The sequence below is a fragment of the Emydura macquarii genome, unplaced genomic scaffold (assembly GCF_026122565.2).
Source record: "Emydura macquarii macquarii isolate MOO-44397 ecotype Brisbane River unplaced genomic scaffold, CSIRO-AGI_Emac_v2 contig_1045, whole genome shotgun sequence".
Classification (NCBI taxonomy): Eukaryota; Metazoa; Chordata; order Testudines; family Chelidae; genus Emydura; species Emydura macquarii.
Genome location: NW_027131182.1, coordinates 10,363,758 through 10,507,936, shown reverse-complemented (window position 1 = coordinate 10,507,936; position 144,179 = coordinate 10,363,758). Strand labels below are relative to the sequence as shown.

Genomic DNA, 144,179 nt, shown 5'->3' with positions numbered 1-144,179 from the left:
AGCCTCTCTCACAAAATGTGGCCTGCCTGAATCACGAGACTTTAATCAATTTGTTAAAAGAGAAGCTGTCTGGTTTTACAGAAGCCACCAAGATTAACATCTCTCAAGATACTGCTTAGGTCGTTTGGGCATGCAAAACTGGAATATTCCTGACTTGTAAACAAGCCACAAATATAGACAAATAGTGGTGCTTTAAAAAAAAAATAGGCTCAAGAAGGATGTTTAAAAAAGTAAAAACCTCGGAGAGTGATGAATGAGTCCCTTGGCATTTATCTAAACACAGCTATAAGAAATCACTGTTTAATGCTCATGTTGGGTGTTTTACCAAGCTGTAATCTACTGTTACTATCGCAGGGAAAATAATGGAACATCTGAATATATCGAACAAGGCAACATTCCAAACACAAAGGTATTTTAATAAACTTGCTGCAGACTATGTTCTGGATGGTTACATACACAGAGGGGGTGGGAGACATTCACAATAAGCACGTGCTTATACCTGCTGAAGTTAAGCTGAATTATTTCATCAGACATTTGCAAACACCAAATGCACTCTGGACTATTTACATTTAAGATGTAATTCCGGGCTTCCAGTTTTCCATATAGATAACATTAGAGCGGATATTTGCACATGCCATTATGGTGACACTTCCTCTGAGCCAAGGAAATAATCCAGGCCTCCCCCCGAAAGACACAATCAGCTTTCAGGGACCAAGATTTGACTGCTGCTCACCACCAATACTGGGGCTGGCAGAGAACTCAACAAAATAAATAAATAAATAAATGCTGTTTTGTTCTTCCCGCTCCCAGGCATGACATCACCCCAGCTCCTGAGCATATATCTACCTTCACTTCCTCTGGGGTGCTGAATGGGAGCACTGTCTTCCTTATCCCTCTAATTAATAACATGGGAATTCTACTTTGCCTTCCTTTGGGCTGCTGGGAAAGTTAAGGCTTTCTGCCTGCCCTGAGACACAGCCAGAAAGGAAGAGTGGAGAGACCATGTGATAAATTAATTTTGTCATACGGTTCCATAATTTGACATGCACTTTTGACCACCTCTCCTGCCCTCTGCCATCTCTCCCGGGACTTATTCAAGTATTCCCTTACCTGAACAGCTTCAAACAGCCACCATTTATAAAAAAATGAAATCAACCCAACAGGAAAATGCTTCATTCTTTCCACAGATGTGGAATTTCCCCCTCCCGCAATTAACTTTGGTCCAAGGCCCTTAGTGGACAAGGTCATTCCTGGGCGAGTGAGACATTTTTTATACTTTGAGAGTAATTTCTCATGCCCTTAAGGGCTAGAATGGGAGCTTTATCTCACCGTTGAGGGAAGATTCCCTTTTTTTATGATGGAAGTTAGCACTCACTTCCAGGCCTGGGATACCAGACTTTAAAGTTGTGGGGCCAGACCCTCAGTTGGTGTAAATTGGCATAGCTCCATTAAGTCAATGGAACTGCACCGCTTCAAAGGAGCTGTGCTGACTTACATTAGCTGAGGATCCAGCCCATGCCTTTCTAGAAAAGATAGATTAGTTCATTTGTAAAGATTTTGATGGCTCCCTCAAAATCCCACCCAGCTGGATTCGCGATAACTCTCGCACCTGGCTTCATAGGCTGAAACCTACAAAAATAGTCCAAATTAAAAAGAACAAAAAAGAATTCTCTAAAACTGTTGTAAAATACGTTTTTTCTGTAGCTAATATGGCATGTACAGAAGACATGATGCCATGAAATGGCGTAAAGTTTGACTGACATTCATTTGGGGTGCTGTGGACTTCACCGGCTGTCAATAGCATGCCTTTCCCAGACACATGCTGATAAAACCTTTACAAAACACTTACACAATATGAAATCTTCAGTGATACAAAGGCCACGCACCTTTAATGTTACTGATTGCAAGTATTACAGTAGCAACTGGAATTCCCAGCCAAGCCAGGGCTCCGACGGTGCTAGGCACTGTCCTGACACACAAAACAGGACCTGCCCCAATGAGCTCACAATCTTTAGTTTAAGACAAGATGCAAAAGACAAGTGAAGCAAACAAACAGCTGGAGGTAACAGTAATTTGAATATGATTTTGCATAGAGTGTCTGCACACAAACAGACACTCTACGCAAAAGCATAGGAATAGGAACAGGGGTTGGTGTGTTTGCTGATGGAGAAAGATAAACCTCAGTAGTCTCAGCCGGCTACTGGCCGAGCCATGACCACCTAATAATGTTTCATAGGCAATCTTAAGGGAGGATCTGAAGTAGGTTAGGGCAATGGCCTTACAGATCTTTTCAGAATGCCATTTCACCTTTGTTTTCCCTTTTACAACCAGACCACCCTGTGAAATTTACATGCAAGAGACTGCTTTAGTCCTTCAAATGGCTTCTCAACCAGCACAGTCAATGCCAACCCGGTGATGAATGTCATCAGACAGTGTCCGAAAAACAGATAGAACTATAGGGAAAAAGCACAGGATTGATTAGAAGCGTTTTGTATAAGTTCAAAACTGTAATTTTCCCTTTGTTTTTTTATGCAGATTATCAGTTCATTGTATCCATAGGATGCATTAAGTCAGTAATAAAATAAGCAGCATGAACCTTAGTCACTTAAAAATGGAAAGACAAAATAGCTATAGCAATGCAGGAAAACACATTGAGCCTGATTCTTCTCTCACACCTTTGTAAGTCACATGTAACACCTTTGAAGTGAGTGCTATTTCACCAGGTTAATATGATATAAGAAGAAAACAAGCCTTATCTATTAACCAAATGATGATAGCTCTGAGCCTACAGAATATGCTGTCATGATGAGCACTAATATTTTTGTAACCCTTATTAGAAACAAATTCTGCTATAAGAAAATAATGTAATTTTCAGCAGAAACATGAAGATTTAATAAAAATATTTAATAAAAATTATAATAAATATTAATCAATCATGTTTCATTTTAATAATGAAAAGAAAAGATAGTAATATCTCCAAAAGATCAGATAACCCCACTCACCATGTTTATGTCTGAGTAGTGCATAAGAGTTTCTTGAAGTCCATTATAAAGTATGATTAACATAGGATGCACCAAATAGCAGGCATAGCTAATTTTAGCTAGCAGAGTCCAAATGTCCCAGGAAAGCACCCAGTTAGCTAAACCTATTGGGAATAAAACAGAATATCTATTTAACTTAACACCGTTCTGGCCACTCTTTGAAGCCCGCAACAGCTTTTTTTTCCTTATCCTTAAAACAAAAAAAATCTGTAAGAACTAAACCAAAACTGTACATTTTATAACAAAGACAAAGCAAACTCTAATTCTCAACATAGCAATGTGATGGAGTGAACAAAACAGCTTCCAGAACTATGTGACATTTATGCATAGTTTAATTTCAGCTTTATGCTATTTCCTGGATTGTTTAATAGGAAAATGAGAACTGTTTAACCCTGTAGCATTTATTTTCTATTTATTTTAATACATAAGTTTTTAAAGGCTGTCTTAGACTTTTTGTGGGCCATATTCTACAGATTTACAGACGCAGTTCCAGCGGGATTTCCCAGATACACTTCAGCACCAAATTCAGACTTTTATTTAAATACGTCACAACCCATTTCTGTATGTTATTTGTTTGTCCATACTTCTGTGAAAACATATGCAATAATGCCCTGATTCAGCAAAACACTTAAGCACACACTTAAGCATGCTCTTAAGACCAACTGACTTGAATGGGACTGGAGCACATGCTCATGTGCTTTGCTGAACAGGGATGGATTTAAGCAAGGGCTGAAGTTGGGGTAGATTTAGTTGGGGTTGGTCCTGCTTTGAGCAGGGGGTTGGATTAGATGGCCTCCTGAGGTCCCTTCCAACCCTCGTCTTTTGTGATTCTAAGTATTTTGCTGAATTGGAGCCTATGAATTGAATTCATCCCTTCTTGCACAAGACCAATGCACCACCTTAGCACCACTTAAGAATGCCAGCTATGCTCTTTTAGACACAAACACAGCTGAAGCAGTTAAGCCTTGAACTGTGCTACAGACCTGCTTCCCACTGAGGACTGGGGCCTTGCCACTGGCTCCCATCAAGGACTGGTGTTTGAGGTTGGGAGGTTAAAAATAAACTCATATGCAGTGGGCCTGTGCTACAATATTTTCCAGCGTTTTATAAAGCTCCATCCTCTTTGTGACATCACTTTCTCCCTGTCTGGCCTGAGCAGAGTCCTAGGCAGGTACAGGGCCTGATGCAGGAACGTCCTCTTTGCATGAGAGGGATGAAACATACACAGAAAAATCCTCCAGATGTATTCATCAGAGAAAGGAGAAATCATAGGTGTGAAAAATACCATGTGGAACCCACAATTTTAGGGTGCCTCAGTTTTCCTGTTCTGCCACATTCTGCAGATTCTACCTCATTTTCATTTAAGAAAAAATAGGTATTTCACTTTCCCCATTGTTGTGAACAGTGAGCAGTTGGGTAAATGGATTTGATTCAATGCAGTTTCTCTGCACTACAGCAAACCACAGTTGGGAACCTCTGTGCTAGAAGGACTGGTTTTCTCTAGCTCCACTGCTATGTCAAAATTTCTAACCCTGTTTACTCTGACACTAACAATTCCTGCCCTTTGGTTACACAACTAAAAAGTATTCCACTGAGGCTGGAAGACAAATCCCATAACATATGGGGGCAGATCTTCAGCCGGGGTAAATCAGTAGATCTCTATTGAACCCAATGGACCCAGGCTGATTTCCATTAGCAGAGGATCAGGCAAATACAGTGTACAGTCTTCTACTGTCTCTTGTATCTACATTCCCATCATTTCTCTCTTTCCTCTCCATCATGCCATCCCTGTGTCCACTCTTTTTCCACACCTGTCTCTCCCTTACCCTGTTGTCTCTTTCTCTGCATACTTTTTAGCTGCCATCTTTCCTCTCACCTGTCTCTGACTGCTACTTCCACAAGAGCAGCTGAGCTGGGTGCTTTACACCACCTGTTCTGCAAGGATGTGCTTCTGCTCCTTGATTGACAAGAGTTGCTGAATCAGGTGAGTTGCCACTACTTAATAGGACAGTGTACCAGAAGAAAGGACAGTGAAATCTGAAGAATGGGAGCCCCACCCCAAACCCCACATCTCCATGGCTGTGTGGGGCATCTGCCCCACACTGGCAAGGAAGGGGTTAAAAGCAGCCTAGGGAGGCTGTGCAGGGGGCAACCAATCGAGAGAACCAATCAGGGCCCAGCAAGCTCACATAAAAAGGAGCTGCAGGGCAGACGGCAGGGTCTATTGTTGCAGGGAGCCCAAGGAGAGAGGACTGGGTTCCTAGTGGGCTGCACCTTGGACAGAGCAGCTACTAGAAGGGACCAGGGGAACTAGAGAGAGCTTCTGGCTGGCTGCTGGGACTTGCAGTCTGGAGGCCCTGAGAAGAGGTTGAAGAAGGTGCTGGGGCCATGGGGCAGTGGCCCAGGGAATTGAAGTAGCAGTGGCTGAGAAGTTGAGGAGAGGCAGCAGGAGGCTGCTATCTACAGGTCCCTGGGCCAGGACCCAGAGTAGTGGGGGGGGGAGACAGGTCCCACCCATCACCACTGGGGAAGTGGCTGGACTGGGAGATACTCTTTCCTCCCCACCACTCCCAGAAGGAGAAAAACATGGATGGTGGCATGGCTGGAGGGCCAAGTCACGAAGAGGACATTGTGGGACTTGGACTGCAGTGGGTCTTCAGATGGAGACTACTATGGGAGATGCACCAGTAGGAGTGGGTGCTTTGTCTGACAGAGCTAATTCCCAAGCAGGAGGTGCTAATCCAAGCAGGAGGTGCTGCTCTGGTGAGTGAACTCCGTTACACTGACTCACATCAGTGAAGCAAAGATGATGCATGAAGAAATAGCACCACTCTGAACTAAATTCAACACTTGGGAATGTCCAGAGCTGATCCTTTCTGATACCTTCCTACTATTAGGGTGATAGAAAGCATGCAAGAGTACATGCAATTTTATCATTAGTAGGATGATGGGACCAAATCTGAGTCCAGATTAAGGGACCTTTGGGCCACTTCAGAAGCACAAAGGCTCTGCAGAGTTGACTCCAACAAGCAGCTGAGGATTCATCCAGTGCAGGGGAATCCTCAGATGACACAAATGTAGTCAAGCTAGGTTTATGCCTTCCCTCCCTCTGCACAGGAGGCAGAAGAGGGTGTGTGGGCAGGGCTGGTGTAAACACTGCTCCACCCACTGCTTGACCAGCAGGTTGATTGTTATTGGACTGCTCCAGACAGAGTAATTTAGAAAATCTTAGGCTGCTTTAAATTATGCCAGAAGATAAAACAGCACCTGGTAGCCCCAGGATCAGGGAAATGGATAGACGGTATAAAGTCAACTTCCTCCCTTCTGCTTCAGCTGTACCAATGTGAGCTTGTCCCATATTCTCCCCAGCACAAATTCCTCTTCCTGAGTTTCGCTATGTGCTCCTCTGTAACAGAGGATCTGGCCGTGTAATTCCCTGACATAACACACCAGCAGTAAGAGCACATGCATGTCAGCTGGACCATTGTTTAAGTCAGTCAGTTCTAAAGAATGGGATTTACAGTCAAATCTGTTTACTAACTGTGCGGTACCTCCATAGCCTTCGTGACATGCAAAAACGATCCAACCAATTGCTGCGGCCCAGACAGTCCGGTGAAGTGCTTGATAAATTACAGCAGCAGGGGAATAGGAGTTCAGAGAGTCTTCTACAGCATATGCCAGAGAGACAACTGCTAACATGGCAAGCATTGCGCAAAGCCACCCCAAAGACGCCTGCACCTGTAGAGATGGAGAACAACATACTTTGAAACAAATATTCTTAGTGGACTCTCTCAATAGCTCTGAATTTGCTCTTCTTTTCCATCTAACTGCCTCACCCCAGCTGCAGTTCAGTGCTTTATCCTGGTGCACTGTTATCTTCCTACCCTTTATTTCCCAGCCGACCAGTTTCAACCATGTTATGATGCCTGGTGTGACTGCTGTACCTTTTGGGACCTTGCCCTCTCTTTCTACCTCTCCCCTGCTGACTTCCTGTTTAGTGGCCTGACTCCTTCATTCTCTGCCGTAAGCTTCCTTTCAGCATGCACTAGAGTGCATCAGCCTCTCGTCAGACCAAGGCCGTTGCTCCTCTTGGTGTGGAAGTGGGAGCTTCACACAAGCACAGTCAATGACATTGCACATTTTGTTTTAAAAACAAACACACCTCATTGAATATTGACAGTCTAGGAGGTTGTCTCAAGTCTCATGTGTACTCACCTCTCCCTGGCACAAAATGCTGCCTCAGGAAGAGACCGTCATTGGTTCATCCCAATAGAATTGTTTATTAATGCAATTTCCTGATCAGCCTTGCTTATTACATAGTCTTCCTCCTCCTCCTCTTTAGAGAGTGTTGTCTGACTCATTCTCTGCTTGTTTCATTATCCTGGCCTTCTCCTCACACACAACATCTAATCCAATCTGTGCCATTTGATGGAAATGCAATTCACTGGCTTGTATGCGTGCCTGATGTTTCATTGTTTCCCAACAATCTCAGAGCAAAACCTTCTGTCTTCACTAGGACTTTTTGCCTGATTGGGTCTTGAGTGAGGACTGCAGGATTTGGCAGATCAGTCAAATAAAGCGAGCTGGTAAGTTCAGCCTTTTTTATGACAATGATACTAGTTTACCTCCCAGAGCTAATATATTCATAGCATGGCACCCGTATATTTATAATCCCTTTTCTCCAAAACAGATAGCAAACTTCCCCCATTGCTCAATCTGGTCTATTGTTTTTAAAACACCTGGAGCCAAAACATACTATAGGAGGTAGGTTTGGGAGCTTTACAGTAGTTCCGAACAGCTGGAATAAGTAACTGGAATAAGCCTCCTTTGAAATAGACACCAATGTTGTCTGGTTTGGTTTAAGGTCCTTTTGAAGAATCATCTCAAGATGCCTTCCAAGTGCAAAAAGAACCGAAACTGCTCAGTGGTGTCTGTTCTGCACTGGGTCATTTGTATTGCACCGCAATATGACACAATCTTATTGTAACTGGGGCCCTCCACAAAATCGAGATGTGCATCTCATGAGGCTATTCCCACTGAGCAAAAATGTAAGTATGTAAAACCAGTATTCACAAAATTCTTCACCGGATCTTAAGAATGCCTGATGATAGGATATCCGAACAACCACTTCTTCCCAGGGCAAGAGACAGAGGACAACCTAGAGATATAATAATGGCTGAAGTGGCATTATTATATCTGAATATAAAAGATCTGTACAAATGAGCCCAGGGCAAGGAGGATTGGCCCTTTTTGACTTCTGCCTTACGCACCCGATGGTGTGGGAAGGATGATTGATGATGAGTCACAAAGTCGCTTTCTATTAGCTGTTATAGATACATGTGGTTAGATTCAGAAAGCCTCGAATTTTTGGAGGGGAAGGAATCCAGACAATTCGTGGAGAACAGTCACTCACATTTAAGCCTAAAATTCAGCATGGTACTTAAGCACACACCTAACTTTAGTCACGAGTAGTTTCACTGAAGTAAAACATTGGATACGTGTTTAAGTACCTCACTAAATTTGGGCCTTGTCGAGCAGTGCACTTCCCATGCAGCTCATTATACCTGTGCCCCAGAGGCAGTTAATGGATAAACCAGAAGAAAACACACATCCCCATCAGGCTTTACATGCTTTTCTAAAGACCGCACCCATGTACCTTGTTTCTGAGGATCTGTGCTTGTTGGTGATACATGAAGAGCCCCAGAAGGACACCAACTAGAAACGGCCCATATCGACAGTAAGGTTTTGTATAGTATTCTGTGAAATAGATCACCGTGGACATTTCCCTAAAGGTAAATAGGAGGTTATTATGAAGTTCTGAGGGAACAGGAAGATAGGTTACGATTGTTCATAAGCAGGCCAACCTTACTGCTTCTGTCCTTAAACTGTGGTTCTCCCAACATAACTACTGCAAAAATGGCCCCATCTTACTCAACAGCTCTGTTCCTGGTGTGTATTCAGAGCTGTATTAGCCTGCTTTAGGGACAAATATAAATGCTTACGACCTGTTACTCCTTTAAGCAATGCAGGGGCACACAGCTTTAGGAGAGCAAATGGGATCCTTTTTTATTAGCTGGTTTTTTTTAATCTTACCATTTCTTTTTATTTTCCCCCATAAAAATGGAACTAGGCATGGTAATAGCCTCAATACTGAAAGCATGCCAAACAAAGCAGTGAATTGTTGTTGGAGCTGGTCAGTTTTTCAAAGGAAAAACAGCCTTTTTTTCCCCAAAAATTGGAAATTTTCACAATTTTTAAAAATTTTTTCCCAATTAAATTGGAAAATGAAAAATTGCTCAATTAAAAAAAATTTCTCCCCTCACCTCCTTTTTTCCCCTCCCTCTTCTCCTCTTTTCAATGGCATTTTATCATGAGTTTTGTGATAATTGGTTTTTCTTAAAGCCCCAGCTTCTGGAGGTATGTGACAGTAAACAAAAATCTCAGCTTTCATTTATAAAAAAGTAAATTTCTAGCCCTCATGATTGCAGAGTAGAGCTTGAAAATGTGACACAACTAAACACTAAAAAAAATCTCCAACAGAAGGCAAAATAAAACTCCCAAATTTGTTGAACCCACCACACCTCATGATTTTTAAGGTCATCTGGTCAAGTCATGATTTTTGAACGATTGTGGTTGGCAATACTGTTCTCTTTTTCAACTTACAGCATCATAGAAATGTAGGACTAGAGGGGACCTCAAGATGTCATCTAATCCCTGAGGCAGAATTAAGTCTACCTAGACCATCCCTGACAGGTGTTTGTCAGAGCTGTTCATAAGAACATCCAATCACAGGCATTCTACAGCCTCCCTAGGAAACCTGCTCCAGTGCTTAACCTTCCTGAAAGTTAGAAAGTTTTTCCTAATATCTCACCTAAATCTCTCTTTCTGCAAACTAAGCCACAGTACTCCCCCTGAGGCCTTACTAGATCCAACACTTACATACAACACTTTGTTAATACAACTGTCCCAAGCCCAGGCTGTGCCTCAGTTTCCCCTTTTGGCTATATAAATCAGTCCCAAGTCAGGTTTTCCCTGCAATAACCCCTTGTTCAGGGGAGACTTTATTCATTAATAACCCATAAACTAACAAAAAGAAATAGTCCCAGTCATCAGTTTCTTTCTTAGCACAGTTGTCATCTTCTTCTCACCTTCTCTTGTCAGTAAATCACCAGCAGCCTCTCTTGCCTCTTGTCTGCTCTCCCCTTTCCACACTGGAGTGCAGTCTCTTGTTCTGTTAGTCCTGCCTGGAGAGCTAACCTCTTAGATACTTGCTCCACCTTTGAGGTCTCTCTCTTTGATAGCACTCTTGATCTTCCTACTCCCTTCCCAGGATCCAGGCTCAAACTGTAGGCCTCTCTGATCTAGGGACATATACCAGCTCTCTTGCTGAAGCTTCTTGATAGAAGTTCCCCACTGTCCCAATTCCCCAGGGACTCTGACAGTTCTCTTGGGGCTTTTACTGTCAACTCTAAGCCCTCATTCATGGCTTGTCCTCAGAGGCCTAGTCCACCTCCCGTAGATTCCTCCAGCCTGCAGGCGCCATGGGGCTTCTCTAGCAAGATCTTCCTCCCTCCCTGGACATCCTCTGCTTTATTCTGTTCTCTCAGTCCCCTTCTAACTCAGCTGCTCCATTTTTAATTAGCTCACCACCTGATAGCTCCCAGGTATTCTCTACAGGGGCATCATGGGCCAATTAGACCCTGATCCTTCCTGAAGAGCCACTGGCCCCATGACAACAGCCCAGAATGACATCTACCTTTTCCCCAATTGCAGCACATCGGTGACTTGTTCAATTTGTGGTTGCTATAACCCCTAGCTCTGTTTCTGCAGTACTGCTGCCTAGCTGATTGTTCCCCATTTTGTATTTATGCATTTGATTTTTTCCTTCCTAAATCCAGTATTTTGCACTTGTCCGTCTTATAATTTGATATATAATCAACTCTTCCAAAATGAATGCATACCTGAAAAGAATGATTTTTTTCCTTTTACAAAATGTTACGTTTTTTTTTCTAAAATCTAAAGAGGACAAATAAACTCTAGGAAGGTTAAATACCTTAGTCTGAATGCTCTTTGGCTCAAACTGCTTTGGGTAATTATTACATTATTCCAATAAAAATTTGTTTATTCGGATTTAAATATGAACTAAAAATATGCCTATCCAAGCTTTTAAATACCCGGATACCCCGTTAACAATAGAGTTAATAAATTGACCTAGAGAGTTAAGATGTGTTAGGAAGAAGAGGGGGAGAAGCAGCTGTTGAGATGGTCATACCTGACTTCAACTAGGTATTTGAAAAAAAAGTATTAAGCCAAAATTGACTTTACAGAAATCATCCTTTGAATAGCTATTCATCCTGAGTACCAACATTTTGGCTGAATAGCTATTCAAAAACTAATTTCCATATAAATCTAGTAGTAAAAGATGAAGAGTATTTGTAGACCCTTACCTCATATCCGAAGGAGATGCAACAGGAAGTCTGAAAAATGATGACAGCAGGGCTGTAATAGTGAAAGATGCCAGGAACAGAGTGGTTCCTAATATAATCAACCCACATTTGCTTCTACAAGTGAAACATAGAGAAAAACATTTTTTTAACATCCAATTTTCTGATCTCTTTGAAAATATTTATTTTATTCTGTAATTTTATTCCATTTATTCCTTTTCTGAAGTGTCAAAGTCATTTCCTTTAATTGTGGCACACAATTGTTTCAGAGATCCATTATAAAATCTTGGTGTATCTCACTGTAAATTTCATGAGATCTGATTATTAATGCCACAAATGTGCAATTATAAGATGCTGATCCATTAAAATACTTGACCATGTGCTTTAAAGTGACATATTCTGATCGTCATTGGTTCAGAGCCATATGGCTTGTCACTGTTCTAATTTATTACTCTATTTCAAATATCTTCAGAACATGATACAAATGACAAATTTGGCAAGGATGAAATACTGACCCCTTCAACCCAATGGCAAACTTCCTTTGACTTCAGTGGGGCCAAGATTTTACCCTAAGGGTATGTCTACACTAGAAACTTAAGTTGACCTATAGTATGTTGACTTACAGCCACTGCATTAATTACCGCAGTGGTACATGTCCACACTACCCTCCTTGGGTCGGTCATGCGCATCTTTACCAGAGGTGCTTCCACTGACCTAAGAAGGGCAGTGTGGGGAGCTGAGAGACCAGGCTCTCAGCTCTGCTGGCAGCTTCCTGCTGGGAGTCCAGAGCCCCTACAGGCTCCTAGGCTCCCAGGGGGCTGCTCCTGCCCCCTCGTCTCCCCGTTCCCCACTGGGAGAAGGGAAAAGCCGCTCGGGGCTTCTCACTCCCAGGGAGCAGGGTCCAGGTGCCCTGGCTTCCCAGTGTCCTGCCCTGCTCCCATCGGGAGCTGGGAAACCTTGTCAATTTCACAGAGCAATTTCATGGGTCCCCAGTGGGGAGCAAGTGCGGTGGAGGGGCTGCCCAGGCTCCTCTCCCCAGCTCCCCACTGGGAGCAGGGACCAGCCATCCAACTGTCCATGGGAGCAGGGGGCAGCTAGGCTCTAGCTGCCCGGCTTTCATCAGGAGCCATGAAATTCACAAGACAGTCAATAGACGATGTAAAGGACATAGCGTCTAGACCAACATAAGCCTTATGCCTCCCATGGAGGTGAAGTTATTAAGCTGTATTATAATGCTGTAGTGTAGACACTGATATAATTAGGTCAACGTCAACCTAACTGTGTAGTGTAGATTACCCCTAAATTTCCAGAGCAGTACATATACTTATGGGGAACAGGGAGATATTTATTCTAGCCACTCCTGAACTGCAGACAATAGGCCAGATTAATCTAAATGCAGCCTGGATAGAGGTTGGGGAGGCAATCTCTTGGGTGTTCCTGATATTAAGATTAAAAAAGCAAAATGAGACAAAAATGCTTACAATACCTTTCTGGCCTTTTTATACATCATCATGAATCGAAAAAGGACATCATTAAAAATATTCCATTAGAAATCACCCTTCAGGACCTAGGCTGTGGTACATAGCCATGAGAGAGAAGGTGGGTGGGGTAATATCTTTTATTGGACCAACTTCTGTTGGTGAGAGAGACCAGCTTTCAAGCCACACGGAGCTCTTCTTCTTGCCCTGAAGAATTAAAGATACTACTTCACCCATCTTGTCTCCCTAATATTCTGGGACTGACAGGACAACAACTACACATGACAGCCATTGACATAGAACAGCTGCAAAAAATACTTGGCCAGTAACAGTCAACCCTTCAGTTCCTAGCAGTTGTAGTTGTATATCCTGGAATAACAGATTGCTGTGCTATAAGAAGCCCATTTGACTTCAAAACCTATCTCAATGTTATGTAAGTGCAAAGCACTATTATTTTTGCTATTAATAAAAATGGTCACAGACTATGTCTGGATAAAATCCTTTTCCATATTCTTTTCAGTATCCATTCTCTGTGTATACAGCTTGCATACCTCATGGATCCACCTGACTGCAAAAAATATCCTTGCAAAATATTCAAAGCCTAAATTTATTCAGTGTGTTAAAAGAAGGGAGTATATAACTTTCCCCTGTACACAGCACTTGTAAAGTGCTTTTTAATGAACTGAGGCTCTCCACTGGAAAAGTATGCCAAGTCTAATATGCCATTTTTACAGTAAACAAGCTCACTGCCAAAGAATACTCACTTAGCATATAAAAAGATCACCAAAGGTGTTGTGAGATAGAACTGGAAATCATTAGCAAGGTACCATGTCCATCCATTGCACTGAAAATAGAAATGTTCAAGCTTTTATCACACTCTGGGTTTTTACAAAAATGTTTTCCCACCAAACAGCTTTCTGACCTAGTTTTGTCATTTGTTTCCTCTGAAGTAGACATGAGTCCATGTTTCATGCAGAGCATGATTCTTGGGTTTGCTTATTTCTCCGAGAGATTCAACCCCCACCCCCTCTTTACACTCCCTACATAAAGGGGTGAGATAGATCATTCCAGAGAGAGGCTTACAAAGAAAATGACTTCGCAAGGGAGTAACTTGTGCATGCATGCAGAGTGGGATTAGAGGAGCAATGAGTTTGTAGTTCCCTCCTCTGGAGAGAGGCTAGATACCAAAAGCATCCCAAATTAGTGTCTTGCGCCCTCCTCCAGATCCATAAGCAGTTCAAGACCTGTACAAGGTTCCCGTACTTATATTCAAGGCCTTCTCACTGACACTGAAGAATGAAAAAGAAAGGAAAGAGGAGGAGAAAGGAAAATATAGTAACTAATACGATCATGTAATTGAGAATTTTATCATAATCGTAGTTCTGGCATTTCCTAACTGGTGGGTGGGTGCTTGATTTTGCAAGTGTAACATTCTTTTAACTGAAGTGGGGTTTTTTTTTAAATGCGATTAAGTGAGCATGACACATTACAGACAAATAAGAACATGGGGTCCTTAAATTTACAGTCTATGGTGGACAGATAACAAAATGACAAGAAGCCACGAAGAGAAGGAAGCAGTGGAGAGAGAACAGTAACTAAGGAAAAGGAAATTCAGTTCTTAGCAGGTTGATGTTTTCCAAGGAATGTAGCTTGTATATATTTATTTGGGGGCAGAAATGATCTATCTTTTTGTTCTGTGTTTGTACAGTGACCTAGCATAATTGGGGCTCCTGTAATAAATAAATAAATACATGTATTTCAAGTTTGTTACAGTTTTTTGCATTATTTCTAATATGGAGGGATGTCAGCATGGGAGCAGTTCACATGAGAGTAGAGATTAGGGGTAGAAAAAATGAGTTTGGAGGAGGGCAAGGCCCTTTGGCCCATGAAAACAGGGAATGTCAGAAATCAAGAGAGAGAGACTGACTGTTCTTAAGAGATTTCCAGGCTAGGTTTGTAGATTCAAGAGGATTGGATAAACTTTGGAGAGGCATCCAAACTTTTGGTTGCCTGTCTGAATTGAACACAATCGCCAATCTCTCATTCACCCATGGCTAGCTGACAGTGCTCTTATAGTGCTTAAGTGCTAGGTTATGTTCACTAAGTGCAAATGTAAAGGCAACGCTTGAAGTCCTTACTCAATTTTTACTCTTTACTTAAGGAAAACTCCCTTTGATGTCTTAATCTATAATCCTCCTGTGACTCTGGTAGGCCAGGTATCTGCTCTTGCCCAGATATTGTGGACAGTCACTGATGAGGTAAAAGCCACCATCTGTGACATAAAGCCTTACACAGTTTTGGAAGCAGCAGAAATTGCTGATGAATATATTGAGTTAAGGGCTCCTGCGGGGATGCCAACCCCAGGGGATGGAAAATCCTTCTGTCCTCCAGTTTAAGAGGGATGGGGGTCTAGGAATAAACCTAACCCCAACTTTGTTAAAAAAACCTCAAGAGAGCCCAGATTTTAAAACCTCTTACCCTAAGGAAAGGCAAGTAGTCTGCCATCACTGTGGAGCTCCTGGCCATATAAAATCAAATTGCCCAAAACTTAAGGTCACCCCACAATCTTCACCCACCACCCCCACTGTTAGTGCCAAAGCTGCCACCTTGATCCTAAGGGAAATTGTAGAGGTGGACAATGGCCTCATTAACGATATTAGGACTGAGTCTTGGGAAGGTGGAATTTATTGAGAGAGCTAGAGTGAATGGCATTGAATGTGCTGGGTGGAGAGATACGACATCGCAAATCATTTTGGTTAAGGAAAGTTTCGTAACGGAAGAGGACAGATTGACTGGCAAAAAAGTCTAAATATTTTACCTTTGGCTGCATTTTCTGTCTCTGTGCCCCTGGCTAAAGTCCACCTTGAGAGGGAGGATTTTAAGGGTGATGTTATGAAAGGCATCAGATTTAACTGTTTTGTCGGTAGACAGTAGGGAAGGTGGAATAGGGGAGGCCCTCAGTCGGTTGTCTGTTGACAGTTGCAGTTTGCCTTCTTAGGGGGAATTTGGAAATCCTTTTGTTGTGCCAGAGTCTGCTCTGAATTTAAGGGAGACTTAAAAGGAGATTGTGAAGGGTCAGCTCGCCGCTCCATCTCTGGACCAAGAGAAGGTTGGAGCTCAGAATAATGTCCTGACTGGGGAAAGAAAATGTAGACACATCCATAGACCCATAGACTCTAAGGTCAGAAGGGACCAATATGATCATCTAATCTGACCTCCTGCACAATGCCACTCCAGACAGTGTGACACCTCCCAAAAACAGTAATGGGAATTTTGCCCAAGAAAGGACATCAGGATTTGACCATGTGTGATTTGTTATACTAATTCAGACTATTGGTCCACCAAGTCTGGTATCCTCTAACAATGGTGAATATTTGATTCTTCAGAGATAACTAACAACAATTCCATAATTCTCCTAGCCAGTTGTAAAGTGGGCTTATTTCTTCATCATGTAGCGATCATCCATTAGATCAAAGGAGGAAATTTGACTACCATTATCTTAGCATACATGACTACAAATGCTGTTATTCATCATAAAATTATCCAGCTACAGCACTTGACCTCCTGTGCTAGTGAATTAATTCGGCTAAATAAATGATGTGTGAAAAAATATTTCCTTAATTAGACTTACTGATTCTGTTACAGAAATGAAGTTGTTTAGGAGAAAAAGATTGGACCACCAAACCCTTCTGCAGTTATCCAGATGAAATTTGGAGATCTCCCATACTGATCCCCAGGGAACAACAGAGTAAAGCCCAACTAAAAGACAGATGGAATACATATGGAGTGGCTGAAGTCTGAAAACACAGCAAGGAAAGAGTTGATTAGGTTTTATAAAGATTTCTTTATCCATGGTTTAGGTGGGAATTTCCACAATTTTAAAGTGACTGCATTTTCGAGGCAGACTTTGCCATATAATTATATTATTGTATGTTTGTAACTATAATACACTCAAAGGAGAGATTTATTAAAATGTATACATGGTGGATGAAATTGTTTGGAATAACTCTGTAATCCTCAAGGTTTTTGCATTTATACTGTGACTCCAAGAATTTTCCAGATTTCTATCATATTCCCATGGGTGCTGTTAACTTTATGTACAAATGAAAGCCTGTCATGAGAGGTAACTGACTCAGTGCTTGACACTGACTTCAGAGGGAAATTTTCTATCACAAGGAGTACTGAATTGGGTCCTTGGCTGTGTCTAGCCCTTGGCAGAGGCACCAAAGAGCAGTTATTGGTGGGAAGAGGGATCTGCAGATGTTCGCTCCCAACCTTAACCATGGGTTGACTGGCAACACAGTCCAGCTCCATTGAAAATCAATGGAAAACCCCCACTGACTTCACTGGGAGTTGGATCAAATCCTAAAATGCTGTTTTACTAGACCTGCAAGAAAGAAGGGATTTCAGTTACAAATGTGCAGATATCAACACACTGCGATAAGTCTATGGGGTGATCTGGGGCAAGGAAGCAAGAGGGGGACTTCCACAGCTCCATCCACATTGTACAGACCCACAAGAAAAATTACACTTGAATTTAGATAGCATCTTTAAAAGACTTAGAGACCCAGAATCTCTGCTACCATAGTGGAGACGGGTGACCTCACAGAGCCAGATGTGGCTCTGATTCAAGGCTGTGGGGTCCTGTTCTGATTTACGCTTCTGATGCTGCTGATATAAAATCCCCTACACCATCGGAGATCTGGGCATAGCTTCTTGCCCCAGTCCCACACTCACATGCCCCTTTCCTTTACCTTATGTTAGGGGGTGCGGTGACTGATGTACAAGCTGGCCATGCTGCCTGCACCATATCTACGTCAGCACAGAGGGATCCACACCTGGGAATCTCTGAGTGGGTTAAGGCCATGTTGAACAAAATGGCCCTAGCAAAATGTTCAGCCTACAGAACTACAGAGGTCCTGCAAGGTTGACCCTCAGTACTCATTGATCCTGCAAGGTCACCCTCAATACTCATTGGGCCTGATTTGCATTCACATTTAGGCTCATTTACACCACTCAGGTATTTCAGGCATTTACACTCACTTTCAAGGCAAAGAAGCCTCAGTGTAAATGAGAATCAGGCCTACTGACTTCATGAAGAGTTAAAGGAACACAGCACCTTGCAAAAATCAGACTGTTAACACTTATTCCTATTCTCATTCTATATATAAATCCTTAAATAATTTAAACAAAAGGAAGTGAACATCCTCCATATAAGACTCTAACATGAATTTATTTTTCTTTTGATTTTTACTCTTCTTTTCCTGCTTTTTAATTTCTAAACTGGGAACCTTTCTACCAGACAAGTGTAAGAGAAAATATTGTTAAACATACCTGGCTAGTCGATTACAAAGATATTTCAGTGTGACTTTTAGGGTGATTGCTTTTTCTGAGTGATGAAGCATGTTTAGAAGTGACCTGGAACTCAACCAGCCACTGGAAACAAATCAATATTATGTTTAATATTTTCCTAACTTTGGAGACTGTTCTTATTAATAGGTTTCTAGTGAAAGTGCTAAGTTGATAGCACCAGAATAGGAAGTCCTATGTCCACGGCTAGCAACATGGGCAGCAGGAGTGCAAGTTTTGTTCTACTGCCCTACCAGCGTGGTATAGACATGACCAGACTCTCTATGCCCCCGGCTTCTGTTCCAATATTGCTGTCAAGTCTGCCAATTGAAGTAGTGTCTTTGTGAGTGTCAGATTTGGACACCTGCCCACCAGGAATTAGCCCGAGAACACTAATCCATTGTATACAGGCCATCAAACAGTCATTAAATGTTTTTAAAAACCAAAATGCAAGTATGTTTTCTTTCAGATAAATGTTATTATGGAGGCACTGGGTACAACTCCATAGTTAAGGCTGAGTTACGTTTTGCACTTAGAGCAGGGAATTAGCCTCTTTGGTTTTGTGTGAAAATCAGAATATCCTCCCCAAAATTACAGCACTTGTTCTTAAGAGTACTGAATGAATTTTCTGAGAATTTACCAGTAAATCTGTTTATTACTTTATGAGTTACAGCTAATTAAAAACCTAGATCCAAATCCTCAAAGTAACTTGTCTCCTAACTTCCATTAATTTCAATGAAAGTTAGGAGCCTAAACACGTTTGAGAATCTGGGCCTGAATCCTTTAAGAAATTGACATTGTGTGTGTGTGTGTGTGTGTGTGTGTGTGTGAGTTTTTTTGTTTTTTGTTTTTTTTTAAAGTCCCAAATGATCTTAACACTAGAATAAACCAGGCACTTCAAACTTTTCATACAATTAAAATTAATTGAAATCATATGCATGGGCTATATTTGATTCAATTAAGTTGGCAACTCAGAACTTTATGGTAAAAATGAGGATAGACCTCAGATCTGATAGCTCCAAAGCACATAGCCCTAGCTCCCGAATGAATGCAGACTCTCAGCTTTTAGCAGCATAGCCTGTGACATACATTTGAGCAATTTTGATTCCATCCAGTAAAAGGGATGCATACATACGAGACAGTTCATTAATACAAAAACAAGGGATATGGATTCACCATTGCTTTGTGTAATTATCTGCAGTGTGCAGAGCGGATCTGAATTTCTGCCAAATCAGACTTTGCCCCTCACATCACTGGTACCATTTGCACTCACTTTGCACAGAAGTAAATGACTACTCCAGGTGCAAGGCAGTGAAGAATCAGGCCCACAATTTGTACAGGGCAATAAACAATAGTTGCTAGTACTTTAAATGTCAAAACAACCTTTATCAACCCACTAGAATGCAAACAGTCAGAGCTTAAAGAAACCCAAATAATTTAATTTTATTACCTGATCAGGAAAAATGTATCAACACCTAAATAAAAAGGTCCACTCCGAGAATAAACATATATGGGATTTTTTAGCACTCGTGCTTTCCATTCCAACATGTTATCTGTAGTAAAATTTATAGTGAAAAAGGAAGAAAAGTAAGATGATGTGTTTAATTCATATAATGTCACATAGAGGCAGCAATGTTATCTAGTAGATAGAGAGAGCACTAGGGTGGTTCATGGAGGGTAGGTCCATCAATGGCTATTATCTAGGATAGTCAGGGATTGCCGTTTGCCAGAGGCTGGGAATGGCCAGCAGGATGGATCTTTTATTGATTACCTGTTCTATTCATTCCTTCTGAAGCACCCAGCATTGGCTACCGCTGGGAGACAGGATACTGGGCCAGATGGACCATTGGTCTGACCCAGTATGACCATTCTTGTGTGGGAGTCAGGATTCCTGTGTCTTATCCCCTGCACTATTACTGACATGTGGTGCGATCTTGGACAAGTATCCACCCTGTGCCTCTGTTTCTCCATAGATGAAATGGGGACAATAATAATTATCCTGTTCTGTAAAGTACTTTGAGAGCCATGGATGAAAAGCACTATGTAAGGGCTAAGTCTTATTATCATCATCATCTTAGGTTTGTCTATGCATCATCATAGTGTCTAAATACCAAATTACTTATAACAAATTACTATTTCCTTAGGAATTCTTGGTTTAATACCATCCAGTCCTACATGACCAATTCCAATTACATTTCTCAAGTAGCTCCATGTCTTTTTTTCCCTCCTTTTTCCTTTTGGATACGTTTATCTGTGACAATTTTCCACCTTAAATACTCCTAACTAGAAGACAAGGCTTTCTCCATAATCCTCTGTCATGGAGACAAATGTAGAAAAAAAATCTTCAGCATTTCTATGATCTCTTTGTTCTCTTTGACAGACCTCTTTGCACCCCTGCTGGTCTAAAGTTCCATGGACTCTATTAGATATCATCCTTATCACTTCCTTTAAAGAAACTCTTTTTACTTCTTTACTGTGGAGTGTAGAGCTTCATAGTGATCCTTCTCGCCCACACTACTTCCTCATAATTATTTAGGCCTTCTAAAAACATAGACGTAATCTGCTGACAACAAGACATCCCCTATGGGAAGCAGTAGGGTGTCTCCAGTCTATGGAATATTTACCTGACTTCCAAATATGTTATAAAACTGCAATTTGTCTGTGAGCACACAAAGAAAACACTGGTCTTTCTTTAAACCCAAGAACATATGTCAATTTGTCACACACCCCCCATACCTAAATTCTGCCAGGCTGTCATCTGACTGGTATGTCCAGAAATTATCCATACGAGACTCAAAACTCGGATACCGTTTAGTGCAGAGCAGATACCTTTAGAAGATTTTATTGTCCATATAGTTGGCAGATTCTTTTGCAAGGAAAAGCATTTTAGAGTGCTGTCCAAGGCACCTAGGAAAGCTATAAGAACAAAGGCAAATTCACCCTGGAATTTTTAACCAATGCATTTTATATTGTTAATGTAAAAATAGTGTTTCTTATTTTGCAAGGGCTCCATCTTACTTCCATGGAGTTAAGGAGAGTTTTGCAATTGTCTTTGACCCTGGTTCTCAAACCATTAAAATCAAGAAAGACTCCTCCTGACGCTGAAAGGATTTGGCTCAGGTTCCTTAATGAGTGGAGGATTGGGTCCCAAGACATCAGGGAGGTGATATTTAATGACAACCCAATCTGTGATAGTTTGGTAACATATAAATGACGTAAATAATTTAATCTGGCATTTTAAAATCCAGCAACCAAAAACAACAGATCAATCATTTCTAGAAATCCTTTCAAACGCGGAATCTATTTTTCAACTTGTCACAGAAAAGTGGACAGACTTTTCCTTATGGATAGTTTTAGCCCAAAATAGTACAGATTACAAGAATAACTGAACAGTTTCAATATTGTTAATGAGTGTTTACAGTGAAATCTTGTTTCACTCCATTTATGCAGATTGTAATCAGTATTTTTCCCACACCCCCTTTGGAATGTGGTATTCCAATTCAGATAATTCATAGTCAAGACTGATTCAGGGATTAACATGCCTTTATACAAATAATATAACAATTAAACAAAAAACTCTTAAGCATGAAAAATTATGCAAGTGACCAGTTGATTTATACAAATATTCCACTAGCCATATACCATGTACATACAGTAAACAATATTCCCAGGGGAAAAACCTTGCATATTTCACAAACGGCTTTATCAATATACACAGCACATGGCATTTCAAGTCATATATCCCTGTGTCTAGTATGGTTTTTGAAACATAATCATATATCCACTAGGAACCAAACTTGGGCCACCAAGCTCAGGGCCTGATTCTGCAGCCGTTATTCACCTGAATTAATCATCTTAGTCACCTAAGCAATTCCATTTACTCTATTGGGACAACTCATGTGAATAAGAATTCATCATGTGAGCAAAGTTGGCAGCATTGGGTTCTCATTTATTGTCCTTGATTTTTCTAGCACACTTCATTGTGTGGCAGGATGTCTTTCCATTGATTTCAATGAGCTTCAGATCAGGTCCCTTCTGTTTTTCATTTCTGTTTAATATCTGGGCATTGAACTTCTTTTCAAACTAATATCTATTATATTTATATATGTACCTTTGTTTTTGAAATCACCAACACACTTGATTTGACTATGGCATTAAAATGACTAATAGTTAAAATATAATAGTGTTTATGGAGCCACACTCTAAGGTCCAACAGGATTTTCTTGCTATATATCCAAAACCTTGCACAAAATTATTTTAAGCCACAGCCCTTTCTTGCAATATAATATATGGAAACCAATATTGAAGCATTGGTACATTTATGATACATGTTTGATGAGCTTTTTAAAAAAATATCTCCAGGAGACATCTAAAATCAATTCTGTATTTTGTTACAATGGAATATTTCATCTATTATTTCCTAGATATGTACTATGTAAAGTATGACTTGATATGTATGTGGTCTTCATATAGAGAAAAAAACTTACTTTTCCTTGTGTTGCGGATTTCCTCAGAAACAGGCAGTACTGAATTAATTTGATAATGATTCCACCTGATATCTTCCTTTGATTCACTCTTATCTTTCTTATTTGAAGCTGTGCTCCCATAATTTGCAGAAGGCAAACTAGATGCTGGTGATTCATCAAATTTCACTTCCCACCTCACAGCAGCAGCATAAATGGTTGCAGTGATTGGTAAGACAATAAACAAAGTGCTAACAAACCTGCAGGAAATAAAGTTCATTACTGCAGAGTGACAATTACTTTTATAGGACACGTTTTTAAAACTGATGTCCCAAACCTTCCATACTTACAAACAAATAGCAGCAAATGCATCAATAGAAAAAAGGCCTTTAGCACATCTAGCTACGCTCACAGCTGAGACTGTAGAATTCAAAGTGAAGAGAGATGGGAAAGGTGATACAAAAGAGATGGTCTTGAATTTAAATATATCTGTCAAGAAAGAATGAATTAATATTACATTCCCAGATAAAGCAGGGTTTTTTTTATTATAGATCTTAGCAGCTTGTTCAAGAAAGTAAATGGAAACATTTATTCCTTAAGTCCCAGACAGTATTTCTGTTTAATACAAACAGTTTTATTAAACAACTGCTCATCTCTAAGTCCAAGCTGTAAATAAATTTTCTCTTCCGAGAAAATTAAACTTTCAGCAGTTATTTACTGATACTTATCATAAACAGTAATTGCAGAGATCTGGGGTAGCCAGGCAGGGCTCAAGATGAGTGTCTGGCCCTTTTTGGGAGGTTCTCTGAAGGAGTGAGTGAAACCTGAAAGCGATATTCCATCTTTACTTATTAGTTCCCACTCCTAGAGATGTCCGTTTTCATAGATGCATGATCACGTTTTTTGGCCTGGCTTGTGTTTTAGCCTGTAGAGCCAGTTTGGACCCTTAGCTTGGATTGCTGAGTATGGCAAGATCCTAGGAGTTGAATTTTTTTATAGGCTTCCACTGCATTCCAAGCTCTGTCATTTTCCCCCTTGACCCCACAATGTGTGTGGTTGAATCTGACTATTATTTATATGTTATTACTATGGTTACTCCTGATACTAGATCTAACACATTTGGCTCAGATTGTTGAAGGCACCTAAGGGAGTTCAGCATCCCAATGAAATTCAGCCTGAGCTGGGGCCCTGACTCCCTTAGGCTGCTTAGAAAAATCTCAGCTTTGGACTCTAAGAGTATATCTGCAATAAACACCCGCAGCTGGCCGAGGTCAGCTGACTCAGGATCGTGGGGCTCAAGCCAAGGGGCTATAAAATTGCAATGTAGATGTTTCAGCTCAGACTGGAGCCTGGGTTCTGAGATCCCAGGAGGGGGAAGGGTCTCAGTGTAGACATACTCTAAAAGTCCAATCCTGCTCCCACTGAAGTCAATGGCAAAACTCCCATTGACTCCAATGGGAGCAAAATCAGACCCTTAGTAAATAAGAGACTATATTTATTCAAAAAAATAAAACCAGTGCAAGACACACACCCCTTCCTGCCATGTGATTTGATCGTACTGCACAGTACTTCTCCCAGAGTACCACAGAGGTGTGGGGAATTTATTAGTGAATTATCAGGCATCCAGCGTGATTAGACATGGCCTCCCTGCTGGAGGAACACAGGAAATGTTAGCTGTGGGAAGAAGGGACATTTAAACTGCAAGTTAGCAGGATGGGCCCCACTTCAAGTGATACACCTCAGGAGAGGTTGGTGGAGGCAAAGCTGTCCCCACGGCTGCTTTAATTTATTGGAGCTTTTCACAGCTGCTTTGCTGACTCAGAATAGCCCGGTTGCTCTGTGGCTGAGACACCCCCCTTCGGTTAGCTGCAAACCTCTCTGTCGCTCACAGCTGCTCTCCCAGCACAGGCCGACACCATTACTGCCTGGGGCACACCCCACCAGGGGGTTGTTTCCTGGGCCTGCTTAAGTTAGTTTGGTAGACACACCACAGCAGGCAAACCAGTGAAAAGTACAGCTGGTTGGGGGCAAAAAGACAGGAACAAAAAAAATCCAATTTTTAAAAATAGTTGTATTAGGAGGCTGGCTTTATGTTTTTGTTTTGAAATGTCAATGAATGTTTTTTGAAAACCAAAACATTTTTCAGCACACTATGTGGAAAAGGGGCCACAGTGGAGGCCAGAGCAGGTCTTTATCGCCAAATAAAGTACTATTATTGTGATGTTTTTTAAGGAGAAAGGAATTGGCAGATTGGATCAGGCCAGGGGACCCATCTAGTGCTGTTTCCTATCTTTGACAGTAGTCCGTATCAGTTGCTGCAGAAGAAGAAACCTTGCCATAGACCGTAATGGAGTAATCTGCCTCCCCACCCAGGAAAATTCCCTTCTACCCTCAATAGCTAAAGGGTGGATTATGTCAGGAGGGTTTGTATTCTTTCCAAAACAATTGTGTTGGCTTTGGTTTAATATTCACTGTTATAACTCTGGATATTCTTGTTATCAATATAAATGTTTAGTTCCTCTTTAAATGCACTGCTGTAGTCATGTCAGCCCTGAAGAATAGCTTTGTGTAGCTTGAAAGCTTGTCTTGCTCACCGACAGAATCTGGTCCCATAAAAGATATTACTTCCCCCACCTTTTCTCTCTAATTCATCTTTAAATCTTTAACAGTATATTCCAGTGATAATTCTCCATAATGACACAAAAGTGGCCCACATGTACAGAATAGCAGCGCAGCTTGGTATGTATAAAGTGTTCATTTTCTAGGACTATGGAAATTCAGTAACTAGCAGTAGAAGAGTACAATTAAACAAGAGAAAGGCCTATTAGGTTATCTAGCCCATCCTCTTCTGGCAGAATCTGAATAGGTAGTCTGTTTGGCATGAAATGTGTAGATTATAGGGTGTTGTAGGTCTATTGTATTGTTCTATTGTGTTGCCTGTTGTACTGAGTCCATGAAAGTTTGTATTTTTAACTATATTAAGTAGCAGCTAACGTACATACGTCCAGGTCCTTGGCTGGAGTAAATCGAATAGCTCCATTGTCTTTAGTGGAATTATTCCAATTGATACCAGCTGAGGATCTGGCTCAAGCTCTTTCTGTAGAGAGCATTGTTATAGTATGCTAGTATACTGACAAGAGATGTCTTGAATAGAAAATAGGATTCTATAACATTTATTAATAATTATTAGCACTATGACAGTGCCTGGGGGTTCAATCAATACTGAGCCCCTGCTACGTTAGGCACTGCATACACATAACACAAAAAGGATCAGTATCTCAAGGAGATTACAACCTAACCTTATGACAAGGGCCAATGAAGGGGAAGGTGGGAGGAAGGCACAGGTTTACAATGAGATACTTATGATCAGTGTAATAAGCAGTGGTCAGAGCACAGCAGGTATCTAGCCACTGTCCAGTGTTTTGTAGGCATCCTGGAAGAGATGCGTTAGAATTAAATAGCTTGGGGAGGCGATATTCACTAGTAACTTGTTATTTTACTTACTGCAAATGACAACATTACAAAATGTAGGGGTGAGGTTAAAGCTAGGTGGGCAGCTAACGCTGGGTAGCGTCATAGTGAGTGACGAGAGATTATATGGCAGTAGGGATCTGTCTGGATCCTTTCACTGTTCGTTCCCACAGGCCATTGGAGGAGTTCTGTAAAGTTCCCTATGGGATCTGGACACAAAATCCACATTAAAATTAATGCAAACTGAGTTTCCAAATCTCATAGGTAGTTTTCAAAATCTCTGAATTTAACGCTTGGGATTTTTGTAGTTTTTTGTAAAGAAAGAGTAATATTGTTTCTGGATGTTAGCTGGACTCCACCGAAAGAAACTCTCAACCTCAACTTTTTGCTTTCTAAAGGTTCATAAAAAACACACTTTACTTACCTAATAATGCTAACGTTGTAATGTCTTCATCGTGGCAGGAGTCAGGTACACATATACCAACACTGTAATCAACCCCTTCCTGGAAGACATAACTCTCCTTAGAACTCTTTGCCCAAAATTGTTATAAACACCTAGACTGGGAGGTGATGGCCTAAGCAGAGCATGGACCCTAAGGGAGTTAGATTCTCTAAGCCCATAGAATTGCAGTGGGATTTGAGTGCTACTCTGAAAAGCCCAGTCCTAGTCAATATATACAAGAGTCTCTGAAAAGGTAGTCTCTCATATAAAAACATAGGCCCTGACTGTGTTTGGTCCTTGCATTGGCATGCATATGAAAAGGGCACAAGGAGCCTTCAATCAACACTACAGCACAGGGACCTAGTCCAAATGCACCACCACAGGTGCCAGCACCACCACAGGGTCAAGGAAAAGGCTTAGCCATAGCTCTGTCCCCACTGCATTGCAACTGGCTAGCAGTGCTGGCCAGCAATTGAGGGAAATGTATGTGGTCCCTATGAAAAGGTGGTAAAGTGGTAATGCTTCCCAGAGCACTGTGACGCTCCAGGAGATGTTAGTGTAGCTGCCCTAAGGGGAAAGAGGGAGGTGACTTCCTATCCCTGTGAAGAGTCAAAGGAATTGAGTGGGAGTCTTTGAAGCTGGTGGCTCTCTCCAGAAAAACAAAGGAAATGAGGCAGCAGCCATCTCACCTCCCCAGAAGGGCCTATGTGAGAGGCACCGGGGTTCAGCAGGTAGCAGGAGGGGACTTGTTAGGCAATTGCCCATGCACCATGAACAGACGATATCAAAAGGAAAATTTTGGAGTAGATTGTCCCACAGCCTGGAAGGGAACGGCCACAGCTCAAGTTGGCTGATCTTTCTCCTGTTCTTGCTATGGACCCAGCCTGATGTACAGATTTTAGCAAATCTGAACACATCATTGGTTTTGGGTGAGTTCAATGTTCTAGCCAGACACTCTTCACCAGCCTAAAGTTAACTCCACTCTGCTGGCCAGATTCCAAAGTAGGCAGCTACATTCTGCCAATCTGAATTCTTCCTGCCAGTTCAGTTAGTATTTCCTGTGCTAAACTGTTGTGTAGAGTTGGTGTGCTGGATTCTACCGAAGTGGTGACTGTATCTCAGTGATGGGTCAAGTGATCCTTCACCTGCCTCACATGAGTTTTTGTGAGGCTTAGCTAACTAATGTTAGCTTCTCCGAGGAAAGGTAAATAAATAATAATTTCCTGAAATTCAATTCCAGTCATTATTTTTGCATACTGAAGGGCCTGATTCTATATTCCTTGCATACTCAGTTGACATCAGCAGGGGTTTGATTTCATAGTTGACTGCAGGATCAGCACCGAAGCATTTACGCAACTTTTAGTCAGCTCTAGTACACCAGTATAACATCAATCAAAATAATATAGTACTTGAAAATAGTATACCTGTTGCACTTGTAATTTGCAGTATTGTCCTTGGAATTTACCTGAAGGCACCTTGGCAGACAGACATTCAGTATAGGATCCCAGTCTGTTTGTATTTCCACCAAGGATATTGCTACCAAGTTTTCCCAAAGAATCATACACTGAAATTTCAAAACAAATATACTATGTAAACAAAGATCCTTAGACAAAGTTGGGAAGCTCAAGCCAGTTTAAGAGGTATGTTGCCTGCCATGCACCCCATAGGAAATTAGCCCTTCTTTAAAAGTCAGGCTGTTCAATCAGAGAACTCTTTGATAATACAAAGTATTGTACCAGCTTGACCTAAAATTTAGTCTTGATCCAGTTATATTAGTTATAAAATAAACTCTGTGGCAACCAGACTTATGTTTCTCAAACAGTGTTAATGGGGGGGGGAAAAAACCTTGTTCATATTCCACTCTAAACTACATTTTGTATCCCTCTGTCTATAAAGCCAGGGGTGTTACTTACCAGAAGCCCAACCTAAAATGCTTAAAATAAAATGACATCTTTAAAGCCCAATGTCCCAGACATTTCAGAGCTAAAAGAAATGTCTTTGTGGCTCCACCACTAAAAGGCTAGGATTATTGCATTGCAGTGAGGAGAAACTGCCTCTGCAGGTTTGCAAGATGCTTCCAATGTGCATCATAGACAACTGCAAAATAACGTATCTCATCTTCCATCATGTTACCTCCTTAGATCTCAGTCCTACAATTGAATATGCTAGTGCAGACCCCCGCAGAGCTCCATGAAACTGAATGTGAAGGTTTGTGCTAATACACTGAACTGCAAGATCACAGCTTTAGTGAGACAGTTGACTTCAGTAGGATGCCCATCTGAGATGGCAAACAAGATTTGGTCCTAAACGGAATTGTTTAAAGGCAGGTTTAAAGCAGAGTTTCCTATTAAAGACATCCATTGCTATAGTACTAGTGAACCCTGAGGAAAGGATGGTCTTAAGGGAAAGATGATCCAATGGTTGGGGCATTACCCTGGGACTTCAGAGACCTGAATTCCCTGCTCCACCACAGAGTTTCTGTATGATCTTGCACAAGTCACCTAATCTCTCTGTTCCTCAGTTCCCCCATCTGGGAATAGCTTCAGGGAAATGGGAGATACTTCTCTACCTCACAGGTGTGTTGTGAGGATAGGTACATTAATGCCTATGAGATGCTCAAATAGTATGGCAAAAGGGGCCATATAAGTACCATAGTAGGTAGACAGATCACAATTAAACTCCTATCCCTTGGATTCTTTATCCCTCAGCCATTCAAATCTCAGCCAAAATTGCATCTGCAGACTCTTAGAAATATCTGTGTAGATGGTACAAAGATCAGTCTTTGTATCTCTGCTCCTAAGTTTTGTAGTGTGCTCACTGGGTGGCATAGTCCAATTTCACCCTTGTAAACATACCAGAGGTAGAAAAATTTACTTACTCATTATTGCATAAGCTTTTGGTTCCACTGCATTCAGATCCGAAAGAAATTGATTGGTGTCTTCCGAACACCGTAGAGAAACATTTCTTACAGGAGAAGCATAAGGTATTAGAGGCATCAGAAGGAGCATGAACAAGGAGACCAACATTTTTCTACTTCTATTTTCCCTAGGCTCTTAACTTGTGTCCCTTATATGCTGCAAGGTATATGTAAGGGAACTAGTAATTTAACATAGGTCAGAGGAAAATGTGATACTTCCTTCTTCTTAATATGCATAGACATATTGTGCTTTCCAAAACAGCTGCAGAACGACAAAAATGTACAAGCGTGAAAAACTATTTACGCACCTACTTTTTGTTGAATAAAACAGCTCTCCGGTGCTCTTCCGTCCACCTGCCATCCATTAGCTACGCAGATCAAAACTGACGTTCAGCCTGGATACTGCTTTTAACTATCTTCTTTGTGTGTGTATTAGACACACAAACACACACACTCACAGATATATTTAAATGGTGTCAATTTAGTGCTTACCAATGTAACCCTTCTGCCAGGTGGAGGCGGCAGCAACAAGGGCCAGGTTCAATATATAGGGGTTCCTCTTAACATTAAGAAATAGAACCAGCTCAAGCCCCAACCAAGAAATCCAGGAAAACTTACCACCACCCCTCAGTGCCTCTAAGAGGCAATAAATACTTCCCCACTCGCAAGCAGTGAGACTGTGTATAACAAAAGAGAACTTTTATTAAAAGGGAAAGGGAACCCAGCATTAATTTGGGAAAACACCACAACCACATTAAAAAACGTGCAACCATAAGCAAACCCGACCTCACCATGCATTGGGCAGTATCCTTTGCCTCAGTTTCCCACAGCCAAGGGGGTAATGGGGCACCCCCGCAGGCGCAGTCCACCAGACTGGATCAGGGTGGGGCAAGAAAACAGTCTGTAGCCCCCCACCAACCCTCCGGCAGGGTTGGGCAAGCAAACAGTCTCTAGCCCTGACCCTCAGGTAAGGCGGGGCAGGCAAGCAGTCTGTAGCTATGGCAAGGTTTTGTGCACCCCTGCAGTCTGAAGCTCAGGTAAAGGGTTGCTGTCACCCCCTGGGGAATGGCAGAGGTGGCAGGGGGACGCGAGCCTACCCAACTCCATCGTGTCCCAGCCCAGGCCCCTGTTCGTGACTGGGGTGGTCACCACCCTGGCCAGCAGGGATCCCACCGCAACATGCATGTCTCATGTTGTAGAGAAGAGCATGGTAAAGTGAAGGGATACTGTCAATATCCTGTTTAAATTTGCTATCATTTACAACATCATATCAAGATCTTGCAAATTCTCCCTTTTTTCTACCAGTTTGATTTTCCGTTTGGACAAAATGAATCCCTCAGCCTCCACAGTTCTGTCACTTATGAAGCACAGTGCGACTGAGCATACAAGAGCAGACCCTGAGGACTTGCATACGCTGGTAAAATATACCCAAAATTTCCCACGTGTGTGAGCACCAGCAGGAACCCTGAAGTAGACAAGGTGATGGCAGCCAGGACCATTTTTATGGCAGAACAAAAATAAAGCAAGGAAATTTTAGAATGAGGCTGGACTAAGTCCTCATTGCCTCCTGTTGTGTTTAGTAAGCCTGAGGTTCCATGTTTTAGCCTCAATCCTGCAAATTCCCATGCACCTAAGTAACTTTGTATATACAAGTTTAATGGAACTATTCCTGGGCATAAAATTACTCACTTGCATTTGTAGGAGCAGGGCCTTAGAGCCTGATCCAAAGCCCACTGAAGTCAATTAAAAGACTTCCGTTGACTTTGGGCTTTGCATCAGTTCCTTAATGTGATGCCGTATGTGGATATAATAGCGTGAGTTGAAGATGTGAGTTTCATCTCAAATGATACATTTGTTTGCTTTTGCATGGTTTTTATAGACCTCTGTTATAGTTTGTTGGGGCATAATGTGTACATAGTATTCTTTCAGTTCCCCCCAAATGAAATACTAAGTACTAAAGCACATACTTTAATTGTAAAATGAATCAAACTATTTTTGCAAAATGTAGATAAAGGCAACTTTAAAAGGATACTACAATTATAAGAAACAGCTTGACCATAAAAGCTCAGGGAGTTAAATTATTCTTTCCTTCATAGTATTTCAATAGTTACATGCTTATTAGATCAGGCTTTATATTGGCTAGCTTATAATGGACATTGAGTTTCACTTATATTCCCCTTCCCTTAGTTACTATCACCTACCCCTCATCATAATTAGCTTGCAAGAATACTTACTTGCATCTATACAACCTTTATGTGTTGGCTTTCTTTTCCTCTGCTCAACCTCTGAAAGTTATTTTTTCATCCTACTTTTATGAAACAGGTTGTATTCAGTTTTGTAAATGAATCACTCTCAGTTTTATTTTTCTGGGATATTTTATAAGAAAGATTCTATTAAAATAATGTACTGTATTATTAAAGCTATTTGTGTTTTTCCTTAAAGGTACCCTGCCAATTTGAAGAGCTCACAATGCCAGCAGGGCTTTGTTATCGTCTAATACGTTTTTATATAAACTTCATTCTTGTTGTTATCGTGTACTTTACTTTTCTGTGTCTCTCCAAGTGCTTTTGTGTTGAAATACTGAACTCATATCTTGACAGAACAGAGAACAAAGAATTAGTTTGCTCTATCACATAACCATATTAGCACTTTTAAAGTCATATACATTTTGATAAAGATCGGGGATCTTAAACAGTTTTCTAATTATTATCTTTAGAAAAAGACCGTTACTTACCTTGTAACGGTTGTTCTTCGAGATGTGTTGCTCATGTCCATTCCATTGTAGATGTGTGCACGCCTCTGTGCACTGTTACCGGAACTTTTTTCCCTTTAGCAGTACCCGGAGGGGAAGCTCCGCAGACCCCTGGAGCCCTGCGCATATGCTGCAGTATATGAGCTTACGCCCCCCCAGTTCCTTCTTACTGCCAACTCTGGCAGCGCGGATGTAGGGTGGGTCATGGAATGGTCATGAGCAACAAATCTTGAAGAACAACAGTTACAAGATAAATAACCATCTTTTCTTCTTTGAGTGCTTGCTCATGTCCATTCCATTGTAGGTGACTCACAAGCAATACCTTGGAGGTGGGCCGGAGTTACGGATGAGTTGCCTGTAGTGACACTTTGCCGAAGCCCATGTCATCCCGCGCCTGCTGGATGATGGTGTACTGGGATGTGAAGGTGTGTACAGACGACCAGGTGGCAGCCCTGCAGATGTCTTGCAGGGGCACTATCACTAGGAAGGCTGTAGATGAAGCTTGAGCGCTGGTTGAGTGGGCTGTAATCATCCCTGGAAGCGGCACCTTCGCTTGCTCATAGCAGAACTTGATGCAGGAAGATATCCACGATGAGATAGGCTGGGTGGAAACAGGTAAGCCTTTCATTTGATCAGCCACCATGATGAAGAGTTGTGTAGATCTCCAGAATGGTCTCGTGCACTCGATGTAGAATGCTAGCGCCCGCCTAACATCTAGCATGCTCCACCTCCTCCGAACCATGCGGTTTGGGAAAAAACACAGGGAGAAAAACGTCTTGGTTACAATGAAATTGGGAAACCACCTTAGGCAGGAAGGCCAGGTGTGGCCGCAACTGAACCTTATCTTTATAGAATGCAGTATAAGGGGGCTCCGAGGTCAGTGCCCTAATCCTGGAGACCCTCCTTGCTGAGGTAATGGCCACCAGGAAGGCCACCTTCCAAGACAGCAGCAGTAAGGGGCATGTAGCCATGGGCTCGAAGGGGGCCCCCGTGACAAAATGCACAGGATTTTTCATGCAATTTTTGGTTCTGCTTTCCTTATTCTTCTATTTTAATACTAGATATCACACAAGGTACATCATTTAAAAATAATGATGAGGTTATGTAAGCTGCTGCTGCTGGACCAAATTTTGTAGAAATTCAACAAACACCAATTCAGGAGTCCAACATTTTAGCTGATAACATCACTTTTATCCTAATTTTCGTTTCAAGAGACTGTTCAAGGGATTTTAAAATTTATCAAATTCCTCTAGCTAGAAGACCAAATCTCCTAGCTGATGGCAGATTTTAAAAAGTGAGAGTATGAGCACTAACAAGATTTAGGGGCCAATGCCATATCAAGCCCAGTTTCCTTTCTTCTACAGCTAGTGAGAAGGGAGAAAGTGTTGGATCTCTATCAGGGCAATGTCTCTAGACCTTGCATGGGAGTGATCCAGCTGTCACATGAGCCTCTGGTAGCAGATGACACAGATGTTTGAAACCTTCCCTCCTCATGACCACAGATGCTGGAAGGGTGAAGGAACAGTGCTGGCTAGAAAACAATTTCATTTTGCAAAAATGTCAAGGTTTCAACATCTGTTTTTGTTCTGATATAGAATGAAAAGGAGACCTTTCAAAAATTTTCATGAAAAAACAAGATCCCCACCCCAGAACAGCTTATAGCCTGGTGGTCAGGGCACTTTCCTGTATGTCAAAGATCCAGATTAAAATCCCTGCTTTGTCTGATTCAGAACAGGGACTTGACCCAAGGTGAGCCATATCCCAGGTAAGTGCTGTAACCACTGGGTAATTGAGTAAGTCTCTTTTTCCAGTGGGAGCTCTTCCACTTTTTATATATATATAAAATTAAATATTCATTGGACCAGACTCTACAGACCAGTGGTTAGGGCACTCTGATAGGCTACATAAGACCCAGATTCAAATCCTGCTCTACCCAATTCTCTCTATGCTCTAAATCAAGTGAAAATGCCCCACTGCATAGACTGTTGGCTATAGAAAGGACAGAGACTTTGTTAATCGCCATTTTGCTCTTGTAGGTTTTTAGGAACCATGGGCCTCATTTTCAGAAGAGCTGAGCAAATAAAATGTGAAGGTTGTTTCACACCAGTCATGATTTATGACAATATCATATCAAAGAGAGGTTAAAAAATGGTTTAATTAGTATCAGGAAATCTTTACTAACAGTGAGATCTACAAGGGAATAGGTAGAAGCACCACTGACTGAGTCATTAGAAACTGGATTGAACAAAGTGAATACACAGACACATAAATGACCAATTAGGCCTTTTCTAGTTCTAATACCTAGGATTATTGCATTACTCCTGTGATGCTGGCAAACCAGATGCCAGCTCTTGCCACGGCTTTAGGCCTCAGCCAAGCTCTGACAAATTCATTGCTGGAAACCAATTTGTTTCACCTTTGTTTTAGTATGGTTAAGATGGATACTGGACTTGTGTTTAGTGTTTAGACTTTATGAAATTATTATAAGTTGCTGCATGCATCAGGGAAGGTTACTTACTGTAATTGATGATTCTTCGAAATGTGTAGTCCCTATCTGGATTCCATCGTGAGTGCGCATGCATGCCATGCGCCAGAGCCAGAACTATTGAGACCAGTGTCCGTCGACCTGTGTGCACACCTCGCATTGTCCACGTTGTACGTCCGAGGTCTTATGTGGCTGCGTGGGTCGATGCCCTCTCAGTTTCCTCTTACTACTGGGCATCGAGCCATAAGCAGAGGGGATAGGGGGTGGGACTGGAATCCAGATAGGGACCACACATCTCAAAGAACTATCAGTTACAGTAAGTAACTTTCCCGTCTTCTTTGACTGATGGTCCCTATGTGGATTCCATCGTGGGAAGCGTAACGAGCAGTAATCCGTATGGAAGCAGGACTAGGGCTCTGTGGATGTCAGAGTTTGTAGGACTGCGCTGCCCACCGGTGCATTGATGAAGGCAGCATTAGCCAAAGCGTAATGAGCCATGAACGTATGCATGGAGGTCCAAGTTGCTGCTCTGCAGATGTTCTGCCATGGTACATCGGCAAAGAAGACTGTCATAGTCGCTTGTGCTCTTGTGGAGTGTACTTGGACATTTGGTGGGAGCTGGACTTGCCAGAGGGAGTAGCACTCCATGATGCAGCGAACAATCCAGTGAGGATTACGCTGGGAAGATAGCGCACATCCCTTGCAGCGGTCCGCAATGGTAACAAAGAGTCTTGGTGAGGTCCAGAAGGGATGGGTGCACTGGAGATAGAAGGCCAGTGCACATCTAACATCGAAGGAGTGTAAAGTTCTTTCCGTATAGGAAAAGTGAGGCTTATGGTAGAAGATGGGGAGGTGAATGACCTGGTTGAGGTGGAACCAGGAGGCCACCTTAGGAAGAAACTTAGGGTGAAGTCGAAGGGGGACTTTGTCCTTGTGGAAGATCATAAAGGTGGGTGGTCTGCCATCATGGCTACTAGTTCACTAACCTGTTGAGCTGAGGTAATAGCCACAAGGAAGATTATTTTCACAGACAAGTAAGTAAGGGGGCAGGAGGATAGGGGTTTGAAGGGTGGCTTTGTGTGTGTTGAGAGGACTAGATTGAAGTCCCAGACCAGGGTGGGATTCCTGATGGTCAGGAATGAGCTAAGCAAACCCCATAGAAATCTAGTGGATGTTGGGTGGCTAAAGAGAGAAGAGCCATCAACCAGTGGGAGGAAGGCACTAATGGCCACTAGGTGAACTTTTATGGAGGAATGGGCAAGGCCTGACCATCTAAGGTGGAGGAGGTAGTCCAGAACAGATGATACGGGCATGATTGATAATGAACTATGGTTGTCTGAAGCCCATCGAGTAAAGCGTTGCCATTTGGCCTGGTAACAAGCTCTGGTCATGGTACATTGGCTGTGTGCGAATATCTGTCATACTGGGGAGGAGCAAGCATTGTCTACTTGTGAGACCCATTCAAATACCACGCTGGGAGGTGGAGTGGTGCTGGATTGGGGTGTTGGATGTGGCCGTGTTGTTGAGTGAGTAGGTTCGACGGGAGCGGGGAGAGGAATTGGAAGGCGGGTCGATAGGTGGAAGGTCCGAGTACCAATATTGTCTGGGCCATGACGAGGCTATATGTATAACTTGTGCTGGATCTTGTGGAATGAGCAGAATGGGTGGAAAGGTTTACCGGATGCCTGGTGTCCATGTGGGAGGAAGGCATCCCCCTGTGATCCCTGACCTAACCCCCCCCTGCAGCAGAAGAGGGAAAGTTTGCTGTTGGTTGCCAAGGCAAAGAGGTCCCATCTGGGGGTTCCTCATTGTTGGAAAATGTCCCAAAGAGTGGTGTCGTGGAGTTCCTACTCGTGAGTGTGATGGAAGGAGCGACTCAGCTCGTCTGCGAGAACGTTGTCTGTACTAGGTGTGTTGCCTGTAGTGTGATATTGTGCTGCAGGCACCAGTTCCACAGTCAGACTGCTTCTTGACACAGTAATCGGGATCTGGCTCCCCCTTGTTTGTTCACATAGAATACTATTGACATGTTGTCTGTAAGGAGTTGAATGTGCTTGCCCTGGAGCAGGGGAGATGCTTGTGGCAGGCGCATAGGACCGCTCTCATTTCTAGGATATTGATATTTATCCACGCCTCTCTGGGGGACCCCAGTCCTTGTGCTGTATGGCCCTGCACATGGGTGCCCCAGCGAGTATCACATGTGCGAGTGACACATCCATAATCAGGATAGTCTCTGGTGTGGGGTCAGTGGAAGGGTATGCCCACCAGAACTTTGGATAGGTCATGTCACCATGCCAGGGAGGCTAGCACTCATGGAGCGGGGGAGACCTGTTTGTTCAGGTGGTCCTTCTGCGGGTCATACACTGTCCGTAGCCAATGTTGTAGGCATCACATATGGAGCCGGGCATACGGGGTGATGTGAACGCTACCATGTGTCCAAGGAGTGAGAGACACAAATGCACGTGCGTTTGTGGATGCTGCTGCAACCGTGTAATGATGGTTGTAAGGGTGGTGTAACGGTCTCTGGGGAGAAACACTTGCGCTACTTGAGAGTCCAGCATGACTCTGAAGAACGTGAGCTTGCTGGTGGGAATGAGAGTGGATTTGTCCTTGTTGATGCATACATCAAGGTCGGCAAAAAGGTCTTATAGAGTCTGGATAGTCACTAATAGGTGTTCATGCAACGATGCTACCAATAACCAGTCATCTAGGTAGTGGAATAGGGAGTGGCCCATGAGGTGCATGTGCGCCACCACAACTGTAAAGAACTTCGTGAATACTTGCGGTGCAGTAGCTATCCCGAAGAGGAGGACACAGAACTGGTATTATGATTGCTGCTTCTGTGGATGTGGAGGGTAGGACTGATAGGTTTGGTAAGTGGGTCGGGATTGGTACAGAGGTCGATATGTTGGAATCTTGGGGGTGGGGCGGGATATAAAGACCCAGTGACCGCAGTGTGGCCCTGGAGTCCTTCAAGGAGTGAAGGCTCTCATCTGTTTTGTCGCTAAACAACCTTTAGTTGTCAAATGGCAGGTCTTTGAGGGTCATCTGGACTTCCTTTGGAAATCTGGAGGTCTGTAACCACGAGTCTCAGTAAAAGACTGGATACTAGGGATTGAGCTGCTGTATCTGCTGCATCCACTGCCGCCTGGGCGAGACCTTGGAGACCAGTTTGTCTTCCCTGATTAAGGCCTGGAATTCTGCTAGTTTTTCCTCTGATAGCGAGGCCTGGAATTTCGCTAGCCTGGAATAAGACTGAAAGTCATATTTTGCTAGCATGGCCTGATAGCTGGCTATATAGAACTGGAGCCTGGCAGATGAATAAACCTAGCAGCCAACAAGATCTAGCTTTTCTGTAGCCCAGTATGGGGTGGGGATAGAGTGGGTGTTCTGGGATGCTGCTGTCTGGCTCGTTACACCACAGCTTGGACCACTAGTGAGCTGGTGGCGGGTGCATGAATAAGAAATCAGTGTTCTTTGCTAGGACATTCCATGCGCTTGGGTGATGGAGCGCAGGATGCTGGGGTGTGGCAGATTGTTTGTGCTGGCTATAGGATGGCCTTATGGATTGGTAATGCGATCCTGGATGGGCCTGCTGGCTGAAAAATGTCCAGGAATTCATCCTGCTATTCTGTGATATCTTCTGTTGCAGTTTCAGAGTTGTTGCCATGAGTCTTAGGAGATCCTGATATTGGCCATGATCATCCAGTGGAGATGTGGATGGCGGAATGATGGCCTCTTCTGGTGATGAAGCAGCTTCCATACGAGGTGGTAGATCCGTCAGTCCCATTGGTTCCATCACTACCGACGGTGCTGCAGCGCTCCGCTGTTCCCCAGATCCCGATGGTGCAATATATACTGATGGGGGATGAGAGATTGTTATCTTACAGGCAGGGATTGGGCAACAATCTACTTATGGGTGAGCCTTGTGGGTATCTGAACCATTGTGGTTGTGGTGGCACTTGTAGGGGTGCATAATGTTGTTGCAGGCTGCGTTCCGGGAAGAAGTGCTGTTCCAGTTCAGAGGACCAGTCAGAATCCAACAGCTCCAGTAGTGGTGGTGCCATTGGTGCAAGTGGGGCCGGCGGAGATTGCAGGGCCAACGAAGGCTGCAGGGCTGCTGGTAGTGGCGGAGCAGAAAAATATGGTGGTACTGGTGGGTGGTACAGCAATAGCAGTTCATTGGCTGGAGACGGGAGCTGTATGGCACTCTGTGTCTCCTTGTGTGTGGAGCCCTCCATTGGTCATAGAAGTTTTGCCGTGGGGGTTAACAGCGATAAGCAGCCCAGTGTGCATGGTACCAGGTCCAGCAGGCTCGGCGATGATCTGTAATCCGTGGGGGTTCCAGTGGCAGTCGGAGTGGTGGTGTAAATGTGTTTTGATTTCTTAACTTCCCTTGCCCTTTTGGGCGCCAGAGCCGCCAAGTCCACTCTCAACTTCTCGCCTGGCTGATCCTGACTCAGGGAGGGAACGTGGCGTTTAAAGATGGTCCCTTTTGGGGATCCACCCTTGTGTCCATGGCCATGTTTCTTCCACTGAGTTTTTGTCAGTGCTGTCGGAGCCGCCGGTGTGGCTGGTGGTGCTGAAGTCACCAACCACAGGAGGTGGTGTTGGTGCCACCTTCTGGTGCGCATGCAGCTGCATTGCTTCTTCCATTAGGAATTTCTGAAGCCTGAATTGTCTCACCTCTCAGGTTCTCGATGGAAAGGAGTGACAGATGGAGCACCGTGAGACTATATGGGATTCACCGAAACAGGAATCTTGCAGTAATAGGAGGAGCAAAAACTGAAACCTCTTTGACTTGTAGGTTAAAGACTGTAATGGTAGCTAGGAGGACTTCAGTAGAGTTGAATGATAAGCCTAGAATTTTTAAATTTAACAGGTTGTCATGTACAATAGAGAGGTGAGATTCAGATGGAGACAATAGCTGCTGGACACACCACAGCTGGAAACACATCCACTTTTGCAGGTACGTTTTTCTTGTGGCAGGTTTCCTACTATTTCAGCAGCACGGGCTGAACTTCAAGAGCACAGTCCTGTTCTAGGCCCAAGATCCATGAAGGAGCCACAAGCACAAATTGAGATGGATTACAGTGCTATAATCCTGGGTCAGCGGGTCTGTCCCTAAAAGGAGGTGAAGAGGTGGCTTCAGAGACAGGCGAAAGCCATGGTGGTGTTGAGAATAACCACTGCTTTCTACTGTTTCAGGACTCGGAGGAGGAGCAATGGTGTTGAAGGATAGGTGTGTAGGAGAGCATGAGGTCAAGGAGTGAGGAAAGTATCACCAAAGAAGTTGTGACCGAGTCCTCCCCTTGAGCAGAATAGTTAGTTAAGCCTCTGGCATTTGGGACAGCAACAAAGCTCCTGTCTTTTCTGGCAAGTCTTTCAATGATTCCCCAGCTGTGCACCAGATTTTTCAGCTCAGCTTCCACAGCTCTTTGCCATGTTGTTTTCAGGCAGTCTTGTCTTCCCTTGCCTTCAGGTGTCCATCTTATTGCTATTCTGGTGATGGAATCAACTTCCATCCAAAACACACAGCCAGTCCATTTCCAGTGCTTTCAGGTAATGATGGCGCGTATATTTTCTTGGCTACACTGTATGTATAGATCTTGATTTGAGATTGTTGTGGGCCAAAAGATACGGAGGATTTTTCTGACGTAGGTTGTATAAAATGAAGACAACTTGGACGTGTCATACTTTGTCATTCCCCACCATTCTGCACTATAAGGTAGTGTTGAAAGTACACAACTCTGATAAATCTTAAATTCAGTTTTGATATTATATTTTGATTATTTCCAAACTGTATTTAAGCTCCTAAAGGTGTTCCTGGCTTTATTGATTCTGTTCCGAATATCCTAACTTGTTCCACCATCCTGGCTGATGGTACTGACCAGGTATGTGAATGTTTCTACATTAGTGAGAACATAATCCTCTATCCGTACTGGTGATGGTGAGGCAATATTAAAAGTCATGATATCTGTCTTATTGCGGTTGATTTTCAGTCCAATTTGCTGGCTGAATATATTGAGTGTTCTTTTGTATATGGTGATGGGTGTGTGATAAGAGAGCAAGATCATCTGCAAAGTCCAGGTCTTCAAGGTATAAGAAGGGTGTCCATCTTGACATGTCTTCTATTGTACGCTGCATTACCCAATCAATGGCAATGCTAAAGAGGATTGCAGACATAACACAACCCTGCTGTACTCCTGTTTCGACTTCAAAACTGAGCTCACTGTGACCAACATAACATGTAAAGTTGGAATAGAAGCTTTTAATGATGTTAATTATATGAAGAGGGATTCCATAAGCCCATAGAATACGCCATAGGCTGATCCTGTGAATGCTGTCAAAAGCCTTCTCAAGGTCTATGAAATTTATGTAAAGTTGTCGTCGCCATTTATGGGATTTGAGAGCATCTTGTTCGTTATGTCTAGGCTCTAGAAGGCATATTATGATTTTGGTTTAGATGTAACCAATTTTTTCCAGTATTTCTACCTACTTGCTATTATTTGAGGCTCTGTTCTTTGTTAAATAAACGTAGCCTTATTTTCACTCTAAACAACTTGAAGTGCTATGGGTTAAGCAGAGTGGTTCTCCTGAGGTGAAACTGGTGAGCTGGGTGTACCGTTCCTTTGGGAACAGGGTATCTGTAAACACTGTGACTGTCCAGTGGAACAGGGATTTGGCACACCAGGGGGATGCCCGGAGGACTCGGGAGTTGGAGCGTGTCTCTCATTAACCTGCAGAAGGATGGTGCAGCTTGTATAGAATGAGGAGAGGGCTTGTGTTGCCCATGGCTAGTGGAGTCAGGAAACTGATCCTGGACAGGCACCGGTAAGGCTTCCTCATGCTAATAGTAAGGGAGCCTCACATCCCTGGGTACTACTGGGAAGTGTCACAGTTGCTGGTTAACTAAAGATCTCTCTCCAGGCACTTTTATACCAGATAAAACAGATGCTAAGAGATTCAAAAGTGAGGCAGTTGGAAAAGAAAAAGGTTATGGTTTGTTATTTTCAGCTTGTTTATTTTGGGTAAAGGAAATAAAACAAAGAGCAGCACACAGGGAGTAAACAAGAAAGGTACTCCACACTAAATAAGCAGCAGTTGGAGCAGCCGTGCGCAGCTCAGGAATTAGATGTTGAAGGGAAAGGCATTGAGAAATTGAGCTGTTCACTCATGTGCAAGATAAGTTGCGTACCAGGACAAACAAGGCTTCCTTACACTAAGGGCAGGTGGTAGTGTGGTGCCTCACAACCCCAGGTATCCCTGGGACGCGTCACAGCTTGCAAAGAGGCTTTGGCAATCACCTGACATCTGAAAGGAAGGCTTGGAATTAGTCCTTTCAGCCTGTGGGAAATAAATTGGGAGAACTTGGTGTTATAAGTCTAGTTTTACTTCACCGGCAAGATGTGCTAGATGGTGACCCTGAATTGTAACTCAGCCAAAGAGTAGCTCTCGCGGCTCAGAAAGTCCAGGAGCTCATTAATAGGCAGGTTACCTTGCCTTGAGACATAGTATGCAGGATATCCGGGAGAGCTGGGGCTCCTGTATCTCCTCTAGGGGAATTTGCAATGTCTCAGATGCCCTTCCTCATCAGTTCTTGAAAGACTTTGAAATCATCTTCATAGAATGGGGAAGGGGGAATAACTGCCTTGTCTGGAAAGGAAGATGATTTATTGGAAGGAGGTGCTTCCTCCTCAGCGCTTAGCGCTTAATCCTCTGAAAGATCTCTCTGGGGAACAGGGGCTTCCTGGGGAAGAGGTTCCCTGGGAACCAGTAGCTGGTCCTCTTGATGGGTTCTCTTACTCAAAGACACTCTATAAAATTGGTCACTGTGAGGGACCCAAAAGTTCCAGAAAGCCCAGTGTGGTGGGGCATAGGGAAAAGGAGCAGGACCCCAAGGGTGTTCCTGACAGAGTTTACGAGTTAGGCATCAACTAGTTCCTGAGAACTTGTCTTCAAGGTACTGGTACCACTGGGGAGGGAGGTTGGAATGGGAAGGTAGTAGAATCTTGGGTGGAGATATCTGATTCCCAGGATGTGTCATCCCATGTCCAATGAAGGAGCTAAAGGTATCCATACTGGTGGTTGAGTCAGTACCAATGGTCGAGTCAGCATCAGTGGCTGACTCAGTTTTTTCTGAGAGGGTGCAGGTGGTGTCTGCAGACACCCAAACTAGCCCTGCCCGAGCTGAGCTGTGAGAAATGCCAATTATGGAGCAAGACACCCACAGCTGCAGTGACTGATGGGGACAAGCCCAACTCTAGAGAGGGAGGAACAAGAAGAGTCTGGGACTGCTAAGAAACAACAACTTTCTACCAGCCAGCGGAATTAGCAGCAGACTGCCTCTGAAGGATTATTAATCACCTTGGAGGACCAAGGCAGGTAAACAGAGACAAACGGCCTGAGGAGCAAGGGCCTTTGGACTCTTTTTTTTTTTTTTTTTTGGATGTATGTTTACAGTTAGGTGACCATATATTGTAAACCAAATCTGGGGAGCACAACAAAGGAGCCAAGATGAAAATGTAAGTCACGGAGCATAGCATGGCAAATTTTTTTAGCAGCTTACATTTTAAGAGTTGCACATGTACACTACAAATACGAAACAAATATGCATGTAATCACTATGGATGTGACGTCACACTCAAAAAGCGCATTCAAACACCGGTTACAAATAATACAAAAACACTGTTCAGGAACATCAGTTTTCCTAACCCACTGTCCATACGACCTATTTAAAGAACCTCTTTCTTGGCACGACTGCCAACACCATGTATTTTTCACAACCCCCCACTTCTTCAAGAAAAGTGGCATTGCTTCTGCTAGTGGTATCTGCCTAGAAATTAACCTCCATCGACCATCATACCACCACGCAGTCAACGATAATGTGGCTATAAAGAGTGCAATAATTTAAATGAAAATTAACAGAAATGACATTCGCCACCTAGTGGCGTATTATAAAACTACAAACAAAATGGTTTTACAGAGTTTATGTAATTTTTCCCAGCTCCCTCAAAATGTCTAGGAGATAGAAATAGTCTATCGCCGGAAATCTCACATCCTTGGACACATATAAGAAATTGTACTCACCAGTATTCCTTATGCTGGCAGCACTAGAGAAGCTTGCTGGATTGCTAGCTGTATTTCTCTGATGAGTGCATCTGTTTTAGAATTTTAATATTCTTGCTCAGTTTGTTGAAGATCTCAAGACAGGGCAAAGTTAAGTTTGTTTTGACAATGAGAATGGATTTCAAAGTTTCAACCTTGTATCTGGATTTTTCTGTTGTCCACAGGTCGCTCATAATAGAAAACACCCTCTTTACTAAAGCACTACTGCTAGGCAGGCACAGAATCAGTTCCGTCAGGTTTTTTTTGTATTTGCACATGGCATTGAGGAGTCCCTGAAATGCTTAATTACTTCATCCCATCTGCCACATACTGTGAGAGTTGTAGCTGTGTCATTCCATTCACACAGTTTCCCTGTCACAAACTCATTTAACAAAATTACTTCATCAAACAGTGCATCTTTGTTAATTGTCACATTTGGGCATTTCTTCTGCAGTGACTCGACTGCTGTTTCAATCTCGGATTTTAAAGGAACTTTCTTTGAAAGCAGACACGTCAAAGCTCTCAAATCATCTGTATGCTTTCCCCATACACATATGGCTGAGTGGAAACAGTCGCAGAGGGTCAGGCTCTGCATGGGATCTTCCTGGCCCGGCTGAGCCGTTGGCTGGCCATGCGGCCAGCCATTTCTTCTTAAGAACATAAGCACGGCCAGATTGGGTCAGACTAAGCATCCCATCCAGCCCAGTGTCCTGTCTTCCAACAGTCGCCAATGCCAGGTGCTTCAGAGGGAATGAACAGAACAGGTGATCATCACGTGATCCATCCTGTCACCCCTTCTCAGCTTCTGGCAAACGGATACTAGGGACACTTCAGAGCATGGTTTTGCATCCCTGCCCTTCCTGGCTAATAGCCATTGATGGACCTATCTTCCATCAACTTACTTAGTTTTTTTATTTTTATTTTTGGAACGCTGTTATAGTCTTGGCCTTCACAACGTCCTCGGGCAAGGAGTTCCACAGGTTGACTGTGCGTTGTGTGAAGACATCCTTCATTTTGTTCATTTTAAAAGTGCTGCCTGTTCATTTCATTTGGTGACCCCTAGTTCTTGTGGTATGAAAGGAGTAAATATCACTTATTTACTTTCTCCACACCAGTCCTGATTTATAGACCTATTTACTGGCAAATCTAAACCCTCCTCTCCCCTCTAAATCTGCAGTTTTGTGCCATTAAATGACTCCTGGCTCTGTGTGAGATGAAAGTGTCGCCCAGTCGTGCCTTGCCCAAGCGCCTTCATAAGCCTTGAAACAGCGACCCAAGATTGGAAGCAATTTTACATGTCAATGATTCAGTGCATCAACAGACAGTGACATATATTAAACATCTTTCAGGTCATCAATTAGTTCATCATTTGCCCATGGAGCAAAAACATTTACAACTATTGCTTCACACTTTGTCCATGCACACAAGAATTTTGGGTTGCTGAATTTTTTATTTAAATTGGAAGTACAGTCCATTGACTTGAAACTGCGATTATGTCTAATGGTATGATATGCATATATTCCTTCTTGCAAAGCAAGATCATACTCACTCTATGTTGGTTCAACTTTGCAAAAAAAAATTGGGAACTTGAACTACTAGCACATTTTGTAAGAACAACTTTATGTTTAGTGGTACCTTTGTGTTCTTTTATAGATGTCCTGCCGCCACTCAAAATGGAAAATAACGACTGGCATATTGAACGTAATACGGACGTTTCTTTCATGCTTGGTCATAAATATGGAAAATCCTTTTGAAGCTAGTTGTTAAAACAACATTTATGCTTTTTTGACATCACCAACACTTCACACCGAATCACGAATCTCACGTGTTCTATGTCACACACTGTTCAGTCAGCATTGTAGCTATAGCAAGTGCGATAGTCTGTACCATCTATGTGTAAGCCAGGTGGCGTTGGCAGCAGCCAGGGCCAGGTTCAGTCTATAGGGATTCCTTTTGACATACGACACAGAACCAGCTAAAGCCCCCACCCAGTAATCTGGGAAAATTACACACCACCACTGCACGCCTGCAAGAGGCAATACTTCCCCTCATATGACCATGATCAAAACAGCCACCTCAAAGCACGCCGGGCAGTGTCCTTTTCCCTCAGTCTCTCACCTTGCGTCGTGAAGGTGTCTGACAAACAACTATCCCTTTAAAATGCCGTTCCCCTCTCCCTCTACCCCACCACACTCACAGTTGTCGTCCTTGGTCAGAGGGTGAATTCATCTCCCTCCTGGGGGCAAGGGAGGCACCTTGTCTCACTTTGCTGCTGCTCGCGCATGTGCTCGCTTGCTCCACCATCGACTGCTCTGCCACCCATTCCGCTGTCAGCCGCTCCACTGCTCTCCACTGGCTGCTCCGCCACCACTCATTTGCTCATCAGCTGCTCTGCCATTGGCCATTCACTCCGCCGTCAGCCGCTCCACTGCCACTCATTCTGCCACTGCCTTCTCTCCTGCAACTGCTGGAGTATCTTGAGGTACCACCACTTAACACAACTCTCAGTGATTTCAACCCCTCAGTGACTTCAGCTGTTAGTGGGGGAGCCTCACTGCTACTGTAGGCTCACCCAAGATGCTCCCAGTCACTGTCAGTGATTTCAGCTCTAGTGATCCACAGCAAAAGGCTCTCAACAGAGTCTTAATCTCCTCTGTCATTACACAGTGGAGAGGGGGAGGGTCACTCAGTATCTAGGACCCTCACTATCAGGTGGAAATACCTGTCTCCACCCTCTTCTCATCTCCACTGGGCTTTGGCACCCCTGCCTAGCGAGTGCAGTTCAGTTGAGGTGAGGCCCTCAAATCAGGGCATACCAAGCACAGTTCTCTGCCCTTGAGTCACACAAGCATAAAAACACTTTATTACCCCTGCCCGCCAATAACAAAATGACTTACAATCCAACACCAGCCAAAAGTGATCATTTGGGCAAAGCAGCTCCATCATGCTGCGCACCTAACCATGGTGGGTGTGTCCTGAAGTCTCCTCCCACAGCTCATCACTAGATGTCATGGGAGAGCTCATACAGACCCTGCTTAATCTGTTACAGCTAATAGTAATAATAACAATAATAGAAACATTCTGGCTACTTCTAATGCATTTATGCATTAGACATATAAACCAACATGAGAAATTAAACCTAAGGGTATTCAGGGATGAGTTTTGTGAACCCACCAGGACTTCTTCTGGGGACATGGTTTGCCTAAGGACACAGTACTTCATCTGGGGATTGCCCCAGAAAACAGGAACATCTGATCACCTTACTTTACAGGCTCTTTTCTTGCCAATTTGATTTGAACCATTATTGTGTGGGCCGAGTGCCCCAGATGGTTTGAAGTGGGACTTTTGCATAAGCTTGTGTTCATCACAGCTGACAGTATGTAATGCAAAAATTTCATCCTAGAATCACTGTTTATGGAGGGACTGGCCTATTCAATGAGCCTCACATCCCAGCCAGGAATCTTGACTCCATGGTAGCACAGATGGACCTTCGAAACAGGGAATAAGTAGTGCATTGGGTAGTTTTGCATCATGAGCCCATTGTAGGAGTGCATGTTTGCCTGGGAAAGGAAATATATCTGACACAGAAGAGAGAAGATGCCATTTTTTTCAGGATAAGTGACTAGAAGACTTAAGAATAGCCTGACTCCGGGGATCAAGACCACAGAAGGTGGAAATTGCCATGACAACCACACCTCTGTGAAACTGCATTTGGGGAATAGAACATTATGGAGGGCTACACAAGAAGACTCTATGTCCTGAGATATGAAAGCTTTCTCTGCTTTGGTGTAGAAAATCATCCTGAGATGGAGGTCTTTTCCTGTCTGTGAGTACCCCCCTTAGCTTATGCTAATGATGCTCTTAATAGAATGTCATCTAGAATATTTCCATCTGAAAAAGGCTGGACACTTTTCTAGCCTTCTTCCTTCAACTTGGCGATGGAAATGGAAAAAAGAAAGAAGAGAGCTGAAGAACTGCTTCTAGGAGTAGGATGACACACAGAGTTGGGACAGTGGGGCAGCTATTATGATATTTTCTCTCTCTCTGCTTAAAGCACTTGGGAACTACACTGTGACCACCAAACTCATTTCATATAGTCTACCTAAAATGTTGGAGCCAGCTAATCTAACTTGGCAGATTTTTGCCCTGCATGTAATGACATAAAACCATTGGTTCAGGGTTTCTCCTTTGTAGGTGCACAATAATGGAAAACAACAAAAAGTATTAATAATGCCTGTGCAAATTTAACCTTTATTATCTGTTCACTGTATACAAAACACCATTGCTGCATAGTGATAACTTATTTGCTGTACAGTTGACCGTGCACATCAACAAACAAGTGTTAAAGAGGTATACACTTAACAAAAAGGCAATGATAGCCAGTGCACATAACTGACAAAAACATGACAGGAACCTGCAACTTCAGCTACAAGCTTTAGAATACAGAATTACTGCATAACCACCTAATACTTGAGTAGTGTATAAAGGGCATAACAAGCATCTACTAATCAACCAAATTAGGAGCATGACTGGAGAGAAAAGGTAGAGCTAAAGTTTCTGATATACAACACACAGAGTGGTAAGAGGAATTTTTACATAGAAGCTCATGTTTTTAAAGTTGATAGAATTTAATGATAAATAACAGAAATCACAAATCTTTAGGGGCAAAATGCTCCACATTTATTTACATATGAAATGTGTTTAATACAGTTATAATGGACATAGTGTATAGTAACATCTGACAGCAGCAAGACTTTTAAAGAACTGAACAATTACTACAGTATATCATGCGGATATCTATATATACACCATTTTTTTAAAAAAAGGTACAAAATTTGGTTAGGGATACATACAAGGTATAAAATGCAAAAGCAAACAAACAAAAATATAACTCTCACAGAGAACTATATATGAAAGGGACAGTATGGTACCTTTTCTGTACTTAATGAAAGCATTATCAGTGATATTAGGTATACTTTTTGAAATGATTGAACTAGTTTTAGATGGCTTGTGCTAATGCTGAAAGACCCACTTTTACTTAAATAGACTGGTGTATTACCTTCTTGACAGTTGTGGTTGGACATAACATTGAGTACCAGAACATTTGGTATTAGCATACAGAGTTGGGAAATACCAACTCCTGCAGCCAAGGTATTAAACTGCTGTGTACTTGCTTCTATATAATGTTAAATAAATGACATGACAAAACCCACCATAATTATAAAACGTATTTATCTGTCTAGTTACATTGTATTTATTTAATCCACAGCAGCCCAGCCTTTTTGTAACATTTTTAACTTTGTGTGACCTTAAAGACCTCCTAAACAAATTATGTAGTGATGCCCAGTTTTGCAGTGACTTCCCCCCCATCCCAAAAGTGCAATGACTTTCTAAGGAGTATGCATCCTGAATATTAAACACCTGATATTTCTGGTGTTACTGCCTAAAACCAACACTGCATCATTCTCTGTATCTGCAGTGACTACTCCTTAGGGAAAGATTTTCAAAACCACCTGAGAGATTTAGAAGTACAAGTCTCACTGATTTTCAAAATCTCCCTTATATATAAAAGCACTGTTTTCTGGTGCAGTTTCATTAGCTAAACTTTCTTTCTGAAGCATTTCATATATAAAACAGTTTAACAGAACCCAAGGAACTGTCCCTGTATTAAGAACTCTGTTTTAAACAAACTTACTACAAAACAAACAAAACAGAAAACAGATTTTCCACTAAATACCAATACAAACCATAACAAAGAGTATAAAAATTGTTAGTTTAAATATATACAAACTCTTTTCAACTCAAATACTGTTTTAATGTTTATTGAGCATATAGACAATGAGGTGATGAGGATACATTTATGTAGAATATATTGCAACAGCCTGAATGGTACTGTTAACACTATTATACTGAGAACTTTCTGCAACAAAAATGTCATTTATATTCCAATGTGGAGAGGGATTTTTGCTTCTCAAATAACCGATCACTTTTCAGCTGAACTCAATCTTTTAGATTTAATGAAGGCCATGCCATGTGTTCTCATATGCGTGTTTAAGGCCGCTTCAGTTTCAAATGTCTTTGCACACACTTTGCATTTTCTGTCTGATACCATGTTGTCAGATGATTCATCTTCATGATTGGGTTTATTTTCTTGTTGATTATCCTCCCCAGACCCATTCTGTTTTGATACTGGCTGAGGTTCCTTCAGCTTATGTACAATGAAGAGATGCCTGGAGAGAGATACATGGGAGGTATAGCAGAGGCCACATTCCCTGCATTGATATGAAGAGCCATCAGATTTGTGCTGAGGGATATGTTCATGAAACTGAAGAAGATTTTCTGTTGTAAAGCCACACACAGCACATTTGTGGACTTTAAAAACATTTATCTTCAACTTCTTCAATGGCTGAGTGATTGCTCCTCTTGGAGGCCTGAATTCCAATACAGGTTCTTCCAACTTACGCTTTGGACTGGGAACCTAAAAAGAAGAAAAGTGTATTTTATGCAGTTATAAATACATGATCTTCTCATGAATTTTCACCACTTGTGGACCTAAAAACCTTCCATGGATATAATCCAATAACCTCCTGCTAAATCCAATTGCTGAAATAATAGAAATAACCATCTATGTTAATAAGAAGCAGTTCCTTACTATATTGTACAAGAGATTGATTTTGCCACATCTGGTATAGTAACAACATTTGGTGCATTGTACAAACATTAATAAATGTGTTTCTGTACTAAAATATAATATTCAATGATACAGTAATGATGGACATATGTAGGATATCATTCTATCAGCACTTTAGTGCTTGCTTTCAGAATCTCAATCTTAATTAGATTTAATTTTATTCCATGTGTGATAATGACTGTAGATCACCTCCTGATTATTTGTGGCCAGAATGAGAAACTGGAGAAAGATGAATCACTGAGTGCAATTTTTGACTACTAAACTAACACCAATCTCTTTCTTCATTTTACTGCTCCAAGAGGCATATTTTTTGAGAATCATCCATTTACCTATTTGGCCCAGAAAATCCATGTTATATTTAAACTGACCATATGTAGCAGGGTGCTACCGGCAAGGCTGGGCTACTGAGCCCTCATTAAGGGTAGATGGGAGACAACTGAGCAAAGCGGCCTGGGAGGAAGGAATTAGGAACAGCTGTAGAACCTGGGAGGGCTATAAAAGCTCCCAGGAAAAGGATGCTGGAAGGAAGGGAAGGGCAAGTAGCCAGAGAGGGAAGTAAGGGAAGGCTGAACACCCTTGACTATTGGCTGAATCTGTAAGATTCCTGTGACTGGTAAGAACTGGCTATATAGAAGGTGATGGGCAACCCATTGTAAATAAAGCACACTGGTGGAGCAAGAAGCTGTCATCTGGAAGTGGTTTGTGGGGGCCAAGGGCCTAGGCAGCAAGGGGGCCAGGTGCAAACCACTACACCATATTTTCAATTTTTTTTAAAAAAGGGGGGAATCAATTTTGTGGCAATATTTTTTAGGGCTGTGAAACAGTCACATAAAAATTCCCTTTTTAAAAAATGTGTTCTGCTGTCACTATCATCAGCCTCTGACTTAACAACATGTATATTTCTTAATGTAAAGAATGAGTTTATCATGAAACACTGACCAGGTGTCATTAAGATTCACGCTGTGCAGCACAACAGCTCTGATAGCACCTATAGTCATTTTAGTTTTCTCTTCACTCCTAACATTTTTCATCACATTGAACACTAATTCCACTATACCATTTATTTCTGGTAAACACAAAGCAAATTCTACTCATTATGGAAATAAATCTTGAACAAATAATCAAAATATTCAAATATTTGATTGATGTAATGAAAATATGGAACATTCCAGGTGTCCTGAAAGAAATTCCCAGGCATTAAATGGAAAACCAGGCCTGTCTCAATAAAACCAAGTCACTTAGTAGAACCTCAAAGATACGAAAACTAGAGTTACGAACTGACCAGTCAACTGAACACCCTGTGAAACCGGAAGTAAGCAATCAGGCAGCAGTGGAAGGGGGTGGGGGGGAACAAATACTGTGTCTATATTGCAAGGTCAGCATGCAGAGCAAAAACAGTCTGGGGCCTGCGCTGTTCCTAAAGTTAAGGGAGCTGTTTCACCCCCTCCCACCTGCACCCCACTGGGAGGGGGAAGCTGTTTTCACCACCACCACCACTACCCCGTTCCATAGCCCAGGAAAGAAAGCTCCCTGCTGATGCTGTGCTGCAAGGAACTGAAGATTGCAGCCAAAGCATGGCCTGGAGCTGGAGTGGGAGTCAGCTGCACTCTGGAGGAGTTTTAAAGGGCCACAGCCTGTGCACCGACGTGGCCCAAGCTTTGCTCCTGGCTGCACTCCTGGATCCTGCCAGCATTTCTGGGACTGCAAGGGGCAGGGGAAGAAGGAGTGCTGGCAGCCGGCTGGCACCAACCTCCTGCTACGTGCTGCCTCTGCAACGTGGCAAGCAAAGTGCACTGAGCAGGTCGAGCCCTGGGGAAAGGCAGCTGAGTACTGGGGCTTGTAGTGCCAAGGGTGCGGAGCAGCCCCCCCCGTTCAGCGCAAAGGCAAGAAACAGGATCAGGGCAGGGAGCTGCTTGCAAACCACAGTATTGCCAGGTGCCACCTTTGCAGAAATCTCTCCCAGCCTCAGCTGGAAGACAGTGACTGCAGGGTACTGTGCCATAAGGTTTTGTTCAGAGTTACGAACATTTCAGAATTACGAACCACCTCCATTCCCGAGCTGTTTGTATCTTTGAGGTTCTACCATACTAAGAACACTCAAGGCTCTGCTTTTGGATCAGCATTCCTCTGGACAAGGAAGACTGTTCACTGCTAGTTAATACCACTCATTCATCCAGCAGTGCAGGATGATTTCATTATTTGGTGGATTTCTGCAAATTTTTCATTTTTAAGTTACCACTTTAAACTAAGTCTAAACTGATAGTAACCAAATATTGTTACTATGTGATGGTTGTTCAATGTCCGATGTGAAATGAGTTTGGTGGTGCCAGTTTGTGAGTAGACGTGTCCACATAACAAAACTACCAGAGTTGTCAGTAAATTGGGATCACTGTTAGAAGTCCCTAGCAGGCAGACCAAGGACTGAATAATCAAGGAGACTGAACTATCCTCTCACATGCAGTGGTGCTCCCTCCAGCTCAGGATTGAGACACAATAACAGGGTATTCTGAGGAAGGTTGTAATTCTAGCTTCTGCTTCTATGTAACTATAGCTGTTTGGTAGATCACGGATTTTGGTTTGTAGGGCTTCTAACAGAGCACCTTTAAAAAGGTGCTATTGAAACAATTCACCGCGGGATATGCTGTATTCTCCATCACTTGATGTCTTTAACACAAGCCTAGATGTCTTTCTAATAAACATGCCTTAGTTCACACACAAGGTATTGACCAGATGCAGGAATTACTGAGTGAAATGCTTTGGCCAGTGTTATACCGGAGGTCAGACTATAATCATCAGGATCCCATCTTGCCATAAAATCTATGTACCTATAAAAAAGTCTAACTTCATCCAAACAAGAACTGACCAAAACAATCACTACTGAAAGAGGTACTACTAAAGCGTTTACCTTTGTGTCTTCTTTCACTTCACTTTCTTCTATATTGGTTGATTCTGTCATTTCTTTCACATCAGGGTCTTTAATGCCATGCATCAACTGAATATGTTTTTCTAACATCAGCCGCTTAGTAAAAGTACGTCTTGAATCTGGACAGTGCCTGTGTAAGTGCAAAGCCGACATCCATATGGTCAAATGTTTACCTTTTTAAAAAAACAATCTTTTAAAAAAAGATAGATATGAAATAGTGCATTATATCCAGGCTCCAGCACAATTTGTTAAAGGAAACACCAATATTTTCTAACCAAGTTTGTATAGATAAATATTAAAAAGTAAACAAAATTCCCAAATATACTATTAGTTAAAAAATATTTGAGCAAATTAATCTCTCGCATGCTGTGGATATCTCTGATGTAATATCCTAGAAGCTGACATTGGAAGACAAAGTGAAAACTGGAGTATCTGAGCTCCTTTCCCTTCTACTCTTCTGTCCACATCATCAGTGGGTAAAATTAAATATACCAATTCTACATCTCCCTTCAAAAATCCAAGCCTCGCTTGGGTAGCAAACATCTTCCCTACAGCCTGAACTTTGAATCCAAATATCATTATTATTATTAATTTTTTTACTGTAGTGCCTAGGAATCTTATTTATAGACCAGGACCCCATTGAGGTAGGCACTGTAAAAATATCTCAGTCTGACCTCACCCCTGGATTCTGATAAGTCTGTGAGCCCAATTCACCTCCCTCCTTGAACCAAGCTTCCCTTCTTAGCTCTCTTTCCACATCACTTGTGCCTGCTATTTTTGGCAAGCATCCAGATTGGTTGAGAGAGTAGTCTTATCTTCACATCTGGCTTGTTCCTTCAGCCGGGGGTGATTGTGGGGCTTGAAGGCCTCCCAGTTAACCTGGGATATTATAGGACTATCTCCATACCCCAAGTGATGTTTGGGTTGGGGATGGTGGTGTTCTAGAATAGTTCATGGAAGAGGTGTGCCCAGAAGAGAACAAGGGAAAGGAGATAAAATATACTTCAATATCTCTTTCAGAATATATCTGTTTTTGGGAATTAACATATTCTATGATAACCACATTGCTAATTCAAAAAGACAATATTCTTTCTGGTACAAACAGATGATTCTGAAATTAAAGGCTATGCATGTCAAAAATAGGAGCTCTTGATGCTCATCATGTGACGACTGGAACAAGTGGAACACTGGACAATCAGATCACATAGGGAGTGACTAATGCAACTCGATACCACTTAACAGATCAGCTGAAATCAGCCTGAAATGGATTTAGGGTATGGCTCTAAATGCTCAGCTAGGGGAAAAGGAAGTATTCCTACATCATGCTGAAATATCACAGGGCCCATACAACCCAGTGCTGCACGTTTCCAGGCTATTGGGTGCTATGATTTCTATAGTGATGCAGCTGATGCTGAGACACAGAAGGGCTGGTTAGGATATAACCCAGGAGAATGAAAAAGTATGTGTCAACCTTCAACTCCATTCTTTTTACTCTATTCTTTTCATACCTTCATACTTAGTTCCATAGCATGCAAATATATGAGACTAACAAAGAACACATGAAACAGAAAGTTTTTACCATGTATATGTTATCTGATGGCATGGATTTTTCTATCATATTAGATAGTCAAACACCCCCTTCCATCACATTTAGGTCAGATAAATGACTTTCTATTTCTATACATTATACATCCCTCATTCATATGTTAAAACAACAACTTGTAGGCATGGCCAAAGGCTCTTTTGGATTGTGAAAGCATGCTACATCCTTAAGAGGCTCCTAGTAACCAAATCTCCCACACTTGTTACCTGTCAGCTCTGTGTTCTTGGAGAACCAGGGCACAGTACCCAGCCTATCTGACTCACGAAAGACCTCTTCCCCTTCCCCTCCCCCAGCCTCTGCTTGAACCAAAGTTGATCAGAAGAAAAACTTACAAAAAGCAATAAAAAGGCAGTGGGAGACACACCTAAACCCCTCCGGACAAGGGTGAAAGGACTAAGGTAACTCCCCTAGCCTCATCTATATCGAAGATGTGACAGGGAAACATCTCTATTAGCATACCAAATGGAAAACCAAGCTCCAAGGCAAGAACTACACTGAACTCTGGCATGATGGGAGATCTCTGCTCCATATGTTAATGAACTCACATCTGCACACACCCAACTCAGCAGTTATTAGACCAATTCTAGTCATAGATCCTTTATTGATATCCAAAACACTGAATCTGCCTGATTGCATTGTGAGCTTCCTGGAAGAAACACTGCCCATAGCCAGGAATGATCAGGTCTTATTGTCCAGCCTAAACAAAACAATTCTGGTATACTCCCTTGAGTCATTGTTGACCCATAATCAAACCCAGTGTTCTCCGTTGAACCATTGTTTCTTCCCTACAAAAAACCCTACCCAAGTTGAAAATTCTGTTCTGATGCCTGGATCCAAAAGCTGCATCACTTCACCTTTTCCTGACTGATCGCGTTGGGGGTTCTGCCTGTCTCAAGCACTCCGGTCCCTCAGCTGAACAGCCTGTCTCCTGGGAACCTTTGACCGGTTCAAGCTGTGCTGAGTGGTGAGACCCCATCTCTCTCTCTCTCTCTTTTTGTTTTCTCTGGTTAAGCCCACTTTTCCCCTCAGACCTAATTTAATCTTTTTCTCACAACAGGTATAATTTTCTAAACATGACTTGTAATCAAACTTGGTCTAGATTTCCTCAATACCCCAATTGAAACCATGCAATATTGTAACAGTTTTATTTATTGGTCTCTCCTGGTATGGCATTACTCTATAAACCTAGCAATAAAATAATTTTTATAATCAAGCTGGTTGCCAGATGACTCTCCAAACTTCATTTACTCCTTTTTATTCTTGGCTTCCCTATCTTGCTCTGCAGCAACTCTTCTTTTACCTAAGCCAAAGATCCCTGTAACGCACAAAAATCCTGTGGGTTTTGCTCATTAAGGGGATTACTACCAGAATAATTGTAGAGTGAAAGTGGGGATAGTGATGTGCTGAACCAGTGGCATATAAGGGTGGAAGCTTCAAAATGCTGCTCTGCCCAGCCTGTAGAGACCAGGAGCATATAATGGTGGCAGCTGGAAAGTGCTGTTTTGACCAGTCCTCTCAGACATGCTCTGTTAATCTGTGAATGTGTGTGTGTGAATGTGGGTGGGTGTTTGAGTCTGGGGCTAGAGGAACCCAGCCCTGGGAAACTTAGGTCCTGCAGGGTAGCTCCACTGGGAGGGGACTTGCAGAAGGGAGAAGTAAAAATCCATATGAAAACACAAGTAACACAAGCAGTACATTAACAGAATTACAACTCTCCTCCCAAGGAAAGTAACCCTAATAAATGAGCGTGACACAAGATGACAGGCAAATTTGGTAACACCATGTCAACTGGATATGATAATTTTCAGTTTGGTTAAATATGTATTTTGCCTATTCAGTAACCAAAGGGGTGGTAAACTCTATCATATGCTCATTATTTTAAGTCCATAAAGCAATATGCTATATTATACATAAGTGGGACAGCCCACATACTCTGGTTGTCAATCAAATTTAGAGTTGATCCATGCATTCCTATAATAAATTAACTGATCTAACTGAATTAATTAGATGTTTGGTTTTGCATAAACAAGAAGTGAAAATCAACTGACAACAGCCTCTACTTTTCTCTCTACCTTTGTCTCCATTTAGCTTAAAGAACATGAAAAGAAGAACTTACGAGCAGGTATAAACTTTCCTAATGCCTTTGTGTTTGATACGATTATGGCGACATAGGCTATGGGATGAACTGAAAGATTTGTCACATTGTCGACAAGGATGTTTCTTCATTTGCTTTTAAAGAAGGGAAAAAGAATAAAATATTAACTAGCAAGGTAATCAAAGGCAGCAGACATTTTCAATCTTTTAAAAATAAGAAACAAAGATTACTTACCGAGACCTTGTATTCTTCAGGGATACTGCCTCTCTAGGACAGCACTATAGGAGTCACAGGGCCAAGAACAGTTTGAAAACAGTGTAACCATTATGAGGAATGCACACACCTACCAGCATTGTAAATTGTAGTTAAAAAAGAGATGCCTTTGCCTCCCTTTTCAATTCTTCTCTGCCACCAAAGACAGAGGGAGAAAGGGAATCAGTCTGAATTTACATAGGCAATATTTTCAGAGAACTCCAGTTACAGCTAAGTTACCTTCCTTTCTCCACTGCCAAATTGCCTGTGCAGATCTTCACTCTAATAGATTAGCATGCAGCAGACAATTGCAGGAAGAGGCGTAAAGGGCACCTAATTGAAAGTAGACTGATGCACTGCTCTTCCCAAATTTGATGGGTGGTGATTTCATCTCACAACATCGACTCATAGGAAAGATCCCTGAAAATGCATGTGGAAAGATGGGGTATAGCATGACATTATATTGTAGGACGTAATCCTTCTTCATAATTTCGAGGATCTAATGTTTTTATATTATAGACTATCATGTGGAAGGAGGTGGGAAAAACAAACTTGAAAAGGAAGGAAAGAAGCAGAACAATTTGTCAGTTCATTCTGAGCTCTCAGGAGATTTTTCAAAATTGTACTTGCTTGAAATATACGCAGCTACAGGTGCCAGCACAGAAACCCACTGTTCTGTTATGTTTCTCTAAAAGAGAAAGATGAATGGAATTGTTTCTAGTGAAGGTACTTCTACTCAGAATACCCTAAGGTCTCTAGTATCTGAAGTAAGACTTCTTCCCACCTATGGACTGCAAAAGCTCAAAGAACAAGCCATTGCTAATGTCTCCTATAGCTGATTTAGCATATCATCAGTCCAAGACCTCAGCAAGTCAGTCCCTTAAACACCCGGAATATCACCTTGAGCTTGCAACAGAGACACTGCTCACTCACTGCAGACACAGAAGACTAGAAGGTTTACAATTGGAAGTTTATCTTTCCAGCCATAATTTAATTTTAACAACATCTTACACACTTCTGAAATCGATGCATCAATCCCCACAGTCACCAGTAAAAGCTTCTTGTTCATCACAGGCAAGTGGATTTTCTAAACCCTGAACTATATTTTTCTGTTATTAATATTCAAAGCAGTGGCCTCTTTGGCCAGTTCAATAAAGAACCTGGAACAGAGGATTGAAAGAAAAAAACAAAAGAGAGCTGATAGATCTAATGCAGATCACTTTGATTTAGATGATCCTTCAATTGAGCTAATTAAAGCCAGGCTCCTGGTTCACTCAACCTATCCTCTCCCAATTTAGGAGACTGTCAGATCCAAGGACTCTCTGGGTCTGAATACGCAATAGAGCTGAAAGAACTGCGTTGGACCCTAGATATGAGTGCTGAGCCCACAGAAGGAAATCCAGATCACCCACATAGCTGAAGTGCTATGATCTGAGGATGACTTACACTTGCCATTCAGGCTCAAGAGAGAGGATGGCACTGAAACAGTCTGATCCAGAGTCTGTCTGGTGCCAAGAAGAAGAAGAAATAGCTGATATCTAGGATCATTTCTTCCTTTTCTGATAGAGACCGCACTTTCCTTCAGAGTGACTCATAAACTTCCTCTCCTTTTTGTGAGCACTGGACAGGTAAATCAGAGTCTTCCACTGGGACCTCTAATCCAAATTGTTGGATCAATGCTTGGGCAGTGGACTCCAGAGATGAATCCATCTATTCCTATACAACAGATTCAAAGGAATGAGCAGCAAGGACTTTTCCAAGAGGATGACATTCAGCTTCTGGCTCCCTTCATTCCTGTTCTCTGAAACCAAATAGCCCCTACATAAATGCCAACTCTTAAACAATGCAGACATCCATATGTTGATCTCAGATGGGCATTTCAATATCACAGGAGGTACTTGTCTTGAATGCAGAGCACCTCTCCAGTCCTCAACCTAACTTCAAATCCCCAAATAACCTTAAATCCTAAATGTACAACAGGCTGAGGACAAAAGGGAATGTTTCCAGATTGCTTGTGCTGTCAGAAAAAAGGGGAACCGAAGAAGAGTTGTGGGACAGTTATTTTATATGTATGGTTTTGAATGCCAGCTCGTCAGTTGGTGTATACATCCCTCCCTAATGGTTACACTGCTTAGGAATGTAGATAATGATAGATAATGGGATAAAACATATCAAATGGGATTAATCCTAAATTTGAAGTTTTTACAGACCCAGTCCTGTCTGACCCCAACTTCCATAATGTTCAATCTTCAAAATAGTGACTCCTTAGGACAGTCCAAAAATTTAAAACCATTTTCTCTTGTGATACTGCAAAATTATTAGTCCAATCTGAGGAATTAAGGCTCTGTTCAGCAAGATATTTAAGTATGTGTCTAACCTTAAGCATGTAAGTAGCCCTACTGAAGTGTATGGGACTAGTTACACTCTTACAGTTAGGCACTCAATAATTGCCCTATTCTGTTCATTCCCCCTGAAGCAACTGGCATTGGCCACTGTCAGGAAACAAGATACTGGGCTAGATGGACCATTGATCTGACCCAGTATGGCCTTTTTTATGTTTCTTAAGTACCAAGCTTCTTCAGAGTGTAAATCACTTGTACATATGTTTCTAAAAGAAATGACATTTTGAGGGATATGAGCTGAAGACAGTCTGCAACCACATTTTTAGAATATATGAATGCATGGTGATGTGCTTTAAAGTTCAGCAAGAGCTTTGGATGACTACTTCTCATGGTGCAGCCACTAGAGTGTTATATGGGCCATCCAAAACCGTTGGATATCACACTATACACCCCAATATATTCTCTATATTCAGAGGAAAAAACTTTTTATTTTGTTGAGAATTTAATTGTTTGTATAGGTACTATTTTTCATACCCTCTACCTGTAAAATCAGGATTCATTAGTACATGAATCCAACTCCAGCGGCCTCCCTGGGAGAGAAAAACAACAAATACATTTTTGAAAAATGGGAAATTAATTTTCATTGTTTCACAAAAATTAGTCTTTTTTCTGTTTACATTTTGGGAAAAATTCATTAAAATTTTGAATTTGGGAATTTTTCAACAAGTCCTATAGATTTTAGAAATGTGTAAAAAATAACCAAAAATAGTTTTCTATACATAATAATGTCATGATTTTATATTTCAAGACTGCTAGAACTAGAAGTCTTGTTGGGAAGTTAGCATTCTCCCCTTTTCCAAATATACAGATAGAAAATTCCATATATGTATTTCCAAATAAAGCTCCTATATCTAGCCCTCTTTGGTCATGAGATATGAACCTGACACTAGTGCAACACAGAACAATGTCGGCCTGCACTGCAGACCGTTATAAATTTCAGGAATTTCCACAACTGGGGAAAAAAGGAAACATTTCTCTAGCATATTTTGTTTCTTTCATAAACGTCTGTTTGCAAGTTGTTCAGATGTTTGAAATGTCAGTAGAACCAGTTAGAAAATGTTGGTAACTTTGAAGAAGAAAAGATTACACACCTTGTGCAGTGACTGTGGTTCTTTGAGAAGTGTGTCCCTATGGATGATCCACTTTATGTGCATATGTGCCTCTTGAGCCCTTGATCAGAGATTTTCCTTTAACCGTGTCTCTTCATCCCATGCATGCTCTCAATATCTCATTGCCAGACACCGAGGCTATAGGGGGATGTGCAGGCAAACTGTTCTTAGTTCCTTCTCCACCCAAATGTTCCATAAAGAACAGTCCAAAGCAGAGGGAAAGGAGGGCAGGTAGTGGAGCACCCATAGGGGGCACATCTTGAAAAACTGAAATTACTGCACAAGGCGAGTAATTTCTTCTTTGAGTAAAAACAATGAGAGTCCTGGATCATTGTTTTTGCTGTATACAGACTAACAGAGCTACCCCTTTGGAACTTCTTTGAGTAGTGTCCCTATGGGTGTTTCACTTCAGTTGACTTCCAAATAGTATTTCCAGAGGGAGGAGGAAGCTTCAGAATTGAGTCCAGAACTGAAGAGAGTGCCACATCAGATCTAGCGGCATGGATTAAAGTATAATGTTTAGAAAATGCATGTACTGAAGCCCATATAGCAGTCCTACATATATCAGATACTGGCACATTCTTAAGTAATTCTGTGGATGTTGCTTGTAATCTGGTGGAATGTGTTATGCTTTGCAGGGGATGAATGTATGCAGCATCAAAACTAGTGATAATACACCCAGATATCTATCTTGATAGTTTCTGTGCAGAGATCATGGACCCCTTGGATCTATCTGCGAAGGAGATGAACAGGCTAGGTGACCTTTTAAATTGTTTGGTTCTATCTAAATAGAAAGCCAACATCTCCAAACATCCAAGGCATGAAAACTGCTCCTGCGACCTGGAGAGCTATGCAGTTTTGGAAAAAACACTGGCAGATGAATGGATTGGTTAAGGTGGAACTCCAACAGTACCTTAGATAAAAATTTAGGATGTGGACATAAATATACTTTATACTTGAACACCACAAAGCGGTAATCTGCCATCAAGGCTCTAATCTCCCTGACCCTATGGACTGACACGATGGCTATTAAAAAGGCTGCCTGCACAGATAAATGGAGCAGAGAAGAGGTTGCCATTGGTTTGAATGGAGGTCTCATAAGGTAACTGAGTACCAGGCTAAGGTCTCAGGTTGGGGTGGCAGGGATGTCATGGTATTTACAACTCCTGGAAAAATTAGTTAGTGCCAGTTTAAGAGCATTTTCTTTTTAAAAAACTGTTTCCTTTACAGTTAGTTTTAGTTACATATTCATAATGGGATGACATAAGGCAGTAGATTCAGAGATTAATTTAGGATTGTAGAAATAAAAAGTAAAGCTGCAGTGGGCATAATATTAATATATGTAATTATAATACTGACCATCAGAATGTCTGTATATGTCATGACTCATATTTCAGTTTTCAATATTATATAAACAAAGTTGAAAATATTTGATTATACGAAAATGACAATAATATAGAGTTATAGGCAATTAAGCAATCAGAAGCAGGCAGAATTTTCTTCTTATCAGTCCTGGTCCATATGTCCATGCAGCATTCTGTAGCAGAAAACCAACTCTGACGTAGTGAATAGACTGAGCCTATTCCTCAGTTTTTACCATTAAGTTTGAACAGATTCATTCTATGCTTGCTGAATTTGCTGGACAATGATGCAATTATTTTTCCCAGTTTCCCTGAGTAAACTGGGTATAAATTGGTATTTACCAGTGCCCTGTCCTACATTAGTTTCCTGGAGTTGGTGAAGAGATCCACCTATGGCAGTCCCCATCCTTGGAATATGTGAAGAATTTGAGTCTAGCTCCCATTTGTAATCCTAGGAGAAGTGTCTACTGAAAATATTGGCTGTAGTGTTCTGAGTACCTGGGACACAGATTGCTGAATTTTGGATCTGACGAACTATGTGCTAGGTCCATGGTTTAGGGTTTCGGTGCACAGAGAGGGTGATCTTGCTCCTTCCTGCTTATTCATACAGAAATACAGGATACATTGTTCTTCATGACCCTGATTGATTTACTTCTGATGAGGGGTAGGAAATGAAGGCAGACATTCCATTAGACTGATGTGGAGTCTGGTTTCTTGAGTTGTCCATCTGTCCTGAGTTCTGAGGGCATTGAGGTGAGCTCTCCATCCCAACAGAGAGGCATCTGTTGTTAAAGTTACAGATGGAGCTGGACGACAGAAACATCTGCACAGACATTGAGCTGATCTTTCAACCAGCCTAAGGAGTTCCTCACTTTTAGAGGAACCATCATCTGCCAGTCCCAGCTGTCTGTGGCTGGAGAATAAGTCATTCTGAGCCAATCCCGGAAGCAGCAGAGACATAGCTTTGCATGATTGGTCACAAAAGTGCAAGCTGCCATGTGTCTTAGGTACTGAAGACAGTTCCTTATTGTGGTCCAAGAGCTCTCCTGAATTACCCATACCAGATCTGACAAAACTACAAATCTGTCTAAGGGAAGGGAAGGTAAGCTGTCCAAAGACACCCCTTTGCCCTTATGCAGAGGTGGGACCAGCTCTATTGTTCCTAATCAAAGGAAAGAGTTCACTTCAACAAAAGCTCATGAGGAGGTAACCTGAAGAGGGATGGGGAAGCGGGATGGGGGGAGACATGGAAGGGAGAGAAGTAAAATGGATGATATAGTTTGATGTTATAACCTCTATGACCCACTTGTCTGCAGTGATCCACCCCCAAGCATGTCGGAAACATGAAAGGCAGTCTCCAAAGGGAGGGAGGCGGGCAGCTGTAAAACCAGAGACGCTGGGGGAATTGAACCCTCAACCGACCCATCAAAACTGTTAATTTGAAGATGAATGGGTGGTTGTGGAGGGCTGGTGAGCCACTGTTCTCTGGAATTTATGTCTTTTCCTGCAGGGTTTGGTAGAACTATCAAAAACAAAGAACTGAATGGGACATCATTTCTGGGCAGTCTGTGACCTATTAAATCTTCTCTTATTTGTAGGTGTATAAATGCACAGGGATCATAAAGTAGCCCTAGAGTCCTCCAGACCAAGGACTCATCTGTGGTTGCCAAGAAAAGCAGTGAAGGGAAGTCCTCCACAGAGTTCTGGACTTCTCTTAAAAACCCCAACAATTGTAGCCATGATGTTCTGTGGGTAACTACTGCCATGGAGATGGACCTTGCAGCAGTGTCTGCAGGATCCAATAATTAGCCCTCTGAGATGATAGACTGATGTTCAATATAGGCCATAAATCTATTACAGTTTGTAAAACTGTATTTGGTCATGATTGCCTGATAGTTCATGAGCCTGAATTGTAGAATTGTTGATGAGTAGGACTTCCATCCAAAAAGGTGCAGTTTATTTAGGTCTTTGTCATATCAGGTACAGTTGGAGAAGTGGTTTATCCTACTCATTTACTGCAACCATCCCCAGGGAGTTAGGTGGAGGGTGGGAGAACAAAAAATGAGAGTCCTTAGGGGAAACATAATTCTTTTTATCTGCCCATTTACACATTGGCAGAACAGTAGCAGGTCTAACAGTCTTAGCTGGATCAGCAGCACTTCATTAATGGGTAATGTTACCCTAAAGGATGTTGCTGACTTGTAGGATATCCAACAGTTTGTGCTGTGAGTCCTTGACCATTTCAAGTGGAATTTGAAGAGTGTCAGCTACCTCTTTTTGAGGTCTTGGAATTGCTGAAAATTGTCAGCCATGGAAGGCAGCTGAGGCATAAGCATTTTGTCTAGAGATGAAGATGAAAAAGACGTTTGAGGGGACGGGTCTTTTTCCGCTCTGGCCTCCTACTCCTCAGATAGCCCATCCATAGGACAAGAGGTCTATATGTCTCTAGCCTCTCTATGATATAGTACTGGTGGTCTGGCAAATTGCTGCCAATAAGCAGGCCAAGTATGGCATTAGAGAGTGGCATGCAGGGTTGTTTCCACCACCCGTGTTGATGAGCATGATCTTCCCTGTGAGAAAGAATGGGTTCCTGAAAGGATATGTCAGAGAACAGAACAGAAACAGAAGAGACTGACTGGAAGTCTCCATCCTCCTCAATATCGTCCAATGGAAGATCACCTGCAGATATGGACGAAGTGTGCTGTGGTACTGGAGGATGGTGATGATCTGGAGATTCAGGTCTTGGTACCGGAAAAAAAATTACTAACCTTTCCATAACTGTTGTTCTTTGAGATGTGTTGCTCAGGTCATTCCAACATAGGTATGGTGTGCACCACATGCACTGTCACCGGAATCTTTTCCCTAGTGGTATTTGCCAGGTTGGCTCTGGTGCCCCCTAAAGTGGTGCCCTCATGGCGTGGTATATAGGCAACTGCTGCCCCCTCAATTCCATCTTGCTGGCAACTCCAACAGAGGGGTAGGTGGAAGGGTTTTGGATGGACATGATTAACACATCTCGAAGAACAACAGTTATGGAAAGGTTAGTAATTGTTTTTTCTTCTTTGAGTGCTTGCTCATGTCCATTCCAATGTAGGTGATTCCCAAGCCACAAGTTAGGTGATGGGATTGGAATTTTGTTGCAACACTGACTGGAGGACCGCTTAGCCAAAGGCTGCATCATTTCTCGCTTGCTGAGTGATTGCATAGTGTATAGTAAATGTTTAGATGGATGACCAGGTCATCACTTTACAGATGTTCAGAATCGGGACCTGTGTCACAAAAGTCCCCGACAAAGCTTGTGACCTTGTGGAATGAGCTGTTAATCAAGGAGGCAGTACCTTTGCCAGCTTGTAGCACATTCATACACAGGACGTGACCCACGTGGAGATCCTTTGTGCAGAGACTGCAATAGCCATGAAAAGTTCCGTGGTCTTTCTAAAAGGTCTGGCCTAAAAAGCCAGTTCATATCTGACATCTAAAGAATGGAGCCTCTGCTCCTCTCTGGTAGTGTGCGGCTTTGAATGGAACACTGGGAGAAATATGTCCTGGCCACTGTGAAAATATGAGACCACCTTAGGGAGGAAGGATGTGATTGAAGTCGCACTTTATCCTTGAAAAAGACCGGGTATGGAAGTTCTGAGCTCTCCCGGCTGAAGTAATGGCCACTAAAAAGATTACCTTCCATCATAGATAGAGCAGGAAGCACATTGTCATTGGCTCAACCAGGGGCCCTGTGAGTTTTCACATTAGATTGAGGTTTCACAGCAGCAAAGATTGGCGTACCTGGAGGTACAGATGCTCTAGTCCTTTCTAGAATCTTGAGCAAACTGGATTTAAGGATAGCGTGCGGCTATTCACCAGCAGGTGGAAGGCTGAGATTGCGGCCAGGTGAACCTATATGGATGAATCCGCAGGGCCTTCATTCTTTAACTGAAGTAAGTAGTCCAGAGTGAGAGGCAATGGAACCTCATTTGGTGAGAGAATCCTTTCTGTGCTGACCATAGTATGAACCTCTTTCACTTTGCCAGATATGCTGTTCTGGTTGACTGTTTCCTGCTACTCATAAGGACAGTCTGTACATTTACCCAGCAGCCATGCTCTACCTCACTCAGTCACACAGCTTCCACGTCAGATGGAGGAATGTGAAGTTTGGATAGTGCAAGTGGCCATGCTCCTGAGAGATCAGGTCCAGGAACAATGGGAGGCTGATTGGTTTGTCCATCGAGAGGTTCAGCAGCATTGTGAACCAGTTGGCACAGCCATGCTAGGGCTATGAGGGTCATCCGAGCTTTGTCCCTCCTGACCTTGAGCAATACCTTGTGAATAAATGCTGTGTGTGGAAAGGCATAAAGGAGCTTCTCCCCACAGGGCAGGAGGAAGGCATCCAAGAGGGAGCCCTGCCTGTGCCCCAGGTATGAGCAGAACTGGGGACATTTCTTGTTGAGCTTGGTCACAAACAAGTCCACCTGAGGAAACCCCCACTTCTGGAAAATGATGTTCAAGATGTCTGGGTGAATGAACCACTCGTGATGAGTGACAAAGGATCTGTTCAGGTGATCCGCCAGTTTGTTCTGATAGCCTAGTAGGCAGAAAGCTTCCAGGTGAATGGATTGGGCTATGCAGTACTCCCATAGGGTCAGCACTTCCTGGCATAAAGGGGAGAAATGTGCCCCCCTTTGTTTATGTAGAACATTGCCGTAGCATTGTCTGTGAATACAGAAATGCATTTTCCCCGCAGGTTGGGTCGAAACACCAGGCAGGCTAGGTGTACTGCTTGTAACTCCCTGATATGTAGGGTCAGTTCCTCTGCTGACCACCGGCCCTGAGTTTTGAGGGGTCCCATATAAGCTCCCAACCCACTTCTGAGGCATTAATGATCAGAAACATCGACAGGGTGGGCCTCACAAAGGGAACGCCCTCGCACACCATGATTGGGTCCTGCCACTCCTGGAAAGAACGAATCACTGTAAGAGGGATTGTCACTACCTTGTCTAATGGATGATGGCTTTGTATGTACACCTACACCAGCCATGATTGAAGAGCATGATGAGCATGTTGCACCACATAGGTACAAGAGGCCATGTGACCCAGAAGCTTCAGGCAGGTTCTTGCTGAGGTGATACGAAAGGTTCTCAGGCTGTTTACAAAAGTTTTGATGGCTCTGAAACAAGTCTCCAGAAGGGAGGCCCTGGTTTGGGTCAAGTTGAGTACTGCTCTCATAAACTCTATCTTTTGGGCTGGTGCAAACGTCGACTTTTGCTTGTTTATCAGGAGCCCCAGATTCTAGAAAGTGGACTGAGCAAGCTTCATGTGCTCTTCCACCAATTACTTGAACCTGTTGAGCCAATCGTCCAGATATGGATATAATTGTACTCCTGCTTTCCACCACCATAATCACCACTGCCAGGCACTCCGTGGAAAACCTTGGAGCCACCAACAGGCCGACACCGTGAACTGATAATGATCGTGGCCTACAATGAATCATAGGCATTTCCTGGGTCTTTGGAAGACGAGTATGTGAAAATATGTGTCCTTGAAGACGAGGGCAGCATACCAATCCCCTAGATCCAAAGAAGGGATAATCAATGACAGGGAGACCATGCAGAGCTTCAGTTTCTTTATGAACTTGTTGAGGTTTCACAGGTCTAGAATAAACCTGAGATCCCCGCTGGACTTTAGGACCAGGAAGTAGCGTGATTAAAAACCCATGCCTCTTAGATCTGACAGAACCTCCTGCACGGCTCCCACCCGTAGGAGTAATTGCACCTCTTGGGTCAGAAGTCTCTTGTGAGAAGGGTCCCTAAAGAGGGATTGGGAGGGAGGGTGGGAAGAAGGGAGAGAAATAAACTGAAGGATATATCCCACTTTTACCATGTGGAGCACCCATTGATCTGATGTGATGCTGCCCCAGGCCTGATAAAACTGGGACAAGCGGTCCCCAAACATAAGGATAGGATCCAGGTTGTAGACTGGCGTGCCATCCTCAGGCGTTCCTCCAAAAGTTTTGCTTAGGGCCTGATGGTTGTCTTGCAGGCACAGACGTAGAGGCCAACAAGGAGTTATGGGTCTGTCTCTTCAAAAACCCCTTATTTCGCTGTCGTCCATAGTCATGTCTCGTTGGGGTTGTGACAAATAAAAATGGCCTACACATTGGGGCTTACAAGTTTTCGGGAGGGGGCCAGAGCATGGAGGCCTAATAACTTCAAGGTTGCGTGGAAGTCTCTCAAACGATGAAGGCGTGCATCCATCTGTTCAGAAAAGAGGGACTGTCTCTCGAACAGCACGTCCTGCACTGTTTGTTAGACTTCAGAGGGCAGGCCTAAAGACTGAAGCTAGGACTTTTGTCTCATTACCACTGCTGTGGCCATGACATGAGCTGCCGTGTCTGCTGCATCCAAGGCCACTTGAAGGGACATCTTGGTTATAACCTGGCCTTCATCGGTCAGGGTCACAAACACCTATCTAGATTCCAATGGTAGGAGTTCTTTACATTCTTATATGATCACTCAGGAATTGAAATCATAATGACTTAAAAGGGCTGGTGATTAGAAATCATCAGTTGGAGGCCAGCTCGGGAGTGTATTTTTCTCCCTAAAAAGTCCAATTTCTTGACATATTTTGCCTTGGGCAATGGCCCCTGTTGCCTTTGCCTCTCGTTCACTGGCTGCAGCCACAACCAGGGATCCTGGTGGAGGATACGCTTTCAGGGATATGAAATATTTTCTTTCGACCCACTTTGCTGTGGGTTGGAGAGATGCAGGTGTTTGCCACAAGGGAAACCTCCTCATTCAGGGGTAGGGCCACCTTTGCAGGACCAGATGTTGTTAGTATGTCGACCAAAGCCAGGGTTGACTCTTCTATCTCCTCTGCATGTAGGATGAGGTTCTGAACCATCCTCCGCAGGAGCTCTTGGTGAGCCTTGTAATCATCCTGCACCAACTCAAGGGACTGCCATTGCCTCATCTGGAGAAGAGGACAAGGTGACTAGAGCTGTCCCAAGGTCTTGTACTTCCTGTGGAGCTGGTTGGTCCCCTGCATGGTTATCCTGGGCCCCCAGGGCTTCTGCTTCCAGAACCGAACCCCTCTCTGACATGGAAGGTGAGGGTGCTTTCACCTTGGAGGGTGCTGAATGGGAGTGGCCTGTGTAGAAGCCTTGGAGGACATGAGCTGCCCATGGTGCCCACACTGGCCAATGGTGGCGTCTGCCATTGGGAAGGTGGCCCTGATGATGGGATGGTCCCCTGGATGCCAAGCATATGTTTCTGGTCTACCCAACGTCTACTCCTTCAGGACATATAGAACTCTGCTTGTGAATTGGAGCCCGAAGACTCACTCCTGGGCAACCATGTTGGTGACATTCCCCTCGGTGTCGTGCGTCAGTACCACAACAGTGAGCAGTCCTGTGATGGAAAGCGGTGTTGTGAAGGTGAATGTCATCGTGAGGACAGGCGGTGCTGGTGTGCAGAACAGTGCCTAGATCCAAAATGGTGCCTAGACTGCGATTGGTGCCGTGACTGTGATCGGTGCCGGGACCGTGATCTCAACTGCTGTCGTGGTGTTGAGCCTTTGGAAGCCATGTGAGATGGCAGTCGATGCCTTGCCATTATTGTTGGCTTACCCAGGACTGGGACTTGTCTCCATGTGGCAGGGTCCTGCAGTGCCTGAGACATCCCCAGCAGGCCATGGCCCAATGGAGCTGGAGGAGCTGGAAAGGTTAGCAGACTCCTCAGTGCCTCTGGCATTGATGGGGCTGCCATCATTGATGGGGCTGGTCAAGTCTCCTCCATGGTTCACCCTTGAAAGGGGAATCTACGTGCACTGGACTCAATGGTTCCTTGCCTTGAGCTGGAGTCTACGGTGTCAGCTGGGAAATGACCGTCTGTGAATGGTCCAACATGGATCTCACTTGTTTTGTGACCTTCTTCGTTGTGGAGTGTCCCCGGTTCAATTTTTTTGTTTTCTTCTTGGGCATTAGCAATGGAGAGTGGTGTTATCCCACCAGCACAAACTTCCTCGGTGCTGGGGAGGAATGTCGGTGCCGGGAGGTAGTCAGTGCCACAGATCCCAGGCCGCACTGAGGCTCTCTGATGGAAACCATGGTGTTCCTGACCGAGGAGCTACTCGGTGACAGGTCTGGTTGCCGTTCCAAAGCTGGGCAAAGTGCCACCTCTGTTAGGAGGAATTTCAGTCTACTATCCCTCTCCTTCTTGGTCCTTGGCAGGGTGGACAAAAATCAATGAATTTTTATTTTAAATCGGATTTTTTTTTAAATCATCAATAAAATACTAAATTTCTCTCTCATCTAAAAAATAACAGTTACTATTAAATCTCATCACAAACATGCTATAAACCTATACTTACAGTCTCATAAAAATGAATTAATGGCTCTAGTCTGTCCAGCCATGGAGGAGAATCACTTGCAGAGCAAGGAGACAACAGTGTTCCAGCAACCATCATGGACAGAAAGAAGGAACTGAGATGGCAGCGGGGCAGCAGCTGCCTATATACCATGCCATGAGGGCACCACTCCAGAGGACACCAGAGTCGACCTGACTCAACAGTATTGAGCTGAGAGGATAAGACTTCGGAGACTGTAACTCTTGCCGGGGACCTGGACTTTTTTGAACTTGGCTCCTTAAGATGAGAGTCTGCTCTCCTCTTTTTAGAAATCTTAGCTGAAGCCTCCATAGTCTTCCCTTTTTTAAGGTGAAGCCTGCATCGAAGTTGAAGGAGTGCTGAATCTGTCCAGAGACAGATGTACAGGAGATCCTTGTAACCTGACTCAAAAGCTGTCAGAGAGCGTTCCATCATCAACATTCTGAGTTTAATCTCCCACTTGAGCACCCCTTCGTGTATAGGTAGGGCAACCAGGGCCAGCGCAGCTATTGCCAGCACATCAAAGAAGCTGTCTGAGGCCTCCTTGAGCTCCACTTCCTCCAACCCCAAATTCGAGGCCACCCTCTTAAGGAGCTCTTGTTGGGCCCGAAAATCGTCCAGAGGGACAGACGGTCCTGACGCAACCGCCTCATCTGGGGAAGACAATGAAGACTGAGCTGCAACGGAGAGTGGTGGCAATCCTTCCTGCCAATGGGGAACCGCTGATGATGTCCCCCCCGGGGGTCCTCTTCCTCCTCCAATACTGACTCGTGCACCCTCTCCAGGGCCACTGGTACTGACTGTACGCCAGAGGACCTGAAGGAGAGAAGGTCTGGGGCCACTGGGATCCCGCAGGGTCCCAAATATGGTCACTGCGCCGGCCACTGGCCGTGGGGCCAACCCAGGGCTGCAGAGCAGGGGACTTGCTCCTGAGTCCTTCGGGATGGCGATGCCCCGATCAGGCAGCAGGCTGCCTGTCCTCCCTTGAGGAAATGGCCTTCCTGCCAGACGACCATGCAGGGGTAGTAGCTGGCTGCCTTGTGGTGTGGTGCCGCAGGGTGGAGGATTAACGCCCTGAGCTATGAGTACTATGGCGCTCAGATGACAACAACCTTGGTGTTGGGGAGCATGACGAGGATGATCGGGGGTACAGCTTGCCCGACAGATGCTGGGATGTCGAGGATTCATGACACAAAGATGAGCAGGACCAGTACTGCGTCAAAGATCGGCACTTTGGAACCGAAGACTTGCAGCGTCATTTGCCCCTTTTAGGCACTGACTCCCTCTCCAGTGACTGGGTTCTGGGCCGTGCCTGTATGGGCGAATTGTTCTGTGCCAGGGAGTGAGAGTGGCATCGACTCACCTCTGGAGAACGCCTGTGGGGGGTTGAGTGGGAACAGTACCGACCTCCTGAGTGCGAGGCTCTCGGTGCCGGAGATCACGATCGGTGCCATGAGGTGGCTGGTGACCGCCGCTGATGTTCCACTGAGGAGCGCTCTGGAAACGGGGATCAGGAGTGCCCTCTCGGGGATCAGTGCTGCAAAGTCGACTCCCTGTGCGGTGACCTGGCCCTTGGGGATGGGCGTCTCTGTTTGGGGGAGCAGTGCAGACATTGTGGGGGACCCATCGTGGGTTTCCCCTTGGAAACTGGAGCCTTTTCCTTTGATGACACCAGGAGTCAAGGAGAAGGCAGCAACAGCAGGGCCATCAGGTTCCTCGCTGCCTGGAACTCCTCCAGCGTCAATTGCACCTTCTGCTCCCAGAATTCAGGGGTGGCTCTCTCGTCAGGGTCTTCTGGGCAGCAATCCCCTCTCCTGCTGATCCTCAGCTGGTTGATCTGGTAGAAGGTCCCACGCTTGACCCTGCTTCCCTGGACTTTCTCAGTGCGGGGGAGCGGCCTCTCTCCACACATTGCTTCTTCTGTTTCATCCTTGATGAGGAAGAGGAAGTGGTCCGGTGCTGTGTTGGGGCCAGTGCCGACAGGGTGCTCTATTCCGAAACCATACTCCATACCGAGGATGATCGTGCCGGCTCGGAGTCTGGTCTTAACACTGCCTCTATCAGCAAGGCCTTCAGGTGGATTTCCCTCTCCTTATGGGTCCACGGCCTGAAAGCGTTACAGATCTTATAGGAAGAAGTGTGACCTTCCCTCAGGCACTTCAGGCAGCTGTCGTGGGGTTCACTAAGAGGGAAGGGTTTGCTGCAGGAGATGCAGAGCTTGAAACTGGAGACCGGGGCATGCACCGTTCCTGGGCAAACTAACCTAACCAAACTAACCTAACTATTGAACTATTAACAACTACTTAACTAACAAAGAACAAATAACAACAACAACAATCAAACTACTGAAGATACTGAACACTTGCGAAACAAGCAGAGCAGTTCCAGCAACCATCACAGGCAGAAAGAAGGAACTGAGGGGGCATAGGGCCGGTGGCGCCTCATATACCACAGTATGTGCGCAGGACTCCAGGGGGTGCTGGAGCCAGCCCTGTAGGTACTGCTAAAGGGAAAAAAATTCCAGTAACTGTGCATGGAGGCGTGCACACACCTAGAACGGAATTGACATGAGCAAGCACTCGAAGAAGAACAAAACAATCAATCCTCTCATTACTGATCTCTAACCAACTTACTAAAACTATCACTAACAATTAACCTATACTAACCCTAAACAAACTATAGGAAAAAACTGTATACAAGATAGCCGAGGGATGCTCAAAGCAGACATGCTAAGGCTCCGTCGCAGGCCAAAGTGGCTGAGAAATAACTGTGGGTGGTTTCAACCAAGCATCCCTATCCTCAGTGTCTGGCATGAGGAAGCATACGGAGAATGCGCAGGCCAAACGGACACCGCTAACCAAGTCTCTGATCAGAGGCATGAGAGGCACGTGTGCACCTGAAGTGGAGCACCTATAGGGACACTACTCAAAGAAGAAAAATGGTTTCTTTTTTGTGGAATTTTTTTTCTGTTTTTTGACTAGTTCTAAATGTTAATCCTAGAAGAGGCAGTCAAAGACACATGATAAATACAACATGTAACATAGGTCTGTAATATACAACAACCACCTATGTGGTACTGTATGCATGTGTAAAGCCATAGACTCAGTAAGGAGACAACTTATGCATGTCATAATAGAGTCACAAATGTCATGCATACATCTACCAAAATAATTTAAATAAATAAATAAAGTTAAATAAGGATACAACACACCAATAAAAAAGAACTGTATGACTGAATGACACGGTTCAAGAGGTTATTTTAAGACGAACGAGTATATTTCAAAATATAGAAATCCAGCCTAAGTGAAGTCAACAGAAAGCAGCATAAAATTAGTCTGCAGCTCTCCTTGCCACAAGATATCCTTGAGGTCAAGAGTTTAGGATGACTTTTAAAAAAGGATAAAAAGTATTTGGTTAATGAGGATGTCTGATAGAGAATGAAAATGAGATCTTTCAAAAATTTTCACAAAAAAATGAGAGTGACCTAACCCAGAACTGCTAATAGTCTGGTGGTCTGGGCACTCACTTAGTATGTCAGAGACCCAGGTTCAAGTCCATACTTTGCCTGTTTCAGGGCAGGGACTTGAACCGTCTTCCACATATCAGGTGAGTGCCCTAACCATTGGAAAATTGAATAAGTCTTTCTTTTGCTCAATCTCTCCAGTTGGAGCTGTTCCACTTTGCATAAATACTTAAATATTCATTAGGCCAGTCCCTATAGATGAGTGGTTAGAGCACTCTCCTGGGATACAAGAAACCCGATTCAAGTCCCTGCTCTACCTGATTCTTTCTTGCTCCAAATCAAGCAGAGCAGGGACTTGAGTCTGAGAGTTCTCTCTGAAATTCCACCCTAGACCTGAGACGTATTCCCTGAGTCAAGTGGGCGGGAAATGGGACATGGGGCACTAGCCCCAGGGCAGGGAACTGGCTAACTCAGGGGGGTAGAGAATGAGACATGGGGCCTTTCCCCTCACTGGTTCCAATCTGGACCCAGGGCCGATGAACCGGTTTCCACAAGAAGTTTTAACAAATCAGCATTTTCCAATGAAAAAAATGTTTCATCAAAAATTACCAGATCTAGATAGCAGATTTTTTTTTCTTTTTCATACGCTACTCACCAAATCCACTTCACAGCTTTCTGGTCACTGTTTGCAGAATGTGGGCATTTCAGTACTCTACCACACTCTAGGCTTCTGCCTGCCGTGAGTTCGTTTTTTTTCTTTTTTCTTTCTGCTATAGCATCCCTTTTGGAGCCTGATTTTTGGCCTCTCTTCCCATGAGAACAGCTTCTGACTCTGTATCCGCAAGCAGCAGCAGAGGGAAATTGGTATCCTTATCAGTTTCACTGCTGCCCACTTACCAGTCTTTTTAATTTCACTTACTTGGAAAAACTATGAGAAACATCAAGGGTACTGGCGTTGACTGTCTGCAGAATCAGAAAGGCAGTATTGCACTGGTTTACATTCAGTTCATGTTTGGAAAAGTATCTCACAAATACTTGACTTCACTGGAAGTTTCACATGTTCAGCTGGCTGATAGGACCTGTTGCTCTAAAAACTGGTATGGTGGAACAACTCTTACTGGGTAACAGTGAGACTTTTAAAAACAAATTCTAAGTGGCACTCATCTGGCCAAACCAAACAAAAAAAAATGTCCTCTAGAGCTCACTATTAAAGAAGTAGGCAGGGAATAGAAAGAGAACAAGAAATCAGTTTACCTGACTCAGAAAAATGTTATAGGAACTTTTTTCAGTCATTCTATCAGTGCTTGAACAACCTTTGGTATTGACTAAAAACCTTACAATTAATGGAGGGATATGAGAGTCTTTTAGTAGACATTTCAAAAACTAAGCAACATAAAAGAAAATGGATATGAGAACAGGGGAGAAAAAAAATAGAGCATGAAAATGAAATAAGGAACATTATCACTCTCTCTCTATAAACCTCTAATGAATTTGAAAAAGAAACCCTCTTTCTATTTCAGCATTAATTCATTTAATTTGGAAGTTACAGTAATTTACCTTTCCATGCTCTTTCCTCATGTGGGATATGTACACATCTCTCTGAGTGAAGAGTCGATCACATTCCCAGCACGTCCAGCCAGGGTTGGTTACTTTTTTGGGCTCCGCTTTCTTTACAGGAGAGGGAGATTTCTTCTCTAACTTTTCTGTTCCATTGACGGATTTTGTGTCCTCTTTGTTGTGACTGGCTGAGTTTTGAGTTGTGGGTTTAGTGCTCAGGGGCAAATTTATACCCAAGTTTGGGGGCCCCTCAACACTTTTCAGCGTTCCATGCATAGACTAAAATATAAAAAATAAAAATATTATCTGACTAAAAGTTTTACTTCATTCCACCCCCATGATATAAATCTATTTAATAGATCACTTTTCAATATAAGGACACTCAAAACAATGTTTAAATAAAAACAGGGTTGTAATACAAACAAGCAACATCAAAAATGCATGACAAAGTGCAATTATCTTCAATGGCTGAATAAAGTTATATTAAGGGAAGCTGTGTGAGTGAAAGGTTTAACCTGATCTGTGGCGGGGAGAGGGGAACAGCTTTCAGAAAAGGCCTTTTTTATCTTGATTATCTCTAATTTTTCCTTTTACTTACACAATGAAGTGGGTCAATCTTCCCTAATGTGAACCACCTAATATATAGCATAGGTTATGGCTTCCTGTAAGCATGTTTGCATTGACAGAGTTTGGGTAGCAATATTGGGAAAGAGAGACAAGTAAAGACAGCTCTTGAAAGATCAGATAACACAGTTAATAATCCCTTTCAACCATGAATTTGCTAATCAGGAGATTATCGTCACATATGAAAGTCTTGCCTTCCAATTGCCAGTGTTCTCATGGTGTCTTACACTATCCCTTACGTTTGCCTTCCTAGTTTGTGTGTCCAGCTACTCCTAATATAATCCTTCTATCTTAAAGCTTGGCTGAGCTATTGGTCCCAGCAGCCAAAACCATTCAATAGGTTGTTGAACCAGAGCAAACTGATATTGGGATATAAATCTGATACTCTAACAAAGACAAACTATCTCAGTATTAGGCTCTTCTCTGTAGAATAAACAGATGATTCCCATGGACTGTTTGCTAAGTACTCTGCAAATGTTATACTCAGCTGTGCTGTGGGACAGAACTGTATTTCTGTTTAAGTGGTCTCCACAGAAATTAATGCCATTTACTTTCAAAACCAAAAAGTTTCATTTAAAAACTGTGACTAAAAAGATAAGGTGCTTTCACTTCTCCCGTATGACAACCAAAAAGAAGAGCTCTTTTTAGCGTGTCTAAATAAGGTACTAGCTAATATAATGAAATCTATTCCTACTACAAGTTGACAAAAATTCTAGGAAAACTAATGAAAAAGAGACAATTTCTGGGGTGAGGAGAAAAGGTGTAAAAATGGATGCTCATTTTGAAATATTCTGCACATTTTTAACTTAAAATTTTAGCTATCAGAGTTAAATGTTTTATTTTTTACATACTATATTACATACCAAAAAATAAATAAATAAATAAATAAATAAACTGCACTAAAAGAAAATTAAAGTTCAAAGTCAAGCACTCAAAAGGCTGCCCAGGCAACCTTAATTCAGCCCTCATTTGTATGCGTTATGATACAGTCTTTAATTACATGATTACACACTATTTTTTCCAGAGAACCCCTGCCTCAATGAAATGGTTGTAAGAATTATTAATAAGAGCAAAACAACATATTATTCCCCAACATTGTTCTCAGGAGTGGCTAAATCATTTCCAATGAAATTAAAAATCAGTCTGAGGCATGCAAAATTTCAGCCCAAACAGGGAAAATATAGTAAAGTGATAAGCAACTGAAAACGGGCCCTTATAATGGAAAGGCAATCTTAACTATAGGTGTATCCACCAAGTCCATCTCTGCTTTAAAACCAATTGGTTTCAAATCCTGAAACAAACAAACAATATATATGCATATGTGTGTATATGCCACTATTTAGTCCTGTTTAGAACTGAAGAAGCTGTACACATTACAAAGCAGATGCTTTCAATAAGTTGCTAAAGGAAGTATATCCCCTTGCTTGATGATTGAGAAAGAAAATGAGGCAAGAGTTAGATAAGAAGGGCAAGTAAAAGGCTACCTTAATAAACAAATAAGGAAAAGGATAGGAGTCAAGAAAAATCACTGAATAAAAAAAGGGACACAATACTATATATGCAACTTGTCCGATAATAACATTAGTAAAATAATAGGAAATATTTACAGACAGATTAAGAAAAAATAGAGCTTCTTGCATAATTTGGTGTACAGCCCCACCCTGCTCCAGGTTAATATTTCTCTGGCAAAAAGATTATGAAATAAATTCTCATAGAAAATGCATTACAGGTCTTAAAATGAGCGCTAACAGAGGTTCAGAACACTGAAAACACCCTGTCCTCATTTCTTAGAATATCTTTTGTCATCATTTTGTCATGTTTAACAAACATGCTATTTTCCCTCATTTTCAACTATAGGAGAAAGTAACCTTTAACTAAGAACAGATGCATATCCTGAAGACAGATGAATCAGAATGCATGCAATGGTCAGGAGGTAACCATGCACCACATGGACCCTGTCTGGCCCAGTACTTGACACCGATGGGAGTTTTGCCTGTCAGTAAAAACTGACACTGAGCTTCAGTTGTCTATGGAGTCATATTCACAGCAGAAAAAACAGGAATTTAAAGAAAAATAATTTCTAATCTCTTCCCTCATCTGGGTGCAGACAAGAAAGAATTTTAGGGTGTTTTGTGTGTTTTTAAAAGAGCTGGTTTCTCAGAATTGCTGTTCTTGCCTTCAGCCCAAATCTCAGCTGCTTCCCAGGTAGTAGTGCCATAGCTAAAGCTGAAATTCAACGTGCTGATTTCAGCAAAGACTAGGAGTCTGATTCTCCATTGCCCTGCACTTTGTTCAGTCATTTATGTCAGTGGAAAGGAAATGCAAAATGGATGTCAAATGCCCCCTTTCTGGTTTACACCACTTTACAGTGGCATAAATAACAAGTCACAGGACAATGATGAATCACACCCTTGAGGTTTAAGGAACCTAAGAGCTGCTAAGGCCTCCAATTCTTTAAAAACAAGGTAAAGCAATATATTTAAAATAAATGGCTAACAAGTGTAGGGTTACTGTCTTTTAATATTGGAAGGATAATAGCCAGAGTTCTCCAATAAATCATCTTATTGTGAAAACAGAGTTATGAGATATTCTGTTTTATTTTACTTTCTAAGAGTATTATATTTTTGCATCCATACAAGTAGCACAATGCTTCTCCTATCAGTGAATTCTGACCATAGAAGGCTTGATTCTGTAATGGTCTGAGCACCATCAACTCCCAACTGACTTCAATGAGAACTGATGATACTTAGCACACACTGTAGGAGATGCTCAGAATTTAGCAGGATTGGGCCCATAAATCTCAGTGGGACCAGTATTATTTTCATAATGTATCATCTTGTATGCAATAGAGGCACTGGAAAAAAATATAATATGCGAATGTTCACAGAGAGAATCTAGTAGTGACCAACTACTAGATGTATTGGTAACTATATACATTCGATATTTTAAGTGCTTAGAGAGATTAAATGCAAATTACTCTTTCAGAACTATCACCATCTATTTCTTTCAGTAGTTTTTTGTTATTTTGTGCTCTTCTGTGATGATTTCATGTAAGGCTTTAAACATGACAAATATTGTATAAGAATTCCAATGAGAGGAGACGCCCACACACCTTGATATGATCCATCATAAGTTGCTTCTGTGCATATAAAAGAGAACAGTCTGGACACTTGAAAACAGACACCTTCTGGTTTTCTATGTGTTGATCAAAGTGGCGATACAGCAAGGGTTGCAGGGTAAACACAGTGTCACACATGGAACATTTATATATTATTCTAAAAACAGAAGAAGTTCAATAAATAAAAGTCAGTCATCCTGATCATTTAGCAGCAGGAATCACTATGTTAATTTTATTCTCATCACAGGTAAGATCAAATGTTTGTATAAAAGGACAGTTTAGCCTGTTGTGGAAAATAAAAAATGAAAATGATACAGCTAATTCAAGAACACTCCTCAAAATGCAAAGTAAAGCAGCACTCAAGAAAAACAGTATAAAAATCCAAAATCAATGGTACATTTACATCTATATAACCATTATATATAACCAGTAAATACTGATAAGATTTTCCCAACATATAAAAGATATCTTTAGATCTTGAATTCACATTTATAACGAAAGGGCTGTTCGTCTACCTGACTTTGGAATTCAAAGGCACTACCTTAAAGGAGTTACTGATTGGATCAAAAGTATTAACATGCTGAAAGTTGGGTTCACTTTTTACTTAGATATGGCTTCTTAACTTCTTAAATTATTAATCCAATCCCTCCCATCTCTCTGAAGCTGAAATTTCACTGGAAGACAGCCTCTCTATTTGGCTATTTAAAACTTTTACTTAGTTGCCCCTCTCTTTCAAAGCATTGTACAGAAATGATCAAAGCACAGCTTCTAGTAGAGCTGATGCAGGACTGCTGGAAAGAGCAAAAGCCAATTGTGCGATTTTAATAGCAGGTGTATCAACATCCTTCCTGGATTACAATATTCTAATAAAGATGGTAACTATCAACAAAAGCTTGTTATATTGAGTCAGCTGATGATTAAGCAATGCATAAATTCATCCAGACTTTATAAAACGACTGGTGAAGAATCAAAGATGGTAATTAACAAGGACCAAAACAGGCTGAATTAATAAAAGACACTAACATCAGTCTCTAAAAGTAAGTTAAAATGACAGGAGAAAAATGCTTCCTAAAATTAAGGAAAAGTTATAAATTAATCTTGAAATGGGTATAATTTCAGTAGAATTCTGACCTTGTCAAGCTCCCCACCAATAAGTAATAAATCAGAATGAAACTAGGATGTGCTAATGAAATGGAGAGATCAAGTCAGTTCATGGAGAGAGTAACCTTCTGGTATAAATGAAAGAGCTAATACTACATAATAAATGTTTAAGACTGGTTGCATTTTGCCAATGATTCTGCAAACATGGAAAGTTATGCACTGGTTTTCTTTTCATGATTATTTGTTTCTTTTTCCTATTTACATGATTGGCTCTATAAAAAGTTATTTTAATTTTAAATAAAAAAGCACTGTCAAGACTGGTAGGTTCAAAATGTATCCTTTTTCATATATCTATTTATAAAGCCCACGTAATTCCTTTTATTTCCTCAGAACTGTTGTAATTTTTCTTTAAAAAAGAAAAGGAAGAAAATGGCATTTGAAAAGGAAAAATAACAACGAAGATTAGGAATTGCCATACTTGATCAGACCAGTGGTCCAACTAATCTAATATCCACTGGCAGTAGCAGCCACTTTATAGAAAAGTGTAAGTATTTAGAGTTCCCCGACATTATTTCATCATCAATGCTTCTAAAATTTAGTTTTTAAATATTAAGCATGATTTTCCAATGTTAATAAATATTCAGTTGAATCTTACTGGTACTGGCAGTTGTATTTTGTCCCTGAACTACTGGAACAGCAAACTCTGTTAAAGGGAAATCCTCAACTCAGTACCCAGTCAGAGCACCTGAGCTGAATGCTGGAGAGAGATGCAGGGCAAAAGAATCTTCCAAATGGCCACAGAACTATTTTGGACATGTTCCATGGGCAGTACTTAAGCCCAGAGGATGCAGCAGCTCCTGTGCCCATAATGCATCCATAGGAGATGGAAAGATGGAAAGAACCCAAGGATTCACATGGCAATGTGTCCACCCTCCACTCTCTGGCACACGGAGAGCTGCTGTGTAGCTCTTTGCTTTATAAGGGGTGCACACTCCCAGTGATGGCCCCACTCCTAACTCAGCAGAAATGCAACAGTGCAAAGCAGTTTAAAACTGTAATATTTTATTCACAGCATTCTTCAATTTAAGTGAGAAAATAAAGAGCTACTCACTAGCAAGAGCATTTGTAATTTTCATTTATTAATACATTTTCTAAAAAAGATGTATTTTTCCATTAATAATAACAGAGATGGCATGAACTAAAACCCCACACCCAAACTTCGCAGTATCAGATATCCATATTTTGTGATCTGACCCATCTCTGACAAAATGTTTTACAAATCTAATTAATAATTATAACCAGGTTGGGAAACTGAGGCACAAGAAGGTTAAGAGACTTGAACAAGGTTACACATCAAGACACTGACTCTGCAAAACAATTGTCACCTATGATAGAGTTAATATCAGAACATTAGACTCCTGACCCCTGAGACCCATCACTAGCTACTAGATTACACTACTAGAAACTAAAGAGAAAGTAATAAAATGACATCATTCTGACTCCATAAATTTTGAGTGAGAAAATGGCAGAAGTGGCAAAAACTAAAAATTAATATACTTACTCTGGCTATAAATATATATTTCAAATAAAACCATGCACATTAGAAACCAGAAAAACCTATTGAGTCATCTAGGTACAGTTCCACAGCCAGTGTTTCAGGCCCCTACTCTATAAATGTACCACTACAGGATTATATATATTGTCAAATCAATGGTGAAATATTATGTTAGTACTTTTTAATTTGCTTTGCCTTCTGGTCTTTTCACTGTATTTAAAGTAAATTAATCCTTGAATAATCATTTCATATGTGATGGAGCAATACAGTGCTCATTAGCAAAAACCAGCTAATATTGATAGGAGAAAATAAATCTGCTACAGAGAATTTGCAGATGTTGTCAGACTTTTTAAAAATGTCAAATTCTTTATATTGACATTTTAAATAAACATTGAAGTTAAAGTTACTCTACTTTCAACAGAAGTACATAATCTTCCTGAGAGGAGTCCAAATTCTAAAGACACCTATTTGCAGAATAAACTCCACTACTTGAAATTGATACAGATATGCTGTATGGTATGTTTTATTGTGGTAGACACACCGATTCAATTCATCAGAAATATTTCTTTCAGACACATTTTCAAAGTTAGGCATATACAACTGAGCACATACATTTATGAATCAAACAAATGAGGGGGGTCAATACCAAATGTGTCTAGCTAAGGCCCTGATCAAACAAATCACAAAAGCATGCGTTTAAGGGCTATGCTGGGTCAGGACCTAAGTTAATGTTGCCCCAATTCAGCAAGATATTGAAACACATGCCTTAATTAAAGATCATGAGCAGTGTCATTGAGGTCAGTGAATTGGGACCTATCTGCATGCACATGCTAAAAATAATTCCTCACAAACATTATGCTCCAACAAATGTATGTGGGAGATGCACTTATTTCAATCTGTGAAAATCTGGCCAATAGAAATTCCAAGATTTTCCTTAGAACAAATAAACATGGAATCTGTAGGTAGATACCTGAATACCACATTAAAAGTATTAGTATTTTTAAAGGTGTCTCTACTAGGACGTGGTATTTCTCCTTCCAATAATTTATTTTTGTATGTAAATGATACCTGTGCAATAATGTACTGATCATGTAACAACAGTCTAATGTTATTAATAAATTGGCTCGATAAATATGAATTTCTCCAAGCTTTAAAAGGAGATTAGCAATAAAAAAATCTTACTGCTATTCTTAAAAGCTCATACTAGGCTACCAAGAAAAAGTCACACGGGAGTTTCTTTATTCCATAAAACAAATTAAGCTATCCCTGATGAGAATGAGGAGGGGAAGGGTGGTGTGGCAGGGGGAATTAAACTTGAAAAAGCCTTCCTTCTCCCCATATTAAAATAATCTAATTTGTACCTATTGAGAGCCATTCTACATCATTTGGTTTTTCATAAAACAGGTTAAAATGAAATTTAAGAAGTTAAATCATTTCTTATTTGCTACATCTGTTTTGATAAACAGCCATTAGTAATACAATTATAAATCATGCAATTCCACTAAATGCCAAGGGCATACAGTGGCTTATTTAATGCTCTATCTCCATTAGTTCCTGGAAACAAAACAGACCAATGGTTCTCATTTACCATTGTGGACTGTATATGCAGCTCTCTATGTTATGTGGGCCGCATCCACACAATAGATATACTACCCATATGGCCCTAAGGATGTCACATGGGCCACAGCTGTGTGCTGATTGGGCCCCAAGCAGGCCGTGGGTTGAGAACCACTGAAATAGACTGCATGAGCAGGGACTTCCCCAGCTGCTCTAAAACATGCACATCCCTGTGTAGGGTCAAAATTCACCTCCATCCTAGGGTTTCATTTTCGGAACAAATGGAGGAACTGTAAGACAACTGTAAGTCCACATCAAGCCTTCTGTCCAGACTGGGCTGTTCACAGAGTTTCTAGTTTAGGTTGGTCAGCCCCTCGACCATCAAACTTTCTCTCTGACACCCAAAAATCCAGTGTCAGGAGAGCCCAGCAGTGAAGCCTGTTTCCCCCAGTTTCCTATTTTCTTCAGCCACAGGAGTGTCCTTCCTTCATTCTTGGACAGGTGTTGCAGCAATGGCTGCAGTTCTTGTCTCCAGGTTAGGCCTATAAATCCTTCCTGACGCAGTCCTCTCTGTGGTTTGTCCACTCCTTCAAACCTTATTTTCTGACGGATTGCAGAAGCTCGGGATCTCCAAAAATCAAATCTTTTCAAATAATCTAAAGGCCACATAGTAAAACTTGTGTATCTAAAGTTTGGAGCCAAAATCTACACATGAGAAATTAAACAACTGACCTAATTTTCAGGAGTTCTGAGCACACAACCATTCCCAAAAACTTGCTGGAAATTCCAATACATTTTGATGGACAGTGTCATAACATAGGCTTGGGTTTGCCAATGAAAAACAACAAATAAAACCATTAAACAGCTACGAAAACATAAATCTCAAGGAACTTTACTCCCTGAGGGCTTGATCCTGCATTCCTTTCAATACAGTGGAAAAACTCCCATTGACTTGAATGATACAGGATCAAGCCATGAACCAGCATCCAAAGCCATTAGAATGGCCAGTCAACTTTCTAGAGAATTAGGCTCTAATACTGTGAAGGGACCTGCCTGCACATGCAGAATTGGTCACACTAAATTCAGTAGGACTTTGGGTAAGCATTAATGATCCATGAAGGCAGATTCCATTGCAGGACTGGGGCCTTGGTCCGCATTAAAATAAATCTGAAGATCTAGAACTTGTCTACCAAAGGAGAAAGCTTTCCCCAGAATTTCAATGAAGATGAAGGGAATGTCATTTTATTTAGGTGCCTAAACATGGATTTTCAGGTAACAGTCTCAAAAATGCTTAAGTGACTTAGAAGCCTAAATCCCATTTTCTAAAGTGACTCAGGCACTTAGGGCCATATTTTTAAAGGTATTTAGATACTTAAAGATGGAGACAGGCATCTAGTGGGATTTTCCAAACATGCTAGGCACTTATCGGCATCTTTAAGAACCTAAATACTTTTAAAAATCTGGACTTTAGAAGCCTAAGTCTAATTGAAAGTCAATAGGAGTTTGGTTCCTAAGTGCTTAAATCACTTTGGAAATGGGACTTAGATTCCTAAATCACTGAGGGCTTGTCTTCACTTACCTCGGAGATTCGGCGGCAGTCGACCGGAGTTATGCAAACTACGCAAAAAACCTGCGTAACGCCTGTCGACTTCTCTGCTTCTGTTCTGCATGCCGTCTTCACTGCACTGCGCCGATGGAAACCGTGTTCCCGTCGATGCAGTGCTACGCCACTTGAGAAGGTGGTCTTAATACGTTGATTTCTGGATCGACTAAGTGGGTCTTCACTGGCCGCTCAGTCGATCCAGATAAGTCGATCTGATGGCGACGAATTTGTCGCTGTCAGTGAAGACATAGCCTGAGATGCATTTGAAAATTTTACCCTTAGGTGCCTAACTTTAGGGACTTGTGTTTGAAAGTATTGGCGTAAGTCTTTTGTAAACTAAATACAGACTTCAAGGCTTCATATTTAAATTTTTATTTTGGAGTTTTATTTTTTTTATCTTCAAATTTTGATTTTTACCATTTATGATCCACAGGATTAAACTTTCGGCATTATTTATATAATCAAATTTTGCTATTGTAATAAAAATAGCCTTCTTTTAAGTAACTAATTTGGTCAGATTCTAAAATGTATGCCAGCCAGACACACCAGAGGATCGCAACACAGGACTTCTGCGGAATGCTACAGATAAGAGCCATCAGTGGCAGTTCTTGAACATAAAATATAAAAGCACATAAGAAGAATTTGAGAGACATAAAGATCACTTGGTGTCACTTAATACTTGAGAGACAAAAATAATCTAAGGTTACCTGAAGCACCAACTAATTTACACAGCACAATCACTTTCTTTTTAAATTGCAATTGAGCTGTATGAATAAACATAGTAAATCCTGAGGAAAACTACTTATTTTACTACAGTAGCTTTAAGCAGACTTTAATAAGCAGCAGTCAGTGTGAGCTTCTCAAGAGCCAACAGTGATAATGTATCATCTGCAGGTGTTTGTGAAGGGTTCATTTCACAAAAAAACCCAGCATTTTAAGAGGAGAATCCAACTGTTAATTCTTTAAATAATTTATGTATTCCACAAAAATGCATGTTCCTCTTTCTGCATATGGCCCTAAAGACCCACCAGTTCATACTCAGAAAAAACATGTCATTTCATATCTACAAATAGGGGAGCCAGCTCAAAAGAATTAACCTGTGAACATGACCCGACACAGCTCAATACTCACAAGTACAGGTCAAGATTAAGTCAAGAAATCTTAGGTTTAAAATTAGACATAAAGATGCATACTGCACTGTTCCTTTACTCTTCTTCCTTGGGTTTTTTGAGCATGCACGGTATTGAAATATAGAATCATGCTCTCTGTAGTTCAGAGCGGCAAGACAGAGCAGAATTCTTGGATATTTTAATACCCTACCTGTAGCCTAACAATGGAGAAAGCAAGAAGAGGAAGGACAGATTTGTGGAAAAGGCACTGGGTTGGGATTTAGGAGGTAGGTAGTCTGATTCACGGAACTGCAGAGCACTTGCAGTTTCCATTAACTTCAGCTGGAGCTTACAGATGCTAGGCATTTCTGAAAAATAGGATCCCAAAACTCAAATCTAACTCTTCCACAGATCTCTGGTAAACCCCTCAGTAGTAAACTGGAAATAATGCTTCCCCATATAACAGAGGAGTTGTTATGCATCAAAAAAGGCACGTGCAGAGACAGACCAAGGTGTATCTGCCTTGACCTTGACAGGCAAGGTTGGAGAAGGCTTAATGGCGGGCCTCTCTCACTTAACTGCAGCTGGAATTTTCTTTTTCTTGATGGCATGAGGGTCTTGCGAAGGTGCAAGCCTAGCTCAGCACTCCCAAAGGTTGTGGCTAGCAGTGAAGACAAGCCAGGTAGAAAAGACAGATGGAGGACAACATCTCCTGGAGAAAAAACACATCTTGTCATGAAATGGCCTACCTAGTTAGGAGAACTTTAGGCCACAGACAACTCTTCCTTGACAGAACAGAATGAGACCAATGAACTGAGAACACCTAGCATTTCTGAGACTGCTACAAGTGACTATCTACAGCCCTGCAAGTATAAGTGACTAAAAGAACCAAGCTCTCTAGAGTCATCTGCTCTGCAATATGTTAAGCATTTATCAGACACTATCCTTATCTTTTCTGGTTTGTCAGACAAGCATTATGAAGGAGAAAAGTGCAATAACAGTGCTGAGGAATATTAATGATTATTAAGCTACACTAAATGGAAAAACTGTATTAACTAGAGCACATTCTAGAAGAGGTGGAAGGCAAGGGCTCTTTCTGTTCACATTTGAAAGGCAAAGCTATATAGAGGAGCTTGGGAAAGAAGAACTGAGGGACTAGATGTATGTGAAAAAGTACTGCAATTTTACTGGTACCTCTGAATGCTGGTAGACATTGGTGACACTTGAGTAAATGTAGACCTAATTTAAAATAATCACAGAGACATTATGCTAGTTTCTAATTTCTTTAACGTTTGTGGTGTTTGCATCCTTTCACACTGAGAAACCCGACACAATGAGTAATGTAAGAACAATGTTGGACATATGTATTACATAAATTAGAGACCATTTCTACAAATATTACACTTTCGTCCAGGAGAACAATTATAATATGGATGACTTGTCACTGTATGCAAAGCGCTTACTGATTTCATCTGTACGTTGTATACTAAGTTTTAAATCAGAATCAAGTCATCCACTGAAGATATTATGTCAATTTATCAGTGATATTACTGCACTGTAAAAAGTTATGAAAATACCTTCTATTGTATCATAGCATAAACCTGCAGTTACTTTACTAATTAATGAATAATGGCATGTTGTGAAATAAATGTCAGTGATCATCATGGTTTCCTCAGGTTGTATATGCCTGCAAATAGAACATTAGATGGAAACAGTACTTTGTTAGAATTATATGTCTCAACACATTTCAAAAACAAGAAATACATTAATGGTTTCAACTGTCATTACTGATACTGTCTAGTTCATGATAAGAATTAAAATCAATCAGTTTAACAATGATAAAAACACTGAGCAAGACTGAATACAGGTAGCTTCTTGGCTGCAGTTGTATCAAGTCTTCTGTGCTACTATGGTCAAAGAAATCTTACTGCTATGTTGATGGAAATCTTATCTTTGCCAAATAAATGACTAGTTAAGAATTCAGGAAAATGTGACATGTACTCCACATATTATCAACACTATGATAAACGGCTGGTTATGCAGTATGTGACTTTTAACATTATAAATACAACAGAGACTGTAATGTCACTGATTATTAAAATATAGCATTAGAATAAGAGCAAAAGATTAACATTGCTTACTTTGGTTCTCCTATCTTGATACCAGGGTGTTGTGTATAGGCATGGGAATGTGTGCTGGGTGCAGATTTAAATGCCATGGGACAGATAGGACACTTGTAGAAGACTTCACAATGAGAACCTTGAATGTGAGACTTGAGTGCAGCCACATCAGAGTATACAACATTGCAATGCACACAGCTGTAAGAGGAGTGAAAAAAGAGTCAATCTAACATAACACAAAAGTGTACTAAAATAATTGGAAACAAAACTGGTTTTTAAGGCAGGTGGAGAAGGGAGGGTTATGTATTCAATCTGATAAAATCATATGATTTTATTGATTAGCAAAATACAAATCAGAGAGACAAGGTGGGTGAGGTAATATCTCTTACTGAAACAACTTCTGTTGGTGAGAGAGACTTGTCATCATTGTTGTCCAGCAGAACAGACTTGTCTCTCTCACCAATAAAAGTTGTTCCAATAAAACATATTACCTCACCCACCTTGTCTCTCTAATATCCTGGACCAACACAGCTACAATACTGGAAAGTTCAAATCACACATTAGCATCCACCAGAAACAAGAAGGTTGTAGACCTAAAAAAGAAGAAAAAAAAAAGGATAAAGTCCATAATTAATTTGCAAGCTCTAAAGCCGGAGGATAAGATTTGATAATAGCATCATGTAGACAGAAGGGCCAATGGAATCTATTCCACCTATTGATTATAAATAAGAACTTTTTAGAGCCCTCTATAGGGTTAAACGGAGGTCCTAGAAAATAGATTTTTATCAATACCAGGTTCAGTATGAAGAACCATGTTGCAAACTAGAAGCTACCAAAATGAAATACAATAAGAATAACAACTTTTCTATATTTATTCAGGTTTAATTTCAATGAAAATATTCTCTTAACTCAATGATTTTCTCTATAAACAGTCAAATCAGTATTTGGACAGAGAAGAATAAACTTAAATTCAGGGTGAATATGCAGGAGCTTTACAATATTTTCTAAACATTTCTAAAATATGTCTTTGAAATATTAGTGTATTTGACACCTTCCCACAATTCCATCTACAGTAAACCAAGTGACATAAATGGAGTTAATATAAGAATACAGGAATTTCCATACCGGATAAAGTCAGTGGCTCATTTAGTCCATTATCCTCTCTCCAGCACTAGCTACTTCAAAGAAGCTCCAAAAATACCCTGGGGTGGACAATTATGGAATAACTTGCTTATAGAAAAAGTCTCTTAGTTAGTAAGTTTCTTACTAACCCCCTTGTATTGGTTTTAAATTTGCTTTCAATTTCACTGACTGTCCCCTTCTTTTTATATTAAGAGAGAAAGGGACAGTCAGTGAAATTGAAATTTAAAACTCAATTTACCTTCACTATACCATTTATTATTTTGTATCTATCATATCTCCACCTATTCATATCTTCTCTAAACTAAACAGTTCCTACCTGTTTAATCTCTCTTCTTATGGAAGATTTTCCATGCCTCTAATTATTTTCGTTACCCATCTCTGAACTCCTTCTATGTCTGTTATATCCTTTTAGAGATACGATGATCTTATGGAAGAGAGATAGCATGATGATATAGGAAACAATATGCCATTTTTCAGATATGGCAAGCCAAAAATATTAGGAAACTTTTTGAAAAGTGAAAGCACATAATATTTGAGCACTCATATCTCCCAAACACATTGTCTTGGAGATACCTCAAAATTTCTAAAAAACCTTTGCTCCAACATAACAGCACATATGTGTAATTTCAGGTGGTTTGATTTAAATGTGTTGAAGATGGGAGGGGCTCAAATGAAACTTATAAATGAAAGCTACCTTCCACCTGAACTAGAGAGAAACTTACTTCTCTCCACAACACTAAGTCTTAAGTATGATCATCTCTTTACAATTAACTTCATATTCGTTCTACTTCTAATGTGCTAATAGCATCATTCAAGAAGAATGTTTTTCTTGCCATGAGGTTTTTTTTCTCATAAATAAAATAATCCACAGATATAAGTATCCACTGTTGAATATAGTCTGCATGTCTACCAGAACACAGAGGTAGTTCTGCTGAAGATTTGGGTCCCCCTCAGGACTAGGTCCCTTACTCCTGGACGCACTGTTGCAGCAGCTTTTTCTCCCTCAGTCTGAGAGGATCCAGATTGAGTTGGGACAGCTGAAATTCCTCAATTTAATTAGCTCAATCAACTAGTCTAGATCACTGGCATTAAACAGCTTCCATAAATTATCTAACACTCTTTGGAAAGGCAGAAGGAAATACATCTTTCCTTAAAAGAAGGTTTGATGGTGATAAGGAGATTGCAATGAGGAACAAGATGGAGTCTTGATTTTCTTAGATATTTTTGTTTTAGGCTCATCAGATGGAGAGGAGAAAAGGAACTTTGGCACAGACTACGATGAATGCTTCAGACAGTTTCTCACAGGGTTTTGAAGAGAACTAACTACTGGATAATTTAGCACCATTGTCCTGCTTCATCATGGAAAGTAGATTTTCCTTTACCATGAGAAGGTCTTCTGGCTGCTATGGCCATATGGGTAGAGGCCAGGCGTCTCTGAGGAAAACGCTGCATCTGAGTCCCACAGGTGACTGAGGTACAAGAAGGGAGTAGACTGGGGACGGAAGACACATCAGAAACCTTCCGCTTCCTCCAAGCAACTCTGGTTGTTCAGAAGGGGAAGAAGGAGAGAAAGAAGAATCCAAAGAGACTTTTGGAGAGATAAGAATTGAATCTTTGGCCTGAGCTACCCAAGTCACCAAAAATGGAAAGATCCTGCCATAACAGTTGCCTAGATACATTAAAAAGACTTCATCCTCCCCTCAGACTAATCTTAACAGAAAAATTCTCAGCCATCCTGGTAACTGAACTGTGTTTCTTGAGGGGAAGACATATGGTCAGCAGATGGGATTCTAAATCACATGGTTCCACCTGTAGGAAGCAAGGTAAGACTGACTGCAAGATTATACAGAGGCCAGCTATAAGAGCTGGGAAAAGGGAGGCTCTACTGAGCTGTCATCTTGGTGCTGCTCTGAGTTTTGGTGGAATTCTAGGAACGAGCAGGGTTCCAAAGGTACTCAGTCCAAGGCTAGAGCTTTCCCTGATACTTCTCTAATCCTTTTAACCCCATAGACAGCTGCTTCCCAGCAGTAAAATTTAGGGAAACTCAGGAATTAAAGATTCTCAACAGAAAGCCAAAGTAGCAGACCGTTGCATTCTCTGATGGACACCGTGAACTGGTTTAAAATATACTGCAGTGGTAAATCCAGCAGTGGGAACCTGGACTTCCCAAGCTGGGGAGAAAGGGAAAAAAAGAGAGGGAGAAAATCTTCAACAGAGTTGCCTCGTGTATCTGATAGATAGGTGAAATATACCCATCAGTGTTTTAAAGGTTCTGTCTAGTAGTAAATACAAAAATGATTATTCTACCAAGAGTACTAAAAGACAGCTTTTTTAAAAGTACCGAAATAAGTAAAACATATCTGAATTTATTAGCTTAGATACCGTATGGCTTAAATGTGATATCTCATGGCGGGATCAAACTAGTAGTATTCTGATTTAGAACCATACATAAGCAGCTGCCCAAACACATGGCTGACATCTAGCAAGAATTTTTATCCCAAAATGTGTAGTACAAATAGTACTATAGCCATGACAACTTTAAAACAATAAAGCAGCGTGCATCTTGCAAGCAACTATCACAATAAAAGGAAACTATTTCAGTTTAAGTATGAAAAACACAGAAGAAAACATTTAAAAATATATATACGTATAAACTAACAACATATTTTAGTTACACATATGTAATCATACTGACCGAAAACCAACTCTTCGCGTGTAATGCAGGCAGTTCTTAGTGACATGAGTCTGGAAGTGGACCGATCTGCAGATTGCTCCACATTCAGGACATGTATATGGAGATTTATGCTGATGAATTCTCTGGTGTGACGCAAAACTGCACTGGTTAGGAAGCAGCATCTGGCAGATATTGCATGTCTTCTAAATGATAAACCAAAATAGATAAAACAAATTGTTTGGTTCAACTATATACTTTCTTCGGTCAAGCATTACAGTACATTAAAAAAGTGAGTGCAAGTGTTATGGTTGTGATATAACCCAACAAGAGCAGGCAAATTCAGACGTAGGCCCTAGTCCTGGATCCTTTTGTAAGATAGAGGCCTTTAAATTGGACATTCTGGGCCTGATATAAGTCCCCTTTACACACCACTATGGCACTCTGAAGGATTCTAAAGGCCCATGTAAACTATATTTACACTCACCTTCAGATCACTTTATGCTACTAGAGCAATATAATGGGGCCTTAGACTAAATGAGAAAAAAAACTCTCTGTTCTTAACTTGTGGCACCAGAGAAAAATCTGCCCCACTGAAATACAATTTAACCTCGTAGTGTTGTCTTTACTTTTACAGCTCCTTGCTTTTGTTGGTCTTTAATTGTAACATCCACAGTGCCACTTAACTGTGTTTGTGTGTGAAGGGAGGTTAATTTAAATTTTTTTTAAAGATGGTTTTAAATATATTTCCCCATGACACTAGAGACTGTGTATGGACTGTAAAATGTAGATACTGCACATGTAAATAAGAACTAAATTGATATAAAACATTTCTAAAGCTTTTCTTTGAAAAAGAGTCTCTGTAAATGCAGTAGTCCATTTCCCAATCTCAAGCAATGATTTTCAAAGTACTAAAAAAATAAATAAAACCCTTTAGTACATGCTGATCATTTAAGTCAGAATCACTAGTGCTCTTTGGCTGCTTTGTGCCATTCCAGTGGTGGAATGCAAATGACGTGAATCAGATGTAAACATAGGCTTAAATTGGGTTTACAACTCCTTTGCATCACTGGAGAGGCATAAAGAAGCTGAAGATACCTATGAATCTGGTCCATATAGGTTTAACTTACATAAATGCAAAAAAGTATCTCTAAATAGCGAGGCTACAATCCTGCAGACATGTGCACCTACTTGACTTTAAGCACACAAGTAGTTCCAATGACTTCAACTGAACTATTTGCACGCTTAAAATTAAGTATTGGATATTAAGTCTTTGCAGAAAAGGATCCTTAGTTCCTCTTTTTAATACTTGGTTTGTTTTTTTGAATAGCAAGCTGGTTATAATGAAATAGTAAAACAAATAAAATAATAACTATAAAAGGTGATTGATCTAAGGCAGAAAGCTATAAAAGCCCCAAGCTATAGCCTGAAATTAAACTAAAAAGCAAAACCAGCACATCTCATAGGTCCTATACTCTAAACCAGTGTTTCTCAATTATATTTCGCCGCAGCACCCTTGCGCGATCATGCCATACCCTCCGCCGACAAGTCCAGGAAATCTTCCCCTTTTTGGCAGCACGGTGTAGGCTGGTTTCGGCGGCGCACTCTCTAAACTGTTTTCCGTGGCGCGATCACAGCTGTTCCGCGGCGCAATCACAGCTGTTCGGCGGTGCGCTCGCGGTTTTTCAGCAGAGCGCTGACAGCTGTTCGGCGGCGCGGTTCCGCTTTTTCGCGAAACCCTTCAACTCAGCTGGTTCCACGGAACACTATTTGAGAAACACTGCTCTAAACCAAGCTCTGATATACATAAATAATGGATAGCTCATGTGCAGGGCTTCTGATGGTTTTTGGTGTTCTATTTTTTCTTCACTAAAAAAAAACCTGGAGTACGGAGGTCATTGTACATAAGAAAGTACAACTTTAAAATGTTTAATTTCTGCTTTAATGGATTTTAGGGTCGTTTTTTCAAAAGTGCCTCTTGACTTTCAGTGCGACTGCTCTTGAGTGAGTTAGGCACTTTCGAAAATAAAATCAAGTCTCCTAAGTGATGCGGGCGCTTTTGAAAACTTTACCCTTAGAATAATGATGCGCATGTTTTGCTAAAACACAAAACAAAATATCCTCTATCAATTTGTATTTCAGATTTGTTGGCCTACTGGTTAAACAAAACTGTGATTACGAAATAACAGAATACAATGTGTTTATTCTTGCTGTAAAAGTGTCTGTCACCCCAATAGGTGGGTATAATATGAAAATGACCATCTCCTCCAATTCTGGAACATTTTCCTTTGAATAATTTTGTGTTTAATAGTAAAGTCCAAAGCTACTCTCTCATAGTATGTTGCAATTATACTCATAATGGTAGAATCAAAATTGCAACTGTAAACAGAATAGTAGAATGTTATAAGTAGCTTTCATATGGTGCTGACTCATCATTACTGGCAATTATGTCTATGCACCCACGTAAAGTTAGGGCCGAAACCTACTCCTACGTAAGTCGATGGGAGCTTTCATAGTGACTACAAAAGCAGCAAGAACAGGCCCTAATGATTAGTATGAAATATACCATTAAGGGTTTTTTTAAAAAAAGAATATTAGTAAATACCATGAACCTAGTGCTTAATTCATGCCAGGGCTTGGCAGCTCATAGCCTCGGCACTCTGGGATTGCACATCAGTTATGAAGGTAAAAAAAAACTGCTTGAGCTCTAACACCTAATTGCTTGAGCCCCAGCATCTCTTTCATTATAAATTAAGCACTGCATGAACCAAAGTAATTCCTCATACAATTTAATAGGTTCAGAATACAGTATTATGCTTCTTCTTTGGAGTATACTTTTTATTAATATTATGGTTATTCTCCACCATGGTCACAGGCATGATCCAGTAAGGATTACTTGTCTGAGTAGGACTGCTGGATCAGACCCTAAATATATAGGGTGAAATCCTGGCTTCACTGAAGTTAATGGGAATTTTGCCTTTGACTTGAAGGAGGCCAGTATTCCATCTGTAAAGGAATTCTTTCTTAAAGATACTATTTTGTACTACTCTCTAATATTAGAAACCTGACAAGACACAAAGTAAGTTCATTTTTATTCCTTTTCTAATGCAGGATCTCAGTCTAAATGCTTTTGAGGACCCATAAAAAACCAGAAAAATTATATAAAGTTCTACTATAAAGAAGAATGTTAACATGAAATATCTTGAATTCATCTACACTGAATTAGGGACTTTATCTGTATGCAGCTCACTCTTAAATTTTACTTTATAATCATAACAACCTTATATATTGGGACGTGGACTTGCTCTAAGCATATGCCACAAAATGTCCTCATTTTACACACGTGTGCACACATATTTGAAAAGCCAAATATTTGTTTTTAATTGTCCTGACATGTAATTCCTGAAATACTGAATTCTGACTTCCATTACTAATAGAACTAACTTGGGGTTTTAAGTTTGTGTTCATCACAGGCTTAAGGGCAAAAGCCTGACTAACCATAACTCTATTTAAAATGTTCTTACCACATTTATTGAGCTTCAGTACCACTGCCACAATTTATCTTTTGCCATCTATGTATTATCAAGCAGTAATACAATAGTGGATAATCTCGAGTATTCTTTGATTACATAAGAAAATGGCAAAACAAAACTTCTTATTCCAATAATAGAAACATATGGATTTTCCATATTCCTTCCAAAGTAGCTTTGTTTGCAGCACTACAAAAGAAAACCTGGATGTTACACCACAGAAAAGCCAAACACCATTACCAATCCCACTAAGTATTCCTCAATTTCAGAAGTGACAGCAAGCAGTTTGCATAATTAGTCTACAACACTAACACTCCAGGGTGTCACAAAATTCCAGCAATACTAGCTGTCAAAGTTAGTAGTTTGCTACTTTAACAAGTGAAAATTTGTGCAACTGCACCTTACAAGACACTACCATGGAATTCTACGAGCCAATACTTCTGCTTACCACTTCATGTTGGGCTTACGGTGGGCCTGAACTTCCACATCTATCATTCCAACCCACATAAAAACAAAACATGACATTTTGCTCAGTGTGACAAGAATTACATGTCTTCATTTAGGATCTAGGAGTAAGGAGGAAGAGGTTGGGGGAAAAATGGGGTGAGGAGAAATAAAAATCCACAAGACATGTTAAGTCATAGGGGATATTGGCTACAGTGCTTCCATGACATTTATTACGTCAAGTTCACTATCTTCTCTATGTAGTCTATTGGGGCTCGATCCTGCAAATACTTACATATAAGTGGGCCATTGAGTTCAATGAGACTACTTAAATAACTAAAGTTAGGGCTTGTCTACATACTGCAGCAAAGAACTCTAACGATGTGTAATTTGTAGAGCACTCTAACTGCTCCATGTAGTCCCTGCTGGCATGCTCTAACAGGTACCTAGTTCACACTGACATAGTCCTATTATGCCTTGTAGACAAGCCCTTATTCACATGTTCATCTGCAATATTAGACAGTCAGTTTCTGCTGTGTTTTGTGTGGATCTTTCCCAAAAAAACAAAAAGAGTTCCTATAATCTATGGAGGAGGACCTCCATGTTCAAACAATTAGGCCAAGGGTGGTTTTCGTTTTTTGGGGTTTTTTGGGTTAGTTTTTAAAAGAATTCTTCTACCTCTATACGAGAAATATTTTTGAAAGGAAAAAATAGCTACTTCTTAGTTATCCAGAGTCAACCAAAACACAATGTTTTGTGCTAACTGCATTGCAAGAGCATTTAAAAGGACACTGAAAATTGCTAAACCCCAAATAAGAGTTGCCGTGCTTTCTATTTGTTTGCAAAATCCAAGTAATTCCACATGTTCTTCCCTGCTCGCCCCAAAGAAATGCATCAATCCACCTTTTCCAACCTCCTCCCTCCTCCCCACAAAAAAACAGATCAGTGCTAGCAACCCACATTCTTGAGCAGCCAGTGCTAAATACAAAAAAGAAGAACTAAAGTCAATAAAATAAATATTTATCTTTCAAGTTTCTAAAGGGGTATTATATGCAGAGAGAAAAATTTAAAAATTATTAATAAATACCTAGACAATGTCCTTCTTCAACAAACACTATTCCCACAACACTGCTTACACTGATAGACAATGGGGCACAAAAACAGATCTTGTCAGAAAAGTGTGATATATTGTTATTACTAACGCTGTCATGTTCATTTAAGCTGCTTCCATGTTGGGCACTCCATCACAGCTGCTACTACAGAATGTAATGACGCACATATATAAAAAACTGGACAGCGAGATGGAAACCGAGTCTGATGAAGGAAACAGACAAAAATAAATACGAAAAAAAATCAGTTTTTTAAAGAGGATTTTGCAAACAAGAGATTTATAATATTTAAAACCTACAGTATTTATTATCAGTGTCCTTTTAAAAAAAGAATTAAAATAAAAACTTTCTGCTCTTGCAGTGGCTTACAGAAATAAAGGAGGCTGATGTAGCTAAAACGCTTAATTTTTTTTCTTTGAAAACAGAATGTCACATGGCCAGACACTAAGGCCCTGTCAACACTTCAACTTTTTAAAAGGTTTTGCTACCGGTTAGAGAGACAGCCATGTTGTTCACATATTATATGCAATACAGTCCAGTCTGTGTCCCCTCAGCAAGCTTTTCTGCCTTTACAACTGTATTTGTGCAGCCACACCTCTCATTCTGCCTAATCATGTTCATACTGATGCATTCTGGGGAAATCTGGGCAGCTGTCCCATATGCCTCAGCAAAGGAAAATGTGTTCAAAGGACATGCACACAGTTCAGCAGAACATTGGGCAAGAACATCCTCGTATAGGCACAACTGGGAGGAAACAGCACAAGCCACACCAATTACGCAAACATGATCAGGCTGTTCTGCCCACACTGGGAAAAAAACCACCAACCAAAGCAAAAAAACCAGCATGATGGATCATTATTTTTATGCTTTTCTGTTCATTTTGTCCTTACCTCATCCTCCCAGCCCACCCACAATCCACATGTCCTGCCTGACAAGTAGCTTCTGAGCTCTCTTTGGGGCAGGGAATGTCTTCTTCATTACTTTTACAGTGCCAAGCCCAATGGGGCCTTGACTGGGGTGCCTAGACACTACCATAATATAAATAATAATAATAATGGATTAGTTACAAAGAAGTCAACTGTGTGCCAGCCTAGCCTCTGGCAGGGTTAGCTGACCAGTTATGGAGTTTTAACTATGTTGTGTGTGGGCACAAAATATATTTAGAGTCAACCACACCAATAATTGGTTAAACCTTGGTTAAAAATTATAGTGGGACCTACGGGTGAAATTCACCATTCCAACTTCTTTACACAAAGCCAAAGTAATCAGAATTTATGCAGGGATCTCTACAGCATAGTTTCTCAACCTGTGGTACACGTACCCCAGGCAGGGGGTACGTGGCGAAAAACCCAGTGAAGGGAGGCGAGCGGTAGCCACCGACTTCTGGGGGAGGCAGGTGGCAGTCGCCGGCTTCCTGCCCGGTTCCACCTCCAAGCTGCGAGACAGATGGCAGCCGCCCCAGTCCTGGGAAGCTGGGCGGCAGCCACCGGCTTTTTGGGATGCCAGGTGGCAGTCGCTGGCTTGGGCAGCAGCCACTGGCTTTTTGGGAAGCTGGGCGGCAGCCGCCTGCATACTGCCTGGTCCCAGCTCCCAGGTGGGAGCCCAGCAGAAGCCTCCTGCGCCCTGTGAGTTGGGTTCGCAGCTGGGTGATTACCACCCACGCCCTGGCTCTGAGCCAAGAGACAGTCTCCCGCGTCCTGGCTTGGAAGATGGGCAGCAGCTTCCTGCCGCCTGCCCACATCCCCAGGTCCCAGCCTCCATGGAAGCCTCCCCCGCCCCAGCTTGGAGCAGGTTGCAGTCGCTCACCTTCTAGGCTGGCAGCCAGATGGCAGCCGCCTACAACTTGCCCAGATGGCAACTCCCCTCTCCGGTTCAAAGCCCGGTGCCCAGAAAGCCAGGCGGAGAGCCCATGGCTTGCCCAGTCATGAAGCTGGCTTACTTGTCAATTTCACTGCTCAACTATTGACAGCTATGATAGCCCCCAATTTAACCAATATAAAAATGTTAAGAGGGGCCCACACAGTGTGATTTTCCCCAGGCCCGCTCCCCCCTAGGGATGGCCATGGGGAGCACTGCTATCCACTCTGATGGGCCGCTAGTGCCTGTTTATACCTCACAAGTTCCCGCCTGTGTGAGAACACCATGTGACCCCGCCATCAGGCCATAGTGATTGGCTGGCGTTGACCTTTGCTCCTATATGGAGGAAGGGGAGGAGAAAGCAGGGGGGAAACAACAGGGGGTTTTGTGATCTGCCACAGCCACACAGCCCTGCACAACTCAGAACTCTCCTGCTTTACGAGAAATACAGTCGTCCAGTGGTAAAATGGAAAAAGATTGTATTTCTCAGAGTGAAAAATTGAGTGTCTGAGTACTTATTAAAATTTTCAGAAGTTAGAGGGTACTTGGTACTTAAAAGGTTGAGAAACACTGCTCTACAGCATTCAAAGACTGGGAATTCATACGTAACAACCCACAGGAAGGCCATGAGATTTCACTGCAGGCCCTCCGTAACTATTATCCCAGCCAACAGTTGTAATAGTATCTGCTGCTGGGTCACGTAATACACGCAATCCTGGATTCAGTGTTTCCACACTCATCTACCTTTATATGCAGGACTATTTGAGGTGATGTGTACAAAGTGGTTGCTTCACACACACCCTAGCAGCACAGTCCCACAATGAGTCTTAAGTAACATGGAGGGCCTTGTAGAAGCCACCTGCATCAGAGGATTTCATACTAAATGCTAAAGCTCAGCAATTCTATCCCTGTCATTGCCCGTAAAATGAAGACTGTCACACCCACACTCCTGCCTCTGTTGGTCTGTGTGTGTTTACGGGCTTTCCCGTTTCGTACTTTATAGAAAGTTGCAACACCAAGGCCAACCAAATGCTTTGAAATACAGTAGAATCCTTTTCAATTGGCACACCCCAGTGGAAATCCAAATATGCCAATTAAGCAATGGTCTCAATTATCAGAGGCTTATAGAATACATTGTGCACTGGTTTATTTCACTTTTATTTAATACATTTATTTAAATTATGCAATGTACACAACATTTTAAAAACACTATATTAAGATAAATTTGACTCATTTTAGCAACCATAAGAGAGAAAGAAAACAGTAACAAGTAAACAAATGGACACACAGCTGGAAATATATACTAGCAAACACCACTTTTCACTCCTGTTTTCAGAAGGCCTGCAAAACACAGCAGGCACATCATTTAAATAGTGTTAGTGTGCCATTTATTCATTGCCTAGAGTCACTGTAGCACCAAAGTAAGTGCCTAGCACACTTATGGCATTATAAGTAATAACAATTGAAATCAAATCAAAGACAGAATCAACCGTAAGGCAATCATTCCCATTAAGTGAGTGTACTATTAAGGAGGGTGCCAATTAAGTGGATTCCACTGTATATTTAAATTCCAAAGCATAAAAAAGGATCACTACAAATTCTCAGTTAATATCATTATCAATTTCAGTATCTCAGAGCACAGTTCTAAGAAACTTAGTTAAATCTTAATTTAAAACCCCACCACCACCATTACTGATGTAAACTTTAAGACCTGGATTGCATAAAATTTTCCTAACAAAGCATACTCTAATTCTAAAAACAGTAAGATTCATTATTTTGTGCTTGCAGGGCCTTTTCTATTTTTGAAATATTTTTCAAGCATTTATTACTTATCTCAAATGAGATTCAGACTATGAATGCCTAAGTGAAAGCAAAAAACACATTCAGATCTCCTACTCTTATTGCTAAAACACTGGAATTTAAACATAAGATACTCTACTTGTCCACTTGTGTCTGCAGCCTGCTGGAAATGTGTAGCAAGAGATGTCTCATCTTGGAAAACTTCATTGCACTCCAAACACTTTAGACTATGTCTACAGAGTTTTGATGGGTCTTCATCTAGAGGCATAGCTGGAATGATAGGTGTACTTGCTGGGGCTGATATTACTGTTCCAGTTATGCCAGACTGTATCTTGGTTACAGTATGTGTGCCAACTCCCACTGGGCTTTGAAGAGTAGAAGGTGCAGCAGTATTGCTTGAAGGAGATGCTATCATTTGATCTGCTGGGACTGGTTTTAAAATCAAATGGGAGCATTGCATTACAACTCCTTTTTCCTTATGTCCACGAGCATGGGAAAGAAGACTGCATTTATTGTAGAAAACTAAATTTTTTGTACAATGGTTACATGTCACTTCAATCCGCACACTCCTCCTATCATAATGCTGAGTCAGACTCTTTTCGAGAGCAAACGAATCACCACATTCCAAACACTTGTAACCACGTGTTGGTAATGTTATACCTGCATTGGCAGGAGGACTGAGGTTTGGGATGTAAACTGGGACAGGATTAACACTACTCAGCACCTTATTGAATGCTTCCACTACAGAACTCTGTAGAGATGATACAACCTGGACTCGCGACACTTTTTTGGAAGGCTGTGAGGCTGCTGCAGAAATTATTGCCTGCTTTATTTGTTGCTGAGGTTTTGTTAGCACTTGGCGGAGTTCAGAGGTTGTTTGAGCACCTTGAGGCAGAAGATTAAGGTTGGCAAGATGGACTGTCTTTGGCACAAGTTTAGCACTGGCAAGGCTTGATGCTGGCACCACAACAGTCTGCTGCTGTATAGCATTGGCAGCTTTAATAATGGCACTACTGGCACTCTGCACAGAAGCAGCAGATATTACAGTGGCTTTCACTGTAGTATTGTTAGCAAGCTTCAGATTAATAACTTGTGATCCTGCTGTTTTAACTGCAGAAACTGGGAGAAAAGCAGTAGCCACAGGTTTAATAGTGACCTGTTTTGGTGCAAGTTCTGTAGATGCAACTGCATTGGTGACAACTGCTGACTGGAGGGGTGCCCGAGGAGGAGACGAAAGAACAGCAGCAGAAGTTGGAGAAGATAGGAGAGATGTCATGGAAGCTACCAGGGAAGCGGTTGGCTCCGGCTTTTTACCTGAGTCCAAATCAACTTCTGGCAACACCCTTGTAACTGTTCTCTTGATTTCCCCAGAGGAAGTCTTAATGGTTTTTATGCGAACTTTTGGAATGGCTGGCGTTGACCCTGCAGGAGAAGATGGAGACCCTTTGCTGCTGTTTTCACTTGATACACTTCTGGGACTATCAGGTTGTTTTAGAGATGGTTTTCTAGCACCATCAATAAGACACTGAGATTCAGGTGATTTCTCAATAGCCCGGGGACTTTCATTCATGTCTTTTGGTAATGGAGAAGATTCTCTTGAAGTAGACTGCAATTCGTTACTGGTATCTGTAATTGCCTTTTTAGCACTCAGTGCTGCAATTGCAGCAATACATGAAGAAAGCTTTGCTGATGATTTTGCTTTAGACTGTGAAATGCTGGCAAGATTTGTTTCACCTTTTTCAGTACCTAGTTTTCCATCAAGTACCCTATTTTCAAGCAACTTGTCAGAATTGTCTTTCAGCAACTTGTCCTCTATTTTTCGGACTTTAAAGGGTTCATAAACACTTAAATTCACAGAGTTTGTTTCTGTTTCTCTTTTAACAACTTTGTTTTTATCTACATTACTTGAAGCTGGAATTCCAGGTTTAATCAAGTTTTCCGCTCCAAGCATCTTTAGTTTGTCATAATCCTGCTCAGAAACTGATCCTGTTAACACATTTGCTCTGAAATTTGCACGCATCTCTTCTTTATCTGGAGGATCGTCCACCTCTATTTTTTCATCATCATCAAATTCTTCAGCACTTGAGATTGGGCTAAACTGGTTGAAAGCTGTGTCTTTCAGAGTAGCCTCAGAAGCTGCCCCCTCCTCTTTCAGACATTTCCCTTCATCTTTACTGTAACTTTCAAGAGCAGATGCTGTTAGAAAACCATTATGTAAGCCATTGCCTGTGGAATGGTGGCCATCCTTATCCATTCCTTCAGAAGAATCAATATTACGTACATTTTTCACAATGACGCTCACACCAACATCAGATGATGAGGGCACATGGGAATCTTCATCTGTCTGAGCATTCTGTTTTATGTGACTTTCATGATCATCATGGCCAGACTCAATAGCCGCTTTAGGATCAACCATGTCTGGGATGTCAAAGGCTGCAAGAAGATCGTCAAAGTCGGGGGTCTTCATATCCCCCATGGTCATGTATTTGTTTGGAAGCAAATCTGTAAAAAGAGCAGAAAATCTTTATATCAGCACCTTAAACACCAAAACTATATTTTATATTATATATACATATTAATAAAAATATTGCCTTTATTTTTATTTATTGTTGTGATTGCCTTTAATTTTCTATTTTTAATTACCCTTCAGGTTACTTCTATGCGCCTATACATAGTTTGCTAATGGTTACACCTATTTCACATGAATGTATACGAAGGTTAAACATCACAATTTCTTTTCAGAGGTTAGAAATTATGTAATAGCTGTCCAGGTCCAAGTGAACATGCCGAATGATTATACTATGAGACCAGTACATAAGAAGCCTTTGGGGATTATACTTTTCCCTTTTATTTTAGATTTACACTCTCCCTTCAAAAGCACCCTTCCCCTGTGCTTAAAGCAATACCCTCTACATTATGAACATGACCTAAGAAACTTACAGTTGCTCCCAAACCTAGATCTCTTATACATCTGCACTTTTCACTGTAGTCAAACCACTGAACACATCCAAAGATTGTAGATCAAATGCACTGTTAGAAATGGTATTGTTCCATTACGCTATCCTCTATATGACTTGGATGTTTTTTAAAAATCCCATTGTCCAGAATATTCACTTTTCAGTACAGTTATGAAACAAGATCCATCAGATTTAATGCCAGTTTAGTATATTTAGATTGTTAAATACAGCTCCAATTAAATAGGCAAAGGAGTAAAGAGTGAGGTGTGTTGCTCACTATTTGACATCTACTGACTGAGACAAGGTGGGTGAGGTAACATCTTTCACTGGACCAACTTCTATCGGTGAGAGAGACAAGCTTTCAAGCTACAAAGAGCTCTTCCTCAGGTCTGGGAAAGGTACTCAGAGTGTCAGCCACTATGGCCCCGATCTTACACACATGCTTAACAATATGAGTAGTCCCATTAACTGTCAGGTACTTTTGCTATGATGGGTGCCCTTTGTTAACTGCAACACTGGCCTGCAATTTTTCCTTTTTCTCTGCAAGGAGTAGGCAGATTGAAATTCCTTTGAGTTTACAAAATGGTGTGTTATTAAGTAACTGCCCTAGAACATTTTCACAAGGCTGGAGTATGCAGAGTGCCTGCAAAGGTCCCTTTGCCTCCATATATTGCAAGGATAAAATCCTGTTAGTTGAACTGTTTTTAAACACATATCATACCAACATTGTTTGCCTGACCAGTGGATTTAATGCAAAAACGTTTTCCAGATAGTCTTTAAACAAACACATCCTAGAGGACAAATAGTGAGCAACACATCTCACTCTACGCCATTGCCTATTTAATTGGAGCTGTACTTAATCTAAATATATTAAATTGGCATTAATAAACCTAGATCTCTTGCACATTTCACTATTAGTCAAAACTCTTAAATACCCAGACTACAGATCAAATAATACACTTTTTAAAATGGTATTGTTCCATCACACTATCCTCTATATGACTTCGATGTTTTTTAAAAATCTCACTGTTACTAATAGTGTCCGGTCTATACTGGCAGACAAGAGAGTTTTCTCTAATGAAAATGGAACATTTTTGGCTACAAGGAAGCAGACCCTGAGTTTGTAACAAGGCAGCAAAAACTTTCTAATCTCAGGGTTTGTGCAGGGCGCTTCAGATGGACAGAAATTCTACTACCGCCATTAGAATACCTAGAGATAGCGATAGGCCTGCCTTGTGCAAATTCACAAACACCTGGAAAGAGCCTTTGCTAAGGCCTTGTCTACCTAGGGGAAACTTACCAGCACAACAATTCTGGAATAGCTATTCCACTATTGCTAGTCCAATATAATATAAATATTCTGAATAACTGACCCATGTGGACATTTTATTCCAGAATAAAAGTGTTTTTAGTCTGGAATAATGACTCTGCTTCCAAAGCAAAGTAGTTACTTCAGAATAAAGTCACATTTAATTCAGAACAGAATGTCCACGCAGGGAGGTTCTCCGTTATAGCTCTACCTGTCAAGTTCCCCATGCACACAAGTCCTAACTCTCAGAAAACCTTGTAAGAAATAGTAGGAGCTTGAACTCAGTGGAGTGCTTACTTCCTGTCCAGGAGAGGCAGAGGGTTGCTACCATCAAAGCAGCTCTTTTACAGGATAAAATTAAAAGGGAGTCTTGGGTCTTGTCATATCTAGTTAACAACAACAGGGATGGTTAAGACAATGCCACCAAATCTGCAGAAGGGTCAAGGGCATGGGGATCCCACCTTAGACGGAATAAAATTCCAGTGACATGTTTGTTGCTTGTGCTCCAGTAGTTCAATGGATGCATGGTGTGCAGAACAAACTGCTGCTTACTGAACAAGGGCTCTTGGGTGATAACTTCAGCACCTTGCAATATCAGGGAGTATCATCCATTTATCACTAGAGCAAATCACATTCCTCTTTATTTTTATTAACCAAAAATTTCCACTCACTAAATTTCTCCCACAAATACATATACCTGATCTAAACATAGTACCTAGACTTCCCTTCCCCCAGTCCTATCTCAGGCCATGGTCACAGGGTCAAAGCCTAGGTGTTTGGGGTAGAAAGACGAAAGAAGCTGTTTATTGAATTCTGGGCCTTGTAGGTAAAGGAAACAATAAAATGGCTTTGCAGGGGCTTGAGCTTTGTTAGCATTAGCCCTGAACAAAATACTGCATCACAGGTGGTTAAAACACAACTGGAAGACGTCGCTCTTGGAAGGACACAGTAGTTCTCAACTATTTCACTGATGATCCAACCAGAGAAAAAGAGGATGTTGGACTACAAATTCATAGGATTTCCTAAAGACCACATACACAAGCATTGGTTTCTAGTGGTACCTAAAATATCTTAATCCCCTCTTGGGATATCTTGTAGAGATATCACTAGCCCGCTGCTCATATTAGGTTTGTTGAAGCACAACTCAGGACATGATACAAATAAAATAAATAAGTTATTAAACAAAAATAAAATAAACAAATTATCAAGTTGTTGTGGCGGTGGCTGTTGTTGGGTTTTTCTTTTTTGTTTGGTGAATTGTTTTGTTTGTTTTTGGAGGGGGAAATTGGGATAGGACTGATTGAATTGGTGTTATTCTTTCTTTCTTTTTTTTAAACAATAATTCTACATACAGGAACTACAGCAGCTAACTGCTATTCAGGGGTCTTCCTGCCTCTTTGGTGCTTCTGTCAGTAATGAAATATCCAAGATATGTTGTTTCACACCTTTATACTCAGCACCTTATCCAAAGATCTGAGCCTTAGGTGATGTAAACCATGCAGCTTCAATGAAATCAACCCTCCACTGTCTTTCTCAAACTCACAACAGAGAACTTGCATATGTGTACAGCAGTAAAAACATAAAAGAGGACAACACTTTTAGAAGTTTAACACAGATCTTGGGCTCCATCCCTGTTTCAGCTGTACTGATGCTACTCAGTGATACACACTTCTCCTGCGCTATTTAATTGCAAAAGTTGGGAATTCTGCTCTTGGCCTAAAATTTGACTCTTAAATCGAAATCTGCTTTTTGATATCAGTTCAGTAAAAATGGTTCAGGATCTAAAAATGAATCTATAGTAAGGCTTCAGCCAATGTTAAAAATCTGGTTGGCTTAAATGGTTTTAAAAACAGCTAGTACAATTATAGAAAAATGTCCCCCATGTAGAACAGTGCTACAAGTCTTGTCTTGGACCACATCTGAAAGAAATCATCACTACTTGAAGAATGACAGAGGCATCACCAATATGACAGACCGTGTTCTATGGATCACCTGGAAGGGCTCCACGGACCACAGTTAGAAAAGATGATGGGGTTGGGAGACATGACTACATTTCAGATAATCAAGGCTAGAATTGCAATAGAATTGTTTGCTTGTGACATTTAAATGTACGTTCAGTTTTTGTAATTCATTTTTTGTTACCAGATGACTGGGCTCCCTTAGAAGTTTTTAAGATGTATTGAGATCTGATTTTTACAGCTATGACCATCCCATCCTTAGATGGGCTACTGACTTGTTATAGTGAGTACAAGTGTTTCAAAACAAAATAATGCATTTCCAATAGCTGTGTTTAGTGCCCTGATACATTGGTGATGGACACCTTCAGCAGACAGACAAAATATATAAAAGTCTAAAGACAGGGCAAATTGCCATTTTGTGTGTCCAGTGACTTGAGGGTCCAATCCTGCCACTTTTGGAAACCCACATTTCTACCATTCAGCTGATAGCTACAAGTATAACAAAGGAAATTTCCACCCACCAGCCTACCCACACTACATACAGGACTGCACAAATGTCCAGAGAGCTTAGGATGTTTACATTCCTCTGAAGCATTAAGTATAGGCCATTTCTCGAGGCAGGATACTACTGGGCCTGATGCACCTATCTAATCCAGCAAACCCTATGTGCTATGAAATCAGGAGACAACCTTATGTAGCCCAGCAATTTAGCTCTCATGTGGCAGGCGGTCATCTGAGAAACACATTTGCAAGTCTACTTGTAATAGGGCTCTACAAGGAGTTGGTTAGCCTGGAAGCATCAGCACTTCGACTGCACACCACTCAGTGAACCAACAACTAGCCAATCCACGGCAAACTGTTACTGATAGTTTGTGACAGTGAATTGGTTGCTCAGCAGACAAACAAATGAGAGAGGCTGGAGACTTTCAAAGGGATTTAAAAGTAAAGTTTTAATATAAAGTAGAATATTCACATTAAATGTTGCAATTATTTAATCGAAGCAATAATTTTTATTTTGTACACAAACCCTGACAAAACTCTTTTAAAAAGAGTAACATTGAAGTTCCTCACTACTAAAAAAGCTCAGCCATTACCAGATTGAATTTACTAATCTGCCACCTCAGATCAGATCAACTGTGTTGGCAGAGTAGAGGGCAATTAAGCCCCTAGGTGCCTCTGCCACCCCCAACCCAGCTACATGGGCTGGAGTAAAGTGGGCCATTAGAGCCCCGAGACTGCAAGCAAGGGACCCACAAGCTGACCGCTCTGATTAGAGCAAGCCAGAACCTTGCCTAACGAGGCAATGGAGGACAGCTGTTTCCCTAGCTGAGGGGTGGGGGGTGGGGTATATAACCCAGCCAGGGAGAAATCAAGGGAGAGGCATGGCCAGAGAGGAGGGTGGAAGCCCTGTGCTTCAGTTTGCCTCCTGGCCAAGGAAGAGTGAGCAGCCCAAAGCCTCAGTGCCAGGTGGGCCTGGTTTGGGAGTGGGATTTGCATCTGTAAACTGTAAATAAATGAGCACAGGTGATTGCACCAAGTGAAGCCTGCAAGTCCTTGTGTTCTGGAGGGAGAGAGATCACCCAGGGGACCCAGAAGGGCAGGGGGCCTGTGGCAATCTCCCACAAACTGCCATGGACTTTGCAAATGCTTCTGTAGAGGTAAATGATCTTTTCCTCATAGTTGCAGCATAGGATTTCAAAACTTCTTTATTCTCTGAGAAGAGACTCTGGCCATCCATGTTGGAAATGGTACACAAGTTAGGGCTATGTCTACACTGATGGTGGCAAATTTGCCGCGGTCAGATCAATTTATCCAATTGGATTGAGTGGCAGTGAATACATGCTCAATTGATCCCAAAGTTGATCTAATACCTCCCCAAAAAAGCGTAGCGCTGCGTCGACCAATACGCATTTCCCATCAGCGCAGTGAAGACAGCGTGCTAACCAGAAGTTACGAAGTCGATGGGAGTCACGTAAGCTACTGTGTAGCTTGTATAACTCCCGTCAACTGCTGCCAAACTTTGCCGGCAGTGTAGACCAGGCCTAGAACGGTCTCATGGACAGGCTTTGGCGGACCTATAATCCATGTTGCAGTAGCTATTAGAGGGGTAAAAGACAAAAGAGTATTAGATACCAGCATCTTGTTTAAAACATAGGATGATGTAGCCAATGATGTCAAATACTGCACTGAGGTCAAAGAGGAAAATAGTGTAAGGGAGCCAAGATCAGAACAGTGGAGGGAGTGACTGACCACCATAAGGATTATAGTTTTAGTATTACAGAAGAGGCAGGAGATGTTCAAATGAATGGAGGAAGTTGGAGAAAATGGAGAGATAAGATCACTATTTCCTGTACTGTGTTGAGAAAGAGTAAGCTACACATCATTAACTTGGGTATTGTTTTTTTTTTGTAGGGGCCAAGAGTGATACGATGACTGTAATTTTCAGAATTAACAGTGCTCTTAAAAAAAAAAAAAAAAAAAAAGGAATGGTTAATGACAGAGGTGGTGATAGAGAGAAGAAATTATTCTCTTTGTAGGACAGATGTCATGTGATGAGGGCAGTGACACCAGAAAAAGAAGAATGAGTTGTTGATAGCTACAGGAATTAAGAATTAAAAGGATATTCAGAAATATAACAGTGGAGGAAGAATACTTCTAGTGAAAAGTAAGATAGACATGAAATGAGGATGACTAAATGAAGGTAAAAAAAAAATCAAAGCACATTAAATCAGTTTCAACATCTGTCTTTAGCAAAAAAATTTTTTGAACAATTAGGAAATAAAGTAATAATAATAAATAAAATAAAATAAAATAAAAAATTCATATTACCTATGAATAAAAAGCAGGAATTACGGAGGAAACAGGATGGATAAAAATGTATTTTTTAAAAATAAATCTGGATTCTTATTTAAATTAAATATAGTTTTGTTTTTTTAAAAATGAACCTATTTAAATTTGATTTGAAACCAACAACCTATGTTGTGGCCTAAACTTATTATATTAAAACCATTTAAATCAAACACCAAAAAAAAAACATTTAATACCGAACTGGTGGAGGTCACTGGCTAAGCACCTGGAATCAGATTGTTGAAGTGCTAAGTCAACTTCTGACAGCAGTAGCTTCTTCTGCAGAAGCAGAGAAAGTAATTTCTTCATTTCAGTTTATTTATTTACCAGAAGGCCCAGCCTGTGACACGTGGCTCGCACGACGTCCAGACTGACTTGGGCCTGAGCCCACAACCTGCCTCTGATTAACCAGTCATCCAGATACGGGTAGATTTGTACCCCTTGATGCCTGAGATATGCAGCCACCACTGCCATGCACTTTGTAAACACCCTCAGGGCCGATGATAGGCCAAACAAGAGGGCTATAAATTGGTAGTGGGAACCCCCACCACAAACCTGAGGAATCTTCTGTGCCCCAGAAAAATTGATATGTGAAAATGTGTGTCCTTCAAATTGAGGGCAGCAAACCAGTCTCCTGGATCCAGGGAGGGAATAATAGAGGCGAGAGAAACCATGTGGAATTTTTGCCTTCTGATGTACCTGTTTAGGCCCCGCAAGTCTAGGATGGGTCTGAGGCCCCCTTTCACCTTGAGGATGAGGAAATATCAGGAGTAGAAACCTCATCCTCTCATGTCTGGCAGGACCTTCTTCACGGCTCCCAGTAAAAGAAGGTTGTGCACCTCTTGTATAAGGAGTTGCTCGTGAGAGGGGTCCCTGAAGAGGGATGGGGATGGGAAAGTGCGAGGAGGGGGAGAGGAAAATTGGAGGGTATAACCTGTTCCAATGGTGCCCAGGACCCAGCGGTTCAATGTTATATGGGCCCAGGCCGGGAGGAAAGCAGCGAGACAGTTCAGGAAAGGTGGGGACACAGGATCCAGGTGCGAGGCTGAAGTGCTGTCCTCGTGCGCACCATCAAAATGAATGACGCTGACTGCCTGAGCATCAGGCAGCTGAGTGGTTGAGGAAGAAGAAAGGCCTTGCCTGCATTTCCTGATGTTCCTCTCTCTCTCTCTCTCTCTCTCTCCTCCCGAAGTGTTGTGCCTGGAACCTGGGTTGCTGCTGCTGTTGCTGGCTCTGCTGGGGCCGGAACTACCTCCTAGAAACTTGCAGGGTGTACAGACCTAACGAGCACAGAGTTGCCCATGAGTCCTTAAGCCCATGGAGCTTCACATCCATCTGCTCCGAGAAGAGTGCAGTTCTGTCGAACAGTAGGTCCTGTATGGACTGCTGCATCTCCTAGGAGAGACCAGACGACTGGAGTCATAAGCACCAGCACATGGAGATCCCCGAGGCCACAGACCTTGCCGCCGAATCGGCCGCGTCTGAGGTAGCCTGTAGGGCCACTCTGGCCACTGTCCTGCCTCCCCTCCAAAACTGTGGAGAAGTCCTGGGCCTGTTCCAGAGGTAGGGCCTTCCCAAAACGTTTGAGGGAGTCACATAAGTTATAGTTATACCTCCCTAATAACGCCTGTGGAACAAAGACTACAGCTAAGAGGCAGTCGCCGAAGCAAGCAAGAACAGAGTTCCAGTAACCGTCAGTGGCGGAAAGGAGGAGTTGAGGGGGCGTAGGACCAACAGCACCTAATATACCATGCCATGTTTTATTATTTGTGCACTTAATCAAAATTTACAAAATTCACTTATTCAAAATTGTAGTTCCAGCCATTAGTGCAAATTACTGAACTCCGCTGTATTCAAATATGGTCGCCAAATAACATATATTTAGAGTATAACTTACCAAATCACTGACAATTACTTTTTAAAAGCGAGAGAACTAGGAAGACATTGAAGATTGGAACCACTTGTTTTTCTAGTTGTCAAAAAGAAAAGAAATGTGACACTGGTAATTGAATCTGGAAAGTGTGATTTCTATTCCTAACGGGAAAAAAAGAACAAATACAATAAAACCTGTAGTAATCAACCACTCAGGCATCCAACACAAAAGGTGGTCTCTTAAAAGAGGCGGACTTTTAATAAAGATGGCTGAGAAGTCTATTTAAAAAACTTGGCCCTACAAAAAAAAATTAAATCATATAGAGATGATACCAAAAATAATTTGCTTTAAAAACATTTAATACAAATGCTCACATTGTTGTAAGCAGAGATTTTAATATTAAAAAAGTCACCTATAGCTGAAACACTGATTTAACTGCATGTTATCCCACAGATATAGTAGATGAAATAAATATAACAAACTACGTTTTTAACAGCTGTTTGGGATTTCAGTATAAAAATGTACAGGAATGTAGAGCACATAGCACAATGGAATCCTGAATGACAACTAGGTCCCTGGTCTCTACTGCAATAAAAATAAATAAACAATTACACAGAATTAGGCAAAGTTTATAGCCATATGTACAAACTATGGTCCCAATCCAGTTATTTCACCCAGTCAGCTTTCTAAGACCATGTCGAGCCCTATTTACTTCAATAGATCTCCAAGCCAAAGCAGGGGTATGTTTGTGTGCAACACCTTGCAGGACCAAGGGTCATGTGCATAGAGCATGATTAAGGACACTGAAGTTCCAAGAAAGCAGCTCCCATTAGGGAGGGTGCTGTTGTATGGGGACCAATCCTGGGCAGTTTCTAATCACAATGAAGGGTGGTCTCAATAGAGATAACTGAAAATTGTAACATGCTCTATGTAGTTACTTATAAATGTGGCTTTTAACATAGGCATCAGAGTGATAAGAGACAAAATTAACAGATAACTGAACCATCAGCAATAAGCAGCATCAAAGAAACGTGATTTTTCTTTTTTAAACAGAATTACAAAGTTACTTGATGAAGAGAATGCAGTAGATGTAATATCTCAATTTTAATAAGGCATATGATAGATTAAATTAGTTCAGATTAGCTTGGTTATAAACGCAGTAACTCAGATTGAAACGTAGCTGACTGTAAACCAAACTGGATTGTAAACAGGTTAATAACTAAATGGTGATTTATCAAGTTGGAAGATGGGATGGAATGGTGTACATAACAATTGTTGTTGCACATTTTGTCTCATCTATTATCTTCATCAGTTACCTCAATGAAGAAGTAAAAAGAGGAAGTAAACAGCATGTTAACAAAATATATGAATAATATTAAATTGGGATGTGTTACAAATACCAGTGAGGACAGAGAAATAATACCAACAGACAGGCAGAGATCAGAACTATGAGCAAGAAAAGCTCTATGATAAAATTCAGTTTTGAAAAACTCAAGCTAAGGCACCTAGGAAAACATGAGACACATCCAATCGGATTGAGAAATGTGAAAAACTAATGCTTTAGTAGACTTGGGATATCGATACTACAATGTAAGCACAGGCTCAGATTCAGACTCAAGACTAAACCCCCATTCTGTCTCCATCCTGTTCTGTGTAAATTGGGGTTATTCTTAGAATGCTTACTAAAGTTGAACTGTTTGCTAACTTTGCACCAGAGATTAATCAAAATCTGGCTATGCATTGTGCTTGGCAAAGGACTTCTCTGTGCTGGTGGCCATTACCATTGCAGGAGAAGATTCATTCTGCTTTCATCTTAGTAGTCAGAACAAACTGGAAGGGTTAAACACCAACCAGAACAAAGGACGTCCCATGGAATTGTGAAATAGTATTGTGGCACAGGATCAGAATCTGGGGGCCTGGGCCCAAGCTGTGTCCATAGTACAAAATGATGGAGTTTGGGCTCCAGTCCCCATGGGACTCAGGTTCAAACCCCCACCATTGTGGGTTCTGGAATCCCAGACCACACATGCCAACTAACAGCAAAGAAACTGCAGCACTGGAGATTCACTGGACTGATGACCAGTGCAGGGAGTGAATTAAGATGCTCAAGACCAACTACCGGAAAGCCAGGAACTCAGTCATCCTTCCCCTTTTACAAGGAGTTTGACCAGGTGATGGGTACTGCACTGAGCTCTGAGCCAGGAGCGCTTTGTGACAGTCTGGTCAGCAGCCTTCTAATCCCTTCTAATCCCTGAATCCAATACAGGACCAGAGGGGAGCCAACAAGTACTAGATAAGGCTGCTGAAGTGACTCGTGCTCAAACTGGTCCCCAAGGAGGCTCTGCTGCCAGAGCCCGCCACGGAACTAGCATCAGAAACACAAGGGGCAGAAGTAGCCCCTGAGCCATTAAGTTTCTGGCTCCAAGTTCATTTTTATTAACACAGGGATGGGAGGAATTTCCTGTTTATAATCTAGTACAAAATTTATTGCAAGGCACAGGCAACAGCATATATCTCCTACTGGCAAGCGCTGTGGCATAAGCCCCTCTAGACACATACCAAGTGGAATTCAAAACAGAGACCAGGAAGCGCAAAGAAGAGTGAAACAAGCATTTAAAATAAATGATTTACTAGAAACTCACATGCTTACAGAGATGTCCCAGGTGTTTTAAAAAAAAGAACCTTATACTGCTCTCCTTTTTAGGACGCCACACCATACAAATCAGGCATACCACATCATAACAAGCCACCTATAAACAGAAAACTGTCCATTGCAGAGGAAGTTAAATGTAGTCCATGGATAACAAAATCAATGTCTGGAGTACAGCCAGGAGGGTTGTATACAATCCAGAAATGTGCCAACAAGACTGGGGGGATGGCTGTGCAGTTCTTTGAGAGTCCATATTATTGTGTGTTTGCAGCCTACAATGAGTGCCATACAGAGCTGTAGGGAGACAGTCATCCATGTGGACACTACTGCAGCATCCTGTTGATTCCCTTATGAATTCTGATCCAATCCTGGGCACTAACAGAAGCATTTTTCCTGTAGTAGGAACTCCAGATAGGCAATCAAATTTCAGGGAAGGGCATATTTCCCAGGCCATCCTCTCTAGGTCATCAGACAACTCCATTCGTACAGATGCTGCATCATGCATTTGAAAACCTCTGTGGCATGCCACTAGCAGCTTGTAATAAAAACTCCCTTTGCCATTCTGGAACCTCTAGGATTGGTAACGTCCCCAAGAATGTGGAATGTCTGAAAGTATAGAAAAGGCTTATGTAGTAAGCCGCACTAACCCTTCCCTTACCCCAAAAGCCCAAGGAGCTCTGCAATTTTTAAACAAGGTAACTGTAAATTGTAACTCACCATTGTGTGTGCAATCTTTTCAGAGTGATTAACTGAGTTTTGTCCAAGGAGCTTCTAGGAGCTGAGGTGTTCCTCTCAGAATATATACAAGCTCAGTTTAATAGTATCATTTTTAGGTTGGTGTTCCACAAAGCACTTTTGGCTGGGGATGCACTAAACCTATTTGGGAAGCTCTGAAACAATAATACACTGTTTGATGTCTGTTTTTAAGCCCTTTGAGCTCTAATGGTCCTTCAGCCTGTGACAATCCTGCCACTCTGGCAGCACAGGCCCACACTAGCCAGCCCCTGGAATGCAGAACTGCCACAGACCAGTCCAAGCAGAAGCGTTTCTGAACTTATGGTGGACATTCTGGACAGGGCCAACAAGCAGGTGCCAGGTGCAGTACCAGAGGGAAAAAGATTTGCAGCAGGTGGAAAAAAGCACAGACAGGCTGCAGAGCAAGAGAACAGAGTTTCAGCACACAAGGAGAGGCTTGCAACACAATTTCTGGAGCAGGAATAATCAGCTGAGGGAGGAAGATAAAGTTCAGCAGAAAGACCTATTCAATAGGCTGCTTACGCTTATAGCCACCAGAATACAGCTTCCTGCTGCACCCACACCACGTCCTCAGTTCCCTCCATGGTTCCATGTGCTGCAGACCAGGAACACTTTGGACAATTCCATGGTTGGCTTTAAGTCTTTGCTAATAAGGACTTAGCAATTGGACAGGGCAAATCTACCCCAGGCAGACCTCCACCCCATGCTGGTCCCCTCCTCCTTGCATACACACAACCCTGTGCTGACCCCCCACCCTTGTGAACTGCTCCACCCACCTGCAATAGTGCCAAGTGCACACTAAATGTGGAAGGAAGGCAAAGAAGAGGAGGGTCAGGCGACCTGCAACAGTAAGGGTTGACTGTTTGGAACTGGTTGCACTGTTTACACTGTTCATGTTTAAAGTTTTGGTGTTGATTTATTACTGGTTTTTTGGTGTGCTAGTGGCAGCTGGTCTTTCTGGCAATAGTTGAATGTTGTGCTTTTCTAATAAATGTTCAAAAAATAAAGGTTTTTATTTTATTAAGAAATGTTATTGCCATCACCACATTACATCATGTAATGCGTACTTCAAATAATAAAAGATAAACACATGAAAAGGGACAACTGGAAAGTTGTATTCAAACTCTATTTCTCAATACATTTCTCTACATCAAGCCATACTCTAACTCAAGTTCTTGCCAGTTCATAAGCAGTCACATTATTCATAACCACAATGCATGGCAATCAACCGCACACATACATTTTATAGTGAGATGTAACAATACCTTATTTACTATAAAGACTGTACAAGCACATTCATAAATATACTATTCTCCCTCTTCCATTGGCCCATGCAAGTCCATAATGTGGGAGCACAGATCATCCTTCATCTGTGTGCCCAGGAGCATCTTGTCCTAGTTGTGATAGGTGGACTTTCTGCTTGAGCATACCAGTTCAGCAATCCATTATAGTAATAGCTCCATTGAGGGGCAAACAGCTCACATTTAGCTTCACAAAGATTTTGAAGAGCACAGCAAGCCACAATAATGGCAACGGCATTCATGACCCAGGCTTCCAAATATGTCCTTAAACAGTGCCAGTGGGATTTCAGTCCACCAAACACACATTCAAGCACCATTCTGTATCTGCCGAGAGTGTAATTGAACATTCTTTTGTCAATCCCTCAGAGATCAGGATATGGTTTCTTAAGCTAAGGCAAAAAGGATTTTGCGGGATTCCCCAGTATAATAATGAGGGCAGAAACTCCATTTATGACAATATTGTTTAGTGGAAATAGTGTCCCAGCCTGTCCATTAATATAGACTCCTGACAGTCAAAAACCCCTGGCATCATGAACTTTTCCAATGCAGCCTACATTGGCCTCCATAAATTGGCCTCGGTGGTCCACAAGGACCTTCATAATAACTTAGTACCCTCTGCGGTTTATGTACTCACATGCTCCTTGAGGAGGGCAAACAATGGGCACGCGAATCCCATCAATGGCCCTGGCGCAGTTTGGAAACCCCATTATCTCAAAACCACCAGTTACTTCAGGAATATTATTTATGCCCACCACTTCTGGGTAAAATCACACACTTGATTGGCTCTGAAACCTCCATGACCACTCTACCCACAGCTGATTTTCCAACGGCAAACTGGTTAGCAATGGACCTGTAGTAGTATGCGATAGCCACCTTCAACATGGTTATAACAACTCACTTCTTGACTGATGGCCACCCTCAAGCATGTGTTGTGATGGCAGAGGGCAGGGCAAGCAGCTCATAAAGCTCCGGAAATATAGCTTTCTTCATGAGAAAGTTCTGGACCCACTGCTGGTTGTTCCAGGTCTGTATGACAATGTGATCCCATCAATCTCTGCTTGTGGCTGGGCTCCAGGACTGCCAATCTACATAGACATCAGCAACTACACCAAGAGTCACAAGATGCATCAGCCAGTTCTATTCTTCTATGTCTATCATCCTCCTCCTCCACCAGGCACCTTCAGTAGGTCAGAAACTGCTGCCGGAATGTCCAATGGCATCTCATGGATGCTCTGCCCATTTGTTGAAACAGGAGTGAAAACGCAAGCAAGAGAAGCTCTTCAAATGGTGACTCCTCCCCATGTTGCTGGTTCTGGCTGCCAGGAGCATGCAGACTCAAAAGAAAAGTTTGCAAGCTATTTTGGGAACTTGGTAGGTTTCAACAGCAGGGTGGACAGTCAAGTTTTCCCATGCTACACAGTAAACCAAGGGCTAAAGCAGCCACATCTGGGGAAGGCATTAGGAAGCCTGGGTCTTGGGTCTGTGTGCTGCAATTTGGACACTGGAGCCTAGGTCCAGAAATTCTAATCCTAGAATCAATATACAGTGTGGATGATCAAGCCCTGGATGATCAAGTTCGTAGATTAACCCTAGGCTTACACTGCAGTATAGATATACCCTTAAGGTTAACACTGGATTGCAAATTAATCTTGATTTTGCAGTGTAATTTGGTAGCAAAAGAGGACAATGCACCTTTACAGTACATGTTGTAGGCTATGTCTACACTGCAAACTAGAGGTGTATTTCCCCCTGCGTGTGTACACACTTACCCTAGCTCTCATCAAGCTAGTACAAATATAAATAGCAGTGTAGCCACAGTAGCACTGGCAGCAGCAGTGGAGGCAGAGCTGAGCCACGCTGAGTATATACCCACTCAGGCAGGTTTGTACGCAGTACAGCTCAACCTATGTGTATATGAGCAGGGTAATTACACTCCTAGCTTGCAGTGTAGGTGTAGCCATAAAGGCTTCATGTAAAAAACTAGGGAGGTCAGTAGTCTCTATATGGCTTTGATACAGCAATGTCTGGAATGTTAATTCAATACTGGACCCTCATTACCAGAAAAGTAAAAATATTAGCGGTAGTTCACAGAACAACAAAAATGACGACAGTAAGAAAAAATAAGAGTTTAGAGACTACGATAAAATTACTGCAAACAGAAATGCAAAGAGAGCCCAAGATTAACCATCATGCACTATAATAATTATTCTCTACCTTAACCATGTCTGTCATTTCTAGCAATGAATGTTCAGAGAGAATTTTCTGCACAACTCTGTATACAAGTTTCCTACTGTTTGCATAAAATTGGGGCTTAGATGAGGGCTAATAGCCTGATGTTGAATCCAGATAAAACTAATGTTGGTAAATACAGGATGCAGCCAGAAAAACTGAAGATTATATGCACGCTTTCAATTTAAGGATCTTCCTAGATCGTAGGCTATTCAGCTATGAGCTGTAGCCATATTTTCCATGTTATAGTAAAATGACTGACTTTCTTTCATTTGAGGATCTTGCTACACCAACACATGTCTTTGCCACCTCAAGACTATATTTACAGGCTGCACTATACACGGGGATACATTTTGAGACCATTTGAAACTGAAGCTAGTGCAGAATGTGGCTACCCACTAACTGGCTGTGTTTCTGACCAAGAGCACATAATATCAATGGCCCCTGATGTGTTCTGGCCACTTGTTAGTTTCAGTGTGGAGTTAAAAGGATTCCTTTTTTTAAACTTAAAACCTAAAGAATTTGGGAACCACTATCTGAGACCATTTCTCTGCCTGGGATAAACTTCTGCATTTTAGATCAGTGAACATGCTCAAGCCCACTTCGTTTTAAAAAAGCTTGTAGGAGCTTTATGGCAGGTCATTGTTTTCTGAAGCATCCTAGATCCCAGAGCTTGCTCTAGTCTTGTTCTGCCTGACCCCAACATTGTTAATTATCCAGGCATGTTGAAAAGTTCATAAATGCTCACAAGTATTTGGGAAAGGAGCTAGCTGAGGGAGAGAATGGAGTCACAATGTACCTGGCAATTATTATAGGTTCATTGGCATTGGCTGTGTAGAATGTGATAAATAATGTGAATTTTATATATTGTCCAGTGTATGTAATGAATTTTAAAAGTGCTTAGAGCTAAGGATTGTCTGTTTTTATTTATAACTTAAGAGCCTATTTTAAAAGCTCACCCAAATCTCTGAGGACATTTTTGTTTTTCATCGACTTTCTGTTTTCTTGGCCTGATATTCTTTCTTTAAGAATCAGAGACGGGAGTTGGAGATTTGCATCTGCAGCAAGGCAGTAGTTGATACATGTATAAGCTTGGTCCAGAAAGCTATTGCAGAATGGACAGCAGAGATTAGAAAGACGGAATTAAGGGAAAGGGAAGAAATGAAGCCTTCACTGGCACAAACCCTACCTATTTAAACCAAAACTGGATTTTACTTTTTTTTAAAGATATGTTAGAGCTCAAACGGAAGTTATGGGATGGAAACAATAATTATTGGGTGAGGTTCTTTGGCCAGTGTCATGTAGGAGGCTCACCCTTTCTACTAGGGATCTTTCCCATTCACTGGACTTTCAAACAATGGGTGAACTCAACTCAATGGGAAAAACCCACATACGTATAAGTGGCCAGCCTTCCAACTTGCTGAATGGATGAAAAGTTTGTAGCCAGAGAGCTTGTTTTTGCCTCAGGAAAGCTCTGCTACTGCTCCTCCCTCTTTTAGGCAGGCAGTAGTTCTTAGGCATCTGGGATCCAATACCTTCTCATCTTAAATTATATCTTTGCTCTATCACAGCACCCAGGCCTTTGAAGCATGATTCCTCCCTTTTATCTCCAAGTCCCCTTCCTGATTATTTCTTCCTCCTGGAGAGCCCTACCTCCAAGCATGATTGCTAGTAGATGTTCTAGGGTAAAACCAACAGCAATCCACCTGCAGGCCAGACCACTGACTCCTGCTCTGGCCTAAAGTGCAGTTTGTAATGTCCACTACAACAGGGATGTGGTGACTTCCTGATTTGTCAGGAAACCATGATCTCCCAAGAACTGGATTACTCACGGAATATCTGCCTTCATTTTCTCAATGAATGGGGCCCAAATTAGAAGACAGCTAAAAGTGAAATCCCTTCTGCCACTAAGGCTATGAATGCTTTGGTAAAGACTTGTAGTGCACTTGAAAGAGCAAGTAGAAGCACCCAGAATGTGAAATGGTTAAAGCCATTCTGAAAAATCTGAAAAATATTCTGAGATGTGCAAACACGGATATTTAGCTCAGATTAACAGAAGAGAAAAAATGCCTTTGAGAAATGACCCTTACAGTAGGTGTCAATGTCTATGGAATATGAATTTTCTCAGGGTATGTCTACACTGCAGAATGAAGTTGATTTACTTTAAGTCGACTTTCACCCGCCAAATTTTAGAAGTCGCAGGAGTGTGATCAAACCACGCTCCTTGCACCAGGCTCGTACGTCCCCACTCACCACGCTTGGGTCAACATTCAAAGCAGTGCACTGTGGGCAGCTATCCCACAGTGCAGCTAGCTCCAGAGGCTGTTGGGAAGGAGCGTTGCATCAAGTGACGACGAGAATCTTCCCCTTCTCTTCCTGCCCCAAACAAACAGGAAACAGGTTTTTGCGTTATTTGTGTATGCCGCTTATTGCTGCAGAGACATGGAGCCCACTCAGCTCTGCACTATCATTGTGAGCATCACAAATACCTTGCAGCTTATCCTGGAGTATTTTCAAAGGCGAGAGATGAACCGAAGCACAGAAAACAGCGATGTCACTGAGGCTGCCCTGCTACAAGCCATAGAGTGGAAAAATTCCCAACTACTACAGGCTGTCACGCATCATCTGCAGTTGGTGGAGCGCCGGTTCTCGCCCCAGGAAACAAGCACTGACTGGTGGGATCGAATCATTATGAAGCTATGGGATGATGACCATTAGCTGCAGAATTTTCGTACGTGAAAGGCCACTTTCTTTGAGCTTTGTGCGAAGCTGTCCCCAGCCCTGAAGTGCATAAATACTCGCCTGAGACCAGCTCTGATGGTGGAGAAGCGCATTGCCATCGCTCTATGGAAGCTGGCAACCCTCAACTGCTACCGGTCAGTTGGGAATCAATTCGGAGTTGGTAAATCTACAGTGGGAGCTGCTGTGATGCACGTGTGCAGGGCCATCAATAGGCTTCTGCTATGAAGGGTAGTGACTTTGGGAAATGTGCAGGACATACTGGGTGGGTTTGCCGCAATGGGGTTCCCAAAATGTGGGGGGGCTGTTGATGGCACACGTATCCCAATATTAGCGCCTGACCACCTTGCAACAAAGTACATAAACTGCAAGGGATACTTTTCCATGTTGTTACAGGCCCTTGTGGATCACAGGGGTCATTTCACCGACATCACTGTGGGGTGGTCTGGAAAGGTGCATGATGCGCATATTTAGGAACTTGGGTCTGTTCAAGAAGATGCAGGGGGGCACTTTCTTCCCAGACCAAAAAATAAACATTGGGGATATGGAAATGCCAGGGGGATCATGCCTACTCCTTGCTGCCTTGGCTAATGAAACCCTACACCAGGCACCTCGACAGCAAGGAGCATTTTAACAACAGGCTCAGCACTTGCAGAATGGTGGTGGAATGTGCATTTGGCTGTTTAAAGGCCAGATGGAGATGTCTCCTTACTAGACTAGACATCGGTGAAAAGAACATCCCATCAGTTATATCTGCGTGCTGCGTTCTTCATAATGTGTGTGAAGCGAAGGGGGAAAAGTTCCGCAAGGGCTGGGCTGTGGAAGCTGAAAGGCTGGCTGCAAATTTTGAGCAGCCAGATGCCAGCAATATGTTCGGAGCTAACTGCGTAGCGCTTCGCCATCGGGAAGCATTGAAAAATCAGTTCTGCAATGACCCGCAGTAATATCTGTATGTTTTGTGCCTTTCTTTCCCATCCCCCCTACCATCAATATCAGCACCCTCCACTTCTATCCCCACCCAAGCTATGAATTAATAAAGAGACATAGTTTTTAATGCTCAAAAGTTTTATTTATGAACATTGCTGGGGGGGGAGGCGGAAATGAGGGTAAAATCACAGTTTCAAGTGACATGTAAGCAAGTGTGGTTGCTTGAACTTCTTAACGGAGCTACTGCGTCCTTCTGCTTGCCTCGACTGCGGTGGAGTGCACCACATACTGCAGCCTGCCCAGTCTCCTCCTAGACCGCTTGGGGGTGGGGGACGGCAACAAAATGTTAGGCAGAGGAGTGTTTTGGAGAGGCTACAGAGAGATTCTGTCCCACCGCTGCTCTTCCTGGAGCTCCACAAAATGCCTGAGCATGTCCAACTGATCCCTCATTATACGCAACATCTCCTGCTGCGTACTCTCTTGTACGTATCTTCTATGCTCCATGTCCAGTTTCTGGGACAAGGACATCCGCCATGCTCTGAGATCTGTCTCAGCAGTCACAAAGGTGTTCATGAGCTCGCCGAACATGTCGTCCCGCAATTTTTCCCCCCTCTTTCTGATCTGGGAAAGTCTTTCAGCAGCAATTCGGTTGCGTTTAGGGGGAGGGGGATGCCAAGACCAAGGTGTCTACAGAAAGACAATAAAAGCACAACATTGCCATTGTTAGCAGACCCAAAGAACTGAAGCAACTGCTACAATGTAAAAAGTACTCCCCTTCATGTGCACAAGACAAAGCTAGACCCACATTCTGTACATCTCAGAAGGGCCAGGTTGGACTGCTGTTAGGGAGATGGTAAGCCTGGAGCCCTTACATCTGTTATAGAGAGGCTTAATTAGCGGTAAAAACCACAGTCCAAAATTAATCTATGAGAGGGATCACCAGGATCCCTGGTTATATTAAAGAGGAACAGTTTGGGAGGAGATGGGCAGAGGTGATCAGAGGACACTGCCGCGGGTGAATTGTAGCTTCAGAAACCGTAAGACAACTATTAAACTGACAAATTATGCCCATAGAAAGGGGATTAGAGGATTAAAGGGGATCAACTGTATAGCTCAGGTACTTTAAACATGCGCCGTCTTCCCTAGGTGATCATGAGCGATAGTCTCCTGAGGGTAAATGCAGGAGGAAAGGGAAGAGTTGCCTCAAGCATTGGGATACAGGCCTGACCCTTATCCTTATGCTGCTATGCTGTGTTCCGCCATGATTCTGGCTCATTTTATTTTGGCGTGGCACGGAAAAGTATCCTACCGTGGCGGAAGAAACAAGGCTGCCCTCCTGAGAAACCTTGTGCATAGGGTAACAGATTACCTGCATGAGAGTTTCCTGGAGATATCAACGGATGATTCTCGGAGCATACCTCTGCACATAAATAATTTGTTCCAGGAGTAATCCTCCAGTGAACTTTGCTAACACCCAGAAATACCCTTCCCGCCAAATAAAAAGGTCATTTTAGGAGTTGGATCAGGGACATAACCTCTAAAAAGAAAAAAAAAAAAAAAAAAAAACTCACCAGATGTGCATTCCTTGGGATCACAATCGTTACTGCTGTCCTGAGTGTTGCTAGGCTGCTCTGGGGTCAGGAATAGGTCCTGGCTTTGTGGGAGAATAGACACCCCGCTCTCCTCATCCTCCTCATTCACAGAGTCCTCATCATTCTCCCTGCACTGGGATTCAGCGGAGGTATCAATGCTGCATGGCGGCACTGTGGTGGAGTCGCCACCAAGAATTGCCTGCGGCTCCTTGTGGAAGTGGCATGTTTTGGGCGAGGAGCCACAACGGCTGCTAGCTTCCCTAGCTTTCTGATATGCCTGATGTAGCTCTTTGATCTTCACGTGGCACTGCTGCACGTCCCTGTTGTGCCCCTTCTCCAACATGCCCTGAGATATCTTCCCGTATATATCTACATTTCTTTTGCTGGCTCTGAGCTGAGCCAGAACGAACTCTTCGCCCCACAGACCGATGAGATCCAAGACCTCTGGTTGACTCCATGCTGAAGCGAATTTGGGCCATGCAGTAGCCATGATGAGTTCATCTACAAAGCTCTCTCCATGCTGGCTACACAGGAAATGAAAATTCAAAATTTCTCAGGGACTGAGGGGAGGAGCTATTTCCTGTTTACGTGGCCATGAAACAGCACAGTGCGAATGTCCTGAGCCGTCACAACAGGGCATTATGGGATAGCTCCCGGAGGCCTGTAACGTCAACTTCCGTTACGCTGTGCCTACATTGACGCAAATTCAACCCATGAAATTTGATTTACGCGTTACACCATCTGCAAAAGTGGCTTTATTAGGTAGACTTTTACCATGCTTTGCATCGACGGAACTAACGTGCCAGTGTAGACGCATACTTTAGGAGTTTGATGTAAGCGACATTACATCGACCTCCATTGCCAGTGTAGACCAGGCCTCAGATATTTGTTGAGAAACTGGAAATTCAAGACCACTTGTTTCTGCCCAATCTTAGAATGTAGGACTCTAAAATACAACTTCCTTCATGTCTGCTCTTCACAGATTTTGGGGTGTAGTACATAAAAATAACCTGTGTTTGGAGGTACTGATTTAAATTTTATAGCATATCCATTCTTGATTATTTATTGAACCCATCAGTCCAAAATGATGAGCCACTTAGTCTTCAAAGCAGGGACTCTCTCCCTTCAGAGAGGGTAATACAGAACGAGATCTCTCCTCGTCCTACTTCCTCTAGTCCCATTCAATTTTCCTTTTTGTATTGATTATCTATTCTGACACACCAAGAGGACTACCCAGCAAAGGACTTCCTTCTTTTGTAAAAGGAATTAAAGTCCCTTTCATACTGTATGAATTACGGGAAGGATTTCTTCAGCTTCTCTCACAACTCAGCCATTACTTTGTCTACTGATCATGCAAAGATTTTCTCTCAGAAATTTTCCAACGAATTTAGGAGTTGTTTAAGCCTAGATACTGGCCTTCGAGCAGAGACCATGTGTTTTCAAGAGACCATTGCATAATTGAGAGGAACCAGTGATGTGGCTAAGCAACTAGAGAATGCTTGCTTTTTTTGATATTGTGTGGTGGGACCTGACAAGGAATCTACCCCACCTAGGATCTCAGCAAAGAAGGTAGAAGACGCTGTAGGCCTCAGGGATACACTTTATACTTCATTTTCAGGGAAGAGTCCACTCACCTATCTATAGGCTTTTTTGGTAGAAAGTCCCCTTTTGTACAACATCCATATCTTTTACCAAAGTTTAATCTTCAGCATCAAATTCTGGGAGAAAAAAGAAATCACTATGGCTTCTAGGTATGTAGTAAATGTTCATGACTGTTCACATTGTTTCTCAGAAAGTGCCTGTTCTGAAGTAATTACATCTAGAGAACAGCATGAAGAGAGTACATTTTTGATCAGAAAGGAAAACTGCCTTGATATTTCATTGCTTCTTTATCTTCTTCCTGTTTATCATTTTAGCTCAGTTCATCAGACCTAAGTTCCAGTGAAGCAAATCATTTGTATGGAAGTGGGCGAAGTTCATATATCCCATGTTGAAACACACTCAAGCGGTTTAATAGTGGTAGCATTTAGTTGGTGTGGGGCTCCATGCTCAAGGGTTAATGAAGGCACTTTTGTTTTACTAAAGGGATTCTCTGTCACTCCTTCCCAAGCTCTGTGGCTGGATTGGTCTGAGTTGGAGGGACTCTAGTCTTAAGAACCAAACTATCCTTTCAAATACTCTAGGAAGGGATAGGAACAAGAAAAGCATTGTTGTCCTATATTTTTTCTTTGTCTGACATTTCACTTGGAGGTGGAACAATAGGACTGGGCAGTGCCTCAGACAGGAGAGTGGGGAAAAACAGTCTTCCAGGAATTAGGCCAAGCTGCTATAAATTGTTGCTAAAATTGAAAAGTTTTTTTGGTTGTGTTTTGATCTGTAAAGAGGAAAACTGGAGCAATTAGTATAAAACATTCTGATGCCTTATAGAAAATGTTTCAGCCCAATGTAGCTATGGAAACAGAATAACATGGCAGCCTCCTCAGCAGATGGGCTTAGCTCCATACTCGTAGGTCAGAGGTCTGGTTCTGCCCTCTCAGTTACAAGCAGACAGGACCAACTACAACGTCTGTTAACCTGTGATGGTAGCTTGTCAACATTCATAATCACTGTGAGATAGATAATATTTAAGAAATAATGTATTTATACTGAAAGTATGTTTTATGGACGTGGAGTAAAAATTAGTCACCAGGAGATAATGTCTCTCAGTGATGGTCCATACTGGCAATGAAGAGGTGTCACCCCCTCCTGTTTGGCTAGTGATACAATGCCAGGTTCAATTGTTTAGCCTTGCAAAATACTAACGGCTTGTCTACATAACAACACAGGTTATGTTGGTATAACTTACGTGGCAGAAGTGTGTGAATAAGCCACTGATGTGGACAACACTACGTTAGCGGGAGAGCTTCTCCTGCCGACATAACTACCGCCTCTCAGAGTGGTGGCTTTATTATGCCAATGGGAGAGCTCTCTCCCATTGGCAGAGAGTGCAGTGCAACTGCACACTGTAGCACTTCTACTGTAGACTAGCCCTAAGACTTTGAATAGGAAACCATCACAAGCAATGACAAACAATCGAAAATCACTTAAAGTTCAAGAGAAAGTTTACAAGACAGGGGTTCACCCTGTCTGTGTATAGAAACAAAAGGCTGTTTTCAGTAGAACAGGAGAAACACACTATATCCATTCATTGAGGAAACTCCTTGTGAAGCAGGGGTGTTTTCATGAACATTTGGATTCTGGTTCTTGAGAAACCAGCCAGCTCTGCAACAGACTGAACTTTGGGGGGAAATCTATTTTATAAGATGGCAAAGGTAACTATTAGTAAGTGTAGCCCCCAGTTCACATTTTTTTATTTTGTTTTATATTGTAACCATTTATTTCCACCACTCTCTCTTGTTTCTAATTAAATCTTTATTCTTCCTTAGATAAACCTACTTTTGTTATATTATAAGTGCTCACAAGTGCTCTGTGGTTTACAGGAGTGGTGGTTTAAAGTAAAAATGGTAAACACTGCACCTTTGGGTGCACAGAAAAGGGAATGTCTGTGCATAGCCAGTGTCAGGGGTTGAATATCACAGAGGAATGATTGAAAGAGATTTAGGAATTGGGTGCACCTATCGTTAATCTGCAAGATGAAGATTATTCATAACACAGACATTGACAGTCGTTCCAGTCTACAGACTATTGGGGCCATTGCTTCTTATGCTTTATGGACATGTTGCCAGAATGCCGCAAGATGTTCCGGTGAAAGCTGTTCTCTAGGTTGCTTGTAACATCTGGGATAAAATTCCACCAACCGAGGGGTGCAAGCCGCCCAGAGGCAGACCTTCCCATTATATGGGTGCATCAAGTCTTCTGGACTCTTGGCCCATCAAGCGCCGGCAGCTGCACAGGAACGAACCAAATGGCAAACAATTGCTATGGCCAACCATTCAGCTAAGCATTGAAGAAGATGAAGATAAGGCTAGCATAGTCCAGCAGAGATGGCTTGAGTGGTTGAAAGGCTGCTGGTGTCAGGGAGCTGACAACAAGCTACTCCAAGAAAGATTTCCTCCCACTAGAGACAGGGCACAACAAGCCAGTGGGTAAAAAGGTGACTCACAGTCCTGGGTGCCCCAAGAACCATCACAACCCTCCTCTATGAATCTAACCACAGTACACAATCTCTCAATCCCTCTACTGGCTCCCTCTTTTCTGCTCCATCAAGTTTAACTACCTTGTCCTCACCTTCCAGGCCCTACACAGCTCTGCCAATACCTACATTGTCACCCTATCTCCTTATTCAAACACCTCCACAAACTGAACATCTTTTTCAATTCCCACAAAAAGTGAGTCTATGATTATTATTGGGGGGGACTTGAGTCTTTCAAAATGTGTATATGCCAACACATCATTTTTTTTAAAAGGCAAACTTATGACTCTTACTTTTATCCTTTCTCACCCGTTTCTCTCCTTAACAGTTGTTGCCCAAATTCATATTATGTCTAGAACTAGACTGTTAATTATTTAGGGCAGAGACAATATCTCTCTATTTGATCTGTAAAGCAACCCAGTACCAGTTTGAGTGCTGTAAAAATAATAAATATTACTAGTGTGCAGGGAGCTTATCAGCAAAATTGGGAAATTTCCCAGCATAGCTATACTTAATGTGTTGTTGAAGTATAAATATACAAGTATAAGTACCCATGTGGACATTCTATTCCAGTATAAATTCACTCTTATAGTGTCCCCACAGAGAATTATACCAACGTACCTACAACAGAGTAATTATTCCCATGTAGCTATGTCAAGAAATTTCACCACAGACATGCCCTGTCTCCCGCTTAGAACAACAACAGATATCAGTTCTTAGCACCAGCCTACATAAAAGCAAATTTGTTCGTAATGATATCTGATCAATAGTTCTGATGATCTGCTATTAAAGCTGAATATGCCAAGGCAAACAAAAGCAGTAAGCTAGTTTTCATGAGCTATCAATTAGCGTAACTTCTCCAGGAAATAAGAGTAACCAGAACCCAAATTGTGATTCAGCATGGTTTGAAATATTCAGAAAGCAACTAGGATATGGTAGAGGCCACTTTAACCTCAATCAGTAATGCTTCTCATCCCCAATTAACACACAAGCCCTTTCTGGCTTATCAAAAATCCCACAATTCGTTACTGTGGGACTGCCAGAAGAACACTGCTTCAGAAATGCAACTGTTACAATAAGCAAGCTTTTGGCTCTCTTTCCTAATAAAAGTTATTTTCCCTACTCATAGTACCGATAAGGTGATGAAATTTTAGTGGGTTGCAGCCCACAAAAGCTTATGCCCACAGAAATTTTGTTAGTCTTTAAGGTGCTACAGGACTCTCGTTTTTTCTTAATATCTTTGTTGAAGTGCTAGTGTTTCTCAGCTTCAGACAAATTTGCACCAAGCAACAGAACCTAGCATAATTCAATATAATAAACAATTAAACTTAAAAATCAAAAACCAAAAAAGTAAGTTTCTCTCTATGTATGCATGAATTGCAATGAGTTTAAAAAAAAAGTTGTTTTTCTTTAGAAAACAGAAATCTCAATAAGGAGACTCCTAGCAAATTCTTCCAAATATTAAAACTTTTGAATTAACGCTCACTGCAAAGGAAATCATGAATTACATTTACAAACTGCAAACTATACAAAAGTTGATTATTGCCTAATAAAGTTTATTTATTATTGTTTATTATTCCACCCAAAATATATTTGTTAAGGATGTTCAGTTACATTTCCTGAATCACTAAAAATCAAAACCATCACCAGTTAAGACAAAATTAATATTCAGACCTATCTCAAGTCACATGCTTCACTGTCTAATCATCATAATACTCAAGTGCACTCTTAGCCTCTTTAGCACCACAGCAAACTTCCTAGCATTTCTAAAATACTATCACCCACAAGGAATATATTGAATTCCTTAACACTCATATGCACAACCTTAACTCTGACCTCAAGATTAAGATGTTACATCAACAGACAAATTACATAGTTTTACTGTAAAACTATTTTGATCTCAAAAAAATTAGGAGGTCAGAGTTAGAAAAATACAGACATGACTACAATATGCACAAAAATATGTATCTGGGAGTAGACAGCACAAATGGGCGTATTCTAGCAGCTTTTCCCCTCTTGAGACAAGAACCCAGTATGAGCTCAGGTCCCAAACAAAAATAACTCTGGGGATATTCCATACCCTTGTTTGTTTCTATCACAAAAGTAGTGCACAACTGGAGGTCTGTGTTGAAGCAAGACCAAGACTGGCTATAAGACTCATGGCTGAAGTGCAGTAAGGAAGCTGCAATGCTAGACCAGGCTAATCGTATTTTTTTCTCAAAAATGAGCACAAATTTCAGCCACCTCTTTTTAAAATCTACTTAAGAACAAACTACATGGGTGTACATTCAGAAATTTCACTAAGAGAAGTCCTGGAAGGAGAGGAAAGAGGCGTATAAACAAATTTCTGGGATACTATTTAAATACCACTTTGCTGTGACAATTGCAGTACACGTTTGCTTTAGTTAAATGATTTTTATGCTAGTTTCATGATTCAGGTTACTGAACGCAAATTAAGGTGATAATAGAAGAAAAAAATTGAAATTTCAACCTTCATCATCCATTAACAATATAATATATTATAGTCTGGGAGCATGTGTAATTCCATGGGCAAATTAATGATTAAAAAAAGGAAGGACTCATTTGATTCCTAAAAATATACAGTATCATAATTTCAGTCATGTCACCCTCTGTAGTGTGGCAGGAGTGACTTCGTGGCCTCCCCCCACTCAGCTCCCAGATTCAAGTCCTCTGGTTGGTGGAAATGTTGGTAATACAATGTCATTGGAAATGAGTAAGGTCAGGTATCATTCAAAAGTCCTTTCTCCCATGAACACTATGGCACCAAACATGGCAAACTTAGAATGATTATGTACGTACATATTTGAGAAAATGTGGGGGGGGTTTAAAATTAATTTTTTTAATTATACTATAACAAAGGCATGTCAAACTTTCAGCCGCCATGAAAAGTTACAATGTGGTTTTCAACTGACAGTACAGTTATCAGTTAATGCTCAGAGCATGATACCCTGTTTTTTTTTTTTAACGTTACAGATTACTGTAAATGGAAGTAGAGCTTCAAGTTGATTTGCCATCATTAGCAAAAAAGAAATGGTTCAATGGAACTGATTATTAGCTCTGTTTATTATGACAAAAGAGTTGCAATGAGACACCGGTTAAGACAGCAGCCAACCAGCCGGCCAGAAATTACTGGAATCCACCTGCAAATAGCATACATATAGTTACATAACGTACATTATACAATTAATTATAATCACAAAGTAATTGGTTACAAAATCCTTGTTTTAACTTTGGCCTTGATTAATTTTAGGCATCAATGGGGAGATGAAGAGTACCAACTAGTATCAGAATCTTTGGAGAATACCACTGCGGTGGACCTGGTTAAACACAACACTTGACTGCAATTTACATGCTACATGTGCGCACAAACTGAATTTGGTAAAGATGGAGAGGAAGTATATAGAGCGTCAGGAAAAAGTTGAACATGCTGGGGAAAGCACCAGCTGTAGGAGAGACTCATCTTATACTAGAGGTCCCATGGCATGTGTTTCGAGAAGAACATCCGCTTCTTCGGCAGTAAGCCAAAAGCCCAAAAGGCATTCATTAAACATTGTTTCAACATGACACAGGTGAGAAACTGTATGAAGCAGTCACTCTTAGCAAGACTGTTGCATGGAAAATAAAGTGGGTGCATTGACCCAAAGGAGTCCACGCATAGGACAGTGTGTATCACATCACATGCTACAAGAAGAATGTATGTAATGTGTGGTGTCAAAAGGTAACATCAACAGAAACAATTACTAATTTTACTAATGCAAACTGTGCGACTCAGCTGGAGTTCATAAAATGCCACACAGAGGCTGTAATGGATGGGAAAGTGGTGATGATGGCCGATGTAGAGGCTAAGTACAAAGAAATATGTGCTTTGAACTGGACTGAAGAGGAACAAATGCTTAACTGAAAAGCTCTTAAAGCACTTATTGAAGATGAACTGTGGGATATGGATGTAGTTTTAGCAATCCTATCCACAGAAATGAATCACAATGCTTATCCTTAAAAGCTGCAAAAGACTTGGTGCTATCAAAAGCGGAAGAAAGTGCTGATGTCAACAGTTATATACACACACTGTTTGCAGCTGCTAAATTTTTATGGAAAAGCATTTTGTCCTGCAATATGTGGGAGTTTCAGGGATCCATGACTGATTCCAAACCTCAAAAAATACTACCGCATGACCTGTAATTCTTCTTTAAGAGTACATCAGTGGTTGCAGTGATTTCAGCACCAACAGGTATGCCATTTTGTATATGCAGCTTTGCGATGAGGGCTTGAGTGAAAGGCTGATTTCCATAACAACTGCATGTCATAGGTGCATAATCTACCACTACAAGTGCTGTTGAAAAGACCAAATTATTTTACTGGAAAGCATTTGATTCAGCCTCCAAAGATTCTCTCTTCACTCTGAACCTGCTCAGAATCACTAAGACATTCACTGATGAGATCATAAATACAATGGAGATGTTCATATGCAGAGTTCACCATTTGAAGACCAACATTACAACACTTGCAGAGCCATGTTGGTGGATGTTTTCCAAGAAGCAGACAAAAAAAAAAAAAGAACAATTGCCACCAGCAAGGGGAGCATTTATACCTGCTATTAAGACAGCAAATCATCAAGCAATGGAATAGCTCCAGGATGATCAAGCGCATCCAAAACTACCCTCTCCTATCAGGCATGGTTGTGTCTTGAAGGATGGACTGATCACTTATGTGCAAAATACAATGTGCTTACTAATCCTTAAATTAATCAACTGGTTGTGTGCAAATACCAGATGCTCACCACCCTGCTAATGTTTGGCCAGACGCCTGCCTTGTACAGAAATATACGAGTGCGACACAGACAAGGATCAGTGTGACATGTCCAGCAATGGTGCCCTAGATGTAGACTGCAACTGAAGTTGACTTTGATGAATAAATGTTTTCAGTCCAAGGCTAACTTCCCTAGGATTAACTAAAATCGGTGGGTTGTTTTGTTTTGTTTTTTTAATGGAAGCAATGCATCCTTGTGTTAAATTATATAAAAATCAACTTTTTAACCAATATTTTCTCAACTATATAGCTACATAATTGTTCTAAGTTTGTCATGTTTGGTACAAATATGTTCACTGGAGAAATGGCTTTTGAATAATACCCCACTCGACTCATTTCTCACACTGTATTGTCAAAATTTCCACCAACTGGAGACATGGAGCTGGGAGCCAGAGGAGGTAGCAAGTCCCTCCTGCCACACTGCAGAGGGTAACATCACTGAAATTACGATTTTGTAGAGTTTTACAAATAATATGGAACCTCCCTTACCTTTCTATTACTAATCTGCCCATGGAATGAGATTTGGCTAGATTGTGCTCCCAGACTATTATTATTTGGCACTGTAAACTATAGCCAACACTAAAAGCCAATTATAAGGTATACATATGATCAGATAAAAATTGCTTTAACAAAAATTTAATACTCTCTCTTTTTAACTCATTTCTATATTAGCCTATTTCTGAAGTACAGCAGAACCTTGTTAATCCACAATAATACATGGGAGACTGTCAATTACTGACACTTCGTGAATTAGCAAATACTGTAAGCAAACAATTCTAAGCTAAAGCATCACAAAATGTATTTTGCTGATTTTGACAACTGTAGTTTGATTTTAACTATTTATAATACTTTATAGTGTACTGTGGTATATTTTGTAAAAATAATGAAGTCTTGAGCTCAAGTAATGTGTCATTTTAAGAAAACATCTTAAGAATGAAAGCATCTTAAGTCTGTAGTGGGAATGGTGAAGCCACGGAGACCCCAGACACATACAGATATGCATGCCATAGAGAATATATCCACAGTGTATTTCTTTAACTTGGCAGAGAGAACAGCCAAGGGTGTAGGTCTATGCATAATGCACTTCCACTGGGACACACAAATAATATGGGTACTTCAGGAGGCATTGGGATCTGCATCCATTTTCTTATATAGGGTGCCATAGCAGCTCCAGCCTGGCTGATCAGCCTTATGTTTACCTGAAAAATCAGTATTACGTTACCCTAGGTTTCTGTAATTCCAACAGGCAAAGCTCTTTTAATCAGCTTTTGCTCATGGGTTCAGGTTTTGGGCCTTAAGAATACAAAACATTCGTACAGGATTCTGCTGTGAAATCTTTATGAAGAGGTATGACAAGCGCACTATTTGTGTGTGCACCTTAGCCAAGTTTTACAGTTAGGGATTACCAAGTACTGTCAAGCCAACAATAGTCCATTACCACAAAACAATGTTTTGTTTTGATCTCTAAAGAGAACTTCAGTACTTTGCCCTTAGCTGTTATAAGCACAGGAAATTGTTGGCTATCAGTTGGCCATTGTTGGTTTGTTTTTAAATGATGAGTATTATATCTTGGAATTGTTTAATGTCTGATTTGTTCAAATGTTAGTTTCTGTTTTTACAATTGTTATAATTAGGATAATAAAGCCTTCATATTTAAAAAAAAAATCAAAATACACACTGATATTTTCTATTTAAATAAAATCACTTGTGGTTTATGATTCCTTGAATCTGAATTCTATTTCCTCCTCCAATCATCAATTGTCTACAAGGTGGGTTATTACTGTAGGATTAACTTCTTGGTTGGGGGGGGGAGGGTGGGGAGGAATGAAAGGAGAAGGAAGGGAATTCTCTGGAGTTTCTGCTGGAGTTCTTACTCCTAAAGGTCTCCTTCCCGAGCTGTAGGGTTTTTTTGTTGTTTCTGGATTGTGGTTTTTTGTCGTTTGTTTTTACTTTTTATTAAGGCAAAGTTACAATAAAACAGTAACATGGTACATCGTACATGTTCAGGATCAGGTTAATATTCAAAGAACCTGGCCAAATATTCTGGCTTGCCAGCTGGCAAGCACTCCTCCTTTGGGCACATTAGAGAGGCTGACCAAATTTCTAAATACGCATCCCTCTTTTTGGCACTTCTCTTGTGTACGTACTTGGTGTGCTCTTGTCTCATTTTTCTGGTCAAAAAGAAGCAGATGCAGTTTTTCAAGGTTTGTTATTGCCAATCTTTGGTTGGCAGCAAGAGGGAAGACTTTTCACTAATATAATAATAATAAGTAGCATATACCAGTAGATCTCACTTTACAAAGGAGGTCAGTATCATTATCCCCATTTCGCAGATGGAGAAACAGAGACACTGAAACAGGAAGTGACTTGCCCAAAGTCACTCAGCAGGCCTGTGGCAAAGACAGGAACAGAATTTAGGTATCCTAACTCCCTGTCCAGTACACTATCCTCTTGAGGCCATGGCAAGGCACTGCTTTCCCTCCACCCTTTGAAGCTGGGCAGACCACATCTACAGTAAAACACTGGGAGAAGGTGACAGACATAAAACTGCCTGTATTTTGCTAAAATTGGATTAAATAAGTTATGTCAAGTTTTAGGTCTATCAGCCTCCATGGTTTCTCTTTAAACTGAAGACAATCCCCAAAACCATCTAAATCTCAAAAACTTCTCTTTTTGTATGCTGTTTTGAAAGATCTTTATTCCATTTATTTCCTCCACTCAGACTAACAGTCTTCTGCAAAATGGATGGCAGTTCTTGGTCAAAAGCAGCATGAAGCAACTGCAGGGAATCTCAGTGAGAGCACTCCAAATCAGGCAAGGCCTGTCTGCGCAACACCAGCAAAGAAAACAGGCCCTGAAAACATTAGGGTCAATATTTTCACATTCAGTTCCAGGAATCACTATGCATATGTATGTTCTATCTTACAATCATATTTCCAAGAAACAGAAACCAAGCTGTTTCATTCAGAGGACCTGGGAACCTGATAAATCATTATCCCTCTGTTCAAGATCAAATACCCGAGACAAGCCTCAATCCAAGATGAGCTCATGATTACTGCTACAGAGGACCAACCCTCTAACATTAAGCAGCATTTTCAGATGAAAAGGCTGGCCTATGTGCAAAGAAACGAAATCCCCTTATTAAACTAAACTCACCCGAAGTACCATATGAACCAGCCTCTATTCAGGTTCTCATATTAAAGTATAAACTTCCTCACAAATGTAAAATGTAAGTAAGACACCCACCACCCAAAAAAAAAAAAAAAAGCATAATGCAGAACTAGTTCCAAAATCCAAATAAAACAGATACACTGAGTTTTGTGACAATTCAAATACCTACTGTTTCAAAATAGCTTACAATTCTGGTGGGAAGAAAATGAAATGAAAGATGCTCTCAGGTAACCATATGAATTTTAGCTGACAATTGGAAAAGAGCATGCATCATCATCAGCAATAAATACTATTCCTATCATGAAACATGGATTCATGTTTGCAGCATAATTCTGCTGCAGACGTCTATAGACAAATATAGAACCTCTGCACTCAGAAATTATATAAACTATTAAAAAATCATAGCACAGTGATTTGTTAGGCATTTTGCTCCACCATGCAAGCTAATCATTACCCTATCAAATTTGAGAAACACAATACATTATACCTACTTTAAAAACTATACAAAATATTTTCAGGCTAAACATTTAACATGCTACTTTCATTGTATCACAATTCACTTCCAAAATACCTTATGTAATCTACTGCAGTCAGAAATAAAAAGGTTCCTTTATATTTGTCACTCTTTGATATAGACACCCTGCCTATCATCAGCCATCAGACAACTTACCTAATCCAAAAATTCTCAAGGCTTTTAAAACTGTCTACTTTATTCTGCTGAACACAAAGAAAAAAAAACTCATATCACCCTAGAATAAAATAGACTTTCAATATTTTTCCTCCACATTTTTCTTGACTGTAGATTTATAAAACCAGCTTACAGCCAGGTTAGATTTGTGAAAATCATACTGGATAAGATTCGAGAGTTGCTGATTTCCTGTTTTAGAAAGTAACAGTTCTAACAACAGAATCCCCAAGGCAAAATGTTTAGTGTTCCAGTGTGTAAGCTCTAACAGCCTTTGTTCTTCCCTTTGCTATATTCATTACTCCTTTCTTCTCTCTCCCCCTCTTCCTCTCTCTGAAGCCTCCAGCTTTCAGTATAAGATGCAAATGCCAGTTGAAATCTAAGTACACATTTATTTTTTAGATGAGAAAAAAATCCTATCCATTATCCATTGCTGTGAAGCTTTGGTTAAAAGCAGTCATCCCTTAGCAGCTGATGCACACTGCCCATCCGGTTTCCTATTCTTATTTCATAACTGCTCAATATTATAATTTATGCCACTAATAATCCACTGGAATACTTTCAAACTTCTAAAATATATCCTTCCATTTGGCTGCAAAATCCTCTCAGCGTAATAGAGTTTAACAAACAATCAACTTGCTATATTTTTATATATATTATACACCTATATACAAAACATATAAAATACCGGCATTACATTAAAGTCTTTCATTCAGAAATAGTAAACAGCCTATCTAGATTTGGCCAGGCAATCAACTTATAAATAATTAGATGGAAAATTCTAAATGTGTAACACTGTACTGCAATGCAGAATAGTTCACTGCCATGTGGTCCACAATTTATGATTGTCACTCAGAGGCCTATTCTGTATGACTGAATAGTGGAAAAAACCTCATCTGTGAGATAAATAAATGAAGATATTGCATTTAGCCTGGGTATCAGTAAGTCTTTACAAACAATAGCTTTAATCCCATTAAACTTGGATAAGGTTAATAGTATTTCTTCACCTACATTTAAACCATTTTTTCACCACCAATGTGCCAAGTGTGTAATCAGGAGTCAAATTTAGTTTTTGTATACATGTACCTTCATGCTGTTGTTATATTCATACTCAAAATACCATATCTCACCTTGTGAACCTTGACCTTTGAAAGATTTTTTTTTTAGCCAATGCTCAGTTATTGTCACAGATGCATTACCTCTGCAAATATGAAAGGGTTAAAGGCAGCCCCAATCAATAGGCCTACAAGAAAAAAAAAAGAATATGCCTTACAGCATCTTTGCAATGCTTTTATGCACAATTCTACAACAATATTGTTTTCTTTGGCCTTTAAGAAAGACACAGCACCCCCCCTTAACATCTTCTAATGAAGAAAACCATAAGACAACACCCTGTAAATAAATCAGCATGCAAAGCAGCATTCTTCAGTCACAAATATAACTACAATTACATATCATTCAATCAATTTTTATTTAGTTTAACCAGTGTCCCACCCTTGCAATGCAAAAATATTTTAATAAGGGTCATAAATCTCAGCTCTTGCCCATTCTTTACATAAAAAGGAATGAAAAGCTAAAGTAATCTCAGTTACTGCAAATATGTAAATTTATATACAGAATCCTTTATGACTACATTAGCCACATACCAGTGCTGTGTGTCTAAAGTGTGCATTCACATACTGTTTTGGGATGGTATCTTTCTGCAAGCTCCTCTGCTTTTGGCTGCCATGAAGGGAGGAAGCTATCCCACTGTAGTAGCTCAGTGACTGCATTGTGTTCAGGAGCTGATCTGCCTCAAACCAGTTTCAGCCGGTTCTGGTCACCCTACATAAAAAGCTATGGCAACCCTCGCTGAGTTGCCAACAAGTCCCTGAAAATCGCAGGGTCTCTTTTCTTCTTTGGGTGTGGGGGTGATTTCAATTATGCTCCCCCATTTCAATCATGTCCCCCCCACATACAAACATCCTTATACCCCTACCCCAACTCCAACCCACAAACATTCCCTTCCTCTCCTCCCCCACTTACCTCCCACAACCTGGCTGAAAGCTGTGCCTGTGTGTCTGTAGCTAACAAAGAGACTGCAATAAAAATCCTCATAGGATCTCTTGCTGCACAAGGCAGACTCGGCCGCAGCACTGGGGTGACTGCTAACCAAGGTCCTCTCTGTCTCCACTCCCTACAGAATAGGGTGGCTGCCGATTAACGTCATATCTGCCCCCTCATGCCTGCAGCTCTGGGGTGGCCGCTAACCAAGGTCTTCTCCTTCCCATCCGCCCACCTCTTCATGGTATTTGGGGTAATGCTAACAAGTGTTTTCTGCCCTCCACACAGCATTGGCTACAAAACTTTTCTTCCACCCCACCCCAAAAATCCACTTCCACAAGCAATCTATTCTTTGTCCCCACATCCCTCCCAACAGTACTGTGGTGGCTTCTTTGCCTCTCAACCCTCTTTAGGGCACTGGTTGAAAAGAGTTGTTAACCAAGGGGTAGGAAGAGGACACTGCTAACCGAAATTTATTCATCTCTCAACCCCATCACCAAATGTGACTCTGTCCTGATCAAGGTCTTCTCAACCCACTCAACTGCCCAAAAGTCTGAAGTGACTCCTCATCAAGGCCTTTTCTGCACCTACCCCTCACCACTGGGGTAATTCCTAACCAAGTTTCCCTCTTCCTCCTCAATCATCCAATCTAGGCCCTCTCTTCCTCAACACACACACTTGAGGGTGGCTCCAAATCAAGACCTTCTATGCCCCCACTTCTATGCCCCCCGTCATGTCCTGTCCACCCTCTCTTGTAACAGTGTTTTCTATGCCCTGTCACCGTGTCCTCAGGGAGGTGGCTCCTCAACAAGATTTTCTCTGCACCACTCCAACCAATGCCCCCATTGATAGAACTTCTAATCAGTTTCTTCCATCTCCCCTTAAAGAAGTAGCTCCTGACAAACCTGTGATCCTCACCCCATCTCCTCTCCACACAGAAGCAGTTCCTAACCACAGTCTTCTCTACCATCCCTCACCTCACCCTCATCTCCTCCCCACTCTGGGGCCGCTCCTAACCACAGTCTTTTCCGCTTCATTCACCCTCTATCCTCTCTGGGGCAGATCAAAACCACAATCTTCTCTACATCCTTCACTCCCATCACTGCTCACCCCCACACTGTAATTTATGCACTGGGGCAGCTCCTAACAACAGTCTTCTCCACATCTGTCACTCCCTTCACCTCTATTCACTGGGAGACTCTTAATCAGAGTCTTCTCCGCACCCCTCACCTCCATCCCCTCCCCACACTGGGGAGCGCCTAACCAGCCTCCTCTGACCCCCGCACCCCCATTCCCTCCCCAGACTGGGGGGCTCCTAACCACAGTCTCCTCTGCACCTGTGACCCCATACCCTCCCCACAGTGGGGGTCTTCCAATCATGGTCTCCTCCCCACACCGGGGGGCTCCCAATCACAGTTTCCTCCACACCTGCGGCCCCTGTCCCCTCACCACACTGCCAGGCTCCCAACCGCAGTCTCCTCTGCACCCAGGGCCCCTTCCCGGGATGACTCCTAACTAAAGTGCCTACGTGCTCCAGCAGAAAATTAAAGCCCCTTCCTGCTCAGGGGATAGTGGAGACCTGGTTGGGGGCTGGACAAGTTCAGGCTCCCACCCAGCCCACCCCACAGGGTGCTGGGGGCCGCAGGGGCCTTGACTGTGTGGAGAGGGCGCTCCCCAGGGAGGCCGAGGTGCCGACGCCTTAACCCCCTCAGCAGCTGGGACTGGGAGGCAGAGGAGCCGTTAACCACCCCCTGGCTGCCGAGCATCACTTCGGAGGACACTGGGGCTGTCAAGCGCTGCCTGGCAGCAGCTGTGCCGCCCGTGTGACCTCTCGGCCCGGCCTGCGCGCTGGCGCCGGCTGCCCAGTGCCTCCCCATTACGGAGCGGTGCCCGGATTCCCCCCCCGCCAGCGGCCTCCCTCCAGAGCGCGGCCTGGAGCCCCCTGGGCGGCGGCGGCGGCAGCGGCAGCGGCGAGAGCCGGGCCTGAGGAGAGCCGCGCGGCTGCCGCGCTCCAGGCCGCTCTGCCACCGCCCAGCGGGGCCTAGCGCGCGTGGGAGCAGCAGCAGCCAGGCCCTGGGGAGAAAGCGAACCCGCTGCATGCACACGCCGCACCCCCATGCAAACAGACCTGCTGCTGCCCTGCAGGGCCAGCGACCCGCACCCGGGGGGGCTGCTCCTGTAAGGGGGGGGCCTCGGGCAGACAGGGCCCAGGGCTCTCTCACTGCCACTGCAGCCTGCAGAGAGGCCTGGGTAAAAGATGGTTGAACATAATGGCAGGGAGAGAGACTCTTGCTGGGACCGGAGGAAAAGGTGGGGGTGGGGGGGTGCCTCTGTGGCTGGTCGAGCCGGGGGGAGAGCTCTCCCGTGTGATCCGATTTTAAGCTTCTCCCTTGCGTGGGAAGGAGGTGGGGGGGCTTTCAGACTAAGAGGTGCATTTGGAGCGATTCCTTTGAGAATCAGGGACTGCTGGGGGGAGAGGGAGCAGAGACACAGAGAGGGCGAAGGAGTTAAAAGCCAACCATACATGTCTAAATCGCAGACAAGGGGAGCTTTCAAGTGCACTGGTGGCTTAACGGGGGATCTGTCATTTCGGGGGGAGGGGGGAGTTTTGTTTTTTTTAAAAATGCTTCATGTTCTTTAGGAACCAGATTGAGCAGGCCCAGACAAAGGGTTTATAATTTTAGAGAGAGAGAGAGGTTACCAGCTGGGATTCATTTCTCCCCCCTCCCCCACCATTGAAGAATGAAAATGATGTTGGCTAAAATACCAATTATACTAATATTAATTTGGAAAATAAATTAGCAGGGAGACAAGCAGGATCTGATTTTTTTCTTAATGATCACACGATTTTTTACAGCTGGAAACATTGACTTTAAACCCCACTGACTTCAATAGGAAATGGGAGGGAGCATGTTTCCTCCTTTCATAATCTTTTCTGTTTTATTCCATCTTTACCTATGTTAAAAAGCCTCCACTCTCAGAGAGGAGTCTGCTAGTTGTTACAGGAATCAGATCTGGGTTTTGTTTTCACTTCTTCCACTGACTTGCTATAACCACAAGCAAATAGAAAACTTCTCTATGCTACAGTTTCACCACTACCTGTAAAATGGGGGCAATATTTCCTTAGGGGGCACTGTACAGTTTGTGAAGGTATTTGACACTCGTGGACGGAAGATGCTATGGAAAAATAAAGAATAATTATTTGCTGTAAGGTGGGAGAAACGGCTTATTTTTTCTGACTCCTGCACTAATCAATTCACACCCTAAACACGAGATTTGATCAGCTTTATTGTGGCATGCATAAGGGGACATTGGCAGGTTGAAATTATATATTTTAAAATAAGATGCCTTATCTATTTTATCAGTATCACTGTAGATTAATACATCAGCTGGAATTTAAAATATCTGCACATGCTTTTTAATCTTATTGCTGATCATTTAATATTATTGCATTTCATTTACTGTGGACCCTGGACAATGAAAACAGTTAGTTTCACTTTTGTTTCTTGGCAGTTTCACTTTCTGCCTTACACTAACTATGGGCATTGAGTTTAAGATTGTAGGAGACTGTTTAAATCCAACCTAAGGGCTGGTTCATAGGAACTAGTGCTTACAATCTTCAGTAGAATTTTAAATGTTAGCTTTTGTAAATCTCTTGGCTTTTTAAATTTTTTTTTAAAGAAACCCTATAATTTTGTCCTACATTGACTTCAGTGTCCCCTAACTACAAATATTATTGATCATAAAATAATCCATTATAGTTTGACTGATCTCTTGTGGCATGAGTTCTACGAGCTGACTAGAAGCTGCATGTAGAAATAGCCTTTTGTTCATTGTAAAGCTGCCTGCCATTAATTTCATTGTTTGATCCTTTTTTCTCCAATAATGGGACAGCATACTGTACAAGCATACAGTATTAGTCTCTGAAACTTTACATATAAATGACTAATAGCATCTCAGGATTACTACATTTGAAATAGGTGTTATTATTTGACTGTACATACTTTAGCATGAACTTTTTTTTTTTTTGCAAATATAGAAACATTTGTCATATGCACATTTGATAATGAATGTTACAGTTACATTCCACATAAGATTGTTGAAAACATAGCTGCAATAAGCACTACTGAATAATTATTGAGATACAATCTTATGGACGGTTGCTTTTATTAGAAGATTTGTTTACAAGAGCCCCAGTTCTGTTATTTGGAACATGTTATCCACCCACGTTTGAGTTTGCAGGATCAAGACCTTAACCAAGATGATAAATGATTAGCTCAATACAGTAATTACAGGCATAATACTGATCCAATGTGAATTTGGCCCTTTTTAAAGTATTCAAATGAATTTGGTAAATAATATTTAAGAATAAACTAATTTGTGTTCTAAAGGACTTGTTTTAGTATTTAACCTAAGGATTCCGTCAGCTAACTCTGCACAGGCACAGGACTCTGCCTGTATTGAACCAGTTTCAGAATCAGGTCCTGATGTTTATAACATTCTATTATCTTCCTGATAAACAGTACAGCTTATTTTTTCCTGATGGGTTTTAACTTTAAATCAAAATTAAAACTAGTTTCTGTTCTCTTATAATGGACTCCCATATGCTGCTTGTATCCTAAGATAAGCAAGGTGATAGCTGCAAACAATATACCTAGAAATATTAATATTTAAAATAATAGAATCGAAGATTAGGGTTGGAAGGAACCTCAGGAGGTCATCTACTCCAACCCCCTGCTCAAAGCAGGACCTACCCCAGCTAAATCATCCCAACCAGGGATTTGTCAAAAACCTCTAAGGTCTTTATTAAAAACCTCTAAGGATGGAGATTCCACCACCTCCCTAGATAACCCATTACAGTGCTTCACCATCCTCCTAGTGAAATTTTTTTTCCTAATATCCAACCTAGACCTTCCCCACTGTAACTTGAGACATTACTCCTTGTTCTGTCATCTGCCACCACTGAGAATAGCCTAGCTTCATCCTCCCGGGAGCCTCCCTTCAGGTAGTTGAAGACTGCTATCAAATCTCCCCTCACTCTTGTGCAGGCTAAACAAGTC

General features: G+C 41.8%; 1 protein-coding gene and 1 pseudogene across 1 annotated transcript; one reads left to right on the top strand and one right to left on the bottom strand.

Annotated features, from left to right (window-relative positions):
- Nucleotides 1-48,187: 48,187 nt before the first annotated feature.
- ZNF532 (zinc finger protein 532) lies at nt 48,188-141,357 on the bottom strand. The gene is made up of 9 exons (XM_067545466.1): nt 141,248-141,357; nt 101,263-103,625; nt 92,408-92,589; nt 88,591-88,767; nt 79,519-79,681; nt 75,783-76,061; nt 57,284-57,396; nt 53,547-53,694; nt 48,188-50,428 (listed from the first exon to the last, which is right to left on the bottom strand). The coding sequence occupies exons 2-9, from the start codon at nt 103,603-103,605 to the stop codon at nt 49,934-49,936; spliced, it is 3,900 nt and encodes a 1,299-aa protein (XP_067401567.1). The 5' UTR covers nt 103,606-103,625; nt 141,248-141,357; the 3' UTR covers nt 48,188-49,933.
- LOC137151126 (uncharacterized) lies at nt 121,446-122,376 on the top strand (annotated as a pseudogene).
- Nucleotides 141,358-144,179: the final 2,822 nt, after the last annotated feature.

What these genes read in the sequence shown, in the direction of transcription:
- ZNF532 (XM_067545466.1), bottom strand. Translation starts at nt 103,605, where the DNA reads ATGACCATGGGGGATATGAAGACCCCCGACTTTGACGATCTTCTTGCA. An exon ending in CTGCAGACACAAGTGGACAA is followed by an intron (nt 92,590 to 101,262) that starts GTAGAGTATCTT and finishes TTTATCATTTAG; the next exon opens with AAGACATGCAATATCTGCCA. An exon ending in TTATGATGGATCATATCAAG is followed by an intron (nt 76,062 to 79,518) that starts GTGTGTGGGCGT and finishes TTTATATTTTAG; the next exon opens with TCTATGCATGGAACGCTGAA.